The sequence below is a fragment of the Necator americanus genome, chromosome X, assembly GCF_031761385.1.
Source record: "Necator americanus strain Aroian chromosome X, whole genome shotgun sequence".
NCBI lineage: Eukaryota > Metazoa > Nematoda > Chromadorea > Rhabditida > Ancylostomatidae > Necator > Necator americanus.
This window is the reverse complement of record NC_087376.1, coordinates 33,815,235-33,933,296: the sequence shown is the minus strand read 5'-3', so window position 1 is coordinate 33,933,296 and position 118,062 is coordinate 33,815,235. Positions and strand designations below refer to the sequence as shown.

The window sequence follows — 118,062 nt, the reverse complement described above, 5'->3', positions numbered from 1 at the left end:
ATTCCTTAAATGAGTCCTTTTCTTTTTTTTCTGAAAAAAGAAGTTTGAAGGAAACTGTGTTTAAAAAAAAGTCGAAGACTAACGAGATGACGAGGGGAACGATTTCTTCTAATAAGTCTAATTTTGCACCATCCTGACTTCGTGAGAGTACTTCTACATAATTTACTGCTTATGAGTACTAAAAATAAAGTAGCTAGGTCTATTCCAGAATGGTGATAAATCATGATATCCCATTCACTAAGACAGTCCGCTCCATGGACTACATGGCATATGATGATTTATCACGATTCTGAAATATATCCATGCTCCATCCATTTTTCTCACTGTGTAAGCGGTACATATACAATTTCATCAGATAAATTACGGGAACCTTTAAGCTATGAATTAATCATCCGAAAACATTACCGAGAACCCCATGAAACACTCAAGTCGTCCAAGCAGAGAGTTAGTGAGAATACGAGGTTAAATCACAAGCCATTAGAAGCAGGGATTACTCCAGGAGAAATTCCACTGCTTTGTCTTTCCACTTCTTCTGGACATTATTGCGAAAAGCTTCCATAGGCATACCAGCTTGAAAAAGAAACTGAAAGTGCAACTAACTTTCTCCAAAGAAAGTCCACAGACACGTCTCATGAACACTGAATTTTATAAATTTATATGGCAGAATAGAGAAAAATACAAGTTAAGTTATCCTTTGAAAAAAGAAACTGGAGTGCCAGAAAATGCCGCCGCTCAATACGCTGGCCGTGTTAGTGAATGCTTTGGGGATCGATCGCTTGTTCTATCATGTAGATCATAATAGAACACACTGTAATAAAAATTTGAGGAAAAAAACCACACTAAAACAAGGAGAAGAAGAAGAAGAGGAAGGAAACAACAATAATTACCTTCATTAATTCCAGCAACACTATTCAGAGTTCATATCCATGGATTGGAGGAACATTGTCGTTCAATTTGATCTATTGCCTAACCGTTAAAGATGTATGGTGAGCCGATGCATAGGTGTAGTCAACGAAATGATTGATTGCCAGATGTCACAAAAAAAAGTAAAAATCTCAAAATGCACCAACAATTTACCGTATCGCCAAGTTTAAAGCGTCTAATATCTTTTTTGTTCGTTTATTTCGGAATTTCCAATTTTTTTTTCTCTAATTTCTTTTTGTTGCAGAGGTTGAATCCATTATTTCTCGTTCACTTCCTTCTATTCATTTCCGCAATTCGACACACGTTCGATAGGGCAAAGTCGTTTTTCAATGGTGGTCGAATGGTCAATGACAGAAGTTCTGAATGCTACTGAGACATCCTCAGATTTTGTGGATCCTACGAGAGTTGCTCGTTTTAGGAAGGGAACAATGGTTACTTAATCATAGTCTCAACTTTAAAAAAAAATAATTCACTGCAACAACGTCCTCATTCCACAGAGAATAAGAGAGGAACGGAACGAGCAAATACAACACGGAATGACCGACGTTAAAATGATGCGAGATCGTTCCCGGACGACCTCTGGTTACAATTTTCCTATCTCTTTTCTCTTGGAATTTGAAATTCATCATCTTTCAGTTTGTTACATTATACGTACTCATAATCATGAGAAAAGTACTAGTTAGGCAAAATTCCAAGAAAACATTAAGTATGTGAAAAAAACTAAGCCAGGACAACAGAACCCATTAATAGAGCTGGGATCGAGTTTTGTCGTGAGACCTCAATGACCTCTATCGAATTTCCACATTTGCTTGTCTAATTAACATTTTTATCGGTATATCTTCTATTTTCAGCAGATTTGGGATGTAAATCCACCTCTGTATCAAATCCCGCTGGTTCTAAAGTGTTAGATATATCGATATATGCGTATGACTCTTCACACGAGGTCAAAATTAATAACAACTCGCTTTTTTTTGAGAATTGTATTGACAGTATCACAGCACGTAGATCTATCGGATAACTTGCGATAAACATATTTGTTTTCGATTAACTTAGCTCCCACTGGAAAAGAGTGGATAGTCACCAGTTCCTGAAAAGGACGATTATCGGCCTTTGTTGGAGGAGGACGGAATTCCAGAAACATACATAGAGTGAAAAATGACACGAGATTAGTTGTTTATTCTGCGCTTAGCTTGGTTAGTTTGCCAGAAATATTCTAGTTCTATACATCTATTGCATCCGTGAGTGAAATGGTTTTTTTTTTCTGCGGAATTTTGAATAAATATAATACAGGATCTCTGCTCACAGCGATAGAAAACGTATTCTACTACAACGTTAGAAAATACGAGCTGTTTTTTAAAGGTTATCTGAAAGCTTATTTTCACTCTTTGCCTGAAAACTTAAAATTGGAATTATTATTTTAATCTGAAACTCAATAAACATATTCTATGTAGGGTGCAAAAAAGGACTCTGTATGGGAAGGGTCAAATGTCCCCGAATTAATATAATGGCTTTTTTGATGATATTTGAGAGGGTGGAGCTTATTGTTTAGGATGTGAGCAGAATTATTTGTAGCGCTTTTCTGCTAACTCATCCACTTATACAGCATTTTTTTGTAGTGATTTTGGCTTGTTTTTTTTTTCGTTGGACATCTACATAAGTGCTACTGTTATTATTTTCACCTGCTGCGTTCATCTCACGTTCACAGTAGTCACGGCATAATAAACACGTCTTTAAGTTGTCCTTTCTCTGACATCTTCCAAAGCAGTACAGAATTATTTACGTCTGAAGTTTTGTTACTCCACCTCTTCCACCTCGTACTACATCGGTGCTCTGGTTTAGAGTTGTCGTGAGCATTTTGCGTGAGTGCTCCTGTTGCCTTGTGAGGGAACGTGGAACCTGCATTTCTAGAGACCATTTTCAGGACAGCGTTCGAGCGAGGCGCTGCAGGAGGTATGGGCGGTCGTGGTGCCGGCGGCAGCGGCATCGTTTCGCACCTCGGCTACGCGGTCACGCCCACGTTGGCTCCGGCGGTTGCTTCGATGCCAATCGCCGGCAGACGTGGATCATCACTTCGACAGTCCGACAAGAACACTCCTGATCGTCCGCCGCTCGACAGCTCGAAGCAAGAATCACTCGATGACCGAGCGTCATCGAAACTTACTCTCGATGATGAGCTGTTCGATATTTTATACGCATTTGGGTGAGCGATTTTCCGTAGTCCTATTCGATCCTCACAGAAGTTTCCTCAAGGGGACATCTTCACGGTCGACTTGTGTCATTCACTTAGTTTTGCTGATTTAAACGTGCAGTGGTCATAATGAAATTTGATACCCTCAGGCCAACAACACCTCAATTCGAACAAGCGATGAGGTACCGTTCCTCAGAAACGCCGCATCAATCCTACATTATTTATTAGGCCGTCTTTTATATAATTTAGCAGTTATGAGCATTGCATGCACGCTAGCGTTATTCAAACGCATCCTGAAAATATCTTCAGACAGGAAAGGAGCGTCGCCTGTTCTTCCCTATTGTATGGCAACGAAATTTTTCTACGAGTTCAGGTTTTCTGTATAGCTTATCCTGGTACTGAAAAACGTTTAAATTTGCGAAAAGTAGAAATGAAGCGCTTCCGCTCCACCACTGAAAGTGCGGTTCCCCAGAAGATGTTTCGATACATTGGGATGCCCATTTCGCTGTGGTTTTGGCTTTGAAGAATGGGAAATTTCTCTTCTCAATTCGCTTCAATCTGAATTCTTGGATTCTCAACGCGTTTACGACATTAATCTTATTTATTACTCTGAATACTTTAGTTTTTCAAAATCTGCATATTTTACATTTCTAGCTTTTTAATATATGGTATAGCTATGTTTACTAAATTGATATATAAATATATAATAGGATTAATTTAGCCTGGTATTTAATATCCCTTTCTTTTACTAGAACAGCCATTTTCCTTCAGTGCACACATAATGAATATCAGCTGGAATACGGTAGCTACAAAGCAGGTGCTTCCCTTTACTGCTACCAAAGTTTACTGTCATGAAGTACGGGGTTCCTTTGTTTGTCAACAAATAATTCTTTTGAGTATCTATTGTTCTCAATCAGTTCACTCGTAACATCTACTCGAATTAAGTGGTACGGTAAGCAGTTGCCTCCAATCCAAGGATCACCTAAGTACAATTTGCTATTAAGTCAATAGACTGTAGTTGAAATGCTTGCAATGAATTATTGCGAACAGGAAGAACGCCAAAATTCTTTATGGAATAGTTTTTTGTTCTATATTCATATTCTTTCTTCTACCGTACCAAAATCAATTATCTGTGGTCAGAAAGTTGCAGATTGCTACATCTTTTCAAATTTTCTAATCTGCCTATTTTTTCCCGTCCATAACAGTGGCTCTGGATACTTCCTTATCTCCCATCTCGCATTGGAACAGCATTAAACGGGTCGTCTATGTTTTTTTCTATGGACTCTGGTTATAATTACCGCCGATGTCGATTTCGCACTCAAAACAAAGGCATTAGAGCAAGAAACTTGAAAACTACTCGTATTGTGAAAATATGTTTCGCCGTTAAACATGTGAATCCATTTGAACGAGATTTGCGATCATAACTTGATGCTACATGGTGCTGATGGAATTTGCAGCGAAAAAATAACGAACAACTTCGATGAAACATGAGGAGCCGCTGAATTCCTGGAAGATGTTAGAGGAAATAGCCTTTTTTCTCACCTAATACTATTTACCAAAGAATACTTTTCGAGTTCATGTTACATAGGAATTTCTTGCAGCAAATTTTCCGTATCTTTTTGTGAGTATTTCTAAGCTTAGTTCACTTTCTTTTTTTTTAATGAACAACACAACAAATGACATTTCGCCACCTTTCTCAAAACGTCATTCTCTTTAATATAAACGATTAATTGCAACGTTGTAACGAATTACGAACAGCTAGACGTGTAGAGACGATAAACATAATTCTTTAGTTCATTTTTTTCTTATCGAAAATCTGATTGATTGTTGTGGTGGGAAAATGCTATCGCAGGAACCTTTGCGCCTCTTTTTCACCTGTGATTTTGCATGTTTTTAGCAAGGATAGCGATGTATACCATCTCTGACATCCTGGCAAACAAATTTGCTTATTATCCTTTAAAGAAATTCGCTTATTATCCTTTTTAAACATGAATACGTTGGATTTTATGTTTATTTGAAATGAACTCTACCCTTTAAGCTCAGTTGTTCCCTTGAACCAATGGAAACCTTCAGCGAAATCGATCCACATCAGATTTTTACAGATTTATTTCGCCCTGGGCAAAATACATATCTATGCACTGCTGAAAATAGCATAGTTTCCAAACTTTTGATCAATTTTGAGAAAGATTTGCAAGCACATTTTTGAAGTATACTAATTCCTTCGCTCCTCACCTTGGTTTAATGACGGGACTAGCTTTCATTTCTGACCTCATTGCACATAGGATGCCTAAACTTACCGTTTTTCCTTGCCGTTCTGGATTCGAATTAAAACGGTAGATCCGAAGGTGGTTGGATCCTTAACATGCACTTTCCACTGCTCAAACACTGTTTCGGTACATAAAGACACCTGCGATGAGCTACCGCGTTAAGACAATCCGGCGCTGCACAACGGGGTACAGAGAAATTCGTTGGGCACCTCATTAAAATACATTAACATCAAAACAGCCTCTCATAAAAAAATCCAGGATTATTGAATGAAAATTGAGAACTGAAAAATTAGATCCGAAAAGAATAAGTCTGGATTTTCCGTCTATTCTAAGCATATCGGGAAAAGGTAACACGTGTAGCTTCTTTCTTTTCTAAAACTTCTTAGAAGCGATCAGGCCGATCACGAGTCCTCCCCCGAAAAGAACGAGAACTCCTGGAAAATTTGAACTGGTCTGCAGTATCCATAGAAATTGTAGAATGTAGTATTAATTGTTAACCACACATACAAATAAATAGTTTGGGTTTAATAGTTGACAAAAAATGTGGTTTGCTTGGAATTAATTGAGGGAAATAATGAAAAGTCGCAACTCTTTTTTTCACTTAACCATATTCGAATCGTTTCCAGGTCACACTAACCGTTTTTTGGGTGAGCTTCGATGAAATTTTCTCAATCTACCATAGGCAGAAAGATTTTCGAAGTTGGTGGGATTAAACGTTTATTCGTTGGAGGTAAAAACAGCATGTATACGGCGATTTCGGCACACTTCTACCTCAACGATTCTGTCCGATGACTTATTGTAAGCGATGTTGACAGCGCAGCGAGTACTCAGGAATTATTTCCATTCGTTTCGCATCTATTGTTTCTGGCAAGAGATGTTTTTTATGGTAAGGTAATTGACCATGATGTCCAGTCCGTGGATAACAATCTAGTGGAATGTACACTACAGAATGGGTTCCTTATGGAAGGGTTGGATATATCCCTAAGTCACTTAACATCCGCAGAGGTGCGTTCACTACATACGCAAAAGCTTTAACGTTTAGCCAACGTTACCAGCAGCCAAATCCACAAGGTCTTCCGAGAGTCAAAATTTGAAACTTCACTATCTCAAACCGAAAATAATAGTCCTCTGATTTTTTGAAATGTTTAATTCAAACCTCGTTACCTGTGATCCCCAATTCCGGTGTAAACCAAGCAAAAAGTGATCCTGGAGGATCCTGAAGATATGATTGCGTTCAAAGCGGATGGAAGGGAATACGGATTTGATTTCGTGTGTGTGTATATATGTTTGCTAAACGAAGTTACGCCCCTAGTTGTCGAAATCGAACTGACCGCCATCTTTTGAGGGCATAGATTCGAGAAATGGCTGGCGCGAGCCTTCAACCATCGCATAGCGATTTCAGCTTGCTTCATCATCTTTTTCATATGCAAGTTCATTTTCTCTCTCTATTACACGGCCATTCTACTTTTCTAAGCGTTCATTCATTGTGAGAACGACATCGGTGAGCTTTTAGAGTTATCGAAAACTCCTGAAATTTTAGACATCATTGAGGATAATGCGGGCTAGGTCAGCGGTAGCAAAACTGCCAAACCGTGAATTGCACGCCTTCACGACACGTATGCGGCACATTTAATCGTGGTGTAATTTCCTGATTTGGGTAACGTTTCAATTAAGAATGGTGGTCGACCGATCTGCTGCAAACGACCAACGCGCTAAAATTTATGACGAGTTCACTTCGCACCTACTCACTAGGGGTTTGGCGTGTTCTCGGATTCTGCTGGGGTGACGCGATTCGCCAACGATTCAAAGCATCAAAAGAGCAGCAGCAAAGCCGGAAAACAGTTGAGTCTGGAATATCTAAACATATACCCCGAAAAACTAAAAGAAGAAGTATAATTTTCGGGTATTTGCGTGAGGATTAGCTTTAGCTATGCACACAGACGCCAGATGTAGTCAATCAAAACGGTGCGATTCAGAATTACACGAAGACTGGAGCGTTCGATCCTTTTCCCTTGTATTCTCAAAAGGAAACGTGTAAGTATAGGGAATTGGATGTAACAAAGTTCTCAACAGAGATGATTCCAGAAGAATTGTACATTATGGATTTGTTTTTCTGCTAACTAACTCTTAACACCATTCCTTGTAGACTCATCGCTAATTTTAGGGCAGATCTTCAAACGTACTCTAATTTCTTCTCAATTTATTTTGATGGGTTCGTGGTCGGTTTGTTTGTAAATAAACCGGAAATAAGTCGGATCTGACACAAAAAAAAAACATGAGATACTTCCAATTTACCTTTTTTTTCATATTATTGATTTAAATCAAAGCGAATAATCAAAATAAATCGGTGATAGAGGCTTATTTGTTGCAACCATTCACGTAATTATCGCACAGGGAAGTTTTCGGATAATTTCTATGAGATTTGAGCTTTTTTAGAATTCAAATCTCTGGAATCTTAAATATTTGAACTACAAATTGCCCAAAAGTTGCATTTTTAGAGAAAAAAAACTCGAGTTTTCAAAGAGTTCGAACAGCCGTATTTCAAAAATAACGAAATGGGTGAAATTTTCAAATAGTGCAGTACTTCAAAATCCTTGTTTGATATACCTGTAAGCCTGTAAAATTGTTTTTGTTATTTTTTCCCTTTTTGTCTGTTTTCTTTACTGGCTAGATTTCATAGCTTTGTGCGACAACTCGTATAATTGCTATGTGATCTTTGGGATTTTTTTTATTGCCCACTTGAGAAGCGTTCCCCTTGCTGAGTCAAATTTTGCATTGGATTGTTCGTCTAATTTTAGTAGTTGTTTTAGGTTGGATTAGTGAGCTCATTTCTCGTAAATTTCATTTTCGTGTTCTTGTTCAGTTTTCAATTTCGGAAAATGTCTACGAATATTAGTTTATAAGTTGCCAGAAGAGGAAAAAAACTTTAATGCAAGAGTTGATCGCTGAACGAATTGCAGTGTTTCTTTGTGTTTCCTAAACTGTCAAAAGTCCTTGAACGTATGCAAGTTAAAAAGAATAATTTAGAGGAAATAAAATTTTTAGGAAAAAGGAAATAAAATTTTTACTTTGGTTACTGCATTTTACTGCCACCTATTAATTTCACCAAGTATTTCCTTCTTACTTTAGCGATTAGAGACTTTTCCTCGTCTACCCTAACTAACCTCGTAAGAAGAGTACGTAAAAATACGAGAAGTTTTTCCTGCGTTTAACCTCTCTAGATCCATTCATAACATACTCATACTTTCTTGTTTTATTTCAAATGTTGAGGATTTGGAGAGATGAGTATTCTCGGGACCATTTTCCCTTCGGTACCTTTACGCAAAACTGCACTTTTCCGTGTCAACAATAATGTGCGGAAAGCGAGGGCGTTAGTCAGTTTAGGCGTTAGTCCGTGACCTTCAAGGTGTCTGTGTGGATTTTGTCAACCGTGACATGAGGTGGACATTGAGGGCGATTCATTTCCGGGAAATCATTAGCTATTGGTCTATGCAATTTCGTGGTGCACAGAATTGTTTAGTGTTGAACGTTGAAGACAATGGATTGTTGCCTACATGAGGGGACTTGTAAGGGGACTTTTTTCTTTTAAAAATATCGAGATTTAGTGTTTACTCAAAAACGAAGACACTTTTCTAATCAACAATATTCTCAGCAAAGTTCTCAGTGCCCACTTCGTGTACAATTATTTATTTTGAGAAGAAAACTTTGTCTCAACTCTTTAACTTTCTTGGGCGATTTCGCTCTGAACAAAAGCAGAGAGTTTGAAAAAGGGAATTTTGAAATGAGGTGTTGTAACCATGTTAATTACAGTTCACAAAATTACAAGACTGAATTCAAATTAGTTGCAATTACATTGATTACAATTGAATTAATTACAACATTCATTTAAATTTACCTTACGTTCAGGCAGATTTAAATAAACTATTAAGCACTCTTTAGGACTTTTGAATATCGAAATTATTAGGTCAATAAGTCCGTAGCGTTTTTATTTCAAACTTTATTTTGCAATTACTAATGCATTATTTGTCACAGTGTTTTTACCACTGAAAAAAGCTCTTTTTGCTGTGAAAATCTATAAAAATAGCTTTTTCGAACAATTTGATGATTCACGACTATTGAGAGTCAAAAATGAAATATCCAGGGGTATTTTCTCAAAAAGGCAAAAATAAGCAATCAGCACTTCCTATTCATTGTTTTTTATCAAAGCCAAAAAGCTACGGAAGCAGCTCGGAACATTCGCAGCACGCGTACGGTGATGGTGTCACGTTCGAGCCTACTGCACGAAAATGGTTGCGCGAAATTTAAAAACGGCGAATTTGACCTCGACGACGTGCCTCGCAACGCAAAACCTTCTGATTTCGAGGAGGAGCGTTTCTGAGCACTTTTGAAGGAGGAAGGTCGCCAAACATTTTGTGTGTTGGCCGAAAAAATGAACTGCGCTCATGCAGCCATCCTTAATCATCCTCATTCGATTGGATTTGCCGAAAAATTGGGAGCTTGGATGCCTCACGAGAGCTTACAGAAGCAAACAAACAGGAAAAACCTTCAAATTATTTCATTTTTGTTTTTCACCATTTCCTTGCTGAGGACTCGCCTACGGCACCCTCTCCATAATTCTTCTATTTTGTTGCAATTTTTTTCAAAAAAAAAATTTGAAGTCTATGTTTGACAGAATAAGACCACAAAATGTTTCTTGGACATCCCAAGTACAAATTTTAGTGGCAAATCCTCTCATTTCTTCTGCAAGCGCATAATCCTCAAAGATCACCAGGGATTTCAAGAACAACAATGACTACCATTTCACAATCGTTGGCAAAATTACATGTTCAGGGGATCCGAAAAGCTGCATTGTATTTCTGGAGGAACCTTTTTCGCTGTACTTACGGTGGTGATGGTAATTTTATTTCCCTTTTGTGAATTGCAGTTCATGTGGGAAAAAAAGGACGAGAAGCACATTTAAGGCACTCGTTCGTTTACTGAGTACTTTGAATGAATTGTGGGTGTATTTAGTCTAGACCTCTTTATTGTTTCCCGGTACGTGGAGCAACATACCTCCTTGGGAAAGGAAAAATGTTGCGAAAATTTAGGAATGGTTGCAGCATTATGAGAAAATGAAACAATATTTATTTATTTGATGCCATTACATATCTTGATCTACATATCCAATTCGATACCTCCTGTACAAGTCAACTCCCTCATTTATTACTGCATCACTAACACACACATCATCACCTCTCAGCAGCAATTTGAGCTTATGGAAATCCATCATCCTTGCCGTTATCGCTGGGAATCTTTTTCCCAGCCCCAGTATTAAATTGTCGGAAAAGGCTCGATCCAAAAATCTGACTGCACTTGATCAAAACGGAACATTTGAATCGCTTGTATCACTATTCTCAAGCACCTAGGATCTGCAGTGTAACTCAGTGTTTCAATGGGAGCAACTTGCGCAAAAAAAAGGATTCGCAATAAAAGAACTCTGAAAAATTTCAGATATCCATGGTGTTATCCACGCGTTTATCAATCATTCCATCAGCGATAGGGGGAATTATAAATTCGTTGTGAAATTTTGAAAATTTTTAATTAATGACATAGTAATTAATTGACAATTAATTTGTAGTAAAAAATTTAATGTATGTTGCAACATCTGGGTTGATTTCGGTGTAAACCGAAGGTTAACATTTTCCGGATAATAGCCAGCAGTCAGCAGAAGTCTGTTGTTAAAAGATTGGAGATCCATCAATCCTTGAGGTGTTCAATCATTAGGATCTATCTGTTACTACTGTTCATTTTCATTGTAACTGCACTAATCGGATATTAGCAGAAAAAGCTGAACGAGAGTGTCTGCCCTTTGTTTCCCGAAATATTCACGAATTTAAAGTAAACCTTAATGTGCACATAATTTCCGGAAACCTGCTCCTTTAGAGAATATAGCGTTCTGTTGCTAAACGTCCAATTAAGGCACTGGCTCTACAAGCTAAATCTAATTCCACAGGCGCATCTTCCAATACTTTCGAAGAAGGAGAGAGGGAAAAAAGTGTGTTCAAAAAAAGATTCAATTAATTTTAGGTGCATTCCTTTTGCTGTTTGTCTTGAAATTAATGTGTTTATGTTCACGATTTGATTAGGAATTGACGACACTTTTAAATTGTCAACAGATAAGGGTTTGAGATTAGTGGTTTTTCCTGGACATTCCTACACTTAGTGAACTTCATGGATTTATAAGCGCATCGACCACGAGTGCATAGGACTTAACGTTGACAAATCGCGCCAGCCGAACTCAACACATTCATCCAGATCATCTTTCGTCAGCCCCAATTGATATCAAGTCGTTCATCTTGCAGAGAGGGAGGGAGGGTTCGAGTCGAGTCCAGCAGTCCCTGAGCGGCTGTGATCCAGCGTGGCTCTGGAATGGTGGAAGAGCGTGGTGGGGGCGTGCCAACTCCGTCATATCACCAGCTATCAATTGCATTAAACTGCAGCATTGTTCGCGTGTCTCCGGGCGGTTCCACTCACTGTACTTCCAGAAACAGTGACCATTCGTCTTGTCCACAGTATTCCCGCGGACCTCTCATTTCTATCTCCACCCGCCCGACATACAGCAGTAATAGCATGTGACTTTGGTCTTCATCTGCTAGTTGTTCGCATTTTCAAGCGAAAATATACCAGTTATGCCCGTCCAGGATGAAATGGATTACCTGCCGCAGGGTCTTGCCGCGCATCCGATGGTGCAGCGACGAGCGTCTGTCTTTCACGATTTGATAACTGTATTCCGGAAAAATACAGTGGCTCGAATAGGTCGATCCACCTCTGATCCGCATAAGTATAGTCGAGATCACATTCGCTCAGGAAAACAAGTCAGAATGTGAGCGCGATTTGATTTTTTTCGAGCCGGGTGTTATTACAGCTTTCTCTTAAGTTATTGACCTCCTGTCATTTTGCACTTTCATCCTGACATGTTTGAGGTATTTTTAGAATTATTAGGTCGTTGACAGCCTGCAAGAGAGTGAGGTTGGATGGAAAATGATCTGGGAAATGGAGAGAGTGTGTACCTCTTCCTCTTGAGCAATTTTTCTTTTTCCCTTCATTAGAATAGCAAAGCGACTCTTTGTAAGTATCTGTTAGAACACACCTCTTCGTCTTTTTTCTGGACTTGTGTTTTGTGCTCGTTGGGGAATCCGAGCCTCTGTGTTTAAAGTAAGCTTCGCTGTTGAAAATCCGATCCATTCTTAAAAGATCTTCCCAGAGGCGCCTTTTCATGGCAAAATTGGACACATAAAAAAGCTGACCAAAAACCGGAAAAATGTCGGATCAATGAAGAACTTCGATTCATAACAAAAGTTAACACGTGTCATGTTAATGACACTACGTTACGTTTTACAGCGTCCACGACAACGATCCTGGGTGAGACTCGCAACAGCAGCTGAGCCAATTACAACCAGGACCACTCGATTTGTGTTTTCATGATAATGTTTTGTGTGAAGATCAGAAACTGTGTCAGAAAGTGTCAGGATGTAAGGGAATTGAGGGTTGACCTAAATCCCAACGAGGATAACTCGTACCATATTCGTAGTCGGCGTAGTAACTGTGCAACTAGTGACAAAAATAACATCGAAAATATTCAAAATTTACTGCTACACTTACATATCCTTGAAAAAAGGCTTTAGGGAAGTTTGCTGTACATTCCCATATGTTTTTCTTTTAGCGAAAGCGATGCGTTTCTGGGAAAAGCGGACCATCGTGATGACGCTGACGAGGACGGGAAACCGTTAACTAGGCAGGTAAGGTCAGATTTTCCGCATTGGATCCAGATTTTAAGCTATTACTTTTTGTTTTTTGATTTCCATCACTTTAATTAACTTTACTCTTGAATTCGTAACTCGAAGTAATCACTTTTTAGTCACTAGAAAGTTTTGCTTTGATTTTGATAATCCATCCTAGATCGATATCAATAGAACCTGGTAGGTGAAAAGACACGGATCAATCGTGATCACTCATCAAACGATCCTCACGCTAATGGATTCTTTTTGATTCTTTCAGCGAAATTCGCTTTTTTTTTGTACATTTGCCAGTCACATGTAGATCGAATTGAGAATTTTGTGAAACAGTGCAGGATTTTGTGTATTTGTGGCACCGTATCTTTTTTTCGCTATTCCGTCATTTCAATATTGGGATTGAATTAATGGACCAACTTTTATTCGATCCACTATTTCCGGAGTAATTGTCGCTAGTTGCTAAGAATTGAGTAAAAAAAGTTGAAATTTTCCTTACTGTGCTACTTACCCGTTGTTGGTCAGTCTGTCACTGATAAATAAGGAAACTTGTTCAGGATGATTATCACTTTGATCTACTGACCGTCGCCGTTTTCAGGCCCTTCTTGAGCGAATCCGACAAAAGAAAGAAGTTATAGGGAAATTAAGATGTCAGCCATGGAGTATGACAAGGAAAAAGCGAACGCTCAAGTACAGTGTTTTTTTTTTCTGGAATAAACTTTTAAATCCTTCCTGTATGAAACTTATCTGCTATAAACAACATTTCTGGAAAAAACATCAACTTTCTATATTTCCCTTTCCTTCCAGACTTGCTCAGAAATACTTGGAACAGCACGAATCGCGTGTGTCCCGGACTCATCTCTACATGGAAGAATTACGGAAACGAATGCGATTATTGAAAAGAAGTTTCTCCAACATCAAGACCTATCTGATTCCATGGGAAGGGAAGATCAAACGTATAGAAAGTGGGTCACATCCAGCAAACCACAAATTAAATCCGGCGCTTACTAGGCTACCCGTCATTGTTCCATCGAATCCTTTTCGAGTCCCATGAGAATTGAAGCGTGGCTTATTTTGAAATAACAAAAAAAATATTTATTTCCTTAAGCATTGCAGCTAATTTTAGGTCATTTTGGATCAGTGGTCTCCTCGTACTTCACATTTCTTCGATGGATTGTCTTTGTGAACGTGATTATTACATTGATAATTCTCGCACTAGTTGTGCTTCCTGAGGTCAGTTTGGTGATGAAATTTTCAGGATATTTATGTCAGAAATGCTAAAGGTGGAGTCGTAATACAGAGAGTGACAAGTGAAGACGAGTTTTGAGAAAAAGAGCCGACTGATGATTGATCGCTTAGGCGTTGGCCGACGCTGCCGCTGACGAGTCTCGGCGGAACAGAACCGAATCGCGCAAGGAAATCCCCTCGAATGAACGGATACACGCGGATGAGATCGCTGTGGTTTGGCACTACGATGTAGGTGGTGCCGAAAGCTGTCCGTATGAAAATATTTTAGATTTTACCGCACTGCAAAACTCGATATCGACAGTTTGAGTTTTTTTTTTCAAAGTTTCGATCGGATTCTGGTAAGATTCGAATCACAGTAGAGCTAGGATGAGGTTATTAAAAATCCACAGAATGTTGTAGGTTCGTGAAATTTTGCTGCTTTTTCAAAACAGTATCGAGATCAGAACACGTATATTTTGACAGCTCTCTTTTCACATTTAATTAATTCGAGGAAAAAAAATTTGATGGACTATCTACTATAGATGCTTATAGCTCTCCGTGCTTTATTTCTACACTCTTTCACCATTCAAAGTACTACTTTTTTCCTTTTTTTGTAGTTTTCTTTTCTTTGACAACTGAGTTCTGACGAATGAACTGATGAAGAAATAATGACCAGCTCACATTTCTAGATATCTATTTTTTTCATCCCAGTCTCATTCATCTATCAGTACAGGCTGTTCAAAACACAAAAAAAGCTAACTAATCACTACTAATCAAACATTAACGACCGCAATTAAAAGATTGAGCAGCCCAAGATAATTAATTACAGTCTCATCCAATGTTGAATATTAGCATTTCATGGCTGGATTCCAGGGTTATCTTCGATACTCACCGCTCTTCTACGGATACTACTCCGATGATGAATTTTTATGGCAGAAATATCCGTTACCATTAGCCTATTTTCTGGTCACAATTTTCATCTTTGCTTACAGTTTTTTTGCTATTCTTAGAAAGTGAGTTTAGTTTCCAGTTTTTTTTTGGTTCCCAGGAAAAAAAAAACAAACAGACGAAGACTGATCTCCAACGTATGAATATTTTTTAGAATGGCTGCCAATGCTCGAATGTCAAAGTTATCCGGGAGTAAAGCTGAACAGTATATATTCAACTGGCGAGTATTCACCGGCTGGGATTACACGATCGGTAATCAGGATACGGCTAGCAACACTGTGATGGCCATAGTCATCAAGTTGAGGGTAGGTTCTTAGTTCTACTCTTCTCTCTTTGTTAGATCTACGTAGTTCTGAAGGCCGAACCCTCATTCCGGCACTTGCTTCCTCCTCGTATACCGTAGTAGCATGTTCGTCACAGGACCGCTAACATAACGCTTCAATGATATTGTACAGATAACACTCTTCCAGGAGTCAATTGCTGATTGTCGTGTCTCGATCGGGTCGAAATTTCGTTGCCTACAATTTACATTACGAGTAATCGCAAATCTTGTCATCTGTGGAATGTTAGCTTTCTCCATTTACTGTATTTCGTTTGCTGTGCAAAAATCACAAACAGCTGTCGAACAGGAGGGGAATCTTTTCACGAAAAATCAGGTTAGTGGTTTCACGTCTTCTACAGATGAAGTAAACATCAGAGACAGGAATTTTCAGGTTCCTTCCGTCGTCGCCACAATCACTCACGTCTTTCCTATGATTTTTGATCTAATTGGTCGTCTAGAAAATTATCATCCACGAACCGCTTTGCGGGCACATCTCACTAGGTTTGCATCAGATACGAATCATTCTTGCATCATTTGCTTGAGGAGCTCTCTAAAGATTCGAATGTTCTCTTGTCTTGGAACCTCGGCATATTCTGTCTATGTTTTGTGATAGTGTGCTTGCGAGGTTTTTAGATGGAACCCTTTATCTTCTACTTAGGCCTCTGAAGAAGGCCGAAAATCCGAAACGTCAGGCAAATAAGGGGTTCCAACTAAAAATCTTTAAAGATTGTCCGTAGAATTAGAAAGAAAAGGTGCTGAGCATCTAAAACATCCACAAGCTGAGTCCAAAATCAGAAAGAACATTTTTAGGTTTTTTTTTGTTGAGAAACGCAACAAGCAAGGATTTCCATCCACAAATTATGCCATAATAACGTCTTTCAAAGCTTAGAACCATCTAAGATCATCAGGCATCCTAAAACCCATCTTCTCTTTGAAATTGAACCTTTTTTAGAATATGTGTTTTTTCGAATATCCTCTTAATAAATCCGCTCTTTTTAGGGTTCTTGTGTTATATGTGTTGAACTATTTGACGTTGATAGTTGCTTTATTTGATAAAATGGATGCGATTAGGAGAAAGGAACCAGTGGATACGTTGATGTATCGAAAAAAACGACAGCTAGGAGGCAGAAATCCGGTAAATACATCTGAATTGTTTACTTGATTGTGCAGGAAAAATCCGAAACAATTCTAGAACCTTCCACGTCCTCCACCATACGCAAGCCGAACGTTTGAAAATCGAACAGATCTATTACGTTTCATTGCAAAAAGTACTCAACGATTTGGACAAACTCGTACCACGAGGGAGGTGTTGACAACACCGTTTACCGTAAGGATTTTCAAAGATGTGAAGAGATTTATCCATAAGAAAGAATTTTTTTTCCTCGAACAGGTTGCTCCACAATTTGGACCAGTTAATGTAAATAATCCGAACGCTATCCTACGGAATGGAACTTTGAGGAAAATCTTCGAAGCGAAGCGTATCGGGCCTGATCCACTGCCCATCTATACTCCACCTCCTCGGACACATCCACCATATGAACCAGGAAACGTGAAAGAGGTAGGAATAGTGAAGACGGTTTTTGAGGGCGGTATGCCATCTGAAACTGACGTCCACAACATAAGCTCCAGTTCAATTTCTACATCTGTTCTCACTTTATGTATATATATTTTCTGAGTAAATTTCTGCTGCACTCGCAAACAGCTGACGAGAGCGGCCATTTAACATCTGTTCGCTCATCAAAATGTTACATGAATCATCTTTTTTTGAGTTTTTGATACTTTGCATACTTTGCCAGAAAAATTCCCAATCATATGATCTTCAGGGGACTGATTTCAATTCTAACAGACTACTAACGAAGATGAAAAGTGTTATTCCTGACTGTAACATTCCTATTTTTTCTTTTTTTTTTTTCTTCTAAGCACCTACTCCATCTCGTCTGCCTTTTTCCATAATGTAGGCCTTGCCGACATTTTTTTAGAGCTTCGGTGGTCCAGACTTCTCAACGACCTCCTCCCCACGTACTTACACCAGAACAACAAAGCAACCGATACGAATTACTAAGCCGGCGACAACAAAAAAAGTAACTGTTGCAAACACAGTTAGCGGAAAAACAGAAACCACCAAGGTGAGTGCTCGTACCATCTTTTCTCCACAATTTTCCCGAGTTCATTCTAGGCGACATCCTCAAGCAATGCAGCTCCTAACGACAATTTATCCGACAGTGAAGATCCGGCGAGGAACTTCTTACAAGCTAACGGTAAATTTTCTCCTAACAAACTCAATCTTCGAATTCTCATTTGAAGTATTATAATTCTTCGACTGATATTAAATATTTTTCTGACTATAATATTAAATAAATAAGTTCAGACAATTTTTCCATTTTATATTATAATTTTTTGACATTCTTGATAAACGGTCTTGCGTTTTCTACCAAGTTTTTTTTTTCCTATCTAGTTCTAACAGAAAAAAAAAACAAATGGGTGGATTTTTAGGCATATGAACATCTCTTTGAAATTTGTGGTCATTTTGTAGCAGGTACAGGAAATAGCTGTGAATCTTCCGATAGCTCCACCTTGTAGGTAATTCATATCCAAACAAGATTTCCTGGATGCTCAATCCTACGGGGTTCCTCGACCGATCATGCCTTTAATAAAAATACGATTTACTAAGACTTTTCCTCCTTCAATGTGAATATTTCTATTCCGGAGTTGATTTTTACTTTGATATTTGAACTGCTATTTGTTTATTCGCATGTGTTGTTTTTATAGAGACAATGCGATTGCCTGCAGCAGCAGAACGAAGAAGTTCTGCAGATGAGGTTTACAACACGGATATTTGCTGGGAAACAATAATTGGCCAGGTAAAATCCTAATAATGTTGGAATTGCTTATTTTGATGGAACAGGTGGAATTGTACATAACTATTGAAATCGTAACGTTTCTCAGGAAATTGTCAAACTGGTCACTATGGATCTCATCGTGACGATTGTCTCCATCCTTGTTATCGATTTTCTTCGTGGTCTTTGGATCAAGTATTGTTCGGCGTGGTGGTGTTGGGACATTGAAACCACTTTTGTCAGTTTTTTTCGTTTATTTTCACTTTTTTTTTTGAGAAGAATGCTAAAAAAAATAGTGGTTAATATATGTTTGTGATTTAGCTTATATGGATAATTAATTATTTATGGAATTCTTTTTTTTCAATATGTGAACGAAAAAATATCTTCACAGTTGAAGCAACGCGAAAGAGGAGCGCTTCTTGTTGTTGAGATGACATATATGTTTATTTATTTATTTATTTATTTGAAAACAGCTGTAGGTGTGCCAAGAAAACAAAACAGAATGAGGGAAAAACGGAGTTCTCTAGAATTTCACATAAATTTCAATATACATATCGAAGCTGTTGAATATAATCGGTATATTTTCTTGCCACCAAGTGCTTTCTTACTGTACCAACCTCGTTTACCAAATAATGGATGAAAAAATAGCAATACCTTGGATATAAAACAATATTTAAAGCGTGACCCACCGGTGGCTCACAAGGTCATCAATTTTATCAATTTTCCCAAGTGCTAGTGCTCAAGTGTCGATTCCCTCTTTCTCTCCTTCACGATGTCACCATTTCAGGTTACGATGTGTTACAAAATAATTTTTCTTACAGATCCTGTAAATTTAAAAATTTTTTATCACCTCTCTAAAGGCTTTTTGAACAAAATATTCAAAAATAATCATAAATTACAATAATATTCATAAATAGAATCGTTATTGATGGAACCGCAATGTTCCGTGCAACATTTCGGTTTCCCATCCGGATTGTTTGCTAAATGATTTGTTAAGGAAAATAAATTTATTTCAGCCCGAATATGGCGAGTTCAAAGTTGCCGAAAATGTGCTGCATATCATAAACAACCAAGGCATGATATGGCTTGGATTATTTTTCGCTCCTCTTCTACCAGCTTTGAACAACATCAAACTGGTAGTGATTATGTATATTCGAGGATGGGCTGTCATGACTTGCAATGTTCCGGCAAGAGAGATTTTTCGAGCTAGTAGGTATGTGCCGGTATCCATGATACATTACAGGATTTCTCTGCTGTAAAATTTTCATCGTTTTTCTATGCTTATTTGATCATAGTTGTCTAATTTGTTATTATTTTTGAAATTGTTTCTAGCATTTATTTTAGATCAAGCAATTTTTATTTGCTAATCCTGCTGCTATGGTTACTACTGTGCACGTTACCTGTTGGATTCGTGATCGCCTCGACAAAACCGTCCAGAAAATGTGGACCATTTGCGTTGGTGACAAGTTGTAAAAAGAAGAATTTTTGGTTAATTCCGTCATTTATTGAAGGCAGCACGACCACTTCTACACCGTTATCACGAATGAGATTGAGAAACGTGTGGATCCATTTCTGCTCGGTTACATTCGGCATGTTGCATCTCCTGGAGTTGTAATTCCCATCCTACTTTTTCTAATGTAAGTGATTTACAGCAAAAAATAATAATCAATGGGACCCGATTTGTAGAAACAAGTGGCGAATACGATTAGAAAAATCCTCGTGTCCACTGTATATGTTCATAGCTCAAATCTCTACAGAAAGGGACCCCAACAGAGTCCCACCAGCCCCATAACGCGCGCCCGACTCCAAATGATGATTATCGACTGCTGATCGATAATCACGTGGTCGGCGGTCATCCATTGGGAGTGCGCGGGCGCGCGCGTTTTACTGGCGCTAAAGTAGTACTGTGGACAGCAGCGTGTTAGTAATACAATTAGTGCAATAGTGTTACTTATACAAGTACAGCAGTATTGTGGGCAGCCGCGTAATGTTTTCCGGAGGACATCCACAAAATGGGAGTCCTTCTTTGTTTCGACGAGAAAAACATACCATTTTTTGTTGCGAGCTTCGTGTCGCCTTGATCTGACTGTAATACCTGATCGATCCGTCCTTACTAGGTACTGGGTTTCCCTTTTTGCGGGTTGCATTCTCTTTTATTTCTTCTGTTCTGTTTCTGTTCTGCGTCCTGTTTTAAGTTACCTACAGAACTTCTCACATTTCTGGATTAATTGTTGTGACTTTTTCCGTTCGTTCTCATTTTCTTCTCACCAGCATAGAGTGAAAATAAGTGTTAAAGCGCGGGACCGCCAAAAAAAATGTGCTTAGGATGGGAGGAATTTCATTTTGTTGTTCTACAGTTTTATGTATTCTATATTTTAATGCTCAGTTGCTCACCTCTTATGCGTAGAATAATTAAGTGTGACTGAGTGATGACTTGTTAACTACCTACAGAAAAATAGTAATTATGAGATAACCAAATAACATTTCCCGATATTTAGGCTTATTATTTACTTTTTGGTGTCTCTGGTCAGAGGCCTACGTGAAGCCAACACAGATCTGCAACAACAATTAATTCATGTGAGATTTCCTACTAATTTAAGCTGCCTTTCTTTTTTTTTTTTTTTGTTTATGACTCTGACGTTTCCACTTGTTCAGGAACGCACAGAAGAAAAAAAGAAGATCTTCGAACTAGCCGGAGGGAAGAAGAAGATCGATCCAGATAGAGATCGTGATCACAAGAAAGCCATGCAATACCTCCCTCTTATTGAGCAGCAGCGAAGGGAACCATGGAGAGCCTATATTGAGGTTGGTAAAGGATTCCAGGAAGAAGAATGGTGCACTTTATTGGCTTTTACAGCCGTCAGAAGAACCGCTACGTGCGGATGATTCGTCAGAAAGTGAAGAAGAAGATCAGGATGAGGCACCATCGCCTACATATCCTCATCGATTAACTGCTCCAGTGCCGTCGAGTACATCCGAGACAGTTGCGGCCATGCATTTCCATCCTTCTTTAGAGTACGTTAATATTTGGTGACCTTAAATCCGTCGTTTTTTTCTCACTGAATCCATAAGCTGCCCAGCTTTCTAGGTCAAACTGCGCTATAACGAAAAATGAATAGCGGATTTTCGGTTTGTTTGTGGGAGGGGTTTTTTATTATTAGGGTTTTGACCTGGATACGTAAATACGATATGTTGTGCAAATATGTTCACACATATAATTTCTTCCTGCTCTTTATGTCTTCCTGACAATTATGAGTTCTTTTTATAGAGAAGTTTCCTCCATTCTTTGGGATATCACACGTATTTTCCACTTTTCTTTACAGTTCGTTGGACGAAAGAGAGGAAGCCGAGGAAGAGGCCAGCCAAACGATGGAAAATCCACAACGTATCGTACATTCAGTGTCACAGCAGTTTTCTGTTAATGTTTGTTTCAAGAATTTTCTTGGATCTAGCTATGTTGTTGCTTCTTATTGTTTGGATTCAACCTTATCGCAATTATTTTGTCCTTTTTGGCTTCATCGATTATTTTTCCTTGTGTATGTGCTGTAATTAAGGCCCAAACCGAGTCACCCACAGAAAGTTTCGAGGTTCAGAGCAATGTAATCGATATCGCTACACCAGAAGAAGTCCGGTTAGTGCAAATGACATTGAATCATTTCGAATATTGGTTTTTTAAAACGTTAGGTTTAGTTCATCCTTTTCTTTTCTGGAAATAACTTGTCGTTGTGCGTTCGTATCTAACATTCGTTATTTTTAACCTGCATGAATACCGTGCACGACTATTTCTACCCTAGTGCCAATAACAGATTGTTTCACAATGTTTACTACCACCTTAATTATCCATAGTCGAGAAGATGGATTAGAGTAGTTGCACAATTCTTTCGACCAGATTTTCTTTAGTATGTGTAGAATCGCTCCAGAATCAATCTCTCAGAGATGTTAAGAGTTGTCTTATTATGGTAACGTATCCGTGCTACTCAAAACTTTCAGGATAAACTTTCTCACATCTAATAGCCTCAGCGAAAAAGCGCCTAGAAGAAACCAATTGCTTTAACATATAACGAATTTGGTCATTGAACCATACAAATTTTCAACATTAGAACAGTCATTTCGGATAAAATACTGGTATAGAAGTAGTAAGTGGAAATATATGAGTTTCTCACTCGTTTTTTCTGAGTTTGTTCTGTTATTTTTCGTTCACTTGATTTTTTGCAGAACATAATCTGCCCTAATACTTTTGCGCATTGATGATTTACTTAGTGAAAGTAGAAGTAAAATTGCTTTTTTTGGAGCTAAGCCAAGCACATAATCTATCCAGTTTCCTTAATATCTTCGAAAAAGGCATTGAACGTTTTTCCATATGATTTCATTCTCACTCGCATGTTGTTTAGTAGTCTGCTTCGACCGTTTCTTGAGATGAAGGTCTTGTCTCAACGCCGTGCCCGTGGTTTTCCGCACGATCTCAACAGTCCACCTCCTGGAATACGTGATCGAGATCCGTCGTCAGTGGATGACACGTCCAGCGCTGCTCCAGCAACTACAGTGGTGCTGAGTTCAAGACGATCAAGCAAAAGACATTCATACATATCACTCTACGAGTACGCTAGCGGTAGTGGTTGCGGCAGTGGCGCGACTCGCGACGAGATCTCCTATTTCGGCGCTCCGACGTGTGTTTTGTTACACCATTCTTTGGTTTGTTTAACTGTTTGTTGTGCACTCAGTTTACGTCAATTTTTTTCTCACTGGAATGGATGTAACCTTCACTGTTGTTGATTTTACAAATTAATGCATCATTTAACATCAAGAGAGGTGATTCCTATATGGAAATTGCAAAGTCGCTGAGGAGGTTTTCAGTACACCTTTCGTCTCGCAGTAAGCGATTTTGAGAGATTCAATTGTTCCGCATTGAGACCATTTTGAGTGTTAAAATTCTCCATTACTTTTTTATGGCAACAGGTTTTAATAACACGCAGACGATGCCCGAAATTGTGGATCGAAACGAAGTCGTAGCAAAAATGTTCTAGCTATGTATGCACAAAAATTGTGCTGGTTATCATTCTTCTTGCAATCTCCACTTGCTATCATCTTTCATTGATTTTCTTATGTTTGCTTGTTAAATGTTATTGTTATACGGAAAGTAGAAGATTTAGCCTCATCACTTCGCAAAGATTACGTAACAGTCAAGAAATGAGGGCAGAGGTGCACCGTCTGCCAACAACCCGCGAATCAGAAGAAGAACCGTCCGCAATGAAACAATCCACTGAATCGTCCGAGCAATGCATGAAAACAAATGGAAACGGAAATAAGTGAGTATAGAAAGTGTAAGATTGCAAAGCGCCTTTACTAACCCACAAAACTGTACACATTATCCAGATTTGCTGTGGAAGGCAGCCACTCAACGTTCCAGCCGTGGCCTTCCATTGATGAGGTGCGAGCACGCAGGGAACAGCTACTGAAGAAGTCAGAGTTTACTCGTAGATTTAGTTCCCCAACAAATTTTCACATTAAAGACGTTTTTACAGGACACCACTCCCCTTTTATAAGACTAGTATCAATGAATATCCTACCAGCCCTCAATTGTATCAACCTGGTCCGAGCACGAAACCTGTGGATAACATTCAGAAACCATCCGTACCTGTGCATAGGAAGTATGAACAAGAGGTAAGTGTCGTATAAGAAAAGCTGAAAGCTCCGGTATTAAAGCAAGAATACAATAGACGTGTTTGCAAAGAAAATCGGCTTATATCTGGAAGAAGTATGGTAAAATTCATTCTGTACTAGGTAAATATATGACAAGAAACTCAGTATCGGATGATGAGGTCTAGAAATAATCCATTCCCCGAGATAGAATTCACTTTCAGTCTGACGAAAAGGTGAGGAATTCGGAAGATTTAGTCCTTTGCAAGTCCCATTACTCGAGCAGTAGCGAGTTTCGCAGTCCTTCCTTTTGCGTGTGTACTATCATTCGAAAGGAAGATTAAAAGTATGAAGGGTTCATATACCATCTGACCGTAATCAATGTTCACATACTCGCAAATCTTTCCCTTTACCGTCATGTTGTAGTCAATTTTCGGTTCTAATCTGGATTCTTTTTGAAGAATGATCAAAATATCTGTTAAAGCAACCATAACATTAATCGATCTGTTAAGGTTTCTTCTACGGTTTCTTCAACTGACGATGAGCGAAGATCAGCTTCACCATCACGGAGATTCCGTATTTCAGTATCACCGTCCAGGCGAATAGATACAGATAACGTTGGAAGCGGGTACGTTTCCGCTCAGAAGCCTATTTTTAATTGATATTTGAGAATTTCCATCAGAAAATCTATTCATTCACCGCTTACATTTCGCATTGATGTATTGTCAAATGTTGTGGATTTTATATATGGCTGAAGATGTTAAACATTATAGGAAAGCTCGTCGTTTTACGATCAAGCAAGAGTCGGCTGCACCATCCATGACGTCCATTCGTCGAGTTACGCCATCCGACGATGGCCAATCCACTAATGGTAAAGCTCCTTGTGTTAAGTTCGGTGACGACGATAGTCCTCGAGTACTTGAGGGATAGATGTCCTATGACTACACTCTGCACCCTTGTTTAGTTCACAATATTGGTCTATCGTGTCATATTGATAGCTGTACTTTATTTACTGAGCTCTAGTCTTATTTCCCTTTTTTTCTCGCTGAGCTTTCATGGTACCACAACCATACTGCCCCGTTCCGTCGTCATTAATTGCATCCTGGTGAGAACTTTGTTGATCTTCAAATATTACGCAGCTTTATCCATTCATACGTGATCCATATATGAGTTTTACAATCTCGTATTTCTCTAAGAACTTTATTAATATCGACAGCGTTGCCTTGCGCTCTTCAACGTCACATTCCTATTCAGATTCCCGTCACTTGAGATTCAATTTTGTTTAGGTGAAAATTTCTCGTCATATCACAAGTTAGCTTATGTATTTACAGAACAGATAAAACACTATTCACCTGTATTTGCAATTATTAACACTGTTCAAGGTTTGTGGGTCTCCGGATGAATAGTTTCTAATTTACAATTCTGGCAAGGGTGCTAAAGTGTCCCGGTGATTTCTGCAAGTTCACTTGAATGCAAATGTTTGGATCTCTACCTTTTTGGATCGTTTTGAACCAATAGTTCTTGCTTTTTTGAATAACAATATCAGAAATGAAACGATCAAAAAAGAATTCACACCAAAGCTGGCTGGAACGTGTTTGATTACGGAACAGTGTTCCGTATTTTTCAATGGCAAATAATCTCCTATTTTTATTATATTCGTAGCTCTGAAATTCCAGCAGTACTTTTCCCCATGATTGGATCTGTAACTAGAAAGAATTGCTACGCAATAGCTTCTTTAGTGACACATGAAATAGAGCAATAAAGGCGAAATTGATGACTCAAACGACTTATTAGTGCGAAAAGAATTTGACGGATTGCTAACGGGTTGCAGAAATGGTGCCGGAAATGTCATCACACTTTTAACAAAATTGTACTCTTCTTTTTTTCCCAAGAGAAGAAGAAAATCTGATAATGTTGTGAAGAATCAGATGTCGGAAGCATCAGATGTTCAGCTTCCGACACAGCATACGCAGCGAGATGAGTTGCCAAGAAGATGATGCCACGAAAAAAAAGATTATGAATCAAAAGTAATGGATAAATTGTATAGAAAATAGTAAATATCAGTTCCGCAGAGAGTGTACATATTGATTTTTTCCTGCTCATCCTGATGTCCACACGTGAGTGATTCTTGACAAGACTGAAAGAACACTGGGTGACCTGTACTAGACATGTACTACTAAGAAATGGTTGTACAGTTACTGTGGTACTTGTACAACCATACCTTATGGGAGAGTTTCCAAAAGATTTAAGAGCGATTGACCACACTCACAGTCCAAAAATCAAAAAAGTCCAAAAAAATCTCATTCAAATATGGCAAGGATACAAAATGCCGCGATGTTTTACATTCATTCACATAAAGAAAGCCTCCGATTTAATTGAAACAGAAGTGGTTATGGAAGCCTGGGACTGGCTGAGACAGTAAGAGGTCCTTACTCAATATCTCAATGGAACTTCATGCAGACGGAACGAATACGGGCCGAATTCGACGAGGAGTGTGGGAGGTTCAAGGAGCAGCAGTCATGAAAAGTGGACGGATATTTGATTCTTCACTAATATACAGCAAAAGAAATAAATCCTCAGCTTTAGATGTACGAGTAACTGGGTCAGGATAAACGGTCTAAGACAAGCGTTGAACAGGAAAAAACGAAATCTGTGAAGAGGTGACAAAGACATCGAGGATCGAACATCGATAAGATCAAGAATATCCTGATTGATAGGTCACTTAATGTGTTTTACGGACAACGTTTGGACGGAAGCACAAAGATTTCAATCGTACCAGATATAAACACACAATGGAAGTGCCGAAAATCCAGCAGTCAAGATTTCTGCTGATTTTTTTAAAAAAAGAAAATGGCCCTTATCTCTTCGATACTCGACTAAGTGATTGCGGTCCAGAAAGCGACAAGGATGAACGGAAACGTTACTGAAACCAATCTCAGCAGATCGAAGATCAAAATAAGCGTATAGGTGATGTAAATAAACGTATAAAATATTTGTTAATTTAATTTCTCAAGTAAAAAACGAGTAATTATCAGCTACAGTAGTTGGAAAAGCATACTGTTTTGATTATATGATTATAAAGGAATGTTAGGGCCGCAGTCATCAAAATTCCAGGTGTGATAGACAAAACAAACCCTAATTTGTATTGTATAAAAACACGTCGCATGAGGATCGTCATTGCGCTTTCTTCCTCTGAGGACTCCAGTGCTGGATCCAATGTTCTCACTTCTCTTCGTTGCTCTGCTGTTGACAGCGGAGTCCAGGCAAGTTTTCCGTCGACTTTATCCTGTTTTATTAACAAATCCTGAATAACTGTTGAAGGGAAATATTGCAACTTGAAACCGCTTCCTACGATGACCCAGCAGAACCGACAACAACCGATGGCTCTACCATTGCGGAGACGTCAAGCTCTTCCGAGCTTTCCTTGGCTCCAGTGGACTCCAAACCGGTTTCCACTGTCTCCTGTCAAAACGAAACGAGTTTTGCGAACTTGCCGAATTTGAATGCTTTCCATTATACTGACATATACAAATACTACAACCTTGGCACCGACAACTTCAACGCGATGTTTCTGATGGTATGGAAAAAATAGAACAACATTTGATATTCTAATATTTAAGCGTTTTAGAATGCTCTAGAGGAAATAGTCAAATACCCGCCCAAGAACATATCGGATGCGATCGAAAGGTGCAATCAAATTCCTCTCCTAACGAAATCATTCGATGAAGAGCACACCTTCCGCTTCCTGGCGCAACAAGCTCTTCAGGATTCGAAGGACACCATATTTGAGGTATCCGTCTTCTAAATATGTAAGCCTGTGTTCTGTTTTGCTCCGAAATTTTGGGAGTAGATGACCGAAAGCCAGAAATCGTGTGGTAAAATCCTTTGAAGATTATGACCGTTTGAAAATGCTGGCTATTTTAGAAATTTCCTTGATTGCAAGAAAAGAATTTGAAGACAGAGGAAGAAGTTCTTCTTTATTGAAATGTAACAAACAGATCCTGGAAGCGACAGTTTCGGCAGCATTATAACTTGGCATGCAACAAATCTTTCTTTTGTTATCCTGAATATTCAGGAACTAACTGAGAAACATAAAGTTTTTCATCGATCACAATGACTACTTGACTGTGATATAACACCTATCCGCAACTTATTCGTTATATTCTCAAAAGCTAAAGTATTTCAGGATCTTGTCAGATTTAAAGTGGCAAACACACTTCAATTTCATGCAGTACTCTATCTTAAGGTTGTTCTAGCTAAAGATGACCTGGAAGAAAAGAGTAAAGGTGTCAGGGTTGGTCTACTGGAACCAATTTTTGATGATCTAAAGGCTACGCAGTTATTTTTTCAGCCACATATGCTCAGGATCGCTCCTACTTTCACAAAGTTCGCCCGTCATCTTAGTGAGTTTCAGTGACAGAGCTAAACCTAAAGGATCTGAAACTAGATACGGTTATGCGGTTTAAGAAAAGGCATATCGTCTACTTGGCAGAAGCATTTCGAGAGGTGATGTTCCTTACTGGGAAATCGAGGATGCGATTGAACTAGTCACAAATAATAACTATGAGATTACGAAGGGACTCTCTCAAACACTTCTGATGGTGAGTGAGTTTATCGGTTTTTAGAATCTACATCAAAGCTTTATTTTTAAGGAAAGCAAATGGATTAACGGCAAGATTTTGGAGTATCTAGGGAAATACACAGATTCTGAACAAATCAAAGATTTTATTGGCCAGGAAAAGCTACTAGCAGCAGAACAGTAGTATATCTGTGGATGTGTGCTTTTCTACAATAAAATTTCCTCGAATTAAATTCAAATAAGCCTATCAGAAACTTCTCCCCATCGGAACACGATCTTCGGAATGTACAATGACATCCGCAGATCCCTTTCTTCATGTTTGCATCTGGAAAATCACAGAATAAAATATTTCCTACAACGGGAAATCATGGATTCACGATTTTATACTCAGTCACTTGTGAAGGACACGCCGAAAAGGCACACTAGATGGAAATGAGCGTTCGATTAAAAAGTGTATAAATCCAGGAGAGCGGAATGAAAACTGCAATGTCCCTCAGAATGTTTCATGATTCCACACATTTTCTAAGTCACAGTAAACATTTTTCTCTTAATCGGAATGGTATCTTTTTACACTATGTTCATAAGGGATTTTTTTTCTTCTGGAATAAATGGATGCGTGGATCAGTTTTTAAAGTGCTACTATGCATGTACATAGACGTGAGTGAATTTTCCACCCGAGTCTTTTTCCTCACCTTGAAAAAATTCCCAGCGATTGGCTTTCCAATCTCATTTTCCATGGCAAATTTGAGCGTATCAAAACTGAAAATTAAAAAGATTATTCACTGCCAAATTCATTCTGCCTTTAAGTAGATCATCAGTTAATTGATAAATTTACTGCGCTCTTGCTTCAACTTCCTTCGCAGATATTTTTCCGGGCTGCTTGTAAAGAAGAACATGATATCTGTGGAAACCTGTAAATATCCGTTTACATCACAGTAGATCAAATTGTCTACCCATTTTCTTGTGAGTTGGACACCTGCTCCCGAAGGCGGACGTGGCCTCATGAAAGGCATGAGCTCATTGCCGTTCCTCACATGACTGCCAGGGATATTCACCACTAACCAGTGAAGGTAATCGCGAAGAAAAGGGTCCTTACGAGAAGGAGCGTCAGGATCTAGGTAGGCACACCTTTTTAACACGTACTTTAAAAGAAAAAAAAAAACTATAGCATGACAAACTAATAAAAAATCCTACAAGTCCATAAGCTGACTAAACATACACCACCGAAACCACAGTATCGTAGACGTACCCATCATAATGACAGTGTAGAGTTCATTTGGTGATGAATTCCAGTTCAAGGTTGGCTTAGTCGGACAGGATTTAGGAGACAGCTCATTTCCAACCGCAATCTCAATTCACACGAAGAAATTACAAACTCTCTGCTTCTTTGTGGTATGAACAGGTTTCTGTTAAAGGCAGCGTATCACGATTTTGACGTGGTGCAAAACCTACCGAGGTAGAGCGGGTAGTAGATTGAGGAACCTAACGTGGTTCCGCTCATCATTCCCTTTACCATCGTGGAAAAACGGTATGGGAACCGCTTTAATTCCTACGAGGTACCTTGGAACGGGCTTCTAGGAACACGTCCCGGTCCCCTCACCAGGATATTCATTGGTTTAAAGGCATCACCCCACGAATCTGAGGTGGTACGGATTTCAGGTGGAGTATTCGTATACAGAATGGGAGGCTAAGGAGAGGGGGGCGATTCCGTCCATTTCTTCCTAATTGCCGTAAAAAACAGCCCGGAAGATACGGCTTCGGTCTTGTTACGATAGAGGCAGGTACTGACCCGCTCCTCCGATCGATTGAACGGTAATCGATAAGGGTTGGTACAGATCAGCTCCCCGAAGCTCTTTTCTCCTTTCTTTTTTTTGTGGTAATTATTGGTTCTTTGTTCGTTTTATTTTGCATGGTTAGGATTATTTCACAGCCGGCGTCGTAGCAAAATCCTTATTGTTTAGTGCAGCCCTATCGTACCACAGCCCTATCGATTATCGTCCTATCGACAGAAAGGCGAATCAGTGTGAGGAAAAGCCTCGCAAAGGAAGTAACAGTAACTCGCACGACACAAATGTTTTGAAAAACTGAAAATCGCAAAACAATTTACAATACGGACCAATTTATATGATTTCTTGAATTTTTTCAGTAGTCATAATTTAACAAAGTAAGAAAAATAAAACAATCCAACCTTTACCCCTCCTTCGCAAGTAATATCCAATTGAGGCAACCCTGGATGCAGGTACTCAGATTCTTCTGAGTTGTACAATTCACTAAAACAGGGCCAAGACTAACAAAAATAAATACTTCTCTTGTCCAGACATAGAAACGTACCTCTTCAAAAGAATGACGAACACAGTGAAAAAGTAGCGGTGCCTCATGCTATTTTAAATTGAATATCAGTAAACGAAAGTTTCTGGAAAGCATTTCACCTTGTAAAATCTGCTGCGAAATCACGAACAAGCGGTTGAAAACTTACAAGCGATCCAGGAAATGTTCAGGTGCACCCGCGTGCAATCAATGAGCGGTGGTGTGAAAAGAGTAAGAAAGCAATGCATCAACAGAAATGTGGTTCTACTAATTAATTTGACAAATCGGCAGGAAGAATGAGAAGTTCATGCAGGTGAGGAGAGGCCAGAGGTTTGTCTTTAGGTGTTCACTTCCAAATTGTTACAATACAGGTTTATTTGCTAATTTCAATATCTTTTTTCAATTTATTTCTGTTGATTTCATGTCCGAGTGCATTGGAAGCTACTTTAGTTGATGGATAAATTTATCTTCTGCATGGCGAGTGATGTGGCCGTCGTCTTCTCATTAAAGGCATCACCCCACGAATCTGAGGTGGTACGGATTTCAGGTGGAGTATTCGTATACATGATGGGAGACTACGGAGAGGGGGGTGATTCCGTCCATTTCTTCCTGATTGCCGTAAAAAACAGCCCGGAAGATACGGCTTCATTCGTTTTGGCGCACCATTTTGTACAAGAGGTTCGATTGGAGCGTCCCAGTCTTGTGCGGCGCCGCATATTCCGGGCCGTTTTTTACGGCAATTAGCAAGAAATGGACGGAATCACCTCCCTCTCCGTAGTCTCCCATCCCGTATACAAATACTCCACCTGAAATCTGCACCACCTCAGATTCGTGGGGTGATGCCTTTAACCACCTAGGTCCTTTCTACACCGTGACTCACATTGGCAAAGAAAAAAATACATTTTTTTTATATTGACAACAAGCAATACTTGTAGCAAAAAACATAAAAAAAAGGAAGACTCTCGACTTCAAGTGCTTAAGGTGTTAGAAATATTTTTTTTTTTTGAAATTTACTATAACCTGAACATCCACGCAATATTTGATGCATATTTCTTTCTAATAAAAATGGAATTTTATCTCGACTCATGCAGGTTTATGCGATGAATTTGCTGTAGAAAATCTAGCTCTCCGAAAATCCAGTTACTTTCATGTGACAGACTACAGGCTTTGTAGGAAGTATGAAACATACAGTTTTACAAATTTAAAATTCAAATAAATTAACATTTTTTATTGGAAAAATTACGGTAAGATATAATTTTAGGAGAAGACGTGACGAGTGAGAACTGAGTTTACACACATCTTCTAATTAGGCAAAAATAATAGAAATTTAATACGAAATACGTGTGAATTAACAAATAAATTACGTGTTTTGGCGTTCAGTTTCGACCTCAGCGAGGATCGAACCAGGATCGAATCCATCGAAAGCGGAGTCAAACATACAACTAGTAAACATTGAATTTTATCTGGACAAAAAAAAAAAAACAGAAAGAGCAGCAGATGGAGAAAAGGGCTGGAAGAGATCGTTTTCGAGAAAGTTCTAATCGATCACTCCTCGGCTTGATCTTGATCTACATACACTATGAGTTCTACACTTTTAATCACTTGGTTGAGGTGACTCCAACTTCATTTTTAGCATTTTTTATAATCATTTATAAGGTAGATCAACATTAGAACATATTCGAACACTTCATTTTCTCAAAACATTTCCATTTTATAAGTAACTGTTCACTTCACTTCCAGTTCCTTCATTTCATTGCAATTAGTGCTTCTTTCTCCTGGAAAAGGATGCTTATCTTTAAGATATCCATTCAATTCAGAAATGATATAAAGTTTTGCTCTCATAAACATCGTTGCACTAAAACACAAAAAGTAACTTTTATCAAAATGTTTGCTCATTCTTAGCTTGAAATAGCCAACAAGTACATCTAAAATTTCAAATCTACCACCACTCGTCCTAGTTTCCTCCGTAATATTTGCTTAAATTTTGTGAAATAGTCGAGTAATTGCTACAAATAGCTTTTTTTTGTCGCCAGCAGCTTTCCCATAATTTTTTTTGCCGTATATGAAGATAAATTACAACTTAAGAAACATTTTTTTATTCACGAAACATAACATATCACTGACAATCGTCGACTATACAAGTTTCAAAGTTGGCGCTTTCGTGGTCGCCGTCGTCACACATTTCATTCTCTTGAAATGAAGAGAAAATAAAATAAAAGAGAAAATAGCACTATTTATGCATAGCCAACAGATGTTCACGGATGTCCAAGGGTCGAGTCGAACAGCGACCAGCAACGAGATCACTAGTCGATTTCTGGGTCTGAAAAGTACGGCGATCATCGAAAGGCAGGAAAAACATGGTACGCGGTAGTGTTAAGCCTGTTTATGGGTATCTACTCCTCGATAACAATCCAAAAAAAGGGAATGGGATCAAAAAGTGCAGTGATTAATGAGCGGCACTTTATTTTGAGACCGTGAAATCGTTTTTCGATTCCAATTAAGTTACGGTATTAGGAAGGAATGAACCAAAGCCGAATGTAATGCTATAGAAACCGAAGATGAATTTGATATTGGAAAGACGATGCTATTCTTTCGAGGAAATGATTTGAAATGAAGACCGAAAGAAAAACTATGGAAACCGTATCTGACTTACAAATATACTACATATAAGAAACAAAAAAATGAGGATATGCCTTCCATTAATTGTTTATTGTAAGCAATATGATAGAGAAGAGGAGTTCAGAGTGGAAAATCTAAATATTGCATTTGTTTTGATGGGACCACAATCACGAACCACCTATAATATGATCGATAATTCGTGTGTTTGTGTTGGACGGGCGGCCATTACGTTGATTGCAGATCGCGAATTTTATTTAGACTTGATTTACTACTACACGCCGGGTCCAAGTAGAGCGTCAGACAATCAGATTAGCTATATCTAAAAATACTCACATGTTTTACAGTATTAGACGTGTTTCTGCCGTCCTTCCATCAAAACCTTGTTTTTTGAGATTCTGAAGAGTGGATGTGCTGAAAAAGGAAACCATGTGTTGAGATGAGGAAAACAAGGGAATAGTGGAACTTACGATTAATAATGTGCGAGTAGTATCGTTTGTCGAAACCGAATCCATCGCCTTCTATTGAGTTTAACGCTCTTTTGTCGAAACCGAATCCCTCCCCTTCAAGAGAGTTCAACGCACGCTTGTCAAAGCCGAAACCTTCGCCTTCGAGCGAATTCAGAGCTCTCTTGTCAAATCCGAATCCTTCCCCTTCCAGTGAGTTTAAGGCTCTCTTATCGAAACCGAAACCGCTTCCGTCCAGTGAATTCAACGCTCGCTTATCAAAGCCGAAACCTTCTCCTTCTAATGAGTTCAGCGCCCGTTTGTCGAATCCGAAGCCTGTCCCTTCGAGAGCGTTCAGTGCCCTCTTATCGAATCCAAAACCGGAACCGTCCAACTCATCCAGAGCTCTTTTCTTCTTATCAAAACCGAATCCGCCTCCTTCCAAACTGTCTAAGGCGCGTTTTCGGCGACCTTGAATTAGTCGTTTTAGTTGTAGTCTTCGTTCGAGTCTCCGTATTTAAGAACGAGGAACAACTCACTCAGTACCCTCTTTAGACCACCGAATCCGTTTCCATCTAGATCATCCAATGCAGGTGGCGAATGCGTTGCTTCCGGCAAGCCACAGATAAACTGTGCACAGCCAACTAACAACTAAAAACTATTTCAAATAGTGTGCACAGAAATCCAGAAATGAGAGGAGCAATGAGAAATCTAGGATCTACGTTAAAAAGACTACGGGGTAGCTGAATTCTTCCTTGCCCAATCTAATACGGCATGTCTAAGCTGTTTACGTTTGCTTGTTTTCTATCATATTACAATAACAGACCAAAAACTCACCACGCAACGAGCCAAAGAAAACAGCATGTGGGGTACCCGGCGTCGAGTAATCACTGCAATAATGTCGGTCTAATTAAGAACGCTTAGAAAAAATTCACTGTACTTAACCTCAATCTGAGGAAAACTTGTGGGCGGCAGTTGAGTCACGAGCGAGAAAAGATATATGGGTTCCCAGGAAGCTTGAGGTAATTAATACAGGGGTAGCAGAAGTGAAGATGAGGAAATGAGGAGAGTATGCAAAACTGGACTCTGTGAGACCAACAATGTTTGGTGTCTTAACATGAGTGTGTGTTATGAGGGCTCAAGAGTAGTTTTGATTTGAAAGTCAAGTCTTTGATAAAGGGAAAAAATTTAGCAGGAAGAAGGAGGAACGAGAAGGGCCTAAAAAATATTTCTAGGATGTATAGATAGTTAAGGATCCGTCGGATAATCATCGAAGGCGAACGTATGAACAACATCGAACTGTGAATGCCGAAGGTGAAAACGAGTGCCCGCCCACTGCATCGTGTGCGTCAAGTGGTGGCAGCACATCCAGCAAACCGCAACGAAAAGGATGCATCCAGACGGCATTATATATGGTGTCCATGAACGCAAATGCCGTCTAGGTGCGATGAAGACGAAAATTAGCTATTACTATGCGAATTCTAATGCACAATTAGAAATTGTGGCAAAAACACATTGGTGTCTAGCCTCAGGGGAATTTAGAGATGGATCCTTAAATGAACGGCAATAAAGCGATAATTGAGAATGACAAGTAGGGTACCAAGGATATATAAGAAGCATTTTTGATCATACATCATAGTTATATGAAGTAATTCATGCAGGTCGGTGCTCTTAAAGCTATGTACTATTTATTAGCATAAATTCTTTATAACTTTTTAACTTGCGAATATACAAGAAAATATGCTTCAATGTATTCTTGGTGTTCGGAAGCACACCTCCATTGTATTTTAATGTATTTCCTGTGAAAATGGGAATTGAAGGTACCTACGTGCATTGTTACGTTGCAAATTAAGTGAACGACCATACGTAAACGCACTACGATCGACACCAGTTATTGAGACGAAAATGAGATTTACAATATAATAGATAACCACTTCTGCTCATTATACAAGAACACTATTCGCAGATCACAACGTCTTCTCCATTATTTGTATCTCGGCTAAAGAAATCGTGTTATGCGGCTTGAAAGAATCATACTACTGCGATTCGAAATGATTGTATACCACTATGTAGTAGTTAACACAGAAAAACATAGAAATGTGAATAAATTAAGTTCGTTAATAGGTGGAAAAACATTGTTCTAGCCTGACCATCGAAAGAAAAACCATCGAAGGATCGAAAATGTCTCTCACTGTATTTTCAGAAAAAAAAACCGCCGAAATAAACTTGACTATGTGAAAAGCAATGATCCCTAGACATGAACTTTGCTATATTTGGTATGAATCTGAGGATTTTTTGCAGAAGGATGTGTGAGAGATCGGTGCATAACGGACACTCTGCCCTGAGGCATGTTGCCATTAAATAAGCCCGAAAAGGGTGCTTATTATATGCTGTTGAGAACTACACCATCAGTTGACCATAACTAAAGACAGTTAACTGGAAACCATATCAACCACTAGATTTTCCGTCTACTTCGAATGCACCCACCTTTTTCGCTAATTGAAATGAAAAAAAGTGAAATCACGAGAACACTGGAACAATGGAATTCGGAGTGGGAATAATTAGGAGAGGGGCCCGGCTTTTTGTGGTAGGTGGCTCTGACGTATCGCTGGACTCATTCCTTATTGAGTTAGGTGAATTCCGAGTATGTGCCCGCGATGCGATGTCCATCACGGACGTCTGCATGTCAGTTCAAACATCGAATTTGTCACACACCTACTCGGTCGGCTCTGGGCAAGAAATGTAAGAGAAATGAGATCATTCACTAAGCTGCGGCAATTCTTACCACTAAACAGACAGCGTGGAAACAAGTGAGAAGCAAATTTTATGCGAGAAGTATTGTGGAGTTAACTGTTTATAATTAGTTGTACATATACTGAAAACCACACGTAGTGGAGAATACTAATTTTTTTTTTTGGATGGAACAAGCAGGCAAGTGGATTTCTTATCCTTTACATTGTCGTTAAAGAGATTTTTCACAAAATATTGACGTTCACGTGCTGCCTGTTTAATTGGTGTTGGGAACTCTCCATGCTTTTAATGGCGGATCGCTATGTACGTAACTGTCGGAGGAACTTTTTCAAGCATAACAAATAAGACGCGCTGTTCGTACCTTGGTACTTGTGGCAAACTTCTGATGACGTCAGCGAAAATGTTTACTAAAATGGGTTCGACTCAGAGTACATGGATGAACACACAAAACATAAACGGCGAAAAAGACATTCACTTGAAATTTGTCTGGAATTCCACTCTTATGTACCCATCATTATGCAAAGTATGGTTTAAAAAAAGGATAATTAGATCATCGAAGTTTGAGTTGTGCAATATCCATTAGGCGTGACATTTCTTCAATTCAGTTTTTTTTATAATTAAGAAAGAGTGTTATAGCAGAAAAAAACGTAAACGAAGTTTTTGCTGTGGCACACTCAGGGATAGCTGCGACTGAGAATGATCAAGAATCTTTGCCTCTCCCATAATCACACACATGACCAGGACTACACTTCACATTACAGGGACCCTAATCGCATAATAGGGACCCTCATAAAAGTTAAAGAGGAGTCCGAAATAGCCCAAGAAGAAGCACGGAAGGCACTTAAACTCATCACCTCATTTCAACGCGACTCATTTAAAACGGCGCCTATCCGTATCCGATCTTTACGCCACTACAACGATGCAACGCTGCCAACCTCGTATGGCCTCTCAACGCCTAATTGGAAACTATAGCGATGGAATGTTAACGAGGCGAAATTTTCGAATATGTAAATCCTGGAAGTAGCGCATACAAAGTAGAACGATCAAATAGAATACAAAAACATTTTTTCCTCGTTCGAAGCAAACATCAGTGATCGAACATTTTTGAACATAGTGAAAAGAGTTGCCTGAGTCCTTCGTCGGAAACTCGTCGCCGGAAAAAAAAATGAAAAAGTATGACAAAAGGCAAAAACGTGATCAGTCGAAGTGTGTGCTTCCCATGGATGACCCTCTGCTGCATTTACATGTGTTATGGAATAAAAAGTAATACATTATAATAATGCTCGACATTATCAGAATCATAACTTTCAATAACACTTTTAATTTTTAATTTTTCAAAATCTTTTTTAACCAGAGAATGTATCGGACAAGAGTAGTTCAGAATAAGTCTATGGTATACCTCTCATCAAAGCTACCAATCTCTCATTACCCTACGGCGCTCACTTTTGATCAATGCGATCTAAAAGAGAAGAAACAATATACATAACTGAATGAAATGAAGAATAATGATTAGACTAATACGATCCCCTCTACCATTCTTCCAGAAAATCCCAACGAATGCCCACCATCAAGTACTCTGAATCAAAAACACAGAGAGAACCTTTCTAATTTCATTATGTGTGGATATAATGAACAGTGAGAAAAACGTACGAAACTTCCGTAGATCAATGGATGATGGATCAATAGAACATTATAATTAATGTTTGAACACAAATATGTAAATCGAAGGTCTGTCCTCGTTTTCGGTTAATGTTTAAAAAATACCCAGGAATTACCCAGGAAATTTTCGTCCCTCATAAGCTTACTTTATGTGAACCCTATTATGGCAGAGTCACACTGAATTCAACGATCATTTCAACGCCGAAACTAGAATGAAAAGAAGATGAAATCAAGGAAGTCTGACTGATGTGGCATTGAAGATGAGAATGTAATATGGAAAAGATTCATATCCAAGAATCCATCTCTTGCTTTCGGTAGGCGGAAAAACCTATTATTTAAACTTATTATGCTCATTTCAAGGGAACGAAAAAGGGAAGAGAATAACAACTATTCTTTAGGTCTAGGATTCTCAAGCACTCTTTATTTTGGATGCAGAGGATTACTGATTGGTAATGGATTTAACTTACTCTGAATTCATAAATACTTATGCATCTAACAAAGTAAATATGGAGTTGATCGTCTTCTGCGACTGAAGCAATTATTGCGAAGAACTTAGTAGCAAAATTACCGCAATAAGTAGCATCGGAACGAAACATCGGCTGCGAGTAGGCGTATAAGAGTGCGGTCATGAGATCATTACTGTAACTTTATTTAGAATTCTTTTTTTTATTTTGTTGGTTGCAGAATTTGTGGAGTATTCAGAGTGCTTCGAAGAAGACAAATCTTTCTATCGAAAGGCCCAACATGTCTTTTTAATATTTACAAGCACTACGAATAGAGAAAGAAAGTGTGACATCTATTAAGAGAAGAAAAAATGAAGAAGAACAGTGATTTTTTTCTTGCATATTTAGACAAAAATTGGAACACTATCGAAGAACGAAAATAGTAAAAATTTGTTGGATTCAGACTTGGCAAAATAAAAAGTTTTGGAAAATGTGAGCAACCGGTTCTTAACCTACTGGTTTGCTAGCTTAGCAAAAACATTTCAAGTATATATGTACAGTATAAAATGCTAAATTCTTACGAAGATAGTTTTGAAAACGGTCGCTTCTATGTGGAAGGAATCCAAGCGATATGTTTTAGGAAATTGCCTAAATGCTACGTCACACCACACTGGGTAAAAAAAAATCTTATAAATCTCTTACTATTGCTCTCTTATAAATATCTAGGTGCAAAAAGGCAAAATGTTCATACTCAGTTCTAGTAAGAAGGTAAATAAATACGAATTTCCAACTAATTAGACAAACGTTGTGATAATAGATTATTTTCGGGATGATTTTCAGAAAATATATGTTTGGCACAGATTTTAACTTCACATAAGCAACAAACTATGATTGAGACCCAGTATTCTCACTGAGAAACTATTTCCTTTCAAAGGCTTTCAGGAATACGTTCACTTGAATTATATATGACTGTTTATTTGCAATCCACCCTTAAAACGCATAGTGGATGATGTAGTCACCAAAACCATGTGAATATTTGTGAAGCTTAACAATAGCCTTATGATTTTCATTTGACAGAAACATTTTGTATAGAAATTTTACACGCACTCAAACCTTTAAAAATCCCAGAATAGTTAAGGTACGTTACAAATTTGAATAGTTCTAGGATGAGAAATCTGTGGCAATAAAAAGAGGATTTGTCCAGGAATGCAAGATGTTCAGTAGGTGTAACAGAATCCAAGCTAATTGAATGCCGCTTCGGACGAAATAGTAGTTGAACGTCCATCATGTGACAAAACTATCCTACAAGAATGTGGAAAGTGTTCGTTGCGTCTTCTAGCAAATATGAAAGACACCTTTATGGAACTATTCAAAGATGGATGTTTGCGCATCATGGAATTTCTAGGGAAACACTTCATTAATGAAAGGTTTCATGGATTCAAATCGGAATCCCTTCAGGAACTCATGAAAAACAAGAAAGTTAAACAGCAGCTGTTAAGTTTGCACTTAGCTGTAGTGTGACGACGGGATTGGAGCGATACGTTCACTATCGATCTGTATTATAGAAGTAATTAGAGTTTACCTCGGTTTTACGTAACGAAAAACAACAATTCGCGGGTTCCTACTGTATTGTCACGTGAGTCCGGCACTTCACCACAATTCTCTAAGAAAACAACGGAGAAAATCGAGTTATTGTTGGTGAGAAGTTTCGTCACTCGTCTATTTAATGGATAAGGAACCTTTACGGAAGCGATCGTGTTGTCGAAAATGAAGGAGATGAGATTCCAAGGTGAAAATAGTGGGAGCATGCTAAAGGTGACGAATATTATAGATACACGTGAGCAAGTACTTAAACACCTACGTAAGTATAAATTTCTCTTCTATTTTAGAATTAAAATTATGTACGTTTAAATATAGAATCCACATAAGACATATTTACAAATAAATGAGTGAGTAACTGGTAATGAAACTTGTCATAGATTTATTGAGAAAGAAACAATACATGGAATTAGGAGTGAAATATAGGAATTGCAGTTTTCCTCAGTCTAGGAAGACCGCTCAAATATGATTTATGATCGCAACGAACGTGAACGTTGCTCTCGATTATTTCTGAAAGATGGGTATTGATGTGAGTAACATTTCAGGGTATTCTAGACTCAGGAAAGCTCCAAATGAGCCAGAGCTGTTAATCCGAAACGACGCGCAAATGGGTGGCGAACAGCATCTACGGGAGGAAAATAAGACGAATTTTGGAATTCTTCGTATCGTTGAGTGTCGCTTTTCGGGCTAAATCAAACCTAATTCACACTTATGCTTTCTGCGACACTTTAATTCCATCGACAATTTTCCAATTCATTAACGTCGTTATGAAATTTCATTTGTCAAATGAAAATTTTTGAAAAAAAAAACTTGTTACTATCCCGGAATTGATGTCAGTAAATTTCACGTCTCCTTCTTTCGTAATTAATGGTCACAACGGCTAATCTTCTCTCGTATACTAAATTTGAAATAAAAAAGAAGCGAATATTGAAAACTTTAACTTTTCTTTTTCTTTTTTGTTGTAAATGTGTTTGTAGCGTAGAACTGTTACAGTAACAGGATCCTTGATTGCCTTCAACTGTTATTCGATTTACCAAAGAGATTTTTGACAAATAAGAAAGCTTATCTTTGAAATTTCTCCACAAATGAGCTTTAAAAGTGCTACAAGAAAAAATAAAGGATGAAATATAACAAAATGAGACAGAAGGTTGTAAAGACTGAAGGATGCGGAATACGAAACATGGCAGCACTGGAAAGATAACTCGCGACTCGAAAATTGATGAGTTTGGTTCGGAAGTTTTAAATCATTCGACGTGTCTCCATGCTTGGTCCCTTCTGACTACCGTTTATTCCCAGCCCTATAACAACACCTTCAGTACAGACAATTCGATAACGTAAGGCAACTCGAAAAAGAGGTGCCTGGTTCCTCCAATGTGTGGTCTCTGGAGATCTGGAAAAGTTGAATTTGTAAGCTACCTTAAGTATGGTTGAGCTGCATCGATATCAGTGGAGAATATATCAATGATTGACATTGTTAAATTAATTTAAAGTGTCTTAAAGATATGTTTTAGTGTCGAAGGACCTTCTCGAAACCCAATATTGAAAAATTTTCCGCATGTTTGAGAAATCGTTTACTAACAGCAATGAAAAAACTAATGATGGTGATTGACTTCGAATGAAACATGTGATATTCTCCATAGATCTGTCGCACTGAAATTGAAGCGGCCACAATTTAATTACGGACCATGTGGAATGTAATCGTGGACCCAGCGAGCTCGTTCATTAAACAGAGAGCAACTTTGGGTTTCGTGAATGAAACGTAACATATTCAGCGAAAATGTCCGATACAAGACGTGTCGCATGCTCAACTATAGCAGCAAATGCGCAGTAGTTCTCTCTCGTCCTTTTTCTTTTCGCAAACCTCTTTCCTGTCAAAAACATTTCAAATAAATTGAAAAGTAGACAGGTTATTTCAAAGCGCCAGGTTTTTTTTTCAGTTCTCGTGTTTTCCGCGCTTATTACGCTGACCTCAGTCAATTTGTTGTGATCTGAAGTGCAGTCAGTGGCGAAAGCCATGAGCTACTACAATAACTCACCGTAGAAATTTTGATCTGCCGTTCTAAAGTACCGACGAAAAGTTTTACTCAAGTTTCATTAAGTAGCTTGAGATAGCAACCATTCCAATTATTTGAACAAAAAAGCATACCTATTTGATCGTAGGAATTTAGGGTAAAATTAGAGAAGGTTACGAATGGAAGCCAAAACATTTGAGAGTTTTGATTTCTCAGAATCCTTGCCGTATGAAGGGCGGAGTTAATGTATGAAACAAGGGACGTAAAAAAGGATTTTCGGTCACTGATAAGTGAGAAAATTTTTGGACGACTCAGCATGCAATAGTTGACTTGCTGAAATTTATGAGAGGAACGAAGCACCCTCCATTAACGTCCATTAGGTACACGATAAAAATCCGACATACTCTTATCGTCTTCTCTACCAGGGTACCTGATTGTTTACACATTTCTAAACGAAAGAATCACCCATGAGTGCTTAGGAAGGTACAAAGATGCTATCGTTTACTAGAAGTAAATAGTGTAACGGACCATTTCGAATCAGAGAAGGTTTACTGTAAAACATTACGAAAGTGCCACTAAATTGAGGCTTCGGTATCATTCGAAATCTCATCATGCATTCGATGATTCCTCTGTTGTATTTTTATTTTTGTATTCGACAAATACTCTGTCAATCAATTATTCGAATAAGAATGAGTTAACTGTTCAACACTTACCAAGGTTTCCATCGAGACCACGGAAATCCTTCGAAGCTGTTTCTTTTCCTGTCCAGAAACAGGCTGCGATCCTCGAAAAACGCTCATGTTTCAAAACGGCGATTCGCAATGATCCGGTACGGTCTAGTGAATTTAATGGATATTCTCATTAAAAATACGAATTATTTTCTAAAATAGAGAGAAACTCCATCGAGGACGGCCTTTAGGTGTTTGATAGTACAGATAGATAATAGCAAATAATGTACCGTCGCAGACACCTCCCTTCGATCGATAACTTCTGTGACCGACTGCAAGGGTTGATCAGGAGGTGTTCATGGATGAAAATCGATGACGAGAAATGGACACGCTGAAGGATCAGCGGTGTTACCGTGACGTTCAACCGAGTACCGAACGTATGCAGCAATATCTTCTGATTTCCAATCACACTCCTCCTCTCTATCCTGGCCTAGTCGAGGGCGCATAACTCTCATCCAGATGGAAACATTTGGCTGCCACTATAATATATATGCTATGTTCCGGGTGTAACTAGGGACTGCTTCACCGATGAACGCAATCTTGTTGATTCGTGGATTATTGTCGCAATTTTGGAACCTCTTGAAAGCGTAACACACCATATTCCGGATGGACTGCTTACATCACAAGAGGCATTTGTTATTCTGGTAAACTCACTAATTGATTCACACATTTTGCTTGAGGGATGAAATTCGAGCCTCATCCACTCAAGGGAAGGAAACCGTCCAGAGTTCCGAGTTTTTATTATGGTATTTGTAAACAGTAATCTTTTATCGTATTTTACTGTACTCTTACAATACGCCGTAAATGCGACTCGATTCGCCAGTGTAAGATCGGAATTTAAAGTCCAAGACCGTGTAAAGTGGTTTGAGTCCAGCTCAGATCCATATTTTCTATGAAACTTCAAGAATTCACATAAGACTGCTCATCGTTTTGATCAACTCAACTCCTGTTGATCGTCGAATTGATCGATCGGGCGCCAGTAATTCCGGGACAGTCCCGTAACGAAAAAAAGTTGATTTGGGGATGTTCATACCGCAATGTTGTGATGCGAACTCAACCTTTTCCAGTTCACTCCTTTAGCATTGATAGATTTATAATATTGCATCATTTACATACGAATTGAATCCATTTACATGTGAATTGCAAACGAATTTGACTTTCGCTGATAAACGTATCAAAATGAAAGGTTAAGGACCTCTGGAAATTACGAATGCAGTGCTGAGTTCATGCAGGTTAGCTTCAATCTTATTTTTTTTATTATTAATGTTGAATCAATTTATTATTCTCAGTTTTATTCGTAAAGTCAGATGTTCTCAACGGAAATGTGTGCTTCCTACTAGTAGTCCTACGAAACAGATCAAACCTGTGGCAGTAGATCTTGACGAATTTTGAGATTTATTAGGTTAGGGCCAGATTACTCGTTAAATTCCCATGTCCTAATTAATTTCATTTGAAGCTGAACCAACGTTGACCCGCAAAAAGAGAGAGTCGTTCGACAGAATGAAAAGAAAGTAATTCCAAGAAGGGAAGAGATCAGATCACAGTAGGACGAAAATCTTGAATAAAGATTCACATATTATGTAGTGTACAGAAAAGTAGGAAAATCACCACTATGGAGACGTTCCTCCATAATGGTGATTTTCCTACTTTCCTTGGAAGATATGGAGGAATTAATGTTTCCTACGTTCCTAGGACACATTAATCCATCCATATCCTCCAGAAAAAAAAATTTACTGTACACCATATCCTCCAGAAAAAAAACCTAACTAAACTAACTTGGGAAAAGGATTCGAAGAGAAATGAAACAGGAACAATCTCATTTTATTAGGACTTCGAATGCTCAGCCGGATACAAAATGGATGAAGAATTTAAAATTTTCAGATTTTGTATAAAAATTTCAGTGGATAGTGTAGTAACTGGGATTGAAGCAACTGTGAAGGGATGCGACATTACACTTCTATATCTGCTCAGTAAATCATTGTCATCAACAGTACAATAGTTATAATTGATTAATAATTATTAAATCAAAAATTATAATAATGAAATCTAAGTTGCATCATATATTTACAACAAAAAAATGATTAACAATATCATTAGTGCACTACAGTCATATGTATACAGAACAACCGACGCATACATACAGTGAATTACGGAGGCGATTCGCACTGTTAGATTGGTGAATGTCCCTATTTTCCTATTCGAATGTGACACTAATTTGTCGATCCCGGAAAAATGTAAGGATTCCCTGATCTTCGGCGGTTTCGAACCATCGACATTAAAGACGCAGCGGAAAATTTAAGGCAGGGCGCTATATCCACAATAACATAGAATTACAAAACAAGGATTGCCAAGCCATTTGGTAGGCGTTGTCCGGGAGATCGTAGTTTTCAAAAATGTCAACAAGACCGTAAAATACTTATACCTCTCTAATTAATTCTAGTGATCATAGTCTTCAGTTAACAAGCCGACCCACTAATGCACCTAAATATCCTGAGGTCTCTCATTCCTAATTTTGAGGATATTTCTGAATTTTTGTTACCAATTATCAAAACTACATCCCAAATCGTACTTACTAGAACAATCAGCTTAACATCACCTCTCATGCGATGTTGTATCGATGTTTAAAGGGAGAATTCAGGAAGATTTTCAATATTACATTTTTTCAGGAGTGAATATGCACCGATCGGAACCTGGTTGACACCGCACACTCTAATTTTAGAAATCAGATGGATAAGGAACACCAGATTGGGCTATTCATCGAATAAACCACATCCTTATCTAGTACGTTAGATGAAATAAAGCCATATAGAGTGAAGTTTGACACCTGTATATTTTCAGAGTTGCTTTTTCGACCAATTTCCTTCTTTCTTTCTTTTTTCCTTCTTTTTTTTCGTCAACTTCCTTCCTTATCCATTTAACGCGCTTTCTTTGAGTCACTTACAACTTTCATCTATGTTCACCACCAAGAAGAACTCCGTAAATTCTCGCTAAGACTGCTTTTGAACATGGTGATTTGACCAAGGAGAGAATACCAGAGTGTTGTTCGGAGGAGGCTGAGGTTTTTTTGCGGTAATTTGTTGACTGACAGCATTCTGAAATTTTCTTCTCGGTTAAACCACTATATTCAAATCGTAGTTAATCAAATGGCAATCGCTGCTAAGAAAAGTGGTCAGAAAAGTGGGAATCCAAGTCTGAGCCTTAAACGAATGCAGATGTATTTTTTTATAATGAAACCCAATTCAACTAAGGTAGCTACTTTTCACTCCTAAATTATGGCTGTCGAACAGATGAAATAGTGGAGAAAACTGCTAGATAGTGCACTTCGAGCGATCTTCTCGACTCCACCACTCTACTTTTCCCGGGTTTTGTTCAAGTACTACCGAAACGCGATTTTAAATCGCAAACTTCGGCCGTGGTCAATGGCGATTTGTCACTGCTTCAGCGGCTAATTTGTCGAATCAGTTCGCGATCGGCGTCGACTGCTTCGGTCGGCTGGAAGCAGTGCGAGCCGAAGGTGCTTGCTTTGTGCCACAGCTCGTATTCACGCGCTATATAGCGTCTGGCGACTTTTTCGGTCCATATGGGTGGCTTCCGGCCTCGGCCACATGTCTAGCATTTGTATTCCGTTATTATTAGACATATGCATCCACGGCAAACACAAGCGCAACGTTTAATTTTTCGTGTTACTTCCGTCCGAGAGGTCGATGTCGAAGACGTTCGACGGGTACTCGTCGTCCTCAATGTTCCTATTGTGCAACGTCTGTACCGCGTTCGCCTCATTGCAACTCATTGCTTGTGTCTTTTCGACCTGTGCCACCGGTTTCGTGCACCACAAAAAGACTTTAATCCGGATCTAAATCCGTGGGAGAGCGTTAGGTTTCGGGTTTAGTGCAGTGTAATCGTTGTTGATATCTGTTTACGGCGGGCCACATTGCTTAAATTACATTTTTTAAATCTGATTCCTGTTCTTTTAGTTCCCTGATCTTCTCTCTCTTTCCGAACTTGAAGGAACCACATCCGTTCCGGTGCTCAACAGATCCCAGAGATTCATCGTTTCCCTGTATCGCAATAACTTCGTTTTATAAAGTTGTTCAAAAAGCACACGTTTTGGTCTTCAAGTGAACAAAAAATAAAAATAAAAATACACTTTGATACTCTTCCTACTCTCTGTGGTTACGAATTTAATTTAGTGAATACCATCGTGACGATTTTTAGAAATCTAGGAAGAATTCTGGAACTGGAAACAGGAAACGTAATCGTATGAGGACTCATTTTAGGCTGCATTGCTTGCATATGTCTACCGAGTATTCTCATTGTTGTTATCGGTGTTTGTGAAGTGGACATAGATACTGTTATTCATTATCCGGCCATCCGGAATATCCCTATTTTTCAGAGCCACTGCTTGAACTGCTTGTATATACGTTTGTTTGAAGGATTCCTTTAAAAAACCGTAGAGACATCTGGAAGCATCTAATATACACTGGCCCCGCTCAGCACAGTGCAGTCGCTTCGCAGTCGCTTCGTGGTGTTATTCTAGCTTTATCCGGTATGGTAACTGAGTTCTCGAATAACATTTATTAAAATGATTGCACTAAAAATACATTTGCTCCTTTTCCTGATGATTTTATGCAATGCACTTTTTCCAACATCAGTATTCTGAATTTCGTTGATTCTTCTGCTGTCTCCATTTCAGACATAGCACTTTCGTCGTATGCGTAATATTTGAACACTTTTTCCTTATTGAGGGTCTCGGTCTTTTCTCTATTTCCCTCTTTTTGTGGTCTTGAGAGCTTAGTTCTGCGGTTTCCAACAAATTCTACAAGACACACAGGGTTCCTCTTCAATTTTGAATTTACAGTCATGTCATTCCTTTATCATTATTTCCATTAATTTCGGCATAAAACCGCAATCTCTCATCCTTGTAATAGTGGACATCGGACGGATTGCCCAGATTTCTCTACAGAGGCGGTAAAGATCTGTAGTGAGATTAGCGGAAATCTGAGACGGCTGGCGATCGCCGTTCGGAACGCTGATATCGTGTCAATTAAACTCACCCTCAACCTCCTGTGCTTCTCAGACCTCTATTCTATTCTATTCTAAGGGTGCTAATTTATCTATACAAAAACCTATTACACTATCGTATCTTACTAACTCTTTATTTGGAGGATAAATGATCAAGTGATATCTTATTGCATGAATTGCGGGACTGGCCCGTATTGCATATATTTCGGCTATCATATATCACTTTTTTTCCAAATTCTATTTTTATTTCTTTTGTGTTGTCGGTGTAAATGTAAATGTAAATGTAAAGGTGCGTGGAAATCACTATAAACTCGTTAATAATACTATTTAATCGTATTGGATATGCGATTTCTAATTTTCTCACATATGGACCTCGTGGTTCTGATGCTTCCTCTCGAAACTCCTGTTATGAAACTTGTTTGAAAGGACGTAAATGTAGAGCACATAATGAACCGCTTTAAATGATGCGCTTGTGCAAATTTTAGCGAGAACCACAAATCGCATTTTTGATTTAACTATTTTCGGTTATCAAGAAGTTAGGTCCCAAGGTTGCTCGTGTAAGTGCATGCGTAAGTTTATTTTCGTCACGGTATGCACTTTTCGTCCGTTCATTCACTTCTCATTTAAGTCAGTAGTAACGCCCGATTCTCTCTTTTCCTTTCCTTTCCATATTTGTAGTTTTGAATTCTTCAATACTGTACTTTTGAAGGCAGCACCCACTGAAAGTGTTGAACTCTTTGTGGTTACTAGGAGAGTTTTCAAGTGACAAAAAAAAACCGAGAGCACTCTCTACAAATCCAGACATCGAAGGTCTTAGTTCAACCGACGAGACAACTATTTACACTCGAACGAGTAATCAAATGAGAGTTTGTAAAGCAAATTTTGTAACTCGTGCTCATTTCACGAAACTTTTTCTACTTGGCATTTCCGCTATCGCTACCCTACCCTATTTACTATGTTCAGGAGAAACCAAACCGTCAAGAATTTCTGCATTTCGCGCTTTTTAGCAAATGAGGGAATTCTTAAATTTTTTGCACAATTTCTGTCGATAACTGTCCTTTGTCCAAAAATCATCAAGCTTCAGTTTTCAACTTATCAATAGTTAAGCTTATTAACTCTATAATAATAATTTTTTTTGTGCATTATAGAATGATTGAGATCACTAAGGTTTTATTATGTCATAAATGAGCGATTTTTTCAGCAAAGTTTCACACTACTTCATCATTTCGTATTATTATTGTTTTAAACTATTTATTACTACCATTGCTATCCAGTTTACTCATCCATTACTTTTCAAGAAATCCTTTTGGTAACAAGAAGTAATCTTTATGACATTCTTCGATACCAATTCAATAGACTCAAATGATTCCGATATCGGATATTCTCTGTTGGAAATCTTTTTCCAACTACTGTTTTCATTTTGAACCGTTCTGATCTTACAGTTATGCCGTAACAGAGCTGTTAGAGGAACAGAAGTTTATTTAGATACACTCGTCAAAATGTTGTCAAATTATTAAACCACTACTCTGTTACCTTTCTGGGATGAAATGTGTCCTTGAAGTTTTATGGTTGTATTTCGGGAATAGCTTGCATACGGAATGTCTGATTATTCCAAATAGTAGTCGTAAAAGTGCACATTAGCCGTAGCAAAATCAATTTTTCTAGTTTCCTCAACATTTTGTCAGCGTCGTCATCCGGTTACCCTTTTCCGGGCAGACGTTCTCAGTCTCTCATTAACCATGTGGATTCTTTACTTCTTCAAATTATCACGTTAAGAGTACGCATTCCATTAACACGCACGCAGTGCATGTGACAGAAAATCAGACTCGCACCCTGGCGATCTTCTGGAATTCTTCCCGCATCGTCAGTTTAGTATATTTGAAGCGTCCACGAACTGGAACAGATGCAACAAAATGATGCAATATCTCGAAAGTGTGATGTTGCTATTGAAAGGCTCCTTTCATTAAAAATTGAAAAAATTTCTGTTCTCACCTTGTCGCATCACTTTCAACATAAACAAATCATTCGTTGTTTCTTGTCAGAGTACAGATGCGCCGCTGTATCGACACAAGTTCGGACAGCAAGATGGAATGTGGGATGTTTATTATGAGACGATGGTGGTGAATTTCATGATTACTGTAGCGTCTTCCATGTGGGGCTGAGTCATTAGGTGAGGTGAGTGCAGGCGGGCGGTTCGTAATGTAGTAGTGACAACCTCTCGTCATTATCACTCTATTTCCAACTTTTCATGGGCGGGGTTTAGAGTGGAAAAAGGATGAAAAACGAACAGAGAGAGAACGCGCAGACGGAAAGCGCAACAGAGCCGCGAGCGTGATTCGCGCGACCTGTTTTAGACTCGTTCCATCTGTACCTACTACCAGGAATATCGATCCAATTTATTACTATTAGTTGTTTATCACATATTTTTTTTTGCTTTTTTCGGGGCCTATCACTGTATTTCGGCCTTTTTCATCAAGAGCTGCGCTGTCTTTTCCTCTTAAATCCACTCAGATCCTCCTCCTCTACTTTTTCATGCTCTTCGACCGCAACCTCCTATCCATTAGCTCATCCGAAATTCAACTATTTGCTATCATATGTGAGGTGCCTCGTAGCTGACTGTCAACTGCGACTGGCTCAGCGGAAGATTTACTGTCGTCGAAGCGCACGTTGCATACATTTCCGTCTCCTTGTCAGTACTTTCCGCGATATTTAGTTCAAATTTTGAGACAGCACAACAATTTACACCTCGTCCTTTTTTTACAACATAGCGTAGTAGCTTTTGATTAGAGCTGCGTAGTTACTTGTTCTCTTATCCTTATAGTGTTCGATAAATATTCGATTCCTGCTACGGTAATTGGTGTCGTACAAACAACGTTATCAGTTGTGTACAAATTCGCTACAGATGCTCGTTGTTCTATTCCTTGAATAATAATTGTCCATTAAATAATGTGTAAACATTTTCTAATCGAGTAGATGATTAGAAAACCAGAGATGATGGGACCAGAAAAGCAGGCTCGTATTATGTGATAAATCCGGTTAAGAAAAAACATTTTGCTTGAAAATCATGATAAGAAACAGTTTCTTTAAAATGACATTTCTTTTTCCAATTTTTGAAAATGTTTTGGAGCAAATTTACCTCCTCCCAGTGTTGCCTTCTGAGGAGTTCGCTCGCATCGTTGTGACTGTTCAAATACGAGTGAGCTATGTAGGTTTCCTAACAGCCTGTTAAGGCGTTTCTTGCTGTCCCGAATATGGGGAATGTTCCTTGAATATTCATTCGAATAATCGGGAAGTTGTACTTCTTCGCCAAGAACCTAAACGGCCTCCTTGGCGGAACCACTCCTATTTAGTGTTGATTTTCGCATTTAGAAAATTGGCTATGCTTTTTTTTTCTCAAATGACTATGTTGAGTGCATCTAATTTTCCTTCTTTTTTTCAGAAAACTCCTTCTTTTCCCGAATGTTGCCCTCGTTCCGTGCCTCGGTTCCTTACTCCACTCCGTATTAGAGAATAGCTTGTTCGCTTGCACTAATCCTTTTTGACTCTAAATGTTCTGAGATATTACACATAGATTTAAAACTATTTATGCTATACCCCTGTCATCCAGAATTATGCATTTCAGTTCTGAAACGCCGGAGGAGTTATTGATGTATTAAGGAAGTTGTGGTTTCTTCCTGACCAGGCGCGATCATATTTTTTGACAGCGACCGGACGGCGCAACTTCTTATACTGGAAATTTGTCGTGGATTTCTGGACTTTCTAACTCATTGGGCGAGGCGAATCGTTCCGAATTTCTTTTTGTTTTGTAAGTGCCGTTATCCGAAAAATTGAACGGTATTTTCCCTTCATCCATAAAAAACGCTAGCATTTCATCACCTATTCGGCCCACATATTCCAGAGATTTTTTCTATTCACTGGGCTTCTTCACATTTCATAGACGGAGAAGAAATGAAGTTCGCGCTGAGGCAGTTTATCAGTTCACTCTCTCGACCTTGAACCGACGCATGCAATTGTCTTGTGTAACACAAAAACGCTACAGCACACTGTCTATGTTGATTATCCGGGTTTTCGCAGCTATTTTTATTGTTGGAACTTCATTTATAGATTATGGGTATCATCGATGCTCGATAGTAATGATAGTTTTGTTAGTGCTTTTCATACCACTACTGACTTCAGTAGCCGGCTTGGATCAGTACTATTCTAGAGGTGAGCTCTTTTGTTCTTCATTTGGGCGTAATCTACTGCTAGTCGTACCAATAAGTCGTCCTGAAACTGCTCTTATTTTCCTGTATATGTCGGTGTTTAATTACCCGTTTCACGATGTGAATTCAGTTTTTTTTTCACATTTGCGCTTAAATTGCGCACGATATTCTGTTCGTTATTTTCTGCTTTACTAACCAAGCACACGTTTTCCTCCGTTCATTAAAAAAAAAAGACATCATTTGGGCGAACGAATGAGACGGTGGAAAAGGCAAAAGCAGTTGAGCGCTGAAAAAGCGATGCGTTCCCGCATTAACTTTACAACTGAGCAGTAAGATTTATGGATGGAATACATGCAACGGCGGAGTGTACTTAAAAACATGGCCATCATTATGGGAAGACGCTTCACATGGTGATCTTAAATTGTCCATACGTCAGAGGGGGGTGGATGAGAGTCATCCGCGGAGTTTTGCCACAGAAGTAACTCTCTGAAGTAAATGTTCTCTAGAATTAAAAGGTTGTTCTGGGGAATACAACAAGAAAGACGGAATGAAAGCTCTTCTTTTTCCAGATGGAATTCCCCGCTTCAAAACTTTCGAGCGACTCAATCACGAAGTATTTCTCGGCGATAAGGTATGTCGTTCTCAAATTCCCCTCATAACTCCAACAGCTTCATACTGCTTTAGACTAGAGTAAGTAATAATGATGATTTCACATTTCTCTTGTTTCTGCTGTCCGTCATCAATCATATCAACATCGTGCGCTCCGCGCAGTTCTCTGCTGCTATTGCTGCTGCAGCTACATTTCCACTCCAAACAGAGACTTTCATAGAAAAAGAACTCGTCAGAACGAATTCAGAACAGTGAAAGTGAAAATTCCGGGAATTCAACTGTTTAACTAATTCTTAACGATGGGCCTGCTGGTCTTGTTGTAGTCATTCCGGACAGAGCGAATACAGGAGAAGTGCGGAATAGGTAGTAGATCCAAGCAGTAGTACATAGTCGAAGCTGAAAGTGCCATAATCGACTAAAATTATTTATTTTTACTAACTCTTTGAAAAAAGCTGAAGAGGCGTCTAAGAGAAAAAAAAATATATTCCCGTAGTTCCTTGTGAGTAAACATAGATTTAAAAGAATTTTATTTGTCAAAATGAGATCGAGCGCAAACCCGTTCCGGAATCATTGCTCAATTCGCTTCAAAACGATAAAATAACCTTCAGTAACGTGTTTAATTTTCATATTTTCTAAGTGGAACATTTTGGAACTGAAATTTCTGCTATTCCATTTCAGCCCATAAAATCTAAGTACCCTACGTAGCTCTTTGTGATTTTAGACTCGATTAGAATTCTAGCATATCTTTTAAAATGATTACTTGAAATGTTATGGGAGAAAACTTGAAATAAAAATAATTGCATTTTGACATTAAGTAAGTATGCTGAAGTAGATCAAAAAACTTACCACAATGACAGATGTTTGTAGTTTTTCAGATCAATAATTGGTGTTTGTTTCATTTCTTATACTCATAAATTTTTAAATAAATCCTTTCTAATTTTATGAACTATTTCACACACAGACGTTGTGTAAGTATTAAATTCTCTCGATAGTTGAAAGTAACTATCCAGAGAGACATCTTAAGTGTTTAACCTGACTATTAATCCAGAAGAGATCAATTAAGTGCAGAAAAAAACCAACACATCAATTACTTATTTTAGAAGAAACCTTCACATTTACAATTTTTGGTCGCCATTTGTTTTTCTGACATTTTAGGTTCCTTTACTCTCTATAAGAGTTTACGAGTTTACATCTTTTTTTTTTCTATGTTGATTTGATGGAATTTTATTAAACGAAGCTTCATCCCAAGAGTTGAAAGTCAACAAATCACGCAAAAATCCTCAGAAGAATATAGAGATATTATTCGTACTCGCAAACAAATTTGTAATTATTTAGGTCAAGCTAACATGTCTAGCTGTGTCCAAATCTCCTCTAGAGGTGAAATGGTATCGTAACGGAGAACTCCTCAACAAAGATGCATTTGGGCATCGTTTCCGAGAGAATAAAAAGCATATGACACTTGATATTAAGGCGGTGGAAGTCTCTGATCAGGTATACATCCGTTGCACTTATTTCTCGAATCATCCATAGCTGTTTTTATAGGGTCTATGGACATGTAAGGTCAGCAATCATCTCGGAAAGGTTGACCGTAATTTCACTGTGGAAATCATAGGTAGGTTAGCATGGTCTGAACAAATTCGACAAGCATGGTTTTTCCCTCATAACTCCATGTTGTTTGGCTTCTCCTCCTTTCTTGGTCCTTCACACCCATTTTTTCTTTATGTGTGCTGTTTTTTGCATGTTCGAGCATGTGTGACGTTGCAGATTTCTGCGATTATTTCGCGATGCGCTCCGGAGCTGCGTTCGCCCTGCCGCCGGCTTCGATCCCAATGGAATGCATTTGTTTGTGGCAAATTACGAACGACAAGGAACGGCACGACATCGACTACTCGATCGCGACGACGACCACGTGCAACAAGTACGCATCGCGAATCGAGAAACGTGCACGCAAATCCCGGAAGGAACTTGCATGCCTCGATCCACCGTGTGATGTGTTTGGCATCCCCCTGGTGACGACAACGTCTGCGTCGACCACAACCGTGCTAACATCGTTGACGACGAAGGCTGCGACCACATCGACCACAATCGGCGTGACCGCTCGGCCAGCCGCGCATGTGCATGCAACGCTTGTCAAAGGTACGATTACGGATGAATTCGTATGTTTTTAGACCCAGTCAAGCTGTTCGACTGGTTGGCTGAGAACAACGGCGTAAATGTGGCGCATTTGTTACCACAGCTCATTCCATTCCACGAAATGAGTCGAATCAACGAAACGCTCTCGAACTGGAATTCTCTTAGTCTTGAGAAGAAAGTCGAACGTGCACGTCGTATCGTGCAGTCCTACTCTGAAAGTGTTGTTGGTGGGGAACGTTTCCTTATTGTACTCGAAAAACAACAATCTACACCTAGGAATAATATTATCTGCTCTCCGAACTGATACGCAAAGATGACAGAAAATCAATAGTGTGGCGGAATATGTACGCAGTATCGATCAGTGCTTCACGATCCACCAGCAAGCTTATTTTTGTAGATTTAAAAAGAGGGGAATTTTTAAATAGCATAGCTTTACGTTCTCAGAAAAAAACCCAAAAGCGAAGAATGTTAAGGTCTCCAAATTCATGCGAGTCAAAAATGTGGTTCTTGCAGAGTGTTTTTTTTTCTTGTTGATGACGCGTACATTCTTACCCGAGCACTGCTCGATCCTCATCCATACCGCTCCATAAACACGGATTTGTGTTCAGTATTCAGTTCCTGCGCTTTTTGGGATGTAGATGCATTTAAGGAAGTAATCTTGCAAATCATTTTTCTTTGAAAAATGATATTGGATTGGTCTGGAAAGAATAAGGGAAACCCCTCTTCGCAATTCTTTGCCAGTTTTCACTTCACTCTCCACTGATCTTTTTTCTTTCACATTGATATTGATCCTCAACTTATGTGCTTGTAAAACTGTTTCACGGTCCTTCCCATCGGCGACCTCTCATTACTCTTCGATGTTCCTCAGATCATTACTGATTATTATATTTGGAGTAGTCCTCCCGTTCGCAAACTGTATGGTTGATTTTCGGGAACATCATAGTCTAAAAATCAGAATCAAAAGAATTTTCAAAAGAATATTACCCGGGTCATAGTTTTTGGGAAGGCCTAACCTGAAAGAACTGAAGTGACTGTCAAAGTAACATAACGTGAGTGATTTCTCATTTGTTGCACAAAGTATATAATCGATTTGCCTCAAAAGATTTTCAATTAAAGTGAGTAATTGAGATTGCCTCCTGGATTATGTCGTTCCCGGTAGTGTCTGGATTCTTCCGTTATTCTCTTCTAATTTGCATTTATATTAAGATTTTCCGTTCCATTTAAATGAGATTTGAAGAAATAAAAAACGTTCCGAATTAGATTAGCGAATCTGTCTTTAGCTGGCCTCGCGCACGAAGCTACGCACTGTATTTAACTGAAGCGAGTAAAATTGGAGGTTAAGTTGATTCTTTTTTATATACTGAGGGTTTGGAGGTAGTTTCTTTTTTTTGTCTAAGGTCTGAGCAAGCCCCCTAGAGCTCAAATGATTCAACATGTTCTGACTCTCTTCATTTTCAACCATTCTCTTGTCAATTATCTTACTCTATAATTTTAAACCCTTGAAATTATCTCGAATAATCTTCGTACTATATAAAAAGACCCATTTGTTAATCTTTACGGATTTCGAATAACTAAGTCCTCAATAATATACATTTCTGCAGTAATGTTATCACATTTACAATGTTGAAAGATGTGGATAATCAGCACAGTTTTATTATCTATCGTTTCAACTATTTTTTGAGCTTCTGAGATCCTAGGAGTTCCCGAGCGTCGTAGCTTAGTATGCAGTTGAATGTGTTCAGCGATTTAAAGTGGCATTCGGCTCTTGCTTGCATCGCTTCCCATATTTGTGCGAAGAACATTTTATGGGAATTCAAGTATTATTCCCATGAAGCAATGCTATTTCCCGACTCATTCAAAAGTGATGTATTGATTATGGATGGCATTGAGTAGCAGCAAAAACTATAACTGGCGGAACAGTTTCAGTTTTTTGTTGCTTAACCTTTAATGTTGACCGGAAATAGCAATAATCAATAATTAACAAAAACTGATTTCGGCTGTGGATTCGATTCGTGCTGATCGTCTATGTAGCAAATGTCTATGTAGCAAATTTCTCTAATTCCATTTGGAACACATTCGAGAGAAGACAGTAAAATCATTTTTCTTTTTTTTTTTGAGGGAATGTCCAAAAAGAAATGAGCAGATGCATTGGAACATCGGAAATAATCCAAACTTTTGCATCCAGTGTTCCACGTTGTTTTAATGAGAAAAATCAAGACTTTTTTTGAAATAAAATCCTAATTAATTTTGTTTGTTCATATTACTTTCCTTTCTTTAACTCACTTAGCAGTTATTTCGTCTCTTGTATTGTACTAGTGATAATCTATACAGCACTCCTTGGGTTCCAGTGAATTAGGAAAAAATATAAGCTACAAATTGTATGAAGGCACTAAGTAGTTTTCTTGGTTTTGTTGTGCCGTGCAATTGACACGAGAGCGACAAAAACGCGCGAACTCTTCGCGACAAACCAAAATCGAAAACAAATCAATCGATACAAATCGAAGAAAAATGAAGTATTGCTCGAGAATCAGTCAACTAGTTCAATAACCTATTTTTTATTATTTATCAATCTGTTTGTTCATTTCTAGGAAGACATACAGGCGAAAGAATAGAAAGGACAAGGAGATAAAGGGATTTGTTTGAAACAACAAGACTGTTATCCGCAAAAACACATCTATAAAATCGATTTTATCCAGTTACTAAGCATTTGCTTGGCAAGAATCACCTACAATGGAAGAAAGCAACTGGTTAACGTATCGAAATAGTAATAACTTAAACTATGTCAGAAATTGGCATTCATATGGGAAGCATGATGTTAACTGAATCAAAATAACACATACCAAAATTCTGACTGACTGTTCTGCACTAAACCATTTATAAAAATCATAAAAAAAGGAGATACGCATTTAAAACATGTCATAACATTATTTTAACTGAAAATAGCATTACAGGAAATTTTCGAGGTACGCTACCGCCAAGAAAATGGCGTGATTCTGTTGAGCGTAGATCACAAGTAGATCACAAAAGAGGAAATATGTCATGACAGAGCAATAATATGCTTTGTCACAATGTTGGTAACTTGTTTAGAGTTAGCGTTTGCGAAATTCTTTTGATGGCAACTATGTAAGTAACTTGAAGGATGTGATCCTACTGACTCTCATACGCACTGACGCCTCTCAGCCTCTTTGAGTGTTTCTGATCTTTCAGAAAGATCTTTCGAGTCTTTTTTTAATTTTTCCCTAGGTTTGTAGTCAAAGTTGCGCACTTTCACCATTTAATTTTTGTAAAGTACGTTCCTACAAGTACCTACGTGATCTCAACTTTGAAAAATTCCACAATCTCTGCTTTTGAAATATCTTCGTGTTATGTTACGGCCTCAATAAAAGAGTATCAAAGGAGTATAAAAAAGAGAATACTCATGCAATAGAGAGGAGGTCAAAAACGAGAATTAAAGGAAATAAAAAAAAAACGCGTATGCGTCGTATGCGTCAAAACAATTTTAGATAAAGGTCACCTTTTAGTATTAAAAGTTTGTTTCAAAGCAGTTATCAAGAATTTAATGAAGTTCTGAGACATAGAAGTTTTAGTTTTAAGTTTTTTTTATATCTCAACAACACAAAAGCTAAATGGTGTTAAACTTTTATTGTAGGTAACTAATCCTCCCTTTCTTGTTTTTTTTTGGTACTTTAGAGTGGCAATAAAGAATTTTTTCTAGTTACTTTACCGATCCATTGTACCAAAAGAATTATTGCCATCTTAAGGATCACTTCGCCTTGTTATTACGCTTCGTAGCTTTTATGAACTACTGTTTGACCTACCGTGCTAAAATGCATCTATCAGTTCACAATGTATGGGACATAGAAAGAAGAAGTCTTCCCTTTTTCAGCACCACTTAAAAAATAAAATGAGAACATATTTCGAACATTCAATAAAAACCAGATTTTAAGAACTGAATAAGACAGGTTTTGAAGCAAAATTCGATGTTTGGCGGGCTTTATTTTTCCATATTTCAGCTTATTATGCGTTTTTGGTCATACTCCTCACAAATTACGTCTCCTCCAGATCGCATCGTTGATGAGGGCGAAAATGAAAGGACGACATCCAGACTCCGAGAGGTTAAGCAACGTCGCCCAGCAAATATCGTTTCCACTACACAATCATTACCTACGTATAAGCGACGTATGGTAGAAAAGGAAGTCAGTTATGAGCCGCCACCTCCGGAGGGTAGGAATTGCTTTTCTTTTTTTTTGTGTTGCAGATATATTTTCACTGATATATAATGACTTATGCATTTTCTGTATTTCATATAGTTCTCTGGAAGAAAAGAGAAACCTTTGTACCCTTCTAAGCTACAGTAAGAGTATATATGGGATGTATATGTTAGTGTGGACGTTTGCATTAATGTGCACCCCATTCTGCTGTGTAAACATATAGAACGTACCGCACTGTGTAAGCCGTGCAGCTCATATGTTCGTCAGCAATCAAAAACTCTTGAAAAGCGACACGTTTACACGACCTTGAGGAAATACAAAGGGACATTCCCTACAGTACTATGCATCTACAATAAGAGAGTGAATTTGGCGAATTTGTTTTGAAGAAAAAAGAAAAGATCTGTGGTCTTCTTGAAATCTCGTCAATCATTTACGAGCCAATCCTTTTGATTTCCGTTGTGCGATTCATAATGATCTCTGAGAATCAATACTGATGAGCGTACGCATAGACAACTTCACGGAAAAATTGTAGTGTACTAGCCCTAACAAAGATCGATAGGAATGATCGTCGTTCGATCAACAGGCTGATCATCCAAAGACATCTAATTCCCACTTAAAGGAAAGGATGACAGACTCTTGTTTTCTCAAAAATTTCCAAAACTTCTGATTCTGGATTAGGGTTAGAGGTTTCTTTGTTTTAGCTGAGAGACGAAGGCGCCTCAATAACGTCAATATGATCTATCTGTCAGGAGCGGAACAGTAGAAACATTCATTTTCCTCGCTCCTCAACTTTTTCTTTCTATTTTCGCGTAATATTAGTCGAAACCCCACTTATTCAGAGTCAATTTTTTTTTGAAATGCTAAGCCTTATACTTCTGAAGCTATTTTTTTCTTAAATCAAACTATTAGTTACTGTAAAAATAAGACCCAAGGAAATAGTTGTGAAGAAAGATATGCTTCTAGTCACAAATCCTTTTTTGAGGGATACCTTTGTTTTCCAAATTGTGGTTTAATTGAGAAGCGCCGAAAACGCTCCGAGTTTCACAGGAAATTGATCGCATCCCATGGAACCATATCTTTCATTCCTGATCATTCGAGAAACTGGTTGCGCTGCGGACAGAGTAGAAAGGGCTTCTCGCCAAAAAAAAGAGGGGAAAACTATTACTCGAAAATTACAGAAGTTAGCAGAGGACTTATCGCTTGCTTCGGACAAATGCTTAGCTACATTGTGTGAATCATTCCGGATTCAAATAATGCGTCGAATTTTTCTTTTGCGTCATGATAAGATTTTTATCCTCAAAAGGAGAAACGTTAGGCAGTAATGCATGATTCCATCAGTGATAGATAATAGTAACAATTGCAGTTAAACCCACGTTCAAGGACGGTGATGAGACCTCTCGGAGTTTAGCCTCACCTGCCGGAAGGACTGTTAAATTAAGCTGTCGAGCCACCGGCTATCCAGAACCAAGAGTAAACATTACATAATTCCCATTCGTTGATAGGCCTAATCTGCCCAAAACATTTTGTAGGTAGTATGGCATAAAAACGGTGCGATAATCACTGAAGCGAGTCCGCGAATGACTGGTGCAGATTTTAAAATCCGTAAAGGAATGCTGGAGATGGAAGATGCGGCCGAGAGCGATTCTGGAAAATATATGTGTGAAGTACGAGGATGAGAAGCCGAAAAAAAAGCAAACGAAAAAAATCAATAAACCCTAATTTTTTTTTATTTAGGTGTTCAATTCTCTTGGAACAATTCGAAGGACGTTCAATGTCACAATCATCAATCGTATGCGTGGACCACCCATTATCGTGCCGAACATTCTTGTCAATCAAACGGTAGCTCTTCTGAGACGCTCATCGATCTCTCCGATCGATAATCAAAGATTTTCAAATAGATTTGTTCAACAGTTGTACGGATTTAGGTGAACGTGAATGGTACTGCAGTTTTCAACTGTCGTGTTGTTTCCGATCTCACTCCATACATTTTCTGGGTGCGAATCGACCGTGTCAATGGATCATTGCACTATTACAATGAAACAGCTAAGGAATACATGTTTAAATACACGGAAATGGATGCTATTGAGGTGATGATATACCGAAGTCACTCCTTGGTCGAGTCACTATTCGAATTTGTGAGAATTAAACAAAATAAGAGATCAGCTGTACCTCTAACGCGTTATGACGTCTTCTCATAAAACAGGTTCTATGTCGGCATTGAATCACACGTAGACAAATCTTTCGGAATATGAACAATGAATTAGAAGGGAAAAATGCAGAAGGAAAAGAAAATAGTACGCATTTTCTTTCAGAACGCAAACGTTGTCACTAACGATGATGAATCCACCCTCACATTGGTGAATGTTACACTTGAAGATCAAGGAATTTATGCATGCATCACTGGGAACTCGCTAGGATCGGTGAGGCTTACTATTTCCTATGCAAAGGATATGTGAGAGTCAATGTTGACCGTAATCATGCACGTATCTACGTTCTTCCACATTTAAATAAGAACAATTCGTCCTGGAATAAAGGATCACACAAACAAGCTTGTCATGTTCTATAGTGATCTGGATCCGCTTAATCAGAGCATGAACCAGTATCTTGGTTTTTAAGGATATTAACTACAAATTACTCCGATAGGTAGCGGTTAACGTGTGCCTACCTGTGCTCACCTTACTGTCGAATTAAATAATAAACATTTGGATTTTATAAAGCTGCAGCAAAACTCTTTTACCTTACTCAGTTCCTTCCAAACTGTTCGGTCATAAGTGTCGGAGATTTAGCGTACGAACAAAATGATTTCTGTCAAAAAACTGCGAACTAAAAAAAGACACATAAAGTTAGCTTTCCTATACTTGATTTCCGGACTTGACAAAATGGGTAGTATTAAAGATGACGACTATCTTCTTCTTCTGACTTTTTGCCGGGATTTTCCATGATTTTGCACAATTAGACCTACAATTCTGCGCTAGGCAAAACAATATTTTTATACTAATATTTTTATACTAATTTTTATACTTTTATGCTCTCATCAATTCATTAAGAAAAAATAAAAATTTCATTGATGGAAATCACACGCGAACAACTGCTTCTCTCATTACTATGTATCTCCAAAAAAAAAGTTGATTTTTCATATTTCTTGCCAATTTTACCAGCTCAAGGAGGTTTCTTTTAGGTTCTTGCTAATGCTACACTAACAGTAAATGAGTTTCTTGGAATGGTTTTGCTAACTGGAAATCCAGAACCGGAGTATTCAACGTGGAGCATTCGTGAGTTTTCCTTCTTCTCGCCTTTTTTTTTCACACTTTACTTTTCCTTCCATGTCCTTGGTTACCATGTTTAGTTAGTTCGATGTAGCTTATTTACAACAACAACGGACAATGTTAATTTACGAATTTTATTTCCATATATGCATACATTATATTATGAATATTATTCTGAACTTTATCAGTAATCACATCTTTATATTACTAACAAGTCTTCGAAATTTTCATACTACTGAGATGATTATTAGCATTTGTCTCAGACTTGTGCTTGGTTCATCTCCTCACGAACCACAGTCGGGAAACAAGATTGTGTTGTAGTCGTTAAAAATTTACCTTTAATTTGTCTCTATACAGCTGAAACTATAAGATCGGACATATTGCAGAGTTTTGTTCCCAAAGAAAATTAAAGAACTTTTCCACTTTAAAGAGAAAATAAAGAAGGAAGATTCAAGAGAACCAGTCCAAAATTTCCAAGAATCTTCTGAGAATCCTCTGGTACCTAATCGTGGCCCAACCTTATTGTAACGAGCGATAACTGAAAGATCTATCACACAAATTCATTATTTTTTTAAAATGATTTTCAGTTCTGCTCCTCCTTATCGTCATGCTACTTTCACTTATGCTCAGTCTTTGCGTTGCCTATTACATCTGTTTCCGTATCACTAAAAAACGCCGAGATCTGGAGGACCGTGTAGGATTGATGCCAAAAAAGAAAAAGGCAACTCGAAATTTGTGGAAATTTTTCTTCATTTCCCCAGTTGAACTAGTATTGCTGTTTTTAGGTGGTAGTAACGCATAAACCGTATCCAGATGAAAAAGAAGGATGCTCGGATTTGCCGTCCACATACCAAATACAGGCACATTTCCTCTACTCCTCGACATTTTATGCGCACTAAATTAATCCGTTCTAGATAGTTGAACAAGCACCAACATCCAAAGGACGCCGACCTCGCCTTAGTTCTGATCTTACGTTGCTCTCGGACTACGAGATCGATCCTGATCCTCAGTGGGAAATCGAGAGATCAAGATAAGTTTTGAATCTGTTGTAGACTGAGACCTATCGAGTATTCGAGTATTCAAATTTAGCTTCTGAATTCAAAAGTATTGCGGTAGAGTTAAGGCTCTTTTTTTGTGAACTGTCTTTTTATTGGGGAGTGTAGCACAGTTGTAAGAGATCAACACAACATCCTTGCGATCCGTTGATCGATTCCTTCAAGGCTAACTAAGCCTTGATCTCTCCAGAATCGATATGTTTGGGAGTACAAAACAATTGAATTGAACATCAACAACATTAACTCGCAGGTTGCACACTTCTACGATTCTAAGTTGGGATCGCGCAAGCTAGCGCATCCTAGAACGACTTGTCATCTTATCCTTCCATCCGTTATGATTAAATTTACTTTGCAACTGTTATTTATAAGCTTGAACTGGTCGACATTCTTGGCGAAGGCGCTTTCGGTGAAGTATGGCGAGCAAATCTAAAACCGGATCGCAACGACAGCAGCATCCCTCTTGAGGTAAAACTCTTCCTACTTCCTAGCTTATTTGGAGGATCATAGCTCTAATTCACAGGGCATTCCCGTTGCCGTGAAGAAACTCAAGTCATCCGCACACGAGAAGGAACTCATCGATCTTGTTAGTGAGATGGAGACCTTCAAAGTGAGTTTCTCGCTACAGATTCAGGATAACGTTATATGAGGAGGGGAAACATCAAAAATAAATTTCTTCCGCGATTACAATGAGAACCTAAACATTTTGAAATTGAGAAATTTTGAGTTCCTCACACATTGAATATTATTTTTTTTCTCAAAATTAACTTTTTGCGCACATTGATCATGGTCAAATGCAGATCATTGGTCGTAACGAGAATCTTCTGCGGTTGATCGGATGCTGCACCGGTTCTGGACCACTTTATGTTGTTCTCGAGTTATGCAAGTACGGGAATCTGAGGCGAGTATTAATTTTGAAGGTATTAACACGAGATAATAGATTTACGAATACCTTTTCTAGAGATTTTTTGCGTATTCACCGTCCACGAGAGGACAAACAAGAGGCAATGGCTAAGCATAGCGGTGATTTGGCTGACTATTTGGAACCACGAAAATGGTCCGATAAACGCGATAATCAGGTGTTTAGACAAGTTCATTAGCAACGACAGTACTTGATTCATGGTTCAATTTTGTGTTTTTAGGTCGTAATTCATAACATCACTCACAAACATCTCGTCCACTTTGCTTACCAAGTCGCAAAAGGAATGGAATTTATGGCTAATAAGAAGGTCCAAATATTTCCACTAAACCACCTCCACTGTTTAGAAACAACAACAATTTTATCTTTCCAAAGATTACATGGATTTTTATACCACTCATTTTCAGATAATCCATCGTGACCTGGCAGCAAGAAATGTGCTCGTAGCTGAAGGTTTCATAATGAAAATATCCGACTTTGGCTTGTCTAGAGATGTTCACTGCAACGATTATTATCGGTGAACATTTTTTTCTTCCAGAAACAATTTCACCACATTTTCCTCTTTTTTTTTGAAGCATTCTTGAAAGAGAAAAGCAAAGAGTATGTGTATACTGTAAATCCTAAAAAAAAGAGGGATAGCTGACGAAAAAATGTAATTCGTATACACACAAACTTTATGGACAACTTTGGGTGATATTTCGTGGACAATGTTGAAACAGTTGCATTGGAATATACTCAAATTAGAAATACTCAATAGGAATAGTGTAAGGGTGAAGTCTTCTCGTTGCGATCTCGTTGATCAGAATCAATCAGAGTTGTGATAGCTCCTGGAGAACCTCAGGATTACTGCTACTTCACCGAACCAAAATAGTACATAAAGAGAGTGGACTTCATGTAAATCGCAATATTTGATGCAATAAGATCTTCATCCGCGTAACGTCTCGTTTTTCGTGGTGATCTGCGAATGATCGTGTGCGCACGTGATCAGGTTCTCGAAAGAGCAGTGATCGATCTTTTTTGATCTAGTCGCACAACTTCCGTGAATGAGGGAACAGAAAAATTAGTAAAGATAGGGGGATAGTGTAGTACCACGGAACCAAGCAGTGAAAAAAGCGCCACAGCCAAATATACGTACAGGAATTGAGAGGAACTCGCATACACTTCGTCCCTGCATAAAAAAAATTGTACCGAAACCAATCTGGAGCAAATTTGGCGCAACGCACATTCTTCTTATTCTTTACACACATTTCCATTTTTTCTACACTTCCTCAATCGAATTCGCAACGAGTTCAACCGGTTGAACACATACAGCGCCGTGGATAAATCCTCCAGCAATGAGTGCATAAAATTAAATGGTTTCGCTACATCTCCGATTTGATTTCCGATGTTGGATTTGATTCCTAGGTCGCAGTAATCTCAATACTTCTTCAGGAAGAAAGGTAATGGAAGGCTTCCTATTAAATGGATGGCATTAGAAGCTCTGGATTCTCATATGTATACAGTTGAAAGTGATGTGTCAGTTTTTTTTTTCCTAATCTTTTTTACATGTTCTGTTATGCTTCTTCGTAACCAAGTATATTAGTGCGACAAATTTCGCTGAAACTTCTAAGTGGCAATGTTTTTGAATTTTTTTTTTTGTAGATGGTCGTTTGGTATACTACTCTGGGAAATAATGACTATGGGTGGTACGCCATATCCTACCATAGCAATGCCTCAGTTATACTCAGTGCTTAAAGGAGGTTACAGGTAAGTTCGTGGTATTACTAGATGTAGACATTGCCTACCGGTCTATCTTCTTCCTAACAGCTGAATTCTAGGATGGAACCACCGCAAAAATGTCCTAGTGAAATCTACGATCTAATGGTGTCATGCTGGCAGGTTAGATTAATTTATTTCAGCTACGTGTTATATGATCTAGGAATAAGAGTAACGAGTTTTTAATGAGTGTCAAATTAAACTGATCTCAGAGACTTTCGATATTTAACTCTCTATTTTTTTTTCGTATGGTTATGTACCTCTGGACAGTGCTGCAATGGTTGATCAATAAATTACGTGATCGTTTACGTCACACCCACCTAACCTATTGTTTATTTTCGTTCCTTGCTTAATTCCTTAAAATTTGCTCAATACCTGACTAGTGCCATATTCAGGAGAAGCGAGAAAAACGTCCCACTTTCAAGATGATCGTTGATTACTTGGACTGGATGCTACAAGATGCAGATGTAAAGGATTAACGCTGGTTTCCTAGTTTTTCCTCGGAAATCCTATCGATCTTTCCATTTAGACCGACACTATATTCGATGACGCTGAGGGAGCTCCTCCTCCACCTTCTAGTGACAGTAGCCTCGGCAGAAAACTCCGTGCAAGACCTCTATCCGCACCAGTTTTCCTTCCATCTGATGTATTTCCGATAGATTTTACGACTTTTACAATTGAATTCATCTTACGTGTTTATTAACGAGAAGCACACGGTTGGGAATTTCAGCCACAGCACACCATTTGTGACGATAATGTGGATGGCGGCGAATCTGCGTTGATCATGGGCGATGCAGCGGAAGAATCGGAGATCCTGCAGTCATCCGATCAAGAACATCAATACTGCAATCAACCGAATGATCATTCTGCTTCCACCACTCCTCGGCTTGTTAGGCAACAAACGGGTAACAACACCAATGTCGAATTTTGTCGTAGTATTGCACATTGTGGTTTCGATTTAAGATCCAGGATCAAGTAGATTTCACGTAGAAGAAGAATCAGACTATTCTGTTCCTCGAGCTGTTGCTGAAGTAGCAGCACCGTCGGTGGACTCAGCGATTGGATCTCCTGCTTGGATTGCTCCTGAACTCTCTACACATACTCACTACTCGGTCCCTTTTTTAGGTATCACGGGTTGTTTTCACAGTGTTTTTGCAGTTCGGTTTCGGAGCACCATATAAAATAAAACGTAGAACTGAATATTATTAATTTAGGCGAGCAGGGAGCGGCGCGAGTTGAGTCGGCGTACATGAACGTGGCTGGCCATCGCACCACTCCCACCCGTTTTCCATTCCCTCCAACCCCATCACTAGCAGAAAGCACTTTAACGTAACGTTTATCCATTGAGTTCCTCTTTTTCGATCTCGTCTTCCTTTTTTTGTTTGAATCCCTCATATTTTGTCATGGATTGTGACTATGTTACAGGTATTCTGACTCAGGCACTTTTGAGCCAAAGACACAATGTTCGTCTTATCATGGCACAACAAATCAAGGTTTTATGCCGTCTCCAAGCGCTTTCACGTCCGAACCGGTTGCTAGGAGGTTCGAATTATTTCCTCCTGTGAATGTTGCAAAATGAACAATATTTTTTGCTGCGTTTAGCATCAGTGGAAAATGGTACTTCCTCGAAAATCTCAAAATAGCTCCATATTACTATTCATTCTCTATACAGATTAAAGATCACTTTTTGCTAGAATGGCTTATACAGCCAGTGCATAAACCTACTACTACCTTACTAACTTATTAGACCTACTCACCTTTACATATCTTACACTTTAAGAATAAAAAAAAAGTGAAAGTTGAAATTGTTTGATCCTTCGAATCTGCTTTCATTTCACAATTCCCTTAATTTGGCAGTGAAGTTTATTTCAGGATTGCTAGTTCTCGAGGTGAAACTGTAGCAGTCATCACTTCTTTGGTGTAACCATTAGCGTAGATAAAGGTTGTGTTTCACATTTATTGCGGAAGAAATTCGATGAACTCCATACATTTATTGTTAAAATATTGATACTCGTAGCTGCGTTCTTGTGATGCTATTTCTTCCTTTTTGTCTGACCTGTGCGCACTATCGATAGAACTAATTTGGGAATGATGGTGATTTTTTTTTTGGAAATATAAGGTGTTGTCAGCCATCAAGTCTGAGTTCCTTGTAGTTTTGAAGAATTTAATTGAATCTGATGTACTATTAATTTAAAAGCTGGGAGAGAGGTGCAACTGTATCACTGAATACATGGATCGATCCCCACAGATCATATTGCTCACGTGATCTATACCATGGATCTTCACAAATTTTAGATCTCTTGTGCGGAACTTTAAAAGCTGATCTTCGAAACATATTCTTGTGATTTGGATATGTTTTACTCCCAGTTAACCTTGATACGAGGAAAAATCCCCGAATGCCAGGATCACTTTGAACTGGTCACGTAGTGCACTGACGACATAGCAGCCAAGTATCATATTTAGACACTCGACCGAATCGCACTGTTCTTCCGGTCGTGGTGGATCTAGTCTTCTTTCGAGTATCGACGGAATTGAAAGTGGTGTTGCTGCATTTTGTCGGTGAGCAGTGTTCCTAATGGATTTTATTATTCGTTGATTGGGGAGTATAAGACCTAGGTCGCATTCTTGTACTCGTATACTGTTTTTTTTTTCTCAATAGAAAAAAGTTCTGACGATCGTATTCTCTGTAAATGGGTGCATGTGTTCGATTACATATTGTTAATTGTGTTAATTCCAGACTGGAGTACAGCAAATGCATGCCACCGGAACGTCGTCCGCTCACGGAAGAAAATAAAAACCTCCGACCTAACGTGTAGGGCCCGAGAAGCCATTTGCCAATTATCGAGGTTTCTTCTCTTATCATCTCTTTTTCTTCTCAATGCCATTCTTTCCTCATCTTTGCACAACTACACATGTTTGCAAAACATTGTACTGTTTCTACTCTTTTATATGTTGTTATTAACTTTGTTACTTCCCGAATTGAACAATATTGATGTTCAAACACTGTACAGTTATTTTTGTGTAACTACAGTGACAATGTCATATAAAAAGAGTAACTGCTTGCTCTTATCACGAGGTAATTACTGAAACCTAAAGACTTCTTTCAAAGGTTCTTTAGAGTTCAGTTTATGTACAAGGTGCCCAATCAAAGGCGTAATCTGAAGCCGGAAGTTTGGATTATTCAAATTGAGGATAGTTTGTCGTTTCGCTCAAAGCGTTCTTTAGTTGCTGCAAATATTTCTGAATTTTATTTTTTCCTCTCATCAATCACTACTTTTCTTATTAGTAGAGGGCTGCCGCGGATGTTATCGAAGTTCGCAACTATTTTCGATTTTGAGCGACGATGTGGGTGCTAACTATATTGTGCAACATTCGTATCCTAATCCTTTCCTTTTTGCAGAATTTCTATTATCCGACGAGATCTTCCTTTTCTTACTAAATGAATTTTTCGTCGAATCCTATCCCTATCTGACTTTGAGACATTTTATTTGTAAAGATTTTATCATTTCTTGTAGTTCCAAAGATCTTGTTTTTTTATGCACTTTTTATGTTAAAATAGTGCTTGCCTTTTAGCATTACTGGCTGTGCTTATTTATAGTACTCGTTCATTGGTACGTGCCATGACCATGTAATACAATCCATGAATTCCAGAATTCTGCATTTGTTCAATAAACACTTTTCATTCTTCAAGGTCTGGACTCGTATAATGTTTTTTCACAATTCACTGAAAAATACATGTCTTACTTATTACTAAGATCATTACATATTACTAATCATTCACAAAGAAAAGAGGTTCAGAGGCTCACATCAAAAAGGTGGATAAGATACAGATGCCACCAAAACTTGCCAGAAAACCGTTCCTGATTCTTAGCAGCATCTGGAAATATGCCCCCAACACTTCTTTGACGGATGGACAAAGTCAACCGATCAATTGTTTTCGATCTACGCTGACGGTCAGTCGGAAATCGACCGTTCGGGTTATTACGGATAAAGGTCTTCATGTACCGCCCTATAATCCGAGCATGTTTTTTGTAATCACGAAGGATTGATTTCATCTAGACCAATAGATCTAAGCTCGCAGCTTTGAGAAATCGGTCCTTAAAAAATGAAATGAGGTGCTGACGGCATTACGCTCTGAGATCAAAGTCAAGTCAAAGCAATCAATTGGTAAAAACACTTCTCTCAGAGGAGCATGAACTCTAGCGCTCCTTAAAAAAACACGTGATCATGATCTCTTAAGAAGTTCCAATGAAGAGGTATCTGCGTGCGAATTCGAAAGAGTTTCTGGCACCTCTGGATATTTCCACCATGGATTTGTTTTCATTAGAGAAATGTGCATCTAGTTACCAAGAGATAAATGTAAACTCTTGTGAACAGAAGTGCTCGTCTTTTCTTCACGGTAATGTCAAAATATCAAAAATAAAGCCGCACATCCTACGATACTATCATATATCGAGGATTTCCGACTACATAGTTTGTGTAAAGTGTGTTCTAGTTACTTTCCGATAATTGTCGTCACAGCGGAGCGCACTGGTCACTATGTCAACGGCTCTCATGTAAAACCCTATGGAAATGAAGGCTAATCAAAGAAAAAACAGAAGAAATCGGAGCACAGATAAGAGGTCATCTTTAAGGAGTTATGTAGTTTACTGCTTAACGTGAAATGGGCAATTTTCCCCTGGATAAGGCTATCTCCGCATTTATAATTATCTGTACTAAGCGAAAAAGTAAATTTTCAGGGAAAAATGTCACTTTACCATTCAAAAGATTGAGGTCAGAGATGAAACTGTTTATTGGAGATAAGCAAACTGAGAATTCTTGTTGATATTAAGCTGCTTCCAAAATTCAAACGCTAATTGTTGACCTTAATTCAATAATTTTCGGTCCATCAGATCGTCCATTCACATAGGCACTTAGTTTGCGACCGAAAATATTGCATAATACCTTTTAAACAGTGCACAAATGATTCCGGGATAGAAAATGATGTCTTCTAAACTTCTAACTTTCTCAATCCACTAATTTTTGGGAGTTAATCATCCAAGTAAAACTGCAAAAAATAAGCAGTGTAGTTGGAAAACATGAGGAACTTAATTAGAATCTAACTCTCATTCACTGAAAAGCAGCATGTAACAGAGAAGAGTGAATTTTTTTTCTCAACAAACATTAGCCAGTACAAATTCTATGAGTATTCAAGAAGTGCGACAATGTTATGTCAACGTATTAAATACACACCACTGGTTGACGTGGACCTGCTTTTATTCCGAAGATTCAGGTGAACACATTGCTCGTGTTTTACACTAAGCTAAACACTTAAGCTTGAGATTTTTCTCAGAATAAAATACTAAATCCAGAGACTTTTCACCAAATGGTACACTTATTGTTAGCCTTGTTGAGACGATACAGTATACTGAGATGAAACACCACAACTTTCTCTTCTATATCTCACAGGAGTGACGTTGCGTTTACCATAATTTCCAATTTTTTTAACCTCTAGAATAATTTTTCAAGTTTTTAAAATATATAAGCGATAGTCTGCTCCAAAGAGCAAATAAGGTGTTTCACTTTTCTTTATATAATACTGTGAGATGCACAGAAATCTTGTAATGAAAATTCTCAGAATACTTGAAATTGAAAATGGACGAGTAATGACGCAAAACAAATTCCCGCCCCATCCTTCCCTTCACCCTCGTGCGACGTACGATCTTCGAAAAAGTCGGGGACGGATTGGTTTAAAAGCGGCACACGTACAGTAATCTCCCACCCATTGCGACTTTGCGCCGATAGTTTACAGCCGTCAAATCCTCATCATCTTCGTCTTATTGTCTGACCCCCCACATTTCCTGAGTGTGACCTCACCTTGTTTATGAGCTATGTTGATTTGGTATTTGTATAACATTTAAATTGACAAGTTTGAAATACTCTATCTGTTCATCCTGGCGTATCTGGAATGATATATGTATTCTCTAATTTAAAGAATAGCAATATAATTAGACTTAAAACAACTTCTCGAATAGTAATATCCATAACTTTGTTAGATACTCAAACCAACAGGGGAACTGCAGAATGTGGGTGCTTCTCAAAGCGCTCTTCCTGATCTCGGTCCCATATTCTCGGTCACAGGTCATCCATGACGGTGGTACCTGTGGACAGAAAGCTATTCCATATCGTATTTCTATCGATAGCAAGGGAAGTCCCAGTGAGTTATGACGGAGTGTTTTGATTGGTATTCAAACTTGTACGAGACGATTCCTAGAGCTTTACTGCCTGACCCCTGCATGCCTCAACGACGAACTCAGTTCACATGGCGATTCGCGTTATCGAGGGGATGGAGAGCGGCGTTCGTTGGTGGTATGGTTTATTCTTAACTAGCGCGAGTGTTTAACTCAATCTACACTCATTCACTTGAAAAAATGAGAATGATTTACGTGCTCTTCTTCTCACCTGAAGGACTTTTATTTCTATCCAGTTTATCATTATGCATGTTATTAGAGCTAGAAGTGCTCGTCTTTTTAGTAAGACGGGAAGGTGTCACTCAATTACATGATTTTTTTTTCTAAAATTAAGCAGAAGGACTTAGCATAACAATGCTGTGAGTCTATTTTCTCAATCATAAATGTTAGGATTAGGTTTTTCCCCCAGTTACTGATTACTATAATTGGTAAACACGTTTTTAAACGGATGTGATTTCGTCTATTTTTTATTAACATTTCTTTTATGTATAAGTTACGGTTCTGTTCTGAGGATCTGATACAGCCCTTGAGTCTTATTGTCTACAGTTTTCGGAATCCTCCAGAGATCTTCTATATAATTCAGCAATAACTGGTTTCCGATGAACAGTTAACGAGGTTTAAGAAATTAATAGTTTGGCAGATCCAAATCTGAACTCTTGCTATCTCGTTACTGTAGATTCTTTTAAATATCTCCCTAGGTCAAAAGTGTCCCTAGGTTTTGTAGAATTCTCGAGATCCTGTGATCCAAATTCTGGACGAAATCAAATGAAAAAGGATTTTTTTCCTCTATCTTGCGCTAAAGTTAAATGACGTTTTTAGTAGAATTATCAAAAATGGTAGAACCAGAATAGAACTAAAAGTTTAGAAAATGTCCGAGGAAATTACTCTTTGAAAATATGAAGAACTCTGTTCCTCTTTTCTTTTCAGTCACTGCTTATGGATTTTCTCCAAATATCGTTAAGGAGAACACTCTTAGCACAATCGCTGAAGAAAATAGGGAGAGGATATGAGACAGACGCTGAATTTGGTCTTGTGACCAGCCAACGTTCACAAAAAAAATAAAATTAAAATAAAACAACGAAAATAACCCAAATCTAAGCCGGAAGCAATGGAACGGAACGATAAGACCAATCGATAAGCTTGTGGGCCACATAGTAGATCAATACATTGCGCCGATATACCAACGTTCATCGAAAGTGTCATGGGTAGATCAAGCTAGACTTAAGTTCACGAAATTTGTGGATGGCCAACACCATATTATTCTGGCTGCATGTAGTTTGTTTATGGTTGCTGATCATCCTTCTCATCCTGAATATTTGCGGCGATTGCGCTCCTTAGAGCAACCAATTGGTCTTTTGATCCCACTTCACGAATTCCCTACTGTTCCGGATCTGTTCGGCGCAGTAGTTGACGTCATCGACATGGTCAAGTCACATTGGTCACTTAGATATTTTGGATGACTCGCTCGGCGAAGAGTTAAGTGCGCTCGGCGAAGCGTGTATAGAAGGTCGACCTGTTATGTACTCACTTGGCCTGAAGATAAACTAAAGATCACATCCTCTTTGACTGGATCTTTGAAATGTCTTGCGCGCAAATGGTTAACATATTCTTGTCAAGAAATGTCGGTTAGGGCACAAAGAAATATGACAGTTTAAAAAAAGAAAAGTAACGCTAAAAACACTCGATCACTCAGTAATATTTCAAATCCTATCCATTTTAGAAGTGCAAACCTTTCAAAGATGTGGTGTGCACTGGAGAATTGCAGTGGACCGGTGGTCTCCTTGAAGTGAACAACGGCACTCATAATGTGTTAGTTCTTCTCATATTAGTTAAATTTCAAGAGACCCAAGTTTATTTCTTCCAAAATCGTGTCTGATCCAGACTGAGTACCGCTTGTTGCGCCTATGTTGGAATGGCTCGATCACATTTAGTCAGAACGATATTTCTTGGTTCGGACGACAGGTACGGCTAATCGATTTAGTGTTATATTTCAATTCTTGAACATAAATTCAAATTTAGCTATGAGGGAGGTTTCCACGAAGGTGCTGGTCGCAATGGAGGGTTTGATCTCATCAAAGAAGTACGAAAATCTGTCAATGGAGATAACAGGTATGTGGTTTGGAGCTGGTAGGTCACTATTGATCGCTGCACCTTATCTGGTTTTGCGAAAGTAGGAATGTTGGTCAATTTCGGATAACTGCTGCATAAGATAAAATAAATTTCCCAGATCATCCTAATAGAAAATATTAAGCATTTTGAACCAATTGAGTTTAGTTATATGATACAGCATAAGTTTTGTGTTTAGGATACAGTACATCGTTACTGTTCATCGACTACCATGTGTTCCAGATCGATTAAGATCTAAAGGTGTGTCAGCAGTTTGTGAGATAAAAACAATTCTCGGAAATCACCCAAACCCCTCTAAAAACGTCAAAGATAGTTTTTGTATGCATAGCTTTTCCTGATTACCAAAATAATTTGAGTAAAATGTAGTTTGGTGGAGAGGCACTCAGTGGAGCCCTTATTTCTGGAAGTAGACATCTAGATCAGTCGGGGCCCTAAGATCTAAGCATTATCTCAGAGGATCTATGACACGCTAGCTAAAGTTACTAAGACAAAAAAGTACGATAGTGTATCCAGAAATAAGGGCCTAATGAGTGAGCCTCCCACCCTCCCAACTACATTCTTCCCAATAATTCTTAAGTGAAAGAACGTCAATGCAACGATGTAAAATCAACAAAAATTTCAGGATATAGTGGTGAAAGCATCACCAGAAATAAACGTAGACAGGATGTTCCCAGGAAAGAGAACGAATATGATTACGAATTGGAAGAAAACGACAGGCGGGTCATATCTACACAGTCTGGTCAAAATTTTTTTCATTTATGGTGCAGTATGGTGATAGCGGTAAATATGGAGTTAAACTATTTTAATCGCTTTTTTCGCGACCGACACCTGATTCTTCCATGACTGCGCACGCATTTCACGAATTCTTCCGTGTCATTGTAGTGGATATGCCACGGAAGTGGTCCGGAATGCGTGTCGCCTCAATATATGGAACGAAGAACAGAGATCGCGAATTTTTGACTGGGCAGGATCTTTCAATTTCAATTTACTTAGACAGATAATCAAAGTGTCCAATCGACATTTTATATAGATTATATAAATAAATATATATGTAAATTATTCTCATTGTCAAATTAGTTTCAGAGAAAATGTTGTAAGGGAAAAAGTGTGCGATTTTTTGCAAAGCCCCAACAAACCGTTTTGGAATGGATGGAATTAGAACACCAGAAAACTAAGCATCAGAGTAAAGACAAGAACAAGGAATAAATAGAATCTGCTCAAATGTTCTCTTACTTGTAAAACCTCTGAGTAGAAATTGTTGGATTTTTGGAAAATCTCACGTATAAATGTTACATAACTATCATAGTATTGTTTCTGTTTCTATCATACTTTTTACATAGAAAGTTATTTCTTCAGTACCAAAGTTTTTTCCACAAAAAAAAATCAGCAATATGCTCGGACTATTAGTTGAACAACGCTTGAAATTAGTCTTTAACTAACTTAGCTTCCGCATCTGCTTCCTCAAATGCTTAGATTCATTTTTTCATTTAAATTTGCTCAAAATTCAACGTTCTCTCCTCGTTCCAGGCCACGTCGTTCCTACCGTGATCTAGTTGAGAGGCCGTACCGGCGAAATCGACGTCAAGGATTCAGAAGGCGTGCTATGATGCGCGATTATGACGACTACTATGATTACGACTATGCTGTTATCGTACCACGTCAAATGATGACTCGGTCGGTTCAATTATCTGCTCACAATTGAAAAAGTTTTGACCAAATTCCTGTGGTTACTGTGTGCTTTACTCTAAAAACACGTTTATTGTAGAAAAAAAAACGCGAAATTTGTGAAAAGGAAGTTTTAGTCCGGATATAATCCGTAGGTGTGTGATGGATTTCTTAGTTTCCTCCAGGAGGCGACAAGCAGCAAATCGTCTGTGGCCAATTGCACGTGCACGTGCTGACGGTGGAGTTTTCCAGCCGAACGATCTTATTCCAATCAAGGTAAGGGCTCTAGCATTTCTATAGCCGGAGAGTTAAAGTGAGTAACGTAATCTCTTCACCATATACCTTCTTAATAAATGGTCCACACAGCCCGAGCAGGATGTGATTGTGAGCAGTGGTTCTCTGGATGACTTCACACAGATTGCTCCACCGCAACAAGTTCAGGTGAGTTGCTTGCTGTTTCAGGATCATCAACGTCACTTATCCTACCAAGAATGCTAATTTGAGTCGACTACGTCCTCATTAGTTTCTATGAACTTCACTTCTTTCATTAGGCAGCAAGGGTTACTAATTCGATAATTGATGGACCTCTTCCACCACCATCCGTATCCTATCAACCGGATCAGCAATCACTACCTCAGTATGTTCCTGCCTACAGAGAGGAAACCGCTTATAATCCAACTATTTATGCTCGTGAGTTACATTTATAACACATTTTATTGGACTTTCTTCTGTTTTCTTAGATAATCTGTGCAAATTTTGTGGTTAGTCTACGTGACCATCCTACACAGAATCTACGAACTTCACGGGCGTGTAATATGTATTTAAAAGACTCTTTAACTTTTGAGTGACCTGGTTTTACAGAAGGTGTGATCTGGAAAGAACGGACTTGAAAAAGTAAAAAGCTGAAGTTTGAAATTAGTTAACTAATTATTTTTATGTTCCTGTTTGTTTCTATGTTCCTGTCCACTTATTTCCTTGTTTTTTCTGTTCCGTCCATACACATCTAAGGAGGGATCGCACGAATAACTACTTGCACCATGTGGATTCTGGTTTAAAAAAAAGACGGCAAAACTAGTAAGCCTAACAAAAAGTAAGCTGTATTTTTCGAATATATGACAGTGAAATATTAAGACAACTTCAACCTTTTTATCTATAAGATTTAATCTTATCATATCCGTTAAACCCCCTTTTTGCAGAGCCGCCGTCTAAACCAACAGTGCAGTTCCGCCAACCCGTGCCACCGGAATATCCTAAAGCCTTGCAGGCACCTATACAACATGCTCAACCAGCACCACAATATTATTATACGTATCCATCATATCCGGCATATTATGTAAGTTGATGTGGAGTAAGTGTAATGCCTATGAATCCACGCTAAAATACTAGAGTAAATCTTCGGAGGTCATCACCAAGACTCTTATATGCTGCCATATAAATAACAAAAAATCTATTATGGATTATATCAGAGCATAACATTATGCGCATGTTACCCCTTTTTTTGCTTCATTTCACACCTTCAATCCAACTTTTTCTGAGACAAGCAGTTTTGCTTCAATACCACCATCGTAGGAAACCGATAGACCATTCTCTTGGATAAAATAACAATAAACTGTCATATGCAGTTTGTTCTGATCATGCAACGCAGTTTGACCGTATTACATAGCCAATTAAATAAAGACAAGCGGACAGCTCCTTTCAGCAGTTTGAAAATTGTTTTCAAGCGTTTTTTTAACCGCTGTTGAATTATACGATTATTACAATGTCACTTTTACTTAGAATCATTTCCCTTGTAGATGTAGTAATTTCACTAAAAACGGAGTCCTGTGAAATTTATTGCGTTCCTGACTCTCACTCATATCATCCAAATGTCTAACACCATCCCTTCTGAGGTGTTTTATCATTATCCTTTCCTTACCAGAATATAAATATCTAAGAGGGACGGCGCTTTACAACAGAGCATGTGCGGCTAAGGATATATACATACTATTAAATATATATATATATATAGTAGTATGTATTTTTATATCATATATGTTTATATTTATAACCAATAAGAAAATGTAATGATAAAAATAGTAAGAGTAAAAAAATAAAGGTCTGGAACAAAGCGAGGGAAGCCAGTGTGTGAGAAGATCCCCCAGAATACGAGTCACCGTACTGGAAGGACATGGCGCAATGCAGGATGCGCAGCCACCATTGTGTGCCGCTCAATCTTCTCCAGCACCGTCGGAGACGTAACGAAGCACTGCGCGTTGTTGCCTACACGTTAGGAACAAATGAGTGCGGTCGGCAAAAACGTTCAAAAAGTAAAACAAACAAAGTAAACAAACAACAGAAACATCGGACAGAGAACCCTCGGGGATAGAGGATGGTTGAAGCAAATCGACGCAATTTGGGAATTAGGCTTGTATTTAACTATTCTTGATATGACTGTGTAGAATTCTGGTGATAGCTTCAAATTTAAACTCTTCTAGACACCTCCTGGTTTAAACACCATTTTCGAGCAACTACAGTGTTTCAGCGGCGATATGGAGGTGAGTTATTGATTTAACACTGTTTGTCTCCTATAACGTCATGTACTCTGGTCGATATTTAGGTTGAAACTCCTTCTGGATCCAAAGCTATCAAGGATGTTGAAGTTGGTGATATGGTGTTGAGCATCGATGAATCCATGGTTTGCCTAACTACACTAGTATTCACACTATACAGTATTTCCATTGGTAGATCTACGATAAGATCGATTTAGGTGACATTCTCACCGGTGATAATGTTTCTGCACAAGCTCGAGAGCGAGACAGCGCAGTTTTTGCAGTTAAAGTTGGTGAGTATCTAATGATACGTTATCGTAACTCAATTTTTGCCTCCTCACCCTTACATATTGCACTTGTAGGAATCAGGAGACTCCCTCAAAATCACCGACAATCATTTAATGTACGTTGCAAACTGCAATGGAAACGAAACAGAAACTCTTCGATTAGTGCCTGCCAGAGAGGCTCGAATTGGGCAATGTGTACAAATTATGGGATCGGCCGCTTCTCTTGCTGGAAGAAAAATCACATCTATTGGAAAGGTGAGTTTAATTAGCTCCTGTGATCTCATGGGATTTCACATATGGCTAAATATCAGTCGTTGGAAAAGTTCGGAGATAAAACGTACCATTTGATTATGGGAAGAAAAACCGCCAGAACAAGTGTGATTTTCAGTAAATTCTTCCTCTGAAAGATATAGTTGACTTACTTTCTGACCCATTTTACACATTATTTAATTGCGATGCAGTTTTTATGAATTTTATGAATAATCACAGCCTATAGACTTTGTCACAGAAATAAGCAAGAATAAGATGTCCAGTCATAGCCCAGCAGTAGTAATTTCGTGAGTCTGGCGCCTGTTTGTGTTCCAAAAAAAAACAACTGCTTTTTGTATTTCTTCCAGTAACCTTCTCTGTAGCAGGTCATTCTCGGATCGTTGGAACTGAATCTGTTGCTATATTTCGCATCTATTCGATTTGATTAGAATGAAACACTAATTAAAATTCTACAGGTAACTGGCGTCGGGATTTACGCTCCACTGACAACTACTGGTGATATAATGGTGAATCGTGTCCTCGTATCGTGTCACTCGAATCTAGCCCTCAAAACGCTACAACAGACTTTCTTTAGTGTTTATCGTAGTTTATCTACACTGCTACGTTACTATATTCCTAAAACACTTCACGATAATGCTCATTTGCCTTTCGGTGTCCACTATCTAACTACTATTATTGACCTCTTTTTACCAAGTTCTTTCCTGTGAACATTGAAACATTGAGAAACGTGCAATTTACTGGGCTCCCACTCAGATGGGATGTCCAAACTGTGTATCTATAGAATCTTGAATTTGAACATAATAATGTAATAACTTCGCGTAATTACCAGTGATGTTCTACTGTACTAACTTTACTGCCATCCTTTTTAAGAACCTTATATTATTGTTTTGCATTTGCCAATGGATTACTCGTCAATAATAAGTGTTAATATGTTGTTGTCAAATATCTGAAAGCTTATGCTAGAGAGAGCGACGCACAAAAGAGGGAAAAACTCGGGGTTTAGGCATCTCTGCCTCTTCGTTATATCCATATAGTGTTTCCTGTCTATCTAGATAATTCAATTCAGAAGAATTTCATTTCGTACCGCAGAACTGCGAAGAATAGTAAAGATAGGGTTCACGTATTCGAGGATACTTCCGGGGATATCTATAGCCGCTGAGTTCAACATGTATTTCCAATCCGTCATCGTGTTTCTGTATTCCCTTAATAAAATGCAAATTTACACTTCTACCAAGTATTGCAACGGTTTTCTCTTACTTGGTCTCCACTCTAGAATTGTTGAAAATCAACAGAAATTATGTGGATAATTTCCATGTAGAGAACTAATAGTTAGGAAGCATTGTGAGGATTAGGATCTAAGTACGCAGAGTGAAGACGCGAAAAGTCGCTTTTATTCTTTCTTTTATTTCTTCTTCGGGAATTAGAGCTGACGTTCTCATTTTAGCATTTAAACCCTAAAAAATAAATTAAGTTGGGAGGTGGCCAGGAATATTTTGTCTTGTTATCAGCAGTGGAAAAAATTGAGATGTTGCAAGTAACTTCACTGCCATCATTCTTCTTTCTCAGTTGATGATATAGATTTGAAGATGAATCGCAGCTTTTTGCTTAATTCAGATGACTGGTTGATCCAAAAATTTTGCATTTAGAATTTAGAATTAATTGATTCTTATGGCCTCCCTTTCTTAGAAATTATTCTGAGCATTCATTTTAAGCGTTTTGCTTTGTCTCAGTTCAATTTTCTAATGCATATCCAATAAGAACAACCAAAAAATCTAAGAATTGTCCTAGTAACTGAGTGAAATAGGTGTCTGGAGTTAAAAGTGATTATACTCCATATTTTCGCATTATTTCCATTTCAACCCTACTAGGTATTTGAACTTGAATCTAAGATCATCTCCGTAATTACTTCCATAGCACTGGATTCATTGTGTTGATTTTATCTATGTGCTTGGGTTCACTTACTCCCGAAACCAACGAGAAAGTAGAGCGATGGTCTCGTAATCCCAGCTCTTTCTTATTTGTAATTACTTGGCGACGCTCGTAGCACTCTACTCACTCCCAGAAATGTCCTCATCAAGTTCATGTTCCTATTAGCACTTACTTATTAGATCGGACTACCCACACAATTTCAACCGCTTCTAATGTTTCTAGGGTCCATTGATACTCATACCTCATAAAAAATCAGAGCCACATGATGGATAGTCTCGGAACAAGAATCAACAAACTATATGAGAAAGGCAGAGTTATTTAACATCATTATAGTCCTTACGCAGCACTGGACAAAAGAAATGGATATCGACGGAAGTGTTCCTTTAAAATAAATTGTTGGTTAAAGGCTAGTGGCTCATCGAGAGCGCAAAGGGTGGCGTCGTTCGAATCAATACTGGCGCCGACCCTATTTGATCTACGTTGGTAAATTGGCCCCTTTGGCTTTATACGTTATTCTATAAAAAAGTTTTTAGTTTTATAGTTTTTACGGCAACTTATGTTTCCAATTTGATCCCATGTATATGTGTTATCATCCACTGTCGGTTTTACTTAAAATAAAACTAATAGTAATGAACTCTACAGGCGTGAACAAGAGTCTCTAACTATTGACTTCTTCCACAACAGATCACAGATACGAATGAACTGTATGTCCTTTCCGTAAAATTTCAATTCTGCATCTATTGTTATAAACATGTGACTTCATCACTTTTGCTGGCGCTTTGTTTAGGGAAATTTGAATATTTTTTGCTGTTCTTTATCGAATTTTACGCTTTGACGATTTGTTTAGGAAACATCGGAAAAGAGAGCTACTACCGCGTGGGTTTAGTTATGAGCAGTTCTTTTGGATTTTCTTGCACTTCCGCGATTTTCATTTTCGTTTATTTCGCTCATATTTATGGATAAACATTTCTACTTTGTACCTTTTTAATGGAAGTCTTTTCGAGTAGCATGTTCTTGGGCTTCTTCTTTTAGTTACAAAAGCACGCTTTAGATCAAACGGATACTCAAAAGGTGCAGGATTGAATTAGGAATTATAGACTGATAATGGAAAAAAGAAAAGGTGATGGATTGGCTTATCTTTTACTTTCCATTAGGGAAAAATCAAGCTAATTACATGTTTACAATTTGTATATCGTTTTAAACTACACTTTCCTCTACTCAGCCTGAAGTCAAATTGAAAGTTTTTTTCGAATATTCCATCGATGATGGATTGGTTTATATTTTACTTTCTATTCGTGCATATCTACTTTTTAAATTTTATTCTTATAAGAATGTTGAACTAGGATCTATTGTTGCATCGAGCAATACTTATTCTAATCTCTAATGTAAACAAAGGATAATTATATTTTTACTGCTTGTACCGTCATTTGGACAAAATTTTGTGAATGTCAGGAAACCTTGGTTGTGCTGACAGAGACCAGAAACTTCTGACAATCTTCTACACAGCATAAAGACGGTTTTCTTTCTAAAATCGTTTCATATTTTCATAACGCTGCTTAGCGGTCGGTCACAAATAGCAGAAATTAAACCTGCTTCACACTTTTAGCGCTCAATGACGAATGACGTCAATTTGGTAGCGAATCATTTAAATAATACGTGCCATGACGAGAGAGGAGTTCCGCCTACGCATTTGGGAACATTTGAAAAACAGGTACGCAGAAAGGTAGGAAGGAACCTTCGAATCATCTGCTACGTATATACCCATGAACGAGAAGTCATTAATCGTTTCGGAACTAGTGGCTTTTAAAATATTGCCAAAATCCACGTCTTCCTATATCCATTTTTGTATATGTGGATCCACCACTTGATTGAGAAGAAAAATTTACCTAGTAATATGTTTACAATTTTGTATATCAATTTGGACCAAACTTTTTCTTCCCAGCTTGAAATCAAATTGAATGTTTTTTTTACAACATTCCACTCGGTCGAATCCCAACATTGCAATTTAAAAACAAATTACAACGTAGAAGGTAACTTAGGTTTTTGTTTTTATTATCGAGGTAAATTTATCTTCATCAGAAATCAGTTCCAACTATTTTGCTACAGATGATCGCTAGTTCTCGCAAAACCGTTTACAGGAATGTACTTAAATACCGTCAGGATTCTCTGAAATACGTATTACTTTTACATAATGGAAATATTTCAGAAAATTAGCTTTTCTTGCTAAGGTCAGAAGTTTTACAACTGTTACTCGAATATACTTGTATGTTCTCAAATCTATCACTGCCTAATAACTTAACAGTTGCTAGTGTTAGTGAGGATTTTTGCTTGTAACGTGTCTATCACTAATTGTTCTTTGAATACAACCGAAATCGAAATTACCCATCAGCGACCGAACATTGTGTTTATCAGCCGTTTCTTGAACACTACGTTTATCGGCCTTCTAAGAATGTGGTATTTGACTAGTAGTTACAAGGCAGTAGTTATACTGTATAAGATTCACTTGCTCTAGTTATTTATTTAATATGTACGTATGTGTAAAAATTTATGTTCAATCCAAAATTTCATCTGTTACCCAAGAGACATCCCGACAAAGGTGGTCCCGTTTATCGAATTCATCGACGATTTTCGTTTTTGTTTGACTGTTGAACGTCTGCACTTGTTAAGCGGATGACGAAATTTCTGAATGAGGGGGAAATTGGTAATGCATATAAAAGTATGCAAAAATCTTGACTTCACTCCCTTTCGCTTTACCTATTTAATTCAACTGCTGCACGATTTTGACACCTTAGTTCTGTTGAAATCACGAGAATCAATGCTTAGGAAGCAAGAATAACTTGACAATTTTTATTTCTTCTTAAATCTATTAGTGATGACTAAATTCCCTATACTCGTAACATCCACTGCAATGTACAATCTTACCCTTTTTCAAAATTTTGAATATCCGAATTACTACGTAAATTTTTGCAGCCATTAATTCTGTTTTAACCCTCGGAGGAAAAGGCTGACAGCCACAGAAGAAAAAGATGGCCGCTCCCGATTCTCAGGGAATATTATCATTCTTTCGCGATAATACTTTTTTTGGTAGTATCTTTGCCTTTTTATGAAGGATTGCATGTTTCATCTCTTCTATCAGACATGGTAAGAAAAAATTAAATTAAATTAATTTAAATCGCAACGAAAAAAGTATTCCAAGGAGATGTCTGATTCTCGGCTTCCTTGGTTCAAAATCAGAAAAGATTGCCAGGTTTACAATCTGGCTGAGGGTCACTTATTGAAGAACGGTTTAATTGCGGACATTCCCATCTAATATCGAACCCCCTGACTAGGCATATAAAAATGCATAGAGTTTAGTTTGAGTTCACTTTACTTTTGTTTATTTTGTACTTGTATTTTTATCTCTTTGCTGTTTTATTCCACTACCAATTTCCGCGTACCACACTGTTCATCATGTCGTCGAATTTCGCTTTTACATAAGACGTGATATTTAAATCATCGAAATCAACTGATGAAATCGAATGTTTTCATTACATTTAATTTACAGTTGTATTCTGATATCGTTCCTTTTCATCCAAAAGGAAGTTACAATGAAGTCTTTAGCGTAATTTTTAAGAAAGTCTTCATCATGTACGTGTACTTCATCTTAGGTAAGGATATATATTTTTATCTAGAGTATAGAAATGACACACATTCGTATCTATATTTATATAGAAGTTGTTATTTATGTATAACATATGTGTATATTATATACATTCCATTATTACCTCCACTTAAAATCAGGCAAATAGATTTAGATTCAAAAGCCCAGTGACCGAAAATATCATACGCTGTTGGTTTCACACGTTTAGGTACGTGGTCTCCCTGCTTCTCTACGCTTGAACCTTCAGCTCAAATAAAGAAAGACCTCCCAGACAAATCTGCTACTTATTTAACGGTACCCCGGATCGATGAAAAGCTTGGTTGGCACCAGGGCAGTTTCGAACCATCATTCGATTGTGCAGTCACACAATCGATTGGGAGTTACACCTACAGCTACACCCGCCATAAACTCAAACATTATAACGAATTACGTAACAATTACACTTACTACTATAAATTTATTCAACCCGAAAGCTACAACCCACTCAAATTCATAATTGCCTGTTTTTTGGCTTTCGCACACATTTTTAAGTGTTCCTGTTCCAGTAAAATTGAATATTCGGAAGTAACATCCCAGGCAGGGATTGTCAGCATTTTACCTCGAAAGTAACTAAACATGGATGGAGAGTGCAGAAACTGTTCCTTCAAATACAGAATTTGAAAAAGAAACTAGAAGATTAAGACTAAAATTGAAGCAAGAGGGAAGCGCATGATAGATGGAGTGATCGATGGTGTGCGATCACGGATTATCACGTTCGAGGTGTTTCTGATCTACCCATCACTAAATCACTTCTTTCTCTATTCGAGTATTTTCGAGAATAAAAGTTAAATCTGCCAAGAGCCACGCTAAGAATTTTTTCAGTAATATTCAGCTTGAACTGATGCTTTCAAAAGTAATTTTCGTCGAACTCTTCAATCGAATTTGGTTAAAAATCAGTGAATGACTGTTATATATTGATAACCATGCCTGAGATCCATTGTCCGTCATCTCATTTTTATTTCTGGATGGCAAAAAAGTAACTAATATCATCTTTCTTTTGCACATAATAGATTTTCAAGTTATAGACATGACTAAGTTCTCCTGACCTTTTTATCTTTTTAGATTTACATATCATACAAGGGCATTCACATTTTTCCTTAGATTTGTGCAAGGTGTCTTGTTGAAGGATCTCTATTTTAGTGAAGACTCACGAAGAAATCTTAGTCCCTAATTGTAGCTTCTTCTACATCTTTGCACAGCTTCAAAAACACCTTCTTCTTTTCTCGTTTCTCATTCCACTCCTTCCGGACGTTTTTTTTTGTACTTTTAATTAGTTCACCTTGAAGAACACAAATGAAGCACGGGGTTGAATGATTCGACTGAATAAATCGTTTTAGATGCGAAATTTTCGTCTTCTCTGGTTGGTGTCACTTATCATAGAAGCAACATATGGTCTCAACACAGTCAGTGATCTCATCATTCTCCACAGGTTAAAAAGTAAGTCTTGCTTGGCGAGAATTACCGAAGACATTTTACTGTTAGAGTTACTTAATTACTTGACCTACTTTTTGCTGCTTGATTGGCCTATTTTGACACGAGTTTTTTCAACATCAAGGAATGAGGTTGCGACAGTTCTTTTTTCTGTCGCTTCAAAGTGTTAGTGCAGTGCACTTTCGAAGGATACACTGTGGATAACGACACGTCAACTCATCCCAGAAACAAAATCTAAACCTTGTAGTAGAGAAGTGAAAAATGCGGTGTGATGCAGATAACATTCAAATTTATCAAAGCTGTCCCTGTCGAAGGTGCTTAACCAAAAAACGGGTTCGCCTCAATATGCGGCTAGTTTTCCATTCCTGCATTAGCGCTAGTTTACATGCGTCATCAAGATATGATTCACAAGAATAGAAGTATTCAGGATTTTTTATGACAGATCTATACTTCAATTGCCGTGTTCGTGTACACTCATTGCTTGGAAAAGCACATTTTCAAACACATTCAGGAATGATAAGACATGTATTTATTTTATCACAAATATTCTCAAAATTTCCTCATGACATAACAGGCGCCGCAATTATTTTCTAAGAGTAATAATTGATATGAAAGGGCACAAACGTTCATTACTGACCTTTTCATTACGATTCAATCATTCATTTCAATTTTTCATTACGAAAATGTACGTGGCGCAACGTTGAAGTATGTACCATCGCTCAGTTAAAATGTCATTTGCTCGCTTGTTCGCTACGAAGAATACTCGAAAAAAAGTCAAGAAAGAATGATTGCTAGAAAAGAATGAAGACTGAGAGCATGCGTGATTTATAGGTAGATATAAATGTGTTTCTAAAAGGTAGATCAAAATTACGATACGGACCCAATAATTTCATATCAAGGTTTGACTAATATAAAATAGAAATAAAGGTCATCATCACATCTCGTCTAGCCTCATATTTCTGCCCAAATCTGGATACCATTTCAACTCCGTGTATTCACTCTGTTCTTTTTTTTTTTATGACGTCCTCTTCGTAACTGAGTCTGTGCGATCTGTATTTTGAGGAGAGGAAAATATGAAAGTGATGATGAAATGAGTTCAGCACTGATTTCAAACCTTCACTGCAGTGGACTCATCCTGTTCCGATCCCCGTTGCCTTTTTTCATTGCCTTGTCATCTGCTGACCGCCCTAATACATTGAAAGGAGATCACAAGATGGTGCGATCGACAGCATCGTCACCAATTCTTCCTGAAATAGTATGGAAAGAGCAGTGCCTATGTGAAGTCTTCGTTTTGACTCTCACCACTCCAAGATGTCTTTCAGTGAAATGAGATTCTCATTAGGGCACTGATAGACTATGACAGGAGGTCATAGGTGATCAAGTGTGAAGGTGACCGTCTTCGACGAGTGGTAGCCTACTAACTGCTTATTTTGGTTCACTCTTCCCATCCGGATTGAAATGGAACGAAATAAGAATAGAGTCACTTTAAAATGTTAGCAGGGACATCGCAAAAAGAAAACCGTATTAAAAACTTAATGAGCTTATCTACTTTCCACAAATAGGCTGAAAGATAAACTGTTAGGCATGATCAGTGATCATTCTTTTCGGATGCGCTGACCAGTTCGGCTTCAATTCAGAGTCGCAGAAGTTTATGAGCGTTTGTGAGATTTATTTTATCCTCCAGAAAAAATCTGGTTCCTTTAGTAGAGATGAAGTGTTCAGGTTAGCTTTCAATCGACCACGAGCAGACGTAGTGGTGACTTCGTATTACTGCATTACTATCTCCACATCGCTAAAAAAAACTGCCTTCAAACCAATAAAGGTCGATCAACAATGCCGATGACCGGCATAGATACCTCCTCCAGAACGCAGCTAATGCATGAAAACATTACGTGTAATGATTTTACAGCAAATTTGATGCGGATCTAAATCTGCTGACTTAGCGTGTCACAGTCCTTTGCCCTCTCTACCCATGGAGTTCTGAGTCAAGTGTACTCTGAGCTGCACAGAAAGGTTGGCCTCAAAAGGGCATTCTGAGAAAAACACTTTTTTCACAAATGTGAAAGTGTGATAAGGCAATTACAAACAAATCTCATGGTAAAATAGAGAATCACAAATACTTGAATTAGAACATTTCTTAATAATAAGGGATTTTCAAGGTTCCCGGTTAATTCTACCGATTAGCGTTTACTTAAATCAGTGGTTATATCCTTAGGTCCTTCTTTTTGGGTTGAAATGCTGTTGTCAGTCGCTCATCAATGCGCCCGATCTGACACAATTTTTTGTCCGTAAGATGTCGTTTTCACGAAAAACTGACCCAGTTCTCTCCAAGTAAGTATAACGGCGATTCGCAATGCGACAGGGAAATGTCATCAAAATTATCAACGTGATACACAGCGACAAATTGTTCATGGCGAGAAATGCGCACAATAACGTGACCTTGTTTCGCCTTTTTTTTCCATAAAAACTATAAGTTCGCCTGTTCCTTCAAGAACAAACTTAATTTCTTCACTGACGCGTGTGGCTGAAGTTGTTGTAATGTGATCAAATGTGACTTTCTGTGTGTATCAGCAAATTATGAATCTCCGGAAATGCGATTGCCACTGACAATAGAAGTAAACAAAAGACTTGCTCAATTTGGTGAACATGTCAAAATTAATCGCATTAAATATTACGAACAATACATTTCAAATTGTGCAGCTCATTATAAAACCATAAATGTTACTTGTGGCGACAAATCGAATTTCACAATCCAATTACTGGTTTGCCTTTTTCACTGGATTCGTCTCCAATGTAATTTCAAATAATCTAACTGGAATACATATAGTTGTCTTAAAAAAACAGAAATTTTAGGAAAGATCACAATAAATTTCTGCGTTCTCTGGAATTTTCGTGTACTGATCGTTCGTGTCCAGTTGTGGATCTCACTACCCGATTAACTTCTGAAAAGACAAAACTTTCGATTTCCACAGTCAATAAAACCACAGAACTAATCCTAGAGGTTGTGATTATTCAGGGCGGCGGCAAACTGCATCTTACACGCGCTTGACGTTTACGCCTTTAGCCGCTGGTAAATAAATAAATAAATAGATAAATAAATAAATATGCTTATTTACGATAGAGCACCAATAGTACTTGGAATGATTGTTACTAGAAGTATGATACTTAGTTAAACTATGACAAATGACTAGATTAATGCTTAAAATGGGGAGAACTAAATGGAACTTAATGGAACCAACTAAGATACCTCGAATCGATTCCTCTTTTTAAAATCACTGGTAAACTCATCAAATATGAGAAAGGAATCAGTAATGAGAAGTGCCTTGTTCACCAAAAATGCACGGAATTCTAAATCTTCTAAATATTTCCGTTTTTATGCACTCACTGTTCTCTTACACTCTTACAGCTCTTAGTATAGTCTACTGATGTAAGCTTAAGTTTAACCTCCAGTTAGTCTTTTGATCTTCTAAAAAGTATTTTTTTTTAGCTGGTCAGGAAAAAATAGAAGTGAAACACTGCTTGAGTGCTATCTTCTTTCCCTCATAGAAATTATTCACACTTTTGCTGACGAATTCCCTGAATCTTTCATCATTTTCGCGATGATAAAATCTGTAGTATCCTTTACTCCTACGTACCTGATGAACGGTGTTCATAGTTTATGCGGGAGGGCGTGTGTGGGTGTGTGACACCTCCAGTGACCGTTCTGACCTCTCCCGATTGCATCACATCGGATCGCTACAGTTGGCACCGATTCAAGGTCATCATTGCGAAATGCGAATATTTCTAATACTTAAATCCCCGCTGATCATGTGGCGGACGTTTCGGCAAGACACGGGCAATGATGAATTGGTCATGATGCAAATAATCGTGATACTCACCTTAAATGATTTATTGCCTACACTAAAACTATTTCTCAGTAGTCACGGATAAACACTCCTACTGGTTGAGGAAATCAATCATTTAGTGAATGGTACCATGAACATAACGCACTTGTGAATTTGTACTTCGATATTTAAAGGCAGCATACCACGAATGTGAGGTGGTGCGGATTTCAGGAGTACTTGTACACGGGATAGTAGATTATGGAGAGGGGTGTGATTCTGTCCATTTCTTCCTAACAATAAATTTCTGCGTTCTCCGGAATTTTCGTGTACTGATCGTTCGCGTCCAGTTGTGGATCTCACCTTTTTTCTTTTTCTTTTTCTTGCCGTAAAAAACGGCCCGGATAATGCGCGCGTGCTCAAGGCTGGCGCGCTCCAATCGAACACATTGTAGAAAATAGCGCGCCGCAACGCTCGAAGCCGCATCTTCCGGGCTGTTTTTTACGCCAATTAGGAAGAAATTGACGGAATCACCCTTCTCTCCATAATCTACGATCCCATATACGTATACTCCACCTGAAATCCGTATCACTCCGAATGCCTTTAATTGGAGAATAAGGTAGAATAATAATTATAATAAGACTTCGGTATTTCGATGGTTTCAATATTATGAGGTTTCCAGTATTCCTAGCGCTTGAATGTTTCGACATATTTAATGGTTCGATTGTTCAAATATTTTGAAGACTTCGATATTTCGATTTTTATGCAAGAGAAACGCTTCCTTAGCTGTTTTGATGTTGAAGAAAAAAATCACAGAGTGAGAACATGTGATAGTGAGTAGTGAAGAGGAAATCCTTTGCTTCTGAAAAATACAAAAGCAAGCGAAATTCGAAATTTGCATGTATGAATGTGAATGAATGTTCGGATTTTTTCACCAAATGACTTTCACATCTGTTCCCCCACTATGAACGATGCTATAGATTTCCTGTATTATTCTGTAGGGGCCCATAGATTCTCTGAGCACAATGCGTGTCCGTAGAGTCAACTGCATTGGCGAACGGGTTAGAATCGGCGTAAAAGAAAAGAAAAACTGCGACGTTACACGCAAACGTCATTCTTAGCTTCCTCGTTGGGCTGGATCACAGTGCAACATTATATTCACAAAGTGGAACTGTTTTTATTGAAAAATAGAGCTGCACTCTAGACTGTAACCTGGATCCAAAGAATTGCTTTAGTGGAAAGTTGTGGGTGAAGGTTGTCGATCATCGTGTTTTAAAAACGTGATGTGCGCAGCTCAGAAGGTTAACGAATTAATTCTTCGTTCCTGAATAAAAAAAAATACCAACGAATACAAGAAAATCCAAACTTTCCAAGAAAACGCTTCGTTTGTTAATTCCATGCTTGCCAACCATCTTTACTCTATTTTCCCAGATTTTCAGATTTTAGTCACTCGCCACTTATACTAAATACTTCAATGGTTGAGAGGCAAATTAGTTGAAATATGATTGAATCAATAATTTTAAGAAATCACTGCTACTTGCTCAGCGATCATCGCTTCAGTCGTGTGCTTCTTTATCCATACCATGCTTGTATATTAGAATTAGATTGAACTACTTTTCAGAAATGTACTGGTTCCCAATACGAACGAAAAAAGAGGAACAAGTGGAGAAAATCGCGAATCGACACATGCTCAAACAACCGTTAATGAAGTTTGACTTGCTGTGGAAAAAATTTCACGGCCGTAAACGATCGCCACCTCAAGTACTGTAACATTATTGCACCATTTTGCTATTTCTTGCAAACAACGATCTCTTGCATAAATTGTCAGTCCTTGCCTCTTAATATTTCTTAAGTGTTTCCCTTTGTTTCTTGTTTCCTCTTCGATTTAGTGTTCAACACCTTTCAATGGTGTCACATAGACTTGTACATTTTTAAGAGACACTGTTTCTAGTTCGAATGATCCAACTGTACTAGTCAACAATACACAAGAATTCTCTGTAGGATTTATTAATGAACTTCGTGGAGATCTATGTACAGCCGCGAAATAATCAGTTGCTCTCGCGAAAAAAACCCGGTATATAGAAATTGCAGGCTTTCGGCTATTCCTTAGAAGAGTGAAATAGGCACAAAACAAAACGGTTACATCGGTAGAGTTGAGTATATAGTAGGCTCTGTGACACGTACATATACACTGGGAACGTATGTCAACCGGCACGAGTTGAGATGTTGTAGTGACTGGTTGTTTGGTAAACCTGTCGAAATACAATCACCGACGTGGACTGTTCACAAGTCGGTGAATTCGCTCCATGGATCGAATCCAGCTGGAGCACATGCTGGAGCTGATAGTGGAAGCAGATGGAACATGCTCGACCAGACAACGGGCAGTACGAAGAAGCAGATTGACCTGAATATTATAATTACACTATGCAAATCTATAGGTTTAATCCTGACAAAAAGAAGTCAGGATGAGTGTTGATCTTTCAAGAAACAATGTCTGGGTTTTTCGAGAATTTCAAATGAAGTATGATAGCCAGTCATCCACACATTTTTTTTTTAGTGAAGAGCCTCACTATATTGTAAATATGACTAGTTATTTCCCTGCTGTGATCTCTTTGAGAGAACTCAACCGGTCACTAAAAAATCTATTTGAATTCGTGGAAGCGTTATCTTCCACTTTATTTTGATGATACCCTTATCCTGTTTAGCAATTAATCAAAAACCATGTGACCACCAATTTCTAGCTGAACCTCCCCCTAGTTAGAAATAAATAGATCTGGAGAGAAGACTAAAATTCATCGATGACGCTCCATCGTTATAATCCGCGCCAAGGTCTAATGATGAATCACATGGGCGCGACAAACTTAGTAACGTTGCTTGCGAAAATCCCTTCTTAACGTCAATTTTATTCCACCACATGAATTTTGCAAAAAAAAAGTACGATCTAAAAAAAACATTTAGAAGTTTCCTAATCAGTAGGCTGATAGAATTAACAAACTAACAAAGAAGCGAAGTAGTAAATCATTTCCATAATTTATTAGATGAAAGAAATGAACTAGCTTGGATGTTCCTTAAAATATCCCCAAGAACCGACACCTAGCTGGATGGCTACTGAGCAGAATTACCAAATAAAAGATTTATATGAAATTAATCTTCATCGAAACCCTAAAGTTTTAGAACTAGCACAGAAAACAATTCAAATAAAATGTTTTCCGGGCCACGGTAATAGCCGTTTGAATTTGTCGAGGTTAAAGAGATCAAATCCCAGATAATTGTGTAGAATGGTTAAATCTTTAAGATAAAGTGAACGAAAAGTTGCTTGAAGGCTCCCGTACGCATTTTTGACCTTCGTATATGATCAATAGTATTTGAAATACTATTCATTTTCGAGAAAACATAGGATAATGTTTGAAACAGAAGTGTTCTTGATATTTTAAGCGATTTTTGTCCGGAAAGAACAACATTTCGAAAGAACGAAAAGTACTGCGTATATTCGTCATTGCATCATCATTGCATTCCTACCAGAAACATGCCCCAAACGACGGAATTGATGTGTGAGATCAATAATCACAAGATGTACAGTAGGACAACTCAAGCAGACAACCGTACGTACATGATGAAGCCAGTTGCTGTAGATGCTAGCTTTGCTGCTTTTTCTTGCTCTTCGAATACCATTTGTAGTCGTCGCCGATTTCGTGCGTTGTTACTGGACATGTTTAGGCTGCAAAATCCGTTATATGTTTGTTCGTCGGTAGATCACGACGTTAATCAATCATCGCTGTAAATATGTCGGTTGTATAGGCAAGAAATCATACAGAAGAGAGAAAGATAGGATATATTTGCATTTGAACAACTCACAACTCACTAAGAAGAGAACATAGTTTTCGTTTTGAAGAACGAATTCAAAGATTTATGTGTGTAGTCGCAAGTCACGAGTAATGACATGAATTTAATCTGGGTCGCATCGATGAAACATGTGACTCCTCAGCGCCGGAACACAAAAGGGAAGAGATGCGGAGCGCTGGTGGACATTTCGTTAATAGTTGAGCGTCTCGAATCGCTGCGATTGCAACATCGCCGGCGAACGCCGACACACGTCGACGATGGAACGACATGTCGAAGACGCTAGTGATGACCCTGAGAAAGATAGGTACGACCGGATGTGCGTATAGTGCATATATGCTATGAGAACGGATAGATCGTTTCGCATTTGTCAGTTCAGGGGAATCGCTTGTCATGCCACATCCATATGCTATATTGTGCGATTAACAGTGATAAGAAGAAGGAGAGAAGGACTTAGTGATGAGTGACGAGGCTGTGTATAAAACAAGAACGAGGTCGTAAAGCCTACTTCCTGCAATACTGGCAATAACAACACTAGGAGAGTCGCTCCGGCATTGTCATTCGTTTCACATCCCGAACGCGAAATTGACATGAGAAACGAGTCTCATACATGTATTTTCAATGGTACAAGAGAACGATATTCGTTCGCACAGTAAACCACAGAAAATTCAAAATCAAAGAAGCGGAAGAGCGCGATGAAGGTCACGCACTGGTGATCCACATGATAGACAGAGTCGGCAGAGTCCAAAGCTACCGTAAATGAGATTATAATTGTCGAACGAGACGGAAAATAGACTAAAAAGATAGCCACTCCAGAAGTTACTCTACAAGAATTACTGTCGTTTTTGTCCCCTCGAGGCAGAGCGCTACTTTCTGAATGCTCGCTGGGATTTCTTTGACGAGTACATCCACCGACGCAAGTTTTCTTGGTTAAGAATGGCCAAGAAATCCCCTAGTAGACTATTCCATCTAAAATTTTGGAGTAACATGCAAAAATTGAGTAGAGTACCGGGTCCGTCAAATACCTCGAATACGCTAAGGTAGAAGAGCTAAGTTATCTACTTATTAATCTACAAACAATAATGGCACAACAAAATAGAAAACCATACTTTATCCGAGTGAACACAAAAAACGAAAAATTCCTCAATCAACTTATTTCGCAATGGGAACAATTACAGTTCGTCTCATGGCGGACCGACGGGTCGATTTCCTCACACAGAAGGTAAGAAGTTCTCTTATAAGATCTGTTCCCTTATCCAGAACCTTAAGAAAGAGGGATTACCAATTTTCGTGATCCTTTAACGGCAAATTAGAAAGACGACAACCGAGAATTACCACCTAGAAGCGGCAGAAGTCAACCAACTCATATGGAAAACGATCGGTGGCTGAGGTTAGAAGTTGCAGTGTGGAGGAAGAGGAACAAAGCGATTCCTTTCTCCAGAAAATCTCCAATATGTGACAAAAACCAAACAGTTAATTGCGAACTTCGTTAAAACAAGACGCACAACAGTGCTTAGCAATGTCAATAAGAAATGACGTCAATAGGAACATTTTAATTGTCTGAACTGCAGAATATGTTATAGGTTTTTTTGTTTACAGTAATCGTAAAAACGCGGAATAATTCTGGTAGCTCACGTTATGTCCGTACGTTCCCATATGCACGTACACGTAATAATGGACGACGTTACCATGGGAATGACGATCCCTTCAAGCATTGTACTCGAATTAAAGAGTTTATTTTTAGAAAAACAACATGTGTATTGACATTTTTAAAAGTAAAGAAGTTTGATGTATTTACATTACAAAGTTGTATTTGGGAATGGAGTAATGTAATCTTGAACTAAGAGAAGGTTCTAATCCTTGAGTATAACAATCAAGTGAGGTCATCTCTCGCAATGATAATAAGATTTTGTTTATGTGAAAGAATGCCATGTATATGAACGAGAAACAAATTATTATAGCGCTTGCATATCGTTAGATTTCTGGAAACAGCAACATACTCAGGGACGGAATTAAACTCAAAGGTAACGTCCTCATGAATGAGAAATTATCGATAATCCTTAACCATAATATCAACGATCATACTGTTTGTTTCGTTTGATCAAGAGATCAATAGAAATTTGACTATTCATATGATCAATGGCAGCGATTGATTTTTTGATCGATAATTTTACCTATCAGGGTTGACATTTCATAAAGGACTTTATGTACGATTTCTAGCAATGAATTAACCAGTATTCAGTAAAATTACTCATTACCGGTTACCTAAAAAGTTGCACTCTTGTCGCAATAATGAAGCAAAAACGATACTGGTCTAGTTTTTGAGGAAATTCTTTCAGGAAAGTTACGAGGATGCAAACTATTTCTGTGTTTAATCAGGGTGAACCATTGGATTTCTTGATTTAATCGTAGAAAAAGTCAAGAACGCCTGATGCGAAGGATCAGATTATTCAATTCATGGAGATCAGTTGATCACAATGGCAGAGGTGGTCGATAAGGAGAAGGTTACTAAAGGCCCATCTAATATTTAGTTGTTATTGCAGGAACAGATAAACAAAATAAAATATGCTTCTCCTGAATTCAAATCTTCTATCTTAAAACTGAAACTTAATTTAATGTTAGTTAAAATAAAGTGCATATCTAATTCACTTCCACCTAAAATAATCTTCACCGCATTTTAGTGGCAATCTATTAAAGATCGCAACCAAACGAAGAAAAATACGATCAAAACTAAAGGGCAAAGTTTTCTGCGATAAAATCAAGCCAAATTGAAATATTCGTGAAGTATGGGAAATGAATAAGGCGCTTAGTATCACTACCCTTTTTTTCTTCTAAGGTTAACATGGGAACGGAAGGAATCAATCATTCTATTTGTGAGAGCACTGCCCGTGTACTACTCAAGAAGTTCAAATGAGAAAAAAAGAGAAATATGGTTATACGACGGGCCTACGATGATAGCCGGAAGGTCTTAGGAAGAAGTCACAGCGTTGACTCTGAACCACTCTAATCTTCCATTTTTTTTCAGCTACTAAGTTCTATGGCAGCTTTCGCAACACTGGGCGAATTATTAGCCTAATTTGAACAAGCAGAGAAAACAAAAAAGTAGGTGAATTAGAACCGTGGTCAGACAACCTCCGCGAGTCTAACCGTGGAACAACCTGAGTAGTCCAAGAATGCCAAGAATGGAGTGTGGAGAAGTTCAGCCGTAATGTGTCAGCTGAAGTAGGCAAAAAAATTATTAATTACAGGGCATATGAAAAGTGATGGGCATAAACTGTGAACTTATGCAGCAGATTACGTCATGGACCGGTTCGGTTAGCGAAACGTATGCTAAGGTAACAAGAATTAAGCGGATGAGACGAGACCGTGCACGGGGGTGACCGCGAACGGGCGACCACCTCCGGGTGACGCACATCGGTCGACACTCAGCTGGTCGACTCACGCCCACCCACAATACGCAGTCGTCGTTTCGGGGCGTTTCAACCTTGACTTACATGGAATCGTTTCGCTAACCCATTTCTGTATCGAGTACAACACCCTACTCAAATCTTTCTCATGAGGAAAAACCAATAATGAGCGCAAAACACGGTTCCGCCTCGACAAAACGCGATGAGGTTTGGCTGTTTTGACTGGATCCGTCAGAGAAATCTGTTCGAGACCAAACCATCGCTTTCGTGTACTATTCATTATTCTTTGGATTTTCTTTGGCTTCAGATGAATGTTACTTGATTGCTATTTGACTTCTTTGGCGCTGACGAAGTGTGAACCAATGTGAATCACTTTTTTCACCTTACACAAATTATTATAACTGCAACATGTCATCAACGAATACATTACATTGTGAATACGTTGTGAAGTGTGTGTTGTACTCTTTCTGAAGTGGTTTTAGCGTAAATCACTTCACTTGAAAGTACTCGTCACTACAATAAGCGTTCAGTAAATCATTGCTGTGCTTGACATAGAAAACACATCGCAACATTCTTCCACAAATAACTAACACATGTTTATACAGTACTCGAGGTAAAATCGCAGTAAATTATAAAATTTTGTTGGATTTATAGAACTTTACGATTTCTTTGAATCAAAGAAAACTATTAAAAGATTCCCTTACTGCATTGATCTAATGAACAGTCACAACAAAGAGAGGAATGTACGCTGGAAGGTGATTTTCGAATAAGCAAAGAAAATCAATAAAGCTGAGCATAAACGGAAAATGGTTCAAGGTATATGGAGAGGACAGCAAGGGTGAATACAGAATACATCCACATCTATAAAATAAGTACTTTTCCTGTCTATGTTCGAAACCGACGTATTATATATCAACGAGAATATTGACAAAAACCAGGAAAGAATAATGATTAGGACTGTGCAACAATAATATCAAAAACAAAGTTGAATGGAGTCCCTAGGGAAAAAACCACAGACAAGTTAGACAAATTTCTTTACTCTCATAATCCGTGGAAAGCTCTAATACGAGTCTGTTCTAGTTTTTATTGCTCTGGCCCCTTTGCATTTAACCGAGAAAATGTTTCGCCTTTTACTAAAGATTTTCGTGCAAGGAAGCTGTTTATGAGTATTTCCCGATTATTGAAATCCTCCATATTTGAGAACTGAAAAAACCCAATAATTAACTCATTTTAGGTTTACAAAGGGAGAGTATTTGAAATAAATTAGTGTCTTCGTCATAAGATCTATAATCAAAGAATTCATTTTTTTTTTGCGAAATACGAAACGAAATCCAATTAATTTTTCGGTTTCGAAAGGGCAGATGACAGCAACACTATAAATCTTGCTTTAGAATTTCTGGAACATTCCGGAAATAAAAATTACTTTACACATTCATATCGCGACCCTCATGAACAATTTCGCAACATAAGTGAGACTAACGAAGAAAAAGTAGGGAGTAAGGACACAGGAGTCATAGCTGCATCGGGTGGAACGCTCTCATTCCATCTTTGGACGCATCATGTGTTACAGAGAAATACGGAAGTAGGAGAGCCGCTCTTGCTGAGCTGCAGCTTCGTCAGTTCCTTCTTCGTACAGAATGAGATTATGCTCCACTGCAGTATTTTAGCCACTAAATAAATTCCTTATAAAATTGTTTCAGAAACGACGCAGCTGTAGAAATATTGCAGCAAAAAGAAAAAAAAAACGAACGTGAAATCACTGAAACATTAGTAGCAATGCCCAAATATATTTTATGGGGTTCAAGAGAGCTGTAGATTGATATTATTTTTAATGTGCATGTCAGCCCAGAAATTTGACTCTTCAATTAATTTTTTCATTTAAATTTTTACTCTAACTTATATGAATATCGACTAATTCCTCGAAGTAAATATAATTTATCTCAGGCATAGAATTTCATTATAGTTGTCCTGATTCGAAGTTTCAGACAGTTAAATGGGCAATGAACTAGAAAAATTTCTAGCTAAATGGGTCAGTCAACGTGTCAGTTAATTGTACGAAAAAGGAACGTCTTGACGCAAAACTTTAACAAAATTGTTGCTGTGTAGCTGTGAAAAATCACTAATAAATAATTATTGCGACTGGTATCCACTAATCCGGCATTCTTCATCCATCAAGAACACCTTCATAAACGTTAAATCTGCAACGTTTTCGTCACAACAAACACATAATTACTCACAGCACAATACATCAACCTTCCTCTCGGTACTTTCAACATTAGGGCTCTTATTATGTCTGGTGTTGCTGTTTTGTTGAAGATTCCTGTTTGCTTTCACTCCTATGACTTTTTTCAACGCTAGTGTAACGCGGTTCATTACAGTTCGTCTGCGGGAACAAATCACTCGTTAAAAGTTCGCGATAAGTTGAAGTTCTCTCAGAAATGCCCATTTCAGTCAACCGCTAGTTTTTGTTCTGGTCGGAGGTTCTGGCATCGGCAACAATTCCAGGTGTTACACACCGCTTCTGTAATCCAATTGAATGAAGAAAAAACTGAAAACTCAGCAAAACATTGCATCAACATTGCATTAATAACGTCGGTGTTGTTACCACCTGTACCTAACGATACAAGCCGCTTAACGTTTTCATTCTGCGTTTTCTTTCTTACAAGGAAGAAGTGATGATTAGCATCCATAGCGTAATTACATTGTGCTTTTGACGCATAGGGAAGAAATTTTTTAGGATAAAAGTCAAAAATTTATAGATTCAAATGATGAAAGAAGAAATGGAAGAGGGAATGACGTTTTTCCCTCAGCTCTACAAAGCGATGTATAAACGGTGAAAGCTTTATTTTCATTCATTGTATCAGCAAAGATCTAATTTCACCAGAAAATTTTAAACAGAATTTGAATTTGAAATTTCCACTTTTGCTCAGCACTTCCCTGATGCTAAGGCAGGGCAGATACAGTAGGGGAAAACATAGGAAAAAAAACTGCACGTCTGCTCTGTATAATCCTTAGTCGATATGGAATTTGAACTAGCTATTCAACATTATTGAGCATCAGATGAATTGATATAAACTGCAATCGCACTTTTTAGTGGATATGAACATCGTTTAAAATGTTTTTTAATCCAAAAAATAAAAATTTACAGAAGTCGTCCGGAATAAATATTTGTGGAAATAATTGTAAGCAGGAATTTTCTTATACATTTTTACAGATTTTGAAAAGAAATCAGTTCCGATGAGATCATTACTTAATTGGGTACGTTTACAGGACAGCAACTTTTAAATAATTTCCACTCAATTCTTCCCCTAAACAAGTTCAATTAGTGCACCTTCCTCCATTTTGACGAGATGTAGAGACTTACACGTTGTAAATGCAATGGAAATGAGTACTCCTGGGACTCAAAATCTCTCTATCAACTACATCGCTACAATTTTTTTCATTAACAGATATTTTTGAGGAACTTTACATTATTACTCCCATGAAAGCTATTCTTGTTTAATCGTTCATTCATAGCACGAACGAATGGATCCCACGAAACATCACTTGAAACTGCTCGAAGCAATTTCTTCTAACACTATGAACTTCATGTCTCTTTATGAATTCAAAACTCGTGCTGTGTCTCCCTTGATATACCTGAACTAGTAGAAAATGTAACATGTCAGATACGGAACTTTAATTCGAAAACTCGAACAAGCGATATCGAATAAGTATGTAATGACACTTCAAAAACAACATCCACACGGGAGTAAACAACGAAAACCGTATTCTGCAACTCAATACAGCCCGCAGTTGGGATCACATACGATCGCAAACGATGATGTGTTGGATAGACAGACTATGCATTTGTGTTGACAACTGAGTGCACGATTAACATCAATTGGAATAAGTACAGGCGTACGTACGAAAAAAAGTAAGATGCAGAACGATTTAAATCCAAAGCGGGCTGATGACAGGAAACAAAGAAAGAAAAACCGGTGAACATGCTATTACACACAGAATGTTTCATCCAACACGGCAGATTGATAGGGAACCAATAACATTAATAACCACAACACTATGATAACTACGAGAATACAACATAAGCAAATGTGCTGTTCATTGTAACCGCGCATGGCAGGACACAAATGGTTGGAGGAGCTGTTTTCCTCCATATCTGCAGCGGATGTACGATAAAGTCCCGTTTTTCAGCAAATATTTCTTTGCCACCGAGATGGTGAGGAGTCTAAACTAGCCTTGTGATACAATACTAGGCGAAGCGTGGGCGGCATAGTAATAATCCGAATAGACAATGATCCACCCTACTGTCCGACACTGGGGAAGAACACAAAAACGTAGCGGTAGTACAACCCACAATGAACGCGTATTTACGACCGTAGACCCAATGAAACCAATATTGTCGGTAGGCAAATAGCGAATGAGCAGATCAGCTTGTAGGGAACAGAAATGAAAAGACGAAAAGATAGACACAGTTTAAATACACAACGACTAAAAGCAATGACTGTCCGAGCGCAGGAATGTCTAGCTGAAGTGAGGAATAAAGGAGGGCAAACAGGAAAACAGAAGAAAGTTGACCGAGTGCGAATTCGGGTAAAGCTATGCATTACGGAAGGTCGAAGGAGCTGGGCTCAGAATCTGAAGATGTAACATCTTGCACAAAAAATTGTATTTGACAGTAAACAAGAAAATGTGACTCACTATGTCATGCTGAAATCGGACTGCGACAGTGAACCACGTGAGCTGCTGTCATCCATGTCAGATACTACAAATATCAAGGGTTTTGAGCTGCAATCATACCATCACCATCACAATTTTAGCACATTAGAGAAAAACAGTGTTCAATGTTTCAGACAATATCGGTGGATTATGCGAGTACAGTTCGTGAAGAGTCGGAACGCAAGCAAACAGATTAACCACTAAACAGTTAAATCTGCTGCCTTGATTATAATGAGACGTTCGAAAGAAAAAAACCTACTAGCTATATTAACTGCGAACGGTTGCTTGAAGGAAACCATGCACGTTGGATCTATTATTTAAATTTACTTTCGAACTCTTTATAAAAATGTTTACGCTCAACACTTCGTCAAGCATTACTATCTATATCAAGCAGTTTCTAGATCTCACAACTGATTTAATATCATGCATGGAACTCGTGGGATCTGAAGTGCTAATTTCTCCAGACTGATCGCCCCGAATAGCTGTTTTGTTGAGGAGTACGGTTAGTCATTCGACTCAATCGATTCGATTTTTTTTGCGCATTTTCGTTTGTGCACATTTTATGCAATCGTTATAATGTAAAACCGGACATTCGGTGGGGATGACTCAATGTTTTCTCACTTCTATTGAATTCCCTGACCGTCCTTGCAAACACATTCTTTTAGTTACGTTTTAACCGCATAAAACCATTCTCTGCACCATCATTTACCAGCGCAAAGTAGTAATCGATACTCACATGCGTTTGACTGCTTGCGGCCGATGCAGCAGCAAAATGTGGTAAAATGGCTAGCCAGTTATATGTGTGACATACCGTTGCCATCTGCGTGACGGGACGAAGAATGCTGAGGAACACACGGAGGTCCCATGAGGTCCGGTCGTATCAGTGACGTCATTGAGTCCATTTTCGTAGAGAATCGCGACACAGCCACTTCGATATTCCTGCAGTTTTTTGTTGAATTTTGTTAATTAAAGTGATTCCAGTACACATTGACACATTTAAAAAGTTGTTTTCGAATAGATCACTAAACAGACAGTATTTTACATATAATATGATCACAAAAGGTGTTCATGTGAACTTAGCTCGTTAAACGGCGGCATTTATGGGACAGGTTTTAATAACGTTATGAAAAATGCCCGTGCAATTATCCTTACTTCGATACCAGGACAGCTTTTCAGAATGAAATTCGAAGGTGTATATTTTGAATGACGAAAAAAGTGTTGTGTTCTAACCTAGGTGCAGACTTTAGTGTAGATGATATGAGTTAAACTGCTGTCTAAACATCTTCAAGCTGACGAGACAGCCTACTCTTCAATTTCGAAAGAATACAAAACACGACGTAAAATTGTGGGTGTTCTTATTTGCTGAATGATGATGACCTTTTAGTAGCTTTTTTCGTGCTGGACCTATTGTTAACGTGCTTAATCAATGAAAACACTGAAAAATCAGAGAAAGATGAAATAACATCCATCCACAATAATTTCTATTTGATATTGCATATACTGGTACAATTCTGCCGAGTTAAAGGTGGACCCTAGTTCTCTGGTGTTAAATGTCGGATAGCCCTGAATATACAATATACAACAGGCACCAAGAGAGAAATCGGCTTTGCGCAAAACCAGCAAAAAAACTGTAGTGCACTTATTTCCATGATTTTTAATGCGGTGTCATTTAGTAGCATTTAGCAAAACAGCGTATAGACAGTATTTTCTGAGTTGCCCCGGACCAGAGGTTGTTAAAATTCCGTATTTATTTAATGAAGGAATTAAACAGCCTTATGCCCTGTTCAGCTAAAAAAAATACTGAGTCATCATGCCGAGGTTTAATGAAAGTCGAACACGGAGCAGCTAGACATATATTGCGGATAGGCCCTCCATCATTAGAAACCGACAGGACGAACAAATATTACAACAATATAGCTGGAAAACCAAGATAAAAAAGTGCAACTACGACTACCGTGACATTTCATTCTTCTCCTTGCGCAATGTGCTGATCACATCTTCCAACTGGCGGATCTGAGCGGCCTCTAGAAATGAATCGATTGTAAAAAAAAGTCTAGCATTTTTGCGTTGGGTCTAACTCACTGTTCGCTTCTCTTTCCCTCATTTCAGCAAGCTGGTGTTCCACTCGTCTTAAATGCGATCGCAGTCTTGCAACTTCAGATCCACCACGACTACCGCTATCCATGCGCATGTTGTCATTGCTTTCGCTGAAATGTTCCTTAGTGACGAAAGTTAAAGAATGAAGGAGTTAAAGAATCTAATGTCAAAATATCCAAAGTGGTGCAAAGAAAGTCGGCCAAAAGAACCCATAGTCGGGACAAGAATAAAAACAAAACATTTTGAAAAATAAATATATAAAGTCATTTGGAACATATTTAAACGGGATATTTCTACTACATCAACACTAAGGTATTGGGACCTAGCAAAAATCGAACAACAACTCTATGATGATGGTATTGATAATGAGACGAAAAAGACCAGGAAGAAAGAAGACAACAAAAAGTCTTACCCTTGATTAACGAGGGAACCAACTACCTCGTCATCAGGCTCAATAAAACCATTCAAGTATGCCTTCTGAAGGCTTGCTTGCATCTTTCTGGAATTAAATGAACATAAAAGAGATTGAATATGGCTAAAACAGTGAATGAAATGTTATACATGGATGGCCTATTTCAACAAAGTTTCACTCATAAAATTGTAAGACGCGGATTGAGTAATTCAGGACATGCCACTCACCTTTTCTCTTGATTGAGTTGATCCATTTGTTTCCCAAGAGTATTAAACAACAATTCTTGCTCGTGTTCAAGTGCGTTTTCCTGGTCAATTTTTTCTTTGCGCATCCGATCCATATTCTGAAGTGGAAATATCACCTAACTTCATTCACATTATTTGCCACTGCAAGGTGCAGTGCATATTTTTGCGCTGCAATTCTGGGCTTTCACATTATTCTGCAATAATCTATGAAACGAAAACCAAAAATCAGTCCAGACAAAGACAACAAACGATTCTTCATGACTATAGTCTCCTAGGACTAAGTCTTCGAATGACAAGGAGATTGAAAATACTGCCAACATTTAGAGAAATATGTACCAAACTCTCCAGAAATTGAATAATTCAGGGACCTATATCCTCCAGAATTTGTCTTTGTGATCACTAGCACTGAGTACGAAAATCAATGTTTTCCCTTGCTCTTTATGCAAGCGCACTTGTCTAAAAACTTTAGGTCTAAAAAGGACTTGAGAATCTAATGCTGCTTGTCTCCTAAGAAGAAGAGAGCTCCAGAAATGTCAAGCACATTGATAACAAAAATAGAATTGAATCTTGGCAAACTCCTCAAAAAAAAAGAAAATAAAAATAATACCTTTCGACCAGCAGCCATTTCACTTTCCATACGACGAATAGTGGTAAGGAGGCTGTCGATGACACTAGCTTGTTCACTCTTCACGTTCCCCTCCAAAATATCACGCTCGGATTGCAACTAAAATACGGATCCCTTTAGCTTTGATCAGCTTTGAACCACGACTAGCCACCAAGCATTCAAAAGCATGCTTCTTTAAAGTGCTAATAGAAAAATATCTATAATTAGAAGTATCTAATTATATAGTTGTGCACATTTCAGTCGTTTGTGTTTGTAACGGTTAAGTCGTTATATTTTTCACAATAGCACATAGAAGAAATCAAAGAGAAAGTTCAGATACATTTACACTTGAGGCTTTTTCTCCCGGAGTAGTGATATTGGATTCTATGGATATTTACATTCAAAATTCGTTAACGTACGATGCGCATAGCCTGGATAATGAGAAACTTCTCAGTGCAAAGCCACGAAAAAAAAAACATTAATTCTTAAATGTTTCACTGTATGTTTCACCAATCATAGTGATTTAATTCTCGAAAAACATTGATACTGTCGATAATTGAATGTACCAGGCAAGTACTCATACCACACTCACTTTTTGTCTGACACTGTGAGAAAGATACATGAACTGTTTTTGGTACAGCAACCGAAAAAGCTTCAGTTTGTAGACCCAAAAAAAAAACATACGACAACCTTCAATCCGACGTTCTAAGTCAAACACGTACTCCACCAATGAATTTCAGGAGAATGCTACAACGCAAATGAAATATTTTTCTAAATTCACTTTCAAATGGAGATACTTCGAATTTTTAATAAAACATTTTTCGTAAAAAATATTGAGCAAAAATAAAAGAAGCCACGATCGAAATTTGAATTCTACTCATAACCAAGGAAAAGTAGTTTCGGCTTCCTATTGAAGGAATGTCCCACACAACTGAATTGTACGAATTTCAGTGAGGTGAAAGCAAACGAAGCGGTGAAATCAATAGAGCAGCAATACTACAGCTCGCCATTTCCTCGTTACCGCGATACAAGCGTGCGACTCAAATGTGAACAACTCTCGCATTATTTCAACTACGTTTGCATTGCAACCATTTCGTAACAACTGAAAACCTGAAACTAAACGAGAACTATTTTTGAACCTATGATGGCAAAAGAACAAAACCACTATTCCCAGTATACTGCACCTGTACAGCGCCAAAAATCGGCAGAATGAGCGAAAGGGTCGAAGATATAGATACCATTGCGGTTCCAGGCCGCGCTCGATTCTGTATTGTAATTATGAAATGATGAGAACTTAGCGTGAAGACAACTAAAACAAATCGAAACACTGCATCAACCAAAGTCACTTCGGGTCCTAACCTTGCTAGGAGCAAGTGCATGAGAAGAGGACCCCCTAACGAGAAGAGCAAATGGATGCTTAGGAAGAATCCAAGCGCTCCTGTGAATGGTTCGTGGGTTTTCGTGTTTTGCTGTATCAATGCGATGATTCTTTGCACGCATTGGTAGTGCGATAGAGTAATTCAAATCCATTATGATAAACGACTACAGCATAAGCAAAGATCTCAATTTCGCCATTTGCATGAATGAGTGCGAAAGGTTTCGCTGGAAAGGATGTAAAAAGGAAGTTTAATAAGAAAAACAAACACACCTGTTTAATTTTCCTCATTAGATCGTTTGTCAAGAATTCTTCTTCTTGTTCGTACTTTTGCGCCAACGTTTCTTTGTCATTCTTCAGTTTCTGAATTCTGAAACAAGAAAAAAGACGGTCATTTAAGCCATTCACAAAGGAGGAAGACAGAAAGAGAACAGCAATCACAAACAAGTGATAATACAAATGAAGTTAAACGGTTAAGATTACGAATTATCATCATTTTGAAAAGTGGATGAAAGCGTTAAGAGAGTAAAAAATAGTAGGAAAAGGTACCTTTTTAGTAATATATTAGAAATATATTCCTCTTCCTGTTCTGCCTTAGCGTAAATCTTCACGTAAGTCTCTTTGATCTGTTTATTGACGCTTAACAAATTGTCGTAACTCTTCTGCATTTCTCTCAGCTGACGCTAAAATGGAGCGCGTTTCTAGACGATTGAACAGAAAAAAAAAAACTCGAACCATTCTATATGCCCCACCTCTTGTCTACGACATCTTTTCAGTAATTCAACAGCTTCAACATATAAAAGTTGCTTCGAGTCATCTTCCTTGGACGCTTCACGGCTCGTATTATGAACGACCACAGCCGCTTCCCTGTTCTCCGCCGATCCGAAACGTCGTTGGGCCTATTAGCAACCATTAAAAGAAATAAGAACAGAGCAGAGAAATGGCGAAAAGGGTTTCCTCACAATTATCATTTGGTATAATTCAGGATACTTATTTTTTACTTCGAGATCGCGGCTCAGTTCAACCATATCCATTCTGCTAATGGTCGAACGGCGACTCGTTTCTCCGCTATCCGATATACCGTATCCCTGGAAGCAGAATAGTTTCACAGTGAAGTCGTGAGGCTTCAGCGAAAAGCCATACAGTGCAAATGACAACCGGAAGGAATGGACTACCGTGTCGGACAAGAGTGGGATAACATCGTTCAAACGCCTACCGCTGCAGTAGCAATTGATTGAACAAGCCGTAGTTAAACAACTCCACCACTATCTACGCCTCCTTTATTTTGAATCCATCGACTAACAGAGGAAACATCTACAGTCTAATCGGTAGATGAGATGGCAAAGAACTCCCAAGCACCTACCAACGGGTAACGGGGGGGAGAGAGGATTTAGATGAAGATCCAGCATAAGCCAAGCGCAAAATCAGGTGGTTCTGGGGCAGCAGATGTTTTTTTTGGTGGCCGCTGATAGCGGGCATCGACTAGCCACACGCTTATCGATACCCGCAATAGTGCAGTGTGTTCCGGTGCATAAGGCACCCAGACGCCGAAGACGTTTAAATGCACAATGCAAATGTTTGCGTATAGTGAAATAATTGTCTCGAAACGTTCAAGAATCAACTGGAGCAGAAAAGAGGGTGAAATTTTTAGAGAAACACTGTTCGAGTTTAAGCGTACCAAAAGGATGAAAGATCCTACACATCCAGCAGATTTGACACAAAGAAACAAAGGAATGCCCCAGAGAGCACAAGAAATGCCAACAAACATTTACGTTAGTAGAGCAATGAAGCTTTGTGAAGCTACCAAAGGTATATCAAAATATTACATGGTTAAAACAAACATACTACTGCGCTGATTGAAGTTAGATATTCTAGCTTTCCCCGATCAAGATCCTTACAGTGTTAGTTTGTTTTGGAATATTTCTGAAAAAAAAAGTTGATGTTTCTATCTGCTTGTAAGCATTTTTTTGCACTTTCAGTCGTAAAGCTCATTTTTTCACCGATATCTGGATAAATTACAGCTGGAAAGCAAATGCAGCCGCCCAACCAGAAGTATTTCACCAAATTAACGTTCCGAAATGGGCAAAGCCTCACCTAGGAATGTCATATGATGAAAATAAGAATGTTTAAGTTGGAAGCACAAGTAGAAGTAAGGAGACCATCTAGAATAAAATGACATTGCACGAAAAAAATCCTCCATTATTTCTTAACTTATTTGACAAAAAATCTCCTTCCTTGAAATTGAAAGATTTGTTCGAACAAACCACTTTTGTGTCGCTCCCAGACAACAAGAGATTTTTCTTCACATCCTAATTAATGCATACATACAAGATTCAAGATACATCTCTCGCAGCACTAGCAGAACCGACTATAATCAAAGTTTCAACAGGGAAGAAGCTCTCGTGAGAAGAATGCATGCGAAAAAATCCATAGATTACGGGTGACATACTTTGAAGTAAAAAAAAATCCGCTTAGTAGCTGGGAATCCTAGATTATCGTTTAGTGTAGAAGATGTTAGGGGTTCAAATCACATTATATACGTGTGATAAATACGGATAGCAAGTTCAAGGATTAAAGTGGTTTTTTGACTTTGATTTTACCTGTTCTAGTATGTCGAAGTGTAAATTTCATAATATCTGTCCGAAAAAAGGGAAGAAGGGAATTCAGATGTTATACTGTGATGTTGAAAGATTGCAAACTTTTAAAGATCCGTTCTTTTAAAATATCGTGCTAACCGAAAACTATTAATGTAAAATCTTCTGATTTAAGCGATAAACCTAAAGAAAGTCGAGAGAACTTCTATTATCACAGTTTAAGATTTATTTTTAAGACTCGCGATTTAAGATCTTCTTAACCTAACTATTCCCAAACAGCACGTCACCCAACAAGAGTACACAAACATTTTTCACCTGTTTTGTAACCTTGGTCTCGTAGAAATAGATAAAATAAATAATAAGATAAATGGAGATAAATAAGAACAAAATAAAGAAAATGAAGAAATAACCAGAAAAGTGCAACAAAAGGTATCAAATTTGGCGACTGACGTAAAACAAGGATCGTCAACAGAGAAATAACAATGCATAGGTGAATCACGAATTGCGAACACTTTATACTTTATATCTTCGTAGACGTGAAGCATCTGCTTAAAAAACTTAAGCTGATGTGAAAAACAGTCGGAGGTTACAAATGAATCCTCTCGAAGTTTCTTATACATCTCCAAGAAACGGGAGAAATACAGCGATCGAATGTGCTATCGGATTTTTGTCTATCAAATTTATAGCATACCGCTCTTCTTGCTTCATTACTGCAATTTGAAGTTTGATCGCTTAGAAACAAAACTAGAAGATGAACTAAAAGAACAGCTAAGAAAAGGCAATTTATTGAAGATAAATAATATTTTCAATTCTGTACCTCAAAAACTATATTTACAGTGAATGACAGAAGTATTTCGCATAATTGCTCTAACTTTGTAAAGCCTCTGAGAAAATATATAACATATAGCCATACAGATGAAGTTTTTCATACATTACTTCTGGTTAATACCAAGTATAGCAGCGGTAAAGAATCGATTATTTCCGCGAAGTACAATGGACAATGCATGGCGGCGCAGTCTCACAGGGCCCTCCTGCAGAAACGAAACTCAAACTTTCTATACTCACCCAGAATTAACATTAAGAATGAGGGAGTAGAAGAAAGATACTAAACATAAATGTAGTGCTCGCACAACAAAGCAGTATATACATACGTTCTTCTATATTGGTGTGAGTAGGCTTGGGTTATGCATCCGTGCCATATCAATAAAGAAGGGGAAAACAGAAAAACTTGACGTTACAAAATATTTAAAAAGAGGAAATAATACGTAAACTGCTAACCTCACTTACCTCATCACTTTCAATAGGAGGATCTCCACATTCAGAAGTTCTGGAAGAGATCAGCATCGGCGAAGCTGCCACCGATTCGGGGCTGAAAGTGGGAATCAGTGGAGAATTTTCAAGCAACCGATCCAAAACATTATGCACTTTATTTTCTATTAGAGCACTGTGAACAGGAAGAAAACAAACAGGCTATGAAATTATAATTTTAGGGTCTAAAATCCCATTTCTGAAAAGTACCAATAAACCACCGGTCAGGATCCAGCGTCAACCTATTCGCAGATTTTGATCAATCAACATAAATCAGTAATAACAAGATCTTGAGTAATGAAATCCGCGATCCTACAACTCTACTCAAAAAGTAGAAACAGGATCTGTAGAAGAGGGTAGAATCAGTGAGGTTTGGTTGCTTCCCTCGAATCAATGCTAAAAGTTCTCTCCTCTCTTCAAACAAGATTGTGGAAATGAACACCACTGCACCGTTGAACGAATAGATAATTATATTAATGAACTAAATAAAGAACTTCATCACACCGCAATAAATCAACTGATTCGGAGAAAAAGAATAACTTTTGCAAACACCGCTGACTAGATCATCCCAACAATGACAATATTGACGAGACCCACTGTGATTTGGAAAATTTCGAATCGAAAGAAAAGGGTAAACCCTCTGTTCCGGTGGTGATAGAGACAAGAAATCTCCCAGAAATTCTTTTTCTAACTCACCTTGGCGCCGATGGTTCGAAATCCGGATGTGGACTGCTGCGAAGCAGTGGAAAATCCGAAGGACGACGGTCCATCACCTGATGAGAAGAAGTAACAATGAATCATTTGGTTATGCAACTTCAAACCTCATCGAGCGATTGATAGCAGTCAAAATACATGCGTACAGCAGAGAATCAATGATGTGCGCCATGAAACATTTATGCAATGTGCACTACGGATCAATAAATGTGTAAATTGAGCGGTAAAGAAGAGGACGGATTGGAACGGATAAGTTGCAACGCGAATGAGAGATTGTCGACAATGAGGAGCTGCGCCAAACAAATCCAAGAAAAGATAGTCAGTTCAGTAGTGTAAGAGTGAAGAACAGCAGTGTCCGACACCGGAAGGCAGTGGTGTGACACCGAGCAAAAATCTCAGATCTCCAATAATCTGCAAAGAAGGATGTTGAACATACGAATGCCTTGCTAGAAATGTGGAAGAGGATTGGAACTGTGGCTTATAACAGAGCCAGGACTTGAGCTCTGCTGTAATAGTAGGCAAAACAACAGGTGCGCTTGAGGATACAGAAAATGCCTTAAGAACAAAATCTTAACAAAACAATAGTCTGAGGATGGATCGAAAGAACAAAGCACGACAAGATGGCTAAAAACAGAGGAAAAAACAGGCAGTAACAAGATGCAGAACATTCTCCAGTTAACGTCTGGTAAGTGCTGCCAAAATCTCGAAGAAAATAATCTCCCACATTGGAATACTTTGAGAAGCAGAAATAAAAGTCGTAAGTACAAGGCGCACACAGCCTCTATAATGAGATACAAAAGTAAACAATGAACCATCAGAATGGTGACACCCCGAATGCAATACTCGAAAATCCGTTCGATCCACACAGACACAGCTGTGGCAGACGCGTGAATGCCGCACTGCGCGCATAATCGTCGTGCTTTGACGCTACGTTCGACAAAAAACGGTAACACCATTGGTGCCAGAACCCGCCAGGATTTGAACAAAAGGTTACAGAGACCTCAGAAGGGAACAAGGAACTAATCAAGGGAGAGTTTGTGATACAGCAATATAAACATCCGGATTCAATAGATTCTGAATTCAAAAGCCGAGAGTCACATGCACGGAACGCAGCAGACGCCGCAAATTCGAAGTGAAAGGCCGAGAATAACCTAGAAATTCCAGAGTGAGATTTCTGGGAATCGAGAAGTGCAATGAAGTCAAAACAGATGTCATCTCTGAAATAAACCATAGTAGTAACTTCTGCCTTTAGCACTCGCGGTCACACGAAAAACAGCAAAGGTTTAAAAGCATGGGTGCGATAGGGAGGAGCCGGACCCTCCTCAGGTGAAATTGGTCTAGCTCATAGGATGCATCTCAAGGGATGAGGATCCTTTCGGAAACCGTCCAAAAATGAGGGGATTCCTTCCATCAACCATCCGAAAGTGAAGCAGGTCTTTTCGGCAACTGTCCAAAAATCTAGGGGCTCCTCTCATCCACCGTCCACAGTGAAGGGGTAGGAGCCCCTACTCCGGCCATCGCATCTGTGTTTCAAAGCTTATGTCTCGGATATACTTTCTTCCTTACATTTCTCAAAAACTGTCCATGAAGTTATAGCTGGTTTGGGCCAGGAAATGCAAGGATTTCTTTTAAGGAAATTTCCAAAGAAGAGGTTTGAGGGGCACCTAGTGGCCCCCTTATTTCCCGACGCTCTAACTTACTTTTTTTTTCTCTTAGTAGCTCTAGTTTACATGTCATGGATCCTCTAAGACTAATATTTAGGCCTTATGGCCGCGATTGATTTGATTATTTACTTCGAGAAATAAGGGCGCCACTGAGTCCTCCCCCCTCCCCCCCAACTACATTTTACCCGAACATGTTTATGTGAACATTCCTCGCTTACTGTGTTAGGTATACGAATACATCCAACGGCAAATCAGAAAACAAAGAGTGAATTTCTAGTGCTGACGTATTTAAACATACTCCACCAACATGGAGTGACATCCACAAAAAAGAGAAAAAAGACAAGTTTTTGCTGAAGTCTTCGAGCAGGCATCGAGTCCGAGAACTTGATGCTTCAGAAGAACGTGTCCGAGGTTGTGATGAACTAGTGAAGAAGGAGATGTTACTATAGTCGGGTGAAAACGACATGAATCTCAGTGCAGTTGTATAAGTGGCTGCGCTCGATGCTCGAAGGAGACCCTATCTAGCAGCACTCACTGTGCAGTTCGGTCCCACCTCGATCGTAACTGCAAGCTCCACCGTGCCGACTCGACCGCAGCTGCACCGAGCTTCACATCGTTTTGACCTTACTATGTTACCGAAGTAATTATCTTGCCCTTCATTAGAAGAGGTGTCATATATTTTCGAACTAAACACAGATAACTTGGAGCATCCAGGACTAAAAAAGAATCACACGAATTGAACGTGGTGAATACGGACAGCTGTGAAAGAAATGCAAAAAGCAGGAGAGGGAGACGAACAGGTAGAGTGCCGGAATCAATACAAGCAAGAGTAAACGTCTAAACAACAGCACTACCATGGCTGAAATTCGAGAAAAAGACTGAAAATGTTCTCGTTTTCCTTTGAAGCAGAGAAACGGCCGGAGCACCTACACATTCTCTCCCGCTCAATGCCTCGCGGCTGTGTATTGATCCAATGACCGTGTTGACCGCTTGGCCTCGGCGGAACTCACACAAAATGTGTTCATCTCACTATCTTTTAAGCCTGCTTCATGAATCCCACGCGGTATTCCGCCAACGAGTCCACTGGTTCGAGCTGTCGAACGCTTCGACGTTCGACTTCTCCTCAAGTACTTCCTGGAGCATTTGTTTGTCGCTTCCTTCGCAAATACTTTGTTTCGAGGCATGCGAAATATGCGGGGAACGTTCTAGAAATTGAGTGATATTGCTGTTTTTGCTAATTAAGATAAAAGTCCTTTTTTTGGTGCCGCATCGGGCACCAGATCGAACTCAGAACCTACATACGTAATGAGTTAGCTGTCGGCTCTAGCTGGTGCTTCACGAAAGCACTCACATTTGCTCAGAATAATGAATAAATTATTTTATTATTATTCCTCCCCAGCACCCTTTGAATTGTAACGAATTATTCTTTTCAGCATAGTAAACTCACATAACGAAAAATGGCAGTGTAACGACAGTTTTTTGATGGATAAACTCGATTTTACTTTAGTGCTCAGCTTTTCCAGTCTCGAGGTTCATTATTTCCTTAACATTCCTCATTATTTTCATTTCTTTCCCTCCTTCCATCCATATAAATGCGTCCAAGAGGTGTTCGTGTGCTCTAGACGAGTAAGGGGCTGCTTGTCGGAGGGCACAGTTCCCGTACGTCTGTTGACCATGTGTTCGGATGTGGGAAGGTCGTGTCTTTCGGCCTTTTTTTTCTTATTACAACATCGCTTTTTCCTCAATTCATGCAGTCAACAGTGTCGGTTCCGATGCAGCCTCATGTCGAGTTTTTCCCATCAGACTTACTTTTTTCCCCCGAACAACATGTAATTCGTTACACATGATCACACTCTACATCTGATCAAAAAACATCGTTGTGGCTACGTGAACAGTTACTACTTCGTTACGTCATTTTGGTTATTGATCGGAAAAGAAAAACGTCAAAATGAATTTTATCAGTTTGATCTCTGCTGTCGTATGATCTATTATCGATTGCCAAAGCGGGGGAGCGGGGCCAAATAAGCTAATAAATAATCATACGAATAAAATAGACGAGCAAAGATTTTATTGTGAATGATAAGCGGTAATATGTTAAAATTTTAAATGTTAAATTTTCGAAAATCTTTACTACAAAAATACTTGAACCCATTTTCCTCTCACTCTTTTCCATTCTTTACGATTGTTTCCGTTAGAAAAAAAGATGCTTCATTTCTTTTTGATGAGCTCTTTGGGCAAATTCTAGTAATCTTATTTTTCCCCCGAGGTCATCACCGAACCTCAATTGAACGCTGAGGGATGCTCAAGTGATTTGCTGCAAAGGAGCGATATTTTGCTCATTCGTCTAGTGAAATGCTTTTTTTTTTTCTACAAACATATCCAGCAGTATGAATACCTCTGAAGAATTATATGTTTCCTTCAACTCTCTTATGTATCCAACCATATGAAAGCTTTGTTTTGTTTTTGTCACCAGAATTTCACAAGTGTAGAAATTTTCGTGCTCAGTGTAGTTAGAGTGCTATGGCTAAAAAAAATAATTAATATCGAAGTTGCATCGAGATGAATACCATTTACCATCATTTTCCTCGATTTTGCTCTCTTAATTCAGAATGCTGAGGGTTCTTCTCCAAACAAAGGGGACAGCGTAAAAAATCAATAATGCATAGAGAATAATATCTGCTACATCGTATATTATCAAGTCTGCGTGCAGGAAGAATTTTATAAAGACTGACATCATTTTTACATCAACTTTATTGAAATGAAAATTTATATTTTATTCTGGAAGTTATTGCTAATGTACTATCGATGAGCTTTTTTCTCCTGTTTTTCGCCTTCCTAGTCCTACTAATTACTTCCTAAGCGACAAAAATTGTTGACATCCTTTAAAACAAATGTAACCTTGTGTATTTGATTTTTATAATCTAGAAAATTGTTGTTGAAGGGACAATTTTTGTTTCCGGAGCCCACAGAAAAAAGAGAAGAAATGAAAAGAGAAAAAATTAAGAAGAGAGTCTTCATGCTACCAGGATAAGAGCTGCCTCTTTGCTTATGTAATATCTTTGTAGGTATACCTAGATCCTAGAAGAAGAAAGATTCATGAATTTTTCCGGCATGCTAGAGAAGATTAATAAAAGCATTGAAATCATTTACTATTTCGTCTAGTTTATTTATTCCTATTATTTCCAAAAACATTGTACGTATACAGCCCAAAAATCTCTACCATACCTATATTTCCGTTCATTATACTAAAATTAGCTTAAAAATTGGTCAGGATGCCTAGAAAATGTTTTTGCACACGCGGCTAATGTCGAGAACCTTGAGCAGAACAAGATTTCATCACATATACACTGGTTTGCTTTTGCGCTTTGATTCAAGCCATACAAAAAAAAATTATGAGTCATTCGTGATGATAGAAGATAACCTCATAGAGGCTCCTATCGTTTGATTTTATGTGTAACTGGAATTTCACGCGAAACTTTGCACAGATTTTAGAAGTGTTTGTATTCTGCAAAAAAAAATCATGTCAGGAACTTCAGCGTCATGGAGGGTTCAGATGTTTATTCCTCAAACTCGATCAGTTGTTGACTGAATTTCGACACTAGTCGAATGAACCGGAACGTGTGATTTTTCTCCATCTTGCTCGTAACTTGCGGGATTATCCGAGTTACATAAAGGAGTAAAAAGGTTCCCGAGAGGAAAATTTGTTTAGCTGCCCAGCAATCGAAATCCTCGATTCTGCTTTCACTGGCGTTTTGTTTTCTGCTTTGAGCGTATTCGAATTTCAAGGTAGCATCAAAACTCTTCGTAGGTTTGAGATTACGAAAACAAACGTTTTTTTTTTTCTTAAGTTGTAACCTTACACAGAACTCCTTAGATTTTCTGCAGTGTCAATTTCAATTTAACCACCAACGGACACTCAGGTTTTCATTCTCGTGCAAACTGCAACTATGTGTTTCGTTGCAAAAAAAAAGAGGAAAATGTGCACGTCATCGAAACCGGAGTGCAATGCTGTGAAGGCGATCCTCGAATTGAGATGCTGCATCATGTACGTAATAAGGAATGGGATCTAGAGGATCTCTTAATGCTCTAGGATATCTTGGTAGAAAAATGAGGTGATAGCAATGGCGATTACTTAGCGAACGCAATAGTCTCACCATCATTGGGGATTTTTTTTGTATTATTGAAAATGTCAATCCTCTCGGTTTATTCTATTACAGTCTTTGCTTTATCAAAGTTTGCCAAGGATTAGAGCTACGGCTCCGCTCCGGAACCAGAACATCCCTTCTTGTTGCCTTAGCCGAAGGTCGGCGGTTCTTAACTACGCTGATTCTGAAGTAGAGCTTCTGAGTAGAGTAGAAGTAGAAATTTAGTAGTTCAATTGCTTTTAATTTATTTAATATTTCTCAATACTTTCTCAGAGTTTCCCTCGTCAGAAAAAAAAAATTCGAGGTAGCTTTGCAACACATCCAGCGTTAACATGCCCATTTTTTTTTAAGTTTTCAAATAAAATGTATAATTTAACGCATAGTTGTAAATGGTGCTTTTCTGAAAGACTAACAGTTGGAAGCTCATGGATCCGCACAGAAACTTTCAAGACGCCTAGAAAAATACAACGAATCGAAATGCTTCTCGCTGTTGGAGCGGGGTAGGATGTGGCTCTTTTGAGGTATTTGCCTCACAATGTGACATGA

The 118,062-nt window shown here is 38.3% G+C and overlaps 7 protein-coding genes across 17 annotated transcripts; 4 read left to right on the top strand and 3 right to left on the bottom strand.

The window, feature by feature from the left end:
- Positions 1 to 2,876: 2,876 nt before the first annotated feature.
- On the top strand, positions 2,877 to 25,049 carry RB195_026263 (uncharacterized protein; the record flags this gene model as incomplete). Of its 4 annotated transcripts, XM_064214739.1 has the most annotated exons (32): positions 2,877 to 3,124; positions 13,082 to 13,157; positions 13,747 to 13,838; positions 13,956 to 14,113; positions 14,275 to 14,381; positions 14,508 to 14,624; positions 15,249 to 15,388; positions 15,478 to 15,628; positions 15,794 to 15,979; positions 16,037 to 16,146; positions 16,645 to 16,780; positions 16,838 to 16,972; positions 17,036 to 17,203; positions 17,625 to 17,771; positions 17,822 to 17,903; positions 18,415 to 18,506; positions 18,592 to 18,677; positions 19,227 to 19,269; positions 19,499 to 19,695; positions 19,827 to 19,937; positions 19,994 to 20,119; positions 20,981 to 21,059; positions 21,138 to 21,287; positions 21,340 to 21,497; positions 21,806 to 21,905; positions 22,037 to 22,113; positions 22,874 to 23,149; positions 23,633 to 23,788; positions 23,856 to 23,942; positions 24,005 to 24,143; positions 24,632 to 24,747; positions 24,893 to 25,049. In XM_064214739.1, the coding sequence occupies 32 exons, from the start codon at positions 2,877 to 2,879 to the stop codon at positions 25,047 to 25,049; spliced, it is 4,203 nt and encodes a 1,400-aa protein (XP_064070619.1). The 4 variants fall into 4 exon arrangements, with proteins under 4 accessions (XP_064070619.1, XP_064070618.1, XP_064070621.1 ...); XM_064214740.1 differs by lacking the exon at positions 22,874 to 23,149; XM_064214737.1 differs by lacking the exon at positions 19,227 to 19,269 and having other exon boundaries at positions 18,592 to 18,720.
- A 2,286-nt stretch (positions 25,050 to 27,335) lies between these two features.
- Positions 27,336 to 28,882, top strand: RB195_026262 (uncharacterized protein; the record flags this gene model as incomplete). The annotated part of the gene is made up of 7 exons (XM_013447067.2): positions 27,336 to 27,382; positions 27,441 to 27,696; positions 27,748 to 27,909; positions 28,306 to 28,413; positions 28,471 to 28,522; positions 28,587 to 28,720; positions 28,772 to 28,882. The coding sequence occupies 7 exons, from the start codon at positions 27,336 to 27,338 to the stop codon at positions 28,880 to 28,882; spliced, it is 870 nt and encodes a 289-aa protein (XP_013302521.2).
- A 129-nt stretch (positions 28,883 to 29,011) lies between these two features.
- On the bottom strand, positions 29,012 to 31,076 carry RB195_026261 (uncharacterized protein; the record flags this gene model as incomplete). Its single annotated transcript, XM_064214736.1, has 7 exons — positions 29,012 to 29,023; positions 29,391 to 29,457; positions 29,534 to 29,609; positions 29,675 to 29,812; positions 29,948 to 30,047; positions 30,887 to 30,968; positions 31,030 to 31,076. The coding sequence occupies 7 exons, from the start codon at positions 31,074 to 31,076 to the stop codon at positions 29,012 to 29,014; spliced, it is 522 nt and encodes a 173-aa protein (XP_064070617.1).
- Positions 31,077 to 33,970: 2,894 nt separating this feature from the next.
- RB195_026260 (uncharacterized protein) lies at positions 33,971 to 43,714 on the bottom strand (the record flags this gene model as incomplete). 3 transcript variants are annotated; one of them, XM_064214734.1, is made up of 7 exons in its annotated part: positions 33,971 to 34,035; positions 34,092 to 34,538; positions 34,607 to 34,718; positions 34,905 to 34,957; positions 43,245 to 43,367; positions 43,490 to 43,531; positions 43,612 to 43,714. In XM_064214734.1, the coding sequence occupies 7 exons, from the start codon at positions 43,712 to 43,714 to the stop codon at positions 33,971 to 33,973; spliced, it is 945 nt and encodes a 314-aa protein (XP_064070614.1). The 3 variants fall into 3 exon arrangements, with proteins under 3 accessions (XP_064070614.1, XP_064070616.1, XP_064070615.1); XM_064214733.1 differs by lacking the exons at positions 43,245 to 43,367; positions 43,490 to 43,531; positions 43,612 to 43,714 and having other exon boundaries at positions 34,905 to 34,931; XM_064214735.1 differs by lacking the exons at positions 33,971 to 34,035; positions 34,092 to 34,538; positions 34,607 to 34,718; positions 34,905 to 34,957 and adding an exon at positions 41,818 to 41,909.
- A 6,616-nt stretch (positions 43,715 to 50,330) lies between these two features.
- On the top strand, positions 50,331 to 69,244 carry RB195_026259 (uncharacterized protein; the record flags this gene model as incomplete). 2 transcript variants are annotated; one of them, XM_064214732.1, is made up of 34 exons in its annotated part: positions 50,331 to 50,401; positions 51,986 to 52,086; positions 52,386 to 52,487; positions 53,053 to 53,114; positions 54,428 to 54,583; positions 54,635 to 54,704; positions 54,857 to 55,228; positions 59,288 to 59,449; positions 60,800 to 60,906; positions 60,966 to 61,100; positions 61,171 to 61,275; positions 61,362 to 61,523; positions 61,749 to 61,856; positions 62,615 to 62,708; positions 63,290 to 63,423; positions 63,488 to 63,562; positions 63,617 to 63,662; positions 64,155 to 64,222; positions 64,278 to 64,364; positions 64,555 to 64,655; positions 64,716 to 64,833; positions 64,897 to 64,983; positions 65,081 to 65,190; positions 66,105 to 66,188; positions 66,315 to 66,419; positions 66,491 to 66,551; positions 66,824 to 66,895; positions 66,958 to 67,074; positions 67,159 to 67,333; positions 67,392 to 67,553; positions 67,643 to 67,757; positions 67,854 to 67,970; positions 68,892 to 68,987; positions 69,166 to 69,244. In XM_064214732.1, 34 exons carry the CDS (start codon positions 50,331 to 50,333, stop codon positions 69,242 to 69,244), a joined length of 3,816 nt encoding a protein of 1,271 aa, XP_064070612.1. The 2 variants fall into 2 exon arrangements, with proteins under 2 accessions (XP_064070612.1, XP_064070613.1); XM_064214731.1 differs by lacking the exons at positions 50,331 to 50,401; positions 51,986 to 52,086 and adding an exon at positions 64,008 to 64,030 and having other exon boundaries at positions 52,415 to 52,487; positions 63,617 to 63,711.
- A 3,247-nt stretch (positions 69,245 to 72,491) lies between these two features.
- On the top strand, positions 72,492 to 92,165 carry RB195_026258 (uncharacterized protein; the record flags this gene model as incomplete). Of its 3 annotated transcripts, XM_064214730.1 has the most annotated exons (19): positions 72,492 to 72,624; positions 72,682 to 72,776; positions 74,379 to 74,467; positions 74,540 to 74,620; positions 74,678 to 74,767; positions 74,964 to 75,025; positions 75,408 to 75,501; positions 76,313 to 76,459; positions 76,636 to 76,726; positions 76,817 to 76,891; positions 77,002 to 77,140; positions 77,647 to 77,783; positions 78,925 to 78,984; positions 79,047 to 79,124; positions 79,197 to 79,271; positions 79,341 to 79,520; positions 79,991 to 80,041; positions 86,481 to 86,580; positions 92,017 to 92,165. In XM_064214730.1, 19 exons carry the CDS (start codon positions 72,492 to 72,494, stop codon positions 92,163 to 92,165), a joined length of 1,926 nt encoding a protein of 641 aa, XP_064070609.1. The 3 variants fall into 3 exon arrangements, with proteins under 3 accessions (XP_064070609.1, XP_064070611.1, XP_064070610.1); XM_064214729.1 differs by lacking the exons at positions 86,481 to 86,580; positions 92,017 to 92,165 and having other exon boundaries at positions 79,991 to 80,242; XM_064214728.1 differs by lacking the exons at positions 72,492 to 72,624; positions 72,682 to 72,776; positions 74,379 to 74,467; ... (12 more) ...; positions 79,341 to 79,520; positions 79,991 to 80,041.
- Positions 92,166 to 92,678: 513 nt separating this feature from the next.
- Positions 92,679 to 111,763, bottom strand: RB195_026257 (uncharacterized protein; the record flags this gene model as incomplete). 3 transcript variants are annotated; one of them, XM_064214727.1, is made up of 16 exons in its annotated part: positions 102,239 to 102,277; positions 102,341 to 102,349; positions 102,378 to 102,404; positions 103,170 to 103,200; positions 103,247 to 103,297; positions 104,313 to 104,382; positions 104,441 to 104,565; positions 104,868 to 104,954; positions 105,095 to 105,210; positions 105,720 to 105,836; positions 107,365 to 107,461; positions 107,641 to 107,774; positions 107,844 to 107,990; positions 108,054 to 108,179; positions 110,973 to 111,054; positions 111,690 to 111,763. In XM_064214727.1, 16 exons carry the CDS (start codon positions 111,761 to 111,763, stop codon positions 102,239 to 102,241), a joined length of 1,332 nt encoding a protein of 443 aa, XP_064070608.1. The 3 variants fall into 3 exon arrangements, with proteins under 3 accessions (XP_064070607.1, XP_013302514.2, XP_064070608.1); XM_064214726.1 differs by lacking the exon at positions 102,239 to 102,277 and adding exons at positions 92,679 to 92,799; positions 94,006 to 94,113 and having other exon boundaries at positions 102,341 to 102,404; positions 103,170 to 103,297; positions 110,964 to 111,054; XM_013447060.2 differs by lacking the exons at positions 102,239 to 102,277; positions 102,341 to 102,349; positions 102,378 to 102,404; ... (11 more) ...; positions 110,973 to 111,054; positions 111,690 to 111,763 and adding exons at positions 92,679 to 92,799; positions 94,006 to 94,113; positions 95,871 to 95,950.
- Between the last annotated feature and the right edge of the window lie 6,299 nt (positions 111,764 to 118,062).